This window comes from Cryptomeria japonica, chromosome 9 (assembly GCF_030272615.1).
Source record: "Cryptomeria japonica chromosome 9, Sugi_1.0, whole genome shotgun sequence".
Lineage (NCBI taxonomy): Eukaryota > Viridiplantae > Streptophyta > Pinopsida > Cupressales > Cupressaceae > Cryptomeria > Cryptomeria japonica.
In genome coordinates this window covers 710,119,927-710,264,105 of record NC_081413.1, presented here as the reverse complement: position 1 = coordinate 710,264,105, position 144,179 = coordinate 710,119,927, and the positions used below count along the sequence as shown (strand labels likewise).

General features: G+C 36.7%; 1 protein-coding gene across 5 annotated transcripts; it reads left to right on the top strand.

Annotated features, from left to right (window-relative positions):
- Positions 1-53,112: 53,112 nt before the first annotated feature.
- On the top strand, positions 53,113-124,080 carry LOC131073899 (ankyrin repeat domain-containing protein EMB506, chloroplastic). 5 transcript variants are annotated; one of them, XR_009358858.1, is made up of 10 exons: positions 53,113-53,550; positions 60,481-60,560; positions 61,214-61,312; positions 61,674-61,772; positions 77,756-77,794; positions 83,271-83,369; positions 83,461-83,559; positions 122,058-122,280; positions 122,487-122,567; positions 123,707-124,080. XR_009358858.1 is itself a non-coding variant. In XM_059210942.1 (8 exons), the coding sequence occupies exons 1-8, from the start codon at positions 53,235-53,237 to the stop codon at positions 123,806-123,808; spliced, it is 933 nt and encodes a 310-aa protein (XP_059066925.1). In that variant the 5' UTR covers positions 53,114-53,234; the 3' UTR covers positions 123,809-124,080. The 5 variants fall into 5 exon arrangements, 2 of the variants coding, with proteins under 2 accessions (XP_059066925.1, XP_057866386.2); XR_009358857.1 differs by having other exon boundaries at positions 122,058-122,567; XR_009113008.2 differs by lacking the exon at positions 77,756-77,794 and having other exon boundaries at positions 122,058-122,567.
- Positions 124,081-144,179: the final 20,099 nt, after the last annotated feature.

Here is a 144,179-nt window from a genome sequence, read left to right as displayed (position 1 = left end):
CTAGGGAGTGGATTGGAGATATAATAAAGTTCAAGGACATGGATCACCCTCATGATTAGAGAGTTGTGATAATAGTGAATACAATTCCTCTAAATTGGAAACCACCAAATAAGTGTGTATATTTACATATTCAAAATGAAGTATAAAAACTAAAACCCTAAATTTGAAAGAAAATGTTTTTTATCAAGTGGGTTAGGGATTGTCCTACAAATGTGAAAATCCTTCATTAGTTCCACAAACATTGGGGAAAGGTTATACTAATAAAATACTAAGGGGTTATTTTACGATTGAATGTAGTAAGCTAGGGTAGAAAGAGGAATTCTTAAGAGACAACCCTTACTTGATGGATGAAATGAATTTCAATGTAAAATATTGGGTTCCCAACTTCAATCCCTTAAATTAAGAGATGGAAGTGGTACTGATATGGATATATCTATTTAACCTACCAATTGAATATTCGAATTAAAAAACCCTAGCAAAGATAGGGAATAAATTTAGATCTTTTGTGGCAGTAGATCAAAAAATAAAAGGCAATTTTGGCATATATGAAAGGATATATGTTAAGGTGAATATCAATGAGCCAATGATCAAAGAGATACATATCCACTCAAAGGTAGGGGTGCGAAGGAAAAAATTAGAGAAGGATCTATCATAAATTATGTAGACACCTAAATTTGATTAATCTAATTAATTGAATTTAGCTATCCCGAACACTTTTAAATTATATAATTACATATTATTTAATTAATGAGTGCTCCCTCCTTCTAGCAAGTTAATTCTATTAATTACACTATGTCCCCTTTTAATTAATTACTTGACAACCCTAATAAATTGTATCCCTTCTTCTATTAAGTAAATCAAATGCATAATTGGATTTATTTAATTCACTTTTTGTCCTTTCCTCCTTTTCTAATAGAATTAATTAATTAATCTTATTTTCTCCATTTCCCCACATGTATCTTAACCTAAACCCTCATTTAACCCTTCTTCTAATCTAACTCACTACCTAACCCTTGGGTTCCAACCAACCCTATCTCCTCAAACCAACCCTATCCTTTCTAACCTCCCTCCTCACACGTGTGTGTGCATTCCTAATTTTACAAATATTTGGAAAAGATCTTTATTTGGGGTGTTTATCTCCCAAATGGACATGTGTCCTTGGGGACACGTGTCATTTTTCCACTTGACATTTATCCTTCTCAAGGACACTTGGCATTCTTGGTTGAGCCACAAGTGTAGAATCTCCTTCCACATGGCATCTTGAAGATTGCCACTTGTCCTCTTTGAGGACAAGTATCTCATTTCTCAAGCCTCTTCCTCTCTCATACATGTCTATTTAACCCTTCTATTTTCTATACAATTCATCCACTTTTTCACAATCATACCATCTCAATACCAAAATAACTACTCACATCACTCTCATTTGCACCCTACATCATGTCCATTTGCATTCATTTTCATCTAGCTTGCATTTTCACATGATCATGGAGCACCTTCAAACACCCTTGGAATCGTAGAGATCAAGCATACATAAAATCAAAGGACTATCAAATCGAAGGATGAATCTAGAGTTTGCATTTTTAATTGATATTGTGTTTGTTTATCTAGTTTTTTCTTCTTAAACATCCTTATCTTGAGTGTTTGATTAATCTGTGTTTGCTAGGTTGTTGTCTTTGTTATTTCAATCATCTTTATTTTGCACTCACATTTTTACTCACACATTTCTAGCACGCCTAGTGGAACCCACTTCACGAGTCATATCTCACGTTTTTCATTCTTTGAGTGTGTTTTTCGTAGATTTTAAGCACTTGTATGCAAAAACACTAGAATACGGGTGGATTTTTTCCTCAATAGAAGTCTGATTCATCAACAACGCAATTTCAAGAAACGAATGTTAGACAGTTCAAATAACAAGAGGACAACTGAGAGGGGGGGTGAATCAGTTGTCGCCAGATTACTGAAACCTTAAGCAATTAAAACTTTATTATCGGAACACATAAGATCAATACTAGAATACATAAACCAATTACCAAAATAGTAGATATACCAATTAAGCATAACCAACAATTAGAGAATAGTTATCATCCACATGACACCAAGATTTGAACATGGAAAACCCGGTAAAGGGTAAAACCATAGTGGCAAGCCTACCCATAGTCAGATAATACTTCTGCAGTAAGTATGTGATTACAAATTGAGGGACCTACACTTGTAGGAAGGCCAACAACCTAGAGCACGCTGCTTATTACAAAAGGAATCTCACCGACTACATAGAAATCTAGACTACAATCTAGAAGGAAGAATGAACTGCAATAATAGCATCTCTTATGCCTGAATACAGTTCCGGTTAATCTCAATACCAGAGGTCTTAAACCTCTTACATAAACCCAACTCGGTCACCTATGATCGACCAAATCCTCTGCATGAATGATTATTACATTATTCACTAGCATACCATTATCTACAATGAGATCATACACATATATATACAAACCCTCAACCTTAAACAATTAGGTTGGCCACCCAGACAATAAAACCTATTACATAATTATAAAACATGTTGGCCTAGGACCAAACAAATATCATCCAACCCATAAATCATCTTGGAAACACATTGACGAGTCCCAACAACACGTTACATTAAGCCGGTCCATAACCTAGATAGTATCGGACCCAATTTAGGTCCACACATGCTAAAGCAATGATCCCAATCAGTCAAGGATCAAACATGATCACCATCAAAATCTTAAATCCCTACTAGAAGTTGCACCAATATCACTTAGGCATAGTATCAAAATATCTTCAACAAAGCTCTATCGGTGAAACCCTCGCCAGATCAGTAAATTAGGCTTACCAGCATATAAGATAGCATCCAATCACCAAATCAATACCAAATGACTGAGCATAAATCTAAGTAGCATGAATAATAGATCTAAGCCAATTCCATAAGCCAAAGCATATCAGAGTATACCAGATCAACATGATCTTATCAACCAGAAACCAAACATCCTACTGGGACCAAAAGGATATTGGTAAACAGCCAAAGAAGCTAGTGTTGACATCAATGAGAAAACATCAATGCAACACATAATCAATTCCTCCAAATTGCCAACAATCTCCCCATTTGGCATTGATGGCAACACTAGATGTGAAAAACATCCAAGTGCCAAGAAATGCCAAACAAATCTCCCACACAAGAATATAGCAATGAAGTTTTGATCCATATTCTCCCTGTAGATGATATCACAATTAAGTTCTATAAACTTCTCCCCCTAATGTATATAACTCCTTAAGTTTTTCACATGAATATCTCTCCCCCTTTGACATCAATGCCAAAGATCTGACATAAATATCAAAGCAAAATCATAAACCACTGAATTATAAGACTAACTACTCTCCCTAAGTAGTAGCATCACTACATCAATCCGGAATGAATAATAGCTCTGATAATGCATACTGGACTGATGCCAAATAGCATCAATCAGTTTTTTGTCGGAGGGGCATAAACCCCTAATTTGTCTCTGAGGTACTCAAATGATTCTTTAGGCAAAGGTTTAGTGAAGATGTCTACAATTTGTTCTTTAGTGTTCACATAAACCAATCTAACTTCATTTTCTTCCACATTTTCCTTCAAAAAGTTATACTTGATAGATATGTGCTTTATCTTAGAGTGAAATACCAAATTCTTTGATATGTCTATACCAGTAGAGTTATCACAGTGAATAACTACCGGTTCATTACAATGCACTTTTATGTCCTTCAACATTTGCTTCATCCATGGAACTTGTGTACAGTTAGTAGCAACAACAACATATTTGGCTTCAGCAGTAGATAAGGAGGTATATGACTGTTTCTTGCTGATCCATGAAATAAGTTTCTTTCCAAGAAAGAAGGCTCCATTAAAAGTACTTTTCCGATCATCAACATCACCTGCCCAATCTATATCTATTTATGCACATAAGGTAAAGTCGTCATCTTTAGGATACCACAAACCATATTCAGATGTTCCTTGTAAGTATCTAAAAATCCTTTTCACCACACTCTTATGATTTTCTCTAGGATCACTTTGATATCTTGATGCAATGCAAACCGCATTCATTATATCTGGTCTAATCTGAGTCAAATATAGCAGACCTCCAATCATAGACTTGTATCTTTTAGGATTTATCGGTGTTGATTCATCTTTCTTTGTCAATTTCTCACTTGTAACCATAGGAGTACTAACCTATTTAGAATTTTCCATACCAAATTTCTTCAACAACTCTCTAGCATACTTAGTTTGATAGATGAAAATACCTTTATCAGTCCGATTAATCTGTAAACCTAAGAAAAAATTCCTTTCCACAATCATAGATATCTCAAATTCCATGCACAACTTATCCTCACCTCCAAAAATGATGTCATCAACAAAGACCTCAATAATCAGTATATCATCATCAATGACTTTATAATATAGATTACTGTCAGCATTACCTTTAGTGAAACCAAGTTTTAAAAGATATTTGTCCAACCTTGCATACCAAGCTCTAGGTGCCTATTTCAATCCATATAAGGCTTTCTTTAACCTGCAAACCATGTTTTTATCATCTGAAAGTGAAAAGCCATCAGGTTGCTCAATATAAACTTCCTCATCAAAATCCCCATTCAGAAAAGCACACTTAACATCCATCTGATAAACCTTGTAGTTTTTATGTGCAGCATAGGCAAGAAATAATCTTGTAGCTTCAATCCTAGCTATAGGTGCAAAGGTTTCACCATAATCAATTCCTTCCTTCTGAGAATATCCTTTACAAACCAATCTAGCTTTATTCCTCACAACTTGTCCATCTTCATCTAATTTATTACTGAAAACCCATTTAGTTCCAATAACATTCTTGTTTTTAGGTCGGGGAACTAAAATCCATGTGTTATTCTTTTCTATCTGATCTAATTCTTCTTTCATAGCTTTCATCTAACATTCATCTTTACATGCTTCAGTTACTGATACCGGTTCAACTTGAGAAATTAAACATACCTCATCAGCTTCCAATCTTCTTCTTGTCATCACTCCTTTGTTCTTATCCCCAATGATCTGATCTTCTGAATGATTCAAACTTACATACCGAGGAGTCTTTTGACTCTCTGTTCTTCTTCCGTGATCTTTTGTTACTGTTGAATTTTATGATACTGTCGAAGTAACTAGTTCAGCATTATGTTCTGGTAAAGGTGTTACCGATTTAGTTATGATCATTTCCACTATCGGTTCTTGCTCATAAATTCTTATTTGACTTCTATTATGCTCATCCACCTTGACATTAGCGCTCTCCACAATTCTCTACAATCTTTTGTTATAACATCTATATGCTCTACTTTCATTAGAATAACCAAGAAATATTTCTTCATCACATCTAGGATCAAACTTGCCAATGAAACCATCTCTCTTGATATAACATTTACTACCAAAGATTCTGAAGTACTTAACTGTAGGTGTATTTCCAAACCATAACTCATAAGGTGTCTTATAGGTTTCTCCTTTAATATGAACTTTGTTGAATGTATAAACTGTTGTGCTCACTGCTTCTCTCCAGTAGATATGAGGTAGATTAGCTTCCATCATCATGGTTCTATCAGCATCCAAGATAGTTTTGTTCTTTCTTTCCACAACTCCATTCTGCTGAGGTGTCGGGGGAGCAGAAAATTGTCTCCTTATGTCATGATTCTTACAAAAGTTATTAAACTCATTGGATGTGAATTCTCCACCATGATCTGACCTTAAGCACTTCATCTTCAATCTTGTCTCAGTTTCAACCTTAGCTTTAAAGATTTTAAACTTTTCAAAAGCCTCAGATTTCTCCCTTAGAAAAGTAACCCACATCATTCTAGAATAATCATCAATGATTATCATAAAATATCTATCACCATGAAAACTTTTGATTCTATCAGGACCACACAAATCAATATGAATAAGATCAAGAACATCATTAGATTTTCCTTGTATACTCTTAAAAGAGGTTCTAGCCTATTTTCCCATTTTACATTCCTTACATACCGGATTATAGGGCTTCGCAATCTTAGGTATATCTCTAACTGCCTTAGTTGAACTGATCTTTACCATGCAATCAAAATTCACATTACATAGCCTTTTATGCCAAAGCCAACTCTCATCAATTTGTGCAATCAAACATGTCTTCTCACCAGAATTCAAAAGAAATATATTACCTTTTGTCTGAGTACCGGTTGCAATCTCCAATTCAAATCTATTAATGATCTTGCATTTTCCATCCTTGAATTGTAATTAAAATCCCTTATCCACCAACTGTCCTACACTCAAAAGATTATGCCTTAAAACTTCTACATAATAAACATTATCAGTATCGTGCTTACCATCTAATGATATAGTTCCTCTTCCTTTGATCATGCATGCTTTGTCATCTCTGAATCTAACCAAACCGCCATCAAATTCTTGCAAATATAGAAACTTCATTTTATCTCCAGTCATATGATGTGAACATCCACTGTCAATTACCCATTCATCCTTATCTTCAATTTTAGCAGCAAGGGCCTTTTCTTCAGGTAGATTCTCTTCCAATACCGGATCATCTTCCTTGATAGCCAGGAACACCCATTCCTTTCCATTGTCGGAACCACTAGCAAAGTCTTGTGTCGGTTCATCATCAGAATCAGTCACACCTTCCTCATCCACAAAGTAACATGGTTTATCTTTATTTCTCCTGTACTTATGCTTGTTCTAATATCCAGGTTTAGGCTTAAAAGATCTTCTAGCTCTTTCTTCAAATCTTGAATTCCTTTCAGGACATCTAGATGCAAAATGACCTATCTTATTACATGTAAAACATTTAAAAGGTGATCTTCCTTCATACTTACTTCCTACCAGTCCTTTAGGTACTCTTCTAGCAAATAGGGCTTCAAGTTGCTCAAAATCTTCATCTTCTCTCTTCATATCATCCAATTCCTTTGCATACAAAGCTTTCCAATCTTGCTTGTCAGTTGATGATGTAAATGCATGAAAAGCATGTTCAGACTTCACAGCTCTAGAAGGTCCAAATTCTTCAAGCTCAAAAGCAGATAATTTCCCAACCAAGGTATCCCTATTGACAGAAGTATTAGCCATTGTTCCCAATTCATTAATTGCAGTAGCCTTCATCTTATAAGCCAGTGGTAAAGCTCTCAGAACTTTAGAAACTATTTCATCTTCACTAAGAGATCCACCACAACATTGAATTCCCATGACAATTTCATTTACCCTTTCCATAAATGCAGTAATCCTTTCATCTTCTTCCATTTTCAGATTTTCATATCTCACTCGGTAACCATCAAGTTTAGAAATCTTAACAGTAGGGTCACCTTCATTTAGAGTCTCCAACTTGTCCCATATACCTTTTGTTGTTTATTTGTCAGTCAATCCCATTATTTGTTGATCAGAAAGTGCACACAAGAGGGCTTCTCTAGCTCTACAATCATTCTCAAGCTCCTTATCCAAGTTTGTCGGAGGAGGATTGCCAGATGTTGGATTAAAAGGGATTACACCATTTTGAGTGATCTCCTAGATTTCCTTACCAAGACATCTTAGATGAGTCTCCATCTAAATCTTCCATACTTTGTAATTTGTTCCATCAAGCCTAGAAATTTCTCTCTGAAAGACAACAATAGATGAACTAGATGAACTTGAACTGTTAGACACCATAGGATCTTCCTCAAGCGGTTAAGCTTCTGCAGAGAGGACCAGAGCTCTGATACCAATTGTTAGATAGTTCAAATAACCAGAGGACAACTGAGAGGGGGGTGAATCAGTTGTCACCACATTACCGAAACCTTAAGAAATTAAAACTTTATTACCAAAATACATAAGATCAATACCAGAATACATAAACCAAAAACTGAAATAGCAAATATACCAATTAATCACAACCAACAATTAGAGAATAGTTACCATCCACATGGCACCAAGATTTGAACGTAGAAAACCCGATAAAGGGAAAAACCATTGTGGGAAGCCTACCCACAGTCAGATAATACTTCTGTAGTAAGTATGTGATTACAAATTGAGGGGCCCGCACTTGCAGGAAGGCCAACAGCCTAAAGCACACTACTCATTACAAAAGGAGTCTCACTGACTACATAGAAATCCAGACTACAATCCAGAAGGAAGAATGAACTGCAATAATAGCATCCCCTATGTCTGAATATAGTTCTGGTTAATCCCAATACCAGAGGTCTTAAACCTCTTACATAAACCCAACTCAATCACCTATGATCAACCTAATCCTCTGCATGAATGATTATTACATTATTTGCTAGCATACCATTATCTACAATGAGATCATACACATTTATATACAAACCCTCGACCTTAAACAATTAGGTCGGCCACCCAGACAATAAAACCTATTACATAATTATAAAACATGTTGGCCTGAGGCCAAACAAATATCATCCAACCCATAAGTCATCTCGAAAACACATCGAGGAGTCCCAAAAACACGTTACATTAAGCCGATCCATAACCTAGATAGTATCAGACCCAATTTAGGTCCAGACATGCTAAAGCAATGATCCCAATCAGTCAAGAATCGAACATGATCACCATCAGCATCTTGAATCCCTACTATAAGCCACACTAGCACCACTTATGAATAGTATTAAAAGATCTTCAACAAAGCTCTGTTGGTAAAACCCTCACCGAATCAGCAAACCAGGCTTACCGGCATATAAGATAGCATCTGATCACCAAATCAATACCAACTGAGTGAACATAAATCTGAGTAGCATGAATAGCATATCTAAGCCAATTCCATAAGCCAAAGCATACCGAAGTATACCAGATCAACATGATTTTATCAACCAGAAACCAAACATCCTACTGGGACCGAAAGGATACCGGTAAACAGCCAAAGCAGCTAGTGTTGACATCAATGAAAAAACATCAATGCAACACATAATCAATTCCTCCAAATTGCCAACAACGATGAGTTTGCTGCCTGAAACAATGGGATTGCTAAGCGAAATGGCGAGAATGCGCTCCCGTAGCTGTACGGAAGGTACAAAAGTGAAATTTTTCTCTCGGGTTTTATTTTCATTATTCTATCAATTCATAGTCAAACAACAAGATTAAGGGTCAAGATAATGTATTTGCATAGTAAAATAGAGGATTCACATTAGCTATTTGTGGTTTCCTTACTCTATTTTATCATATTTATTTTTACCAACAGGGTAGCAGGAATGCTAGGTGAAATGGTGGGTTTGTTAGTAATTGTTTAGAAGTAGTGGGAATTCTTTGTAAAGTAGCAGGAGCACTCTATGTTTTTTGTTTCTCTCATTTTCCCAAATCTTTATTTTACTAACCCACTAATCTGTTGTTGTTTTCTTGATTTTTTGCTAATTTTGGGTATATATTTGATATTAGAAGACCCCAAATCTTGAAACATTAACTTTTTTGATGTAGGACTGCCAAAGAGGGGTGTATTTGCAAACAATTTTGGGATAAAATGAATCATGCATCTTCTTTTAGTTAGAAAACATTTCAATTTCATAAGGAAATGAACCTTGTTTGCGGTGTATTCATTTGTTTAGATTAAATCCCTAAAATAGTATACAAGTATCCTCTCCCCTCACGCCTCTGAGTGATCTTAGTTGTAAGAGAACATGTACTATTTTATTAGTGGGCCTACCTTCCAGTGCTATAGGTCGATGAGAGGTAATGAACCAAGCGATACTTCTTCAGCCTGCGATACAAATTAAAAAATTTAGGTGAAAACTGTGACTACTTGGTGATGTGTATCTACACCGACTATTCCTTCAATATCCACATTCATGTGAGATGCGTAAAAATCCTTTAACAAGAACTGGGATAGGCTCTTAGGTGAGTCATCATTGCATGGGTAGACACCAAGTTTTGCTAAAGTTCCATCACTATGAAACAAAGTTTTAGTAACCCAAAAACCTTTTTGCTTGCTAGTGTAGGAGGTTGGACCTTTGAAGCCGCCCCAATTCATAACTTGCATTGTTGAGACAGATGTCCCTTAATTCATAAGATCTTTGGATTTTCGAGGTATGAAATTTCAACGTGCCCAAGAAGTGTGTCATGGTGGGGGAGCTAATGCCATTGAAATCTCTTTCTATTAACTTTGCTTAGGTATTTGGAGAAATCCAAGTGTGGATTCAGCAAGTAGTATCACATTTCCAACCTAGGAAATACATATTTACAATTATGTTAAATTGTTTGTTCATACTAGTGAATCATTTGGGATAATCTAGGCCCACATTTTTCTTGTTGAGTGAGACATTGTGCTTGCATGTTTGTTGTATTTTACATCACAAATCTTTTTCCAAGAGTCAAGTCTCAACAATTTCTTAAGAACAGTGAGTTCGCAGTCATTTTTCATCACTTTACTCTCTCAAAAACCATGGGTTTGTTGTCTGAAGTCATGGGATTGCACCTTGAAATGACGAGATCACCAGTTTTCTGAGTCAGCTTACCTCATTTGTGGAGTAGCAGGTTTGCACGTAGAAATGGAAGGAACGTTGTTATTTTGTCAAGTCAGTTGCTTAGTTTGTTGTAACAACGGGAACACTATTTCTTTGCCAAGTAGGTTTTCCCCTAATGATCAAAACCCTGGGTTTGCGTCAAAATATTTAAGTCAGTTTACCTCATTTTTGAAATAGCTAGTTTGCACCCACAAACGGTAGGAACGTTGTTTGTCATCTTTCGTTTACTCGGTCTTGTCGAAATTGCGGGTTTGCAATAATAAACTATGGGATTGTATCATAGAAGGTCAGGATTGCATTTAGAAGTGGCTGGAATAACATCTTCCTCATTGTGTTGCTCTTTTTTTTAGCCTGGTCAATCTATCAGTTCAACGAGTTTGCATTTATCCAAACTTGGTTTTGGCCCACTTTAGCGTCATCATTATCATCTACCAAGATCATAACTTGTGTCATCACTTTGGTCATTCTTGTTGACAAGTCAATCTTGGTCATCATTTCTAGTTTTGCGTCATCATTATCATCATTCCACATCTTCACGTTCTCGTCATCATCATATATTTCCTAGGTTAAGGATTAATTTTTTAATTAAGTCCAATATTTCTATCTAATCAATTATGTGACCAATCAAATCATCCAAATTTCAATTGAGTTGGTTATCCTCTTTCAGTCAATCGGTTGATCCTTTCATTATGTTCATCATCCATTTCATCAATTCGATCGAATCAATCAATCAATCCCTTTGGTCTCATATTCCAAATTGCAGTATAGTCTACACCTTTTCATGTGACAGTTATCATCATCTCTTCGGCTATATCATGTCCAAAGTATAATCTTTTGTATCACTGTGACCTTATTACCTCGAGCCAAAGGCTTATTTTTCAGTGATCTATCTCTTTTCTTGAGTGCATCCTATTGAGTGACTATAGTGCCGCATTACTTTATTCATATGTTATCCAGTTGCAATTTGAGTGCTAATCTCCCAATCGATCCGTCTTCAATTCAATCGTTGCTTTCATCTCAGATCCCTCTTTTCATCATCTTGATTGAATCAATCGATTAATCCAATCCTTGACTTTAGCATTGCATTTTAATCAATCATATCTTTTCATCTCTTAATTCATGCTCGTCACCACTTGGTCTTGCTCTCAACAAGCAATGGAACAACAACCATCTCAATTTGGAGTAGGATTTTTTTACTCACAATTGAAGCCTAATTTGGTTGTCATCCCTATCATGCTAGAGCATATTCCTATCAGTTATGATCCATTCAACCCAAATCTCTCTAACGATACCATGGTCAACCAACCTTATGAGACAGATGTCCAAGTCAATCCCATCGATCGATTCCTCTCAAATTTGGATAATGCCCAAATGATCAACGAAATCATTGAAATTCACAAAAACCACAACTTTGTGAATATGATTTCCTATGGTATGACTATTGTATCACCCGATACATCTGTGACTACTAGTCCATAGTGTTATCCTTGTTTTTGTTTCAAGTGAAAACAAGATAACCCCCTATAAATTTTTACGAATTTATATTTGAATTCATTCTCATTTATCTAAGGGTTTGTTTTTAGAGGCATTTTGGCCGCCTCGTTAGTCTTCGATATCCATTTTCAAATTCTTGTTTTATTAGTTAAATTTGAAAATTTAAGTTAGAATAAGTTTTTCTCTTTTGGTGCAAAATCGGACTTAAAGTCTGATTTTACACCATCTTGGTTTCTTAAGTGCTTTACACCATCTTGGTTTCTTATGTGTGGAGTCAGAGTTAAAACCCAACATTGCACTTACTTGGTTAGGAAACGGTGTATTTCAAACTCATAAGTCCGAATTACACCCTTTTGAGTTAATGGTGCAAATTAGACTCATGGGTCTGAAATACACCATTTATGTTGCACGAACTTGCATTTAATTTTATGGTGAGTTTGAATTTGTTTTTATTTCTTCTTTTGTGAATTTTTTTTTATCCTTTATTTTTGCCCTTATTTGTGTTTTTTGATCAAGGCCTTTGTGGTTTTTGGTTACTCGGTGAATCGAGCTCTCTTAGGTATTTTTCTTATAGATTTTCCTTGATTTCTTTTGAAGATCTCGATTATGGTGTGTGCGGGGGTAGCACCCGATATATACCGTGATCTTTTTCATTGGTGTGTGGTCGGTGTTACCCCCATGCACACACTATTTTATGCGCTTTTATATAGTCCATATGTTTGTAGTGGATGTCGGGCTTGTCATCCCAACATACACCATGCTTAAGGAATGGTGGATGTCGTGGTAACAAACCCAAATATTTATTTTTATCCAAAGCTTTGCATTTCAATGTATGGCGGGGTTATAACCCTGCCCTACATCATCTCCATGGTATTTTGTAAAGTCTAGCTTTCGATGTATGTTGGGTGTATGACCTTAACATACATCGAATCCCTGGCTCACGGTGTATGTCAAGGCCATATCCCCAACCTACATCATTTTCATGTTATGCAGTTTTACCAAGTACTTTCCTTTGGGTGTATGTCGAGGGTATAACCCTTCCATACTCCATGATTATTTTCTCTTGGTGCATGTCGGGGGTATAACCCCACCATACACCAAATGTAGTTTTATCTTTGCTTTGCTTTAGGCAATGGTGTAAATCAGGTTTGAAAGCCTAATTACCACCATTTTCCATTGTTTGATCTTCCCATGTGCAAATCATACTTTCAAGCTCGACTTACACCACTTTTTTATTTTTAAGCCTCCTAAAATGCAAATTAGGATTATAAGTCTAATACGCATTGTGTTATATTTTATACCAATTTTTGGTGTAAATCAAACTTATAAGCCCGATTTACACCAAATACACACACTTGCATATTAGAGTCACAAATCTAATTTTGCACTCAATAAGGCATTTTTTTTCTATCAATTGGGATTTTTACAATCCTATTGAGCTTGAGTACGGTGATGATATTTTTCAAATGTTATAGTTGCAATCACACACAAATGACAGAGCCATCACCAAGCAACAAAGAAATGAAATTTAAGAAACAAGACCCTCATTTGGTCTTTCGATCATCATACATGTCACCTAACATTGGCAACATAAGGGACACATAGATAGGACATGTAGATCTTGAATATTTCTTGAAGAGAGTCAAAGAGCCGCCACAAATACTTCAAAATGGAGGCAACTATCAATAGTGGCATTCATTTGGTTGCATCTTTATCCATGTTAATAGATATGATCTTGTGAGCAGATCAGTCAAGGATGCAGAGGGGAAAAAGATTCTCATCAAATTAGATGAAGATTTCTTTGACACTATTTTCAAGTGTTCACATATAGATCAATATGCCAATATTGATATGTGGTCAGCATTAATATACTATGACAACACCTCAAATAAATGCAGAAGGAACATCAATGAGAACTGGTTGAAGACCCCAAGGCCCACTATTGCAAGGTGGCCTGAAACTATTCAGCATAGTGACTTCATTGATGAGGTTAATGAGTTGATTACTCTTCTCAACAGAGTAAAAGGACTTCATGTTTCAGATACATATCATAAGTGGATGTATCAATATATTCACATCATCAAAAAAAAATATGAAGAAGATCTATTGGGATAAACAGATAGCTAATGCTTTGTGTGAGCAGCTAACTAAAGTTTCTACTACTCTAAAGTTCTATATGACTTCATACCTAGTATATGCAGTAGCCTCAATGAGGTATTTTCTAGGGTTGTCTACCATAGGAGACATTATTCAAATTATTGTACGCCAATATTACACAAAGTTGACTCTCAAGAATAATTTACATCATTTCAGGAGGGTCAATGACGATTTCTTCTATCACTATATGTGTATGTTTGATAAAGATCTTCAGAAGAAGAGAGTATCAGATGAAACTTGGAATGTGGTAAATTGTTATGGGTGCATATTCCTACAATGAACCCCACTTTCACATATCTAAAGATAGGATGTTTTGATGGCGAGTCATTCATGCTTTCTAGGTACCCATCAAACAAAATTGTACTCATGGAGTTAGCTCATTAGATGGTGATAGTACGTGAACGCCAATCTGGTTTGCACAAGACTAGTTTTAAATTCTCTCTCACTATTGGGAGATATTTTAATCAATTCCATCTACAAGGCCTACGCCATGGAGGAAGAGATGAGAAGAGTGACAATGAGGATCTTCAAGGCCAGGAAGCACTTTGATTACAAAGGAGTGAAGAACAAACTTAAGAAAAATTACACGCATGTCAATGGGTAGAAGATGTTTAGATTGATTGTAGAATAGAGGAGGAAATCAGAAGGCTTGACAATTGTTGCCTTACTATAGAGCAAATTGAGAACTTGAACCTTGAGGATCTCAAAGATGGTGGAGTTATCTTAGATCCTATAACATCATAAAATTGCAACCCTGCAATTTTCAACCACATTTGGGTCTTCGTATTGGTGAAATGAATCCCTAAGCTTGATTGGAGACTCGAGACATGCTCACACCTCCTAAAATATGCATTTCCTTGCACCCCATACTGCATGTTCTTGCTTTATGTCCTAAATTAGGGCAGGACAAGGGCAGGCCCCTATCCCCCTAGGACAGGGCCATGGCACCCCTATCCTTGCCCTATTTTGGGCCCCCTCCACTTAATTCCTATATTGGGCTTGTCAATAAGAAGCGGGAAAAGGTTTTCTGTGTCGGCCTAAGATGAAAAATTAGTCAAATAACCCTAATTAGCAAGTATATAAGATGTATTTTCCCCTCTCATTTGAATAAGTTCAATCGAGTCAAGAAGTTTGATAAGTGAAGGAGTTCAATAAGTTCAAGAAGGGAAATCAAGCATTCAAGCACTCAAGCATTTATTTCAAGCATTGAGCATTTCAAGTCTCCTTTCAAGGCTAGGTGTTGCATTCAAGTCAAGGATTCAACCATTGAAGAGGAGATCCCTATCAACATTCAAAGCATTCAATTCTACATATTCTTTCAAACAACTCTATCAACATTTCAATTGCATCCTCTCTTGAGGTTAATTCTACTTCAGTCATTTACTTTCATTTACTTGCAAGTACTTTTCATCATTTGGTTAATTCCAAAACTAGGGTTTGATTGAAGGAAAAACCCCAATCCCAACAATGTTTCCTCTCTTTTATGTGTGTAGGTTGCAGGTGCGCAACTGTATTTGTAGGTTTAATCTTCATTTTCAAAGACGAAAAACCCCTTTTTGGCATGCGAATTTTTCAGAGGACCAAGTACACTTTCAACATGGTCCAAACAAATTTCACCCAATTTTACAAGGGAGCTTCATCTCGGTATTTTACTGCTAATTCTAGGTGCACAGCTTCATCACACATTTCTATCTCAAGTTATAATAATTTCTTTGCCATCTTTACACTTAGTCTCAATTCACTTAGTTCATCCTATCCATTCTAAAAGAGGGCTTACTTTTACTTTCCAAATTCATTGTCAATCCACTTAGCATTCAATCTCTCCATTGATATTGGATCTAGTGAATTCAAACCCCCTCTTTTAAATGTAATGTGTGAAAGAAGTTGAAGAGGATCCTTTGTGAAACTTGCATTCCTTTCTTGAGGAGGGTAAAGCTTCCACTTGATCTCCTCATCACCCCTTTTTCACCATTACATTTTGGTGAACCCGACATCTTACATGCTTGACATTTCACATTATTGCATATTTTTCATTTACAAGTTTAATTTTCTTGAAAAACTTAGTGGTTAATTCATTCAAAACCCTAGTTGTTAAAAATTGGAATTGAACTTGTGTTTTGTAAAAATTGCTATCTATAGTTTTAGATCTGAAAATTGCATTAAATTCAATTTCTTATTTCTCTTGTTCAATTTGCAAATCAATTTTACAAAAATAAGTGGTTAATTGTCAAAACCCTAATTTTCAAAAATCAACTTGAATTTGTGAAAATATTGGATTCACATTTAATTTTTTGATTTGGCACTATTTTTAGTTTTGTCTTCTTGCCTAAAATTCAAAATTTCAACTTCCCTCCCTTTTCCAAAATTCAAAACTCAGTGGTTAGGTCCTAAAACCCTAATTTTCAAATTCACTTGGATTTTGTGTAAAATTCAATCAATTTCAACCAATTTCAATTTTCAAAACATTATCCAAGGTGGCCTTATCCATTAGGATTGACCTTTTTCAAATTTTTAATTCAATTTCTTATGTTTTTGAAAACCCTAATAAGATCCTATTTTCACATTCAAACCTTAATTTCGCATATCTAAACTTCATAAAATCAACCAATTTTTTGAGGTTGGCTCTAAAAACATCGTAGCTTTCATCCCTGAAAAATTTCCAAAAAAGTTGGGCGGACCATGTGCAACTTCAACACAGTCCCTAGCCCTTTTCCCAAAATTTCGAGAGATTGTTATGATTGTATTTAATTGCTTAAATCCGGAAAATTGGCTAATTTTATCGAATTTTGATCCCTCTTAAATCAAAAATATTTCACAAATTCAACATCACAACTTTCAGGAAAAAAAAAATTAAGAGGTTAATTGTAATCTGCCTTGATTTTAAAAATACTAATTTTAAAGTTAAGTGGTATCCCATTGGCCCTTATTTCCTTTCATTCTTATTTTGAAAATTGTGTCATTTCTTATTTTAACAAAGTTCAAATTGTATAATCATTATTTTTGCATTATTCAATTTTGCAAACTTTGTTCCCCAAATTCAAAACTCAAATTCAAATTTAAAATTCAAATTTTCCCTCTAGTGCATGAGTTTTACCACTATTAGTCCTACCTCTACTATCCCCGTTAGACGAAGCATTAGAATTAAGGCTTACCAAGGTTTAATTCCCAAAGAGATGGAGCCTAATTTGGGTGACTTCTTCAATGAGGATAATGTTGATTCTTCTCATTCCAATAACATCCCTATCTACCCAATTGATGATTCCAATGATGAAGAAGAAGCATTGACTAGAGTTTTCATAGATCAACTTTCAAAATTGGACAATCAATTTGACAACCTTTTCAATAATGGACATCCCAAGAATATCCTCGTAGTGAAGCTCTTCCACTAATTAAAGGTCTAAAATGCATGATTTGAAGTGATAAGAATGGAATTGATATATTGTGTGGCATTTCTCACATTGTTGATTCTAATGTCATGCCTATAAAGATTTGTGTTGAGAACTTGGGTTATTCACAACCTCATCCACAAGTCAATCATTCTATTCCTTTGACCACTTCAAAGACTAGCATTCATACTTTCACTTCAAACATCATGGCTACATCAACTTAAAATGTCATACCTATAACCATTAGTTATGGGGGCAATCCCTCTTCTTCATTCAATCCTCCGTCTTTATCTATGTCTTCAATGAGTATTCCTATTGTCTCTCAACCAATCAGTGTGACACAAGGGGGAAATTCATCCAATCATTCTATTCCTGCTTTTAGTGTCTTATTTCCTCCTCAATCATCACTTATGCCTACTTACCATAGTGTTCCACCACCCCATTCTCAATCAATTCCTTCTTTCAATAACATCACACCACCTTCTCAATCAAGCATGTCTAATATAAATTCTTGAACCAAAGCAACCATTAATAGCCTTGCCCAAACTGTGTCATCATTGCAACAACAAAGTGCTTCTATGAGTCAATCCAAGTTTAGTGTACCCACATTTGATGTTGCGAGCCCTCTTTCTCTTGATATTGTTAGAGTTGTCCCTCCTAAACACGTTGAAGTCCCTCATTTGGAACTCTATAATGGAAAAGGTGATCATTTAACATGTGTCAAAACATTCCAAACTTTGTGTACTGACTTTGCTTATGATCAAAGATTGCTTGCCAAACTGTTTACTAAAACACTAAGAGATAAGGGTTTACAATGGTATTGCTCTTTGCCTTCCTATTCTATTCCTTCTTTTCAACAATTAGCAAATGATTTTATTCAACAATTTTAAAATAACATAGGTCCTAAAATCACTTTGACTAATTTAATGTATTACAAACAAGGTGTTATAGAAAAAGTGATTGATTTCATTGGTAGATATAAGCATTTGTATTCTCAAATTTCTTTTCCAGTGCCCGATAATGATATTCAAAGAATTTTCATTTCTAATTTGTAAAAAGACATTAGGGACAAACTTCTCCTTTCTGAGTTTACTTCGTTTCTGTAGTTGTGCGCAACACTTCACAATTATCAACCGACTGTGAGTCAACTAGAACAATCTACTTCTTATGGCTCCAAGTGATAAGGGTGAGAGTGTTCAACAACCATTTGCGAAGTTCAAACCGAATAAAGGCTTCATCAAATTCAATGACACCATCAACAACAACAATGTGAATGCTACAACAGGTGTGCCTCCTATTTCTAAATGTTTCAGAAGAGAAAGACAATTTACTCCTTTGAATGAATCTTTACATAGCATTATGTCTCAGTTGTTACAAATAAATGTTATCACACTTGCTCCAATAAAATCAGTTGATCCTTCTAAGGCAGCCTCACCTTACTTTAATAAGAATTATTTTTTTCAATTTCATCGTCAACCTAGTCATGATACTAAGAAATGTTTTGCATTAAAAAGTAAGATTCAAGACCTGATTGATAATAATACTATATCTATGCCAGGTGTGAATGATAAGGGAAACAAATCAATAGTTCCTCCTAATCAAAATATTAAGATTTTTACTGATCCTTTGCCCTCTCATACCTCTAACATGATTGAGACTAAACATAGCTCTTTCTCTCCCTCTGACCTTACTACCACGACTCCAAACTTGGTGAATATGGTAGAGAAGCAAGAAACACCTAAGGATTCATGTATCACATTTGACCCTAGTGAGACCATTAGGGCACTTGATGGACCTTTATACATAGTTGCAAAGACTCAAGATAAACCTTGTCGTGGTGTTCTTATCGATCCCTCTTGCATGGTTAATGTCATCACCGAGGAGTATCTTTTCACTGTGTTTGCATAAACTATGATAATACTAATGTGGCCATTAAGTTATTTGATGGATTTTCTTGTCCTACCATTGGTTCTATCACACTCCCTATTGAGGTTCACACTAAATCTATAGATGTCAACTTTGTTGTCATTCCTTCATCTGAACAATTTTGTATGAAGTTAGGTTACCCTTGGCTATATTCCATGAAGGCTATTGCCTCTCCAATCTATAAGTGTTTTAAATTTCCCTACAATGGAGAAATCATAACTATTAACCATAGCTTATTTCAACCAACCGAAAGAAGCCCAAGTGTCAACAATTTCAATCTCTTCCACCAAGAAGTGATGCTCTCTTTCAATCATATCAGAAATGGAAGAAAGATATGATCTTATCCTTAAGACAATCTTGAACTCCAAAACTTGATATTCTCATTATTCTTGAAGATGAAGTTCTTCCTCTAATAGATAGAACTAATCTTCCTCCTAAGGAAGATTCCCAACCTATTCCTATGGATGAAACGATGCCTTCTCCTAAGAAGAACAATAACATCTCTCCTAAGGTTAGACCTGTACCTCCTCCTCATGATGGACTTGGTCTCCTTCCTACACCGAACATTCCTCCTTTGTATGGTGTGGTTCCGCCTCCTTGCTCTTATAGAGAGAAGAGACATGTCTCTCCTCTTGTCCAACCTAAGAGACCTCAACCTAAACCTCCAACTACCAAAGATGAGAATATTTTTCTTTCAACAAATATTCCTCCTTTCATAAATATTCCTCCTTCTTCTCAACCTTCTGCTAAGACTCGATGGAATCATTGTGCGAGAGATCACTGACGAAAACGTCATGCTAGAGCTCATGAAGTTGTTTCTCAAACTATTCAATCTCCCAAAACACCAACAGTTGACATGACTCCATTTTCTCCTAAGCAATATATTGAACCTAAATCTCCAGATCATAAGTTGCAAAAAAAATGTGATGGCTTTACTTCTATTCATGTTAGAGCTCCTCTTTCTATAAATCTTGATGAAGAAATAGGTGAAAATTTTATTCATGATGGCATTACAACTCCTAATGCTTTTGATAGTGAATATGGATACGTTGATATTGACAAACATTTATCTGCCGAATTTTCAAAGGCCTTAATCCTAGCTCCTAGAATCGAACACAGTGACTTAGCACGTGAGCATATTCCTTGTTTGGATCTTGTGATAGCTCCATCTTCTATGCTCGATGTCGCTCCTCTGGCATGTTTCCTGCCTTCCCAAAATAGTGATCAGCAAGATCAGGAGGTGGATGTTGTGCTAGACTAGCTACAATAGCACCGTAGATCCCCTACCTCTCTCTCTTTTCTTGCTCTTTTGTGACCATTCTTCTATGTTTATCCATGTTCTTCTATTTTTTGTCCCTAGTAATGTCTACTTGAGGACGATGCAAAGCATTAAGATCTCTTTTGGTTTCTTTCATGTTGACTCAAAAGACACGTGTTCCCTTTCTTCCAAGGTAGTTTTCTTTCTTTAGGGAATGACGACTATTCTATGCATATATATATGAAATACATGAGTTATCATATAGCATACTGACCCTAAGGAAAGCAAAAATACCTCGTGCTTTATGTTTTGTTCATTGCTCGATTGGGGGCTAAATCCTTGCGGTAACATGATCCCTCTCTCTCTCTCTTGGGTGTATCCTACCTTAAAGAAATCACTCCCAATAAGGCATGCACAATCACTTTAACATGGGGGCATACACTCCACTCATATTTTCCTTCTTGATACTTAAAGTTACTTAGTAAACTTGACCTTACTTTGTAATTTTTTGGTATCTCTTCTTTTTCATGACTCATAGTGAGGGGAACCTTACTACTTGTAGTCATGGTTCTTCCCTTTTGATCTTCCCTTTTACTTTGTCAATCGAATTCATAAGATCCTTAGTCCACTGGGGGCTTGGTGTATCTTGCCTCCTTGATGTGGTGAAAGTCTTTCAATCTTGTTTCCTTGTACTTTACCGGTAGTATGGGCATACGCTTATACTCTCGCTAAAGTGGGGGCTAAATGTAACGTCATAAAATTGTGACCCTGCAATTTTCAACCACATTTGGGTCTTCACATTGGCGAAGCGAATCCCTAAGCTTGATCGGAGACCCGAGACATGCTCGCACCTCTCAAAATATGCATTTCCTTGCACCCCGCACTGCCTATTCCTACTTTCTATCCTAAATTCCCCGCCCTTGTCCCCCTTAGGACAAGGGCATGGCACCCCTGTCCTTGCCCTATTTTGGGTCCCCTCCACTTAAGTCCTGCATTGGGCTTTTCAATGAGAAGCGGGAAAAGGTTTTCTATGTCGGCCTAAGATGGAAAATCAGTCAAATAACCCTAATTGGCAAGTTATATAAGATGCATTTTCCCCTCTCATTTGAATATGTTCAATCAAGTCGAGAAGTTCGATAAGTGAAGGAGTTCAATAAGTTCAAGAAGAAAAATCAAGCATTCCTTTCAAGCATTGAGAATTTCAAGTCTCCTTTCAAGGCTAGGTGTTGCATTCAAGTCAAGGACTCAACCATTGAAGAGGAGATCCCCATCAACATTCAAAGCATTCAATTCTACATATCCTTTCAAACAACTCTATCAACATTTCAATTGCATCCTCTCTTGAGGTTAATTATACTTTAGTCATTTACTTGTAAGTACTTTTCATCATTTGGTTAATTCCAAAACTGGGGTTTGACCTGAAGGTACCCAATCCCAACAACATTTTCTCTCTTTTATGTGTGTAGGTTGCAGGTGTGTAGTTGTATTTGTAGGTTTAAGCTTCATTTTCAGAGATGGAAAAACCCTTCTCGGTGCGTGGATTTTTCGGAGGACCGAGTACACTTTCAACGCGGTCCTGACAACTTTCTCCCAAATTTATAGGGAGCTTTGTCTCGACATTTTACTGCTAATTTCAGGTGCACAACTTCATCATGCATTTATATCTCAAGTTATAATCATTTCTTTGACATCTTTACACTTAGTCTCAATTCACTTAATTTATCCCATCCATTCTAAAGAGGGGTTACTTTTACTTTCCAAATTCATTGTCAATTCACTTAGCATTCAATCTCTCCATTGATATTGTATCTAGTGAATTCAACCCCCCACTTTTAAATGTAATGCGTGAAAGAGGTTGAAGAGGATCCTTTGTGAAACTTTCACTCCTTTCTTGAGGAGGGTAAAGGTTTCCACTTGATCTCTTCATCACCCTTTTTTTACCATTACAGATCCTATGTATGTAAAGAATAAGGTTGCAAATTCACCTTTGCCTCTAATCCAATGGTCCCAAAAGAAAAATACTTCAATAAAGGATAGGTTTAAAAGAATTCTTGCCAATACCAATGTCTGGATAACTCAAAAAGGAATTTAGTTAAAACCCTTCCAAATTGGATCTGAAGATGACACTACAAGACCCGTTGGGAAAACTTCTGAGTTGAGAACTAAGAATAGACAAGATTTGACAGCTCCATAGGCTCCTAAGTTCAAATTCATTGTCAAAAAAGGTAAAGATAAGAACCAATAGGGATCTTCAACCCAAGATGATCAAACACGGGATGAAGTTGAAGAAGAGTCACCTGAGGAAGAGATCAAACAAGAAGGAGAAGAAGAGTTAGAAAAATAACATGAGGAACAATATGATGAGGAGAAATTAATAGAAATTTCTAGTATTTCCAAGTCCGAAGGGACACAAGAAAGTTCTCCTCCTTCCTCACATGATGCTACAGGTACAACTCGTCCTTCAATGCCGATCTCTATCCCCGTTCCTTTTGGTTCTACCTTTTTCATATACATCTGAGGCTCCTAGTGTAGTAATCCACACCATTTCTTCCACAACAACTAGTGAGTGAACCCTTGACACCTCGCATGACAACATTGAGAATGTGTTTCTTCCTAACTTATCTTATATGTCCTCTTCTATGCTAGATGATTTTGATAAGTTTATGTCAGAAAATGAACTTCCCGCTAAGGTTTCAACTATTGAAAATCCCCCTGCCATTGTGACTTCTACTCCTCGTATTATGAGAGTAAGTGTAAAAAATCAAGAACTTGCATCCCAAGTATTGGCCACTCAAGTAGAAGATGATACACCTTTGCCACCCTAGCTATTCTCCAATACCCCTAAGAGGAAGAAGCAATCTATCTCTTCAGATGACTTTGATTTTAGCCAATCAATTCCTATCAAACCTAAGGGTATGAAGAAGGCTAAAACCTTATCTAGGGTAAAGGTAGATAATTCAAAGAACAATAATGTATAAATGGCAATTACTGCCCCATATACAAATTTTAAAAAGGTTTAGTCGACAGACCATTTTATCAACAAGATTGATCTGGGTAAGAAAATACATGAAGGAATAGTGGAAGATTCTCAAGCAACTTTTGATAATCTTGTGATAAGGTACAATGACGAGAAGGTTAAGAAAGATAGATTAAATAAATAGGTGGATCAACTCACCAATGTGTTGATCAAGATAACAAAGTCGTCAGAGGTGGTTGAACCAGTCACCTCATCAATTCATGAACAAATCATCAAGCAAGTTGAACAAGTCAATTCATGAGAAAGATCAATTGGTGAGTGGATGGACAGGATACTAAGTCAAGGTACACATCTCATATGTTGTGTGGTTACCCTGATAAATAATTTAGAGGGTGTAAAGTACGAGATAGGTAAAACATTGGAACTATTCTCGAATGAATTAGAGACACGAGAAGAATTTCAACTCATGGTTGAAGTTAGAAGATTTTCAATTAGATGTTCTAGTTGATAATGAAGTACTTCCTTCAAGGGATATGTATATTGAACAAAGGTAAGTATTAGAACATTAAATGAACGCCCTGGAAATGCTTATCAAAGATATAAAAAAAAACCAAAGGGAATGTAATGATAAATAAAAGGATATCATTGAAAAGATATTAGCACTTTCTTATACATTCCTTGATGAAAATCAAAAGCCTTTTCATGAAGTTGTTATTGTCAAAGAGTTCAACTTGCTTATTGGGGAAGAGGTGGACAAACAAGTTTTCTCATTATCTTCAATTGATAAGTTGATAGAAATTCAAATCAACCTAGATGTTTTGGCTTCTCTTTTGAAGAAGAACAAGAAATGATACATGAGCCTCAGAGATTCGATCACTCGGGTCAAAGTTATCACAAGCCATACGAAGGGACCTCATGAAGAATAAATCAAGACAATTCTGCAGAATTTCAAAGAGTTCGTGAAGCAAGATCATAATGGAGTGTCTGGTGACACTTAGTATTTTTTATATTTTATAGAGTTGTAGGTACATTTTTGTAACAAGACTTTGACACCTCAAATGTCATTTTGCATTTATGTTTTTACATCTAGAGCAAGTATGAGTTATAAGTCAAATAGGACTCTTGTTTGATTTAGTCATAGTTTCCCTAGATTATCTCATTGCACCTCACCTACATATATGACATTTCTCATTGTAATTAGGATCTTTAATCTTATGCAATGAAAATCTATCGAAGTGAAGAGCAAATTGAAACTCTAAGTTCATATTGTTATTTGATCAAATTTGATCAAATCAGAAGACATATTTGGATTTCAAACTTTGTGTTGGATTCATTATGATTTATGGTGAGAGTGTTCTTACGTCATTCTTGTGATAAAATCTTATTGTGATTAAATAAAAGAATAGTATTAAAGAGTAGAACAAGTTTCGATTTGTAAACTTTGTGTTACATTCTAGCTCTTGTTAAATAGAATTAGCAATTAGTGCAAGAGGTAACGATTTGAAGACTTTGAGATCCTTTAGTTATTTTTTGGAAAGATTATTAAAATTGTAATAGGATATCAAGATAAGGACTTTGTTCTTTACTTTGTTATCTTAGTAGATATCGTGGGTTACAAGAGTTATTTGTAAAAGGTTGATAGGATTATAGTGATTACAAGATTTTGAGCTTGATCACTATTTTCTCATCCCAGAGAAGCAACAGAGGACTTTGTGCCTTCACATAAACTTTGTTTCTTTATTTATAATTTTTATCCGCATGTTCTAAGTTATTTCATTGTAACTTTGAAGTTATATCAATCATTACTACTCTAAATTGTAAATTCTTTTATGAAAAAAGAGGAAAGAACAACATCTATTCTAAAGAGAGAATAAGATGATGTACCACCCAAACTTAGGATAGGATTCATCGTTAGATTTGTGTTTTCAGTAGAAAGAGTAGTAAGTCAAAGGGGGAGCCTTCCCTTACAATTAGGACAGATTCAATCTCACACATTGTGGTTGAAATCACAATTTTGTGAACTTCCCTAGTTTACAAAATTTTCAACCAACACACATGAACCTCCTCGACAACAAATACCTCCACAACAACCCTTGTCATCATTCCCATTTCAACAACAAACCCAAATATCGATGGAGGCACCACAACAGAGTAACCATCTTGTATCAATTGGATTACCCCCTATGGGTACATTTGGAAGGCATTATCAACCTTTTTATGCCAAATCATTGACACTGGCACCACCTCCATCTTCAAGGGGAGGAATCTATAATGCATCGATTAATGCACCATCTACACAGATTAATATGTCAATTCCCATGATGGCTCAAATTCTCATGACTTCTAATATGGTTCATGTTTCCCCCTTTACTAATCTGGTCAGATGACCTATGAATGTGTCTTCCACACAAACACTAGCTTGGACTGCCAGTATGTTTGTCTATCTACTGCCACCTGTCACACAGGCTATGACTAGGGGGATGATTTATGCAATGTCATCATCATCTGTACCCCCACATATGTATTCCTTGCCACAATTTGTCAGTGTCCCTCGATATCAATTGCAATTGACTTCACAACCTATCATCTCACAACCATGATTCAGTTACCTACAAGCGCCACCTTCATCCTACGTTGTGACAAACACTCATTAGTAGCCAAGTGGCGCGAATCTCAATTCCCTATCGTATAATGATCAATCCAATGTAAATCCTAATTATACAATGGGCAGCTATCTTTATGACCTGGTAATTCTCAAGTCCAACAACTTCCAAATGTGCAGGATTGGCAGCAATTCATCAATCCACAATAGAATGTTGCGATAAACTCACAACCACCCCAATATCAACAATTATCGCTTGTCTAGCAAAATGTCTTTATCTATTAGAACGTGCTAAGATATCAAATACAATAATCAATCAATCAAATTATATCCATTCACATCAAGTGGCATATCAAGTACCACATTATCAGTTTGCTACACCATCTCTTGATTCATTTTCGGTCAATACTAAATGGGAAGAAATGAAGGCAACTCTCAAAAAATAACAAGATAACAACTCCAAGCGAGTTTTAAAATTTGATGAGCTTTTCCCCTACCCATTCAACAAGTCAATAACGACAATGCCTTCCCCAAACACTTTGAAACACCAAAATTTGATAAATACAAGGGGAAGGGTGACAAGCGCCATCACATCAAATAATTTTATATGGCTTGCCAAGAGGTGGCATGGTTTGATAATTATCTCATGTGTTTTTTTCCCAAAAGTTTTAGCAAACCCTCTTTAGAGTGGTTTTCTAAATTTCCATTTGACACTGTCACGACACTTGTGGACTTATCTGAGAGATTTGTGGCGCACTACCATTATAACATAGAGAATGACATCTCCATGCTCGACCTCTATCAGATCAAACAGAAAGGAGGTGAAATTCTCTTAGACTACATTCAAAGATGGAGATCTCTCATCGGTTGCCTCTCATGTATAGTGTCTGACACTCAATTGGTCCCAATATTCATCAGTAATCTTCACCCAAAGCTTGCATATCACATACGATTAAATTGTGCCAACACATTTAAAGATATCATGTCTAAAGGGTCATCGGTAGAAAAGGCTTTGATCAGTGAAGGAATCATCAAACTCTCAAGGAGTATTCTGACAAGCCTAGTAATGATAAATAAAGGTATTGGAACAAGAATAAGAACATTGTAGGCGATGGGGTCACTAATTCTAAGACAGTGCAAATGATTGTGGTTGCAAAGCCACCACCCCCGCAGACATATGCTAATCCCCCATAGCAATTGTATGTCAATCTTTCAGTGACGATCCATGTTAATCTGCCACCTCGGGCTTATCAACATCCACAAGCACAAACATAAAATGTGCACGCTAATAGGTCAAATGCAATCACCATGTCTCAAGCTCCTCCTTGCCAGATGGGCCACAACAACCTGCGACATCATTTCATGCCCATGAAAGAATTGTTAGATATGATTTTCGAATGCATGGAGCAACATAACATGGTTGTATACCCATAAATGCAAAATATTGATGAGTCCAAGCCTAATCTTGACTGGTATAAGGATAACAAATATTTCACCTATCATCGTATTAAGGGTCATGATACAAACAAATGCATGAAACTCAAACATCTAGTCCAGGACCTTATTGGTTAGGGTAAAATCGTTGTTGACCCTATCACAGGAAATTCACCTAATGCTAACCTAAGTATGTATAATAATGCTCTTCCCAAGCATCACAAGGAAGCTAGTACATCTAATGTTGGTCAGTATCATACTACCAACAACATCAACTACAATAATGTACCATTCGATTATGGTAGTACAATAAGTTGCATTACTCATGTGGAGGATCATGTCAACATGATTCGAGTCAAGGGAGTTGATACTCTATGTGCGGTAACCACTAGGAGAGATCATATGATAGTCCTTGGGGCCCCAACTCCTACTACACCCTCAACATCCATGTCTATGCAATACAACATTCTTGATCATTTAGAGAAAAATCGTACACAGATCTCCATCCTGGACTTACTTAAGGACTTGCCTACTCATCAATAAATCCTCACCTAGACATTGCAAGAAGCCTATGTTCCCAATAATATAGATCTTACGCAATTCCAGGCTATGGTAACTCACTTATCATCCACTTATCACCTTATCTTCACGGAATCTGGCGCCATGGTCCTTGATCCCAATCATGCGGTCCACTTAATATCGAAGCCATTGTCAAACGCTATAAGGTAAAGTGAGTTCTGATCAATAATGGTTATGCCCTAAATCTTTGTACGTTTAAGTTTTTTACTCAAGTGGGGTACACTATCACAGATATGCATAATCAATTTATCACCATCAAGGAATATGATAATACTAAGAGAATCTCAATGGGAAGGATTAATCTCCCTATCCAAGTGGGCCCAATGACATAGAGCTTATTATGTCACATCATTGATCTTGACTTACCATTCAACATCCTCCTTGGTCACCCATAGATCCATGCCATGCAAGTCATCCCTTTCACTTACCATCAGTGCCTCAAGTTCCGATATCAAGGTTGTGAAATCATGATTCATGGTGATGCTCAACCATTCGAGCAATATTGTGCTCTTGAAGCTTCCTTGCCATATTCACACCATTGCCCGCGTATCAACATTGGAACCTCTTAAGCCACCTCATCATCCTACATGTTAACCCTAATACCATATTCACCATAGCCAAAGAGAAGACTTTTATCTCATCTACCTTCTCCCAAGTCAAGATCAACGACACTGGTTATGATGAATATGCCCTACAAGGAACTTTCACTATGGGTTCTCTACCTCTAGATCCACATGCTCATGGGAAGCCCACTAAAGAATAAAAGGAGAAAGAACTTGTGGTCCAAAAATATGGCTCCACCACATTCCAATCCCATGGTGAACTCAACCACAAGGTTATAGAAGGAGATATTAACTAATGTCTCTTCGGAGATGTCTTCATGATACTGATACCCACCTCAATCATTTCAAAGAGAAATATCTCATAGCTCACAAATTGGCTACTAATAAATAGGATTATCAAGGTGGAGTACTAGGACAAGAAGAAAATAGAATCAAGAGACCTATTGATCCAACTCCTAATATTCGCCATCAAGGGCTTGGTTTTGGACATCCCTCTCATGAAGCCTTGACTTTGGCAAGCACTTTTGAAAACAACAAAAAAAAATTGATCCATAGCAAAGACATGCTTGAGGAGGTTTTAAAACAAGTGTATGACAATATAGATAGCTCCTCGACCTTTGGCACATCCACCTTCTTTCACACATTTGTGCTCCTAATTGACCTCCCACTTCACCACCCTGAACTCATTGATTGGGCCCAAACTATTGCACACCTTTCAAAACATTCCAAAATGACACAACGCTCCTTCAATTTGTGGGGGCAACCAAGTGTGTGTCATACTATCATCTTGAGCATAACATAGTGTACAAGCTAGATATTCAAGGCTGCTTCGGCAAAGAGGATATCCTTAACTGCAAAAGTGAAAAAGAATTAAAAGATCAAGAGTCTAATGGTGAAAACCTTTCTAAGGCACCTATGGATCGTAAAATAGTAAAAATAAAGGGTGTATCTTCTAGTGAAAACCACTCTGAGGGTGAACTCACAAAGCTAGTTCCCACTTTTGCCAACGAAGGAAATCGACGAAAGTGGAAAATTTTGTTTACGGGGGGTTCGAGCGAAGTGGGGGTGTTCGAACGGAATACCCTTTGGGGTTCAAGCGAAGACCCCACTTCGCTCGAACCCCATCTTTCAAGCAAAGCACCTTTAATGCCCTTTTATGTCATTTTTTAGTTATAGCACGGGGGTTCGATTGAACCCCCCTTCATTCGAACCCCCCTAAAAATGGGGGGTACGCTCGAACCCCCCTTCGTTCGAACCCCTTTTTTAACACTACTCTGAAGATTTCTACATTTTTTTGCAGATTTTTGGCCTTGAAACCTCTGGTTGAAGGCTTAAATGGAATGATCTTGACAACCCAAAATGTAGTATTATAGTCCTCGAAGCAATCTTTCCAATGAATATAATTTTATTACATATTGAGTTTAGTATGAACTTGTTTTTTTAATTTTACCAAATATAGGTTTTTCACTGAACATGAACTTCTCTGTTCAACGCATTGGAAAAAATAGGAAATTAATTCAAAAAAATTCTGAAAAATATCTAAGCCCTGGGTATTGATGTCTTCTTTCTAACAAAAAAAATAAAATTGAATTTCGATACATATAGAATAAGTTATGTGTTCAAACGTAAACCTATGTCTGAATTATGACTAGTCGGACTTCAAAACTTAATAAAATGAAAAATATTGAACATATCACTATCAAACCAACTGCAAGCCTTGGATATTGATGTTACAAACCAAAATTTGAAAGAATTGAGTTTTTATCATTTATAGAAAAAAAGTTATGCATTTTGGGAGGCACATCACTCTTAAAAAATGTAGTTTGTTGTAAAAAACTACTTTTCGAGGGAGATGGAATTTTTTTTTAAAAATCCTTCAAAAAAATTTGAAAAAAATATATATAGAATCTACAGACAAAATGTTACAAATCACTTATTTACATCATCTTCAAAAACTTAATAGTTTAAAAGTTATAGTTGTCGGAAGTTGAAGATTATTTTAAAATTGTTCATCTCAGTGTCAAAAGTGGCAAAAAAGTGGGAACCATTATTGTGAGTTCACCCCTGAGCTGTCAGAGGATGAGGACTCCCCTCTTACCCTCATTGACACACATACTCCTCATAGATCACCAATTCTCATATTTGAGACCAAAGAAATAAATTTAGGTACTACTAATGACCCACATATCACTTATGTGTTTGCTTCCCTATCTGATGACGAGTTCCAATTTTTCTCCTAGATTCTTCACATGTGGCCCATCAAATTCACATACTCCTATGCAGACATGCCTAATCTTTCTTTTAAACTGGCAGTACACCACTTGGTTATGGATCCAAATGCCAAACTTGTTAAACAAAAAATCCAAAAGATGCATCCTAGAATTGCACTATTGGTCAAAAGAGAATTAGAAAAATTACTAGAAGTCAAGTTCATCAAACCAATTGATTGCATAGTCTGGATATCCATTATGGTACATGTTTCAAACCTTATGAGGCTATTAGAGTGTGTACAAACTTCAAAAACCTCAACAAAACATGTCCCAAGAATGATTTTCCACTTCCCAACATCGACATCCTCATTGATTTAACAACGGGACTTGAAATTGTTTCTTTCGTAGATGGTTTTTTCGAGTATAATCAAAGCAAGTTCGCAAAGTAAGATCAACATAAGATAATGTTTACCACTCCATGGAGAACATTATTTTATCGAGTCATGCCCTTTGATCTCAAGAATGCAGACGCCGCCTATCAACACGCCATGATAGTGATTTTTCATGACCTTATGCATAAAATATTGGAGGATTATACAGTTGACATACTGGGTAAATCAAAGACAAGAGTAAAGTATCCAACCATCCTTGAACATATATTTGAATGCCTAGCTAAGTATAAGTTGCACCAAAATGCCAAAAAAGTGTGTGTTTGGAGTTACATCAGGTAAAATCATAGGATTCATTGTTTCTAGATGTGGCATCGAGGTTGATCCTAGGAAAGTCAAAGCAATCTTAGAGATGTCTCCCCCCCAGTACACTGAAGAATTTGTGAAGTCTCCAAGGAAATTTAAAGTTCATTAGGTGCTTCATTTCTCAACTTTTAGATAAATGTCAGTCATTCACTCATATCCTCAGAAAAGGTGTAGAGTTTAAGTGGGATACCCAATGACAACGAGAATTCGCTAAGGTAAAGGAATATCTAGCTCATCTTTTAGTCCTAATGCCACCTATCCCAAGTCAACCTTTTCTTCTATACATCTTAATTACCCCAATTACAGTAGGGGCACTTCTTGCCCAACTTGATGACCAAGGGAAAGAGTGAGTCATTTAGTACATTAGTCGAACCTTAGTGGGATATGAGCTTAATTATTCTCCTATGGAAAAATCATGTTCAATTTTTGTCTTTTGTTTACACAAGCTTCAACACCACATGTTAAGTCACACGGTCAAGCTCATCTGCAAGATTGATCCCCTAAAATACTTGTTATCAAAGACAACCCTTATTGGTCGTATGGCTAAGTGGGTCATGTTGCTAAGTGAATTTGATCTCTATTATGTATATAGAAAGGTCATCAAAGGATAGGTCAATGCAAACCAATGGGTGGAAACACCCTTAATCGATGCTTACCCATTGGTCACAAAATTCCTGAATGAATATGTCTGCACGGTCACAACACGACCCCCATGGAAACTCTATTTTGATGGTTCTCATACACAAAAAGGATTAGGAACAAGTTTCCCGTTTGTTAATCCTCAAGGGGATCTTATTCCCAAATCATTCAAGATATGTTTCTCATGTACCAATAATATTATTAAATATAAAGGGCCCATAACTAGTCTAAAGATGACTATTCAGGGGAACATCACACATATCCTTGTTTATGGAGACTCACAACTAGTTATTAGGTAGGTGAATGGTGAGTACCAAACTAAGGATGATAAACTCCTACCATAAAAAAGAATGGTCGATGACCTCAAGAAAAACTTTCAGAACATCATATTTGATCAAATACTTAGAGCTCAAAACAAGACAAAAAATGAAATGGCCATTGTTGGTTCTCTTCTCGACATCGAGTTCGATAGCCCTAAATATGATTCCCTAGTGAGTACCTTATCCAACTAGCATTTGAGACCTCACACATGAAAATGTTGTACAACATCATTGGTCCCCAATCATGCTAGTATCATGACATTTATACATACCTTAAATATGGTAGCATTCCACCCCACATATCCCAAAATGAATGCTAAAACCTCATATGTCATTGTGTTTGACTCAAACAAAGCTAGATGTTTAGATTCTACCATGACATCCTCACTAGATGTTTAGATTCGAATGAAGCTAAATTGTGATGAAAGAAGTGCACACCAGAATCTGTGGCACTCATACAAGTGGATATGTTCCTGCCAAACAACTCTTAAGTGTGGGATACTTTTGGCCCACCATGGAACATGACTATCGTGAATTCATCAAGAAGTGTGTGCCTTGGTAACAACACAAAGATATGATCCACATTCCAACATAATATTTGCAGCCAATTACAACATTGTGGCCTTTCTCTACATGGGGCCTAGACCTCATTGGTAAGATCCATCATCCTTCCTCTAATGGACACAAATTTATCATTATAGCTACTGAATACTTCACCAAGTGAGTCAAAGCTATCCCTCTCACACTTACCACTAGTGTACAAGTGTCCAAATTTATCTTGTATCATATCATTTTTTGCTATGGAACCCATTTCACCATCATTATTGATAATGAAACCCCTTTTAAAAACCAACACATGCATGATCTTTATTCCATATTTCATATCCAACACTATTGGTCCACTCCATATCACCCCCAAGGAAATGACTAGGTCGAGGCAACCAACAAAACCTTGCTCCGCATTCTCAAGAAGGTTGTCAATGAAACTGGTCGTGACTAGCACCTCCATCTAAATCCTTCCCTTTGGGATTATCACACCAAGATTCAAACTCCCAATAGAGCCACTTTGTACTCCCTTGTATATGGTGCAAAAGTGGTCTTACCAATTGAGGTTGAACTACCATCATTGCGTATATCCTTGAAAGAGTTTAGTGGCAAGACTAGCTCAACTCAATCTTCTTGATGAACAACATCATAAGGCATATGATCATCTGCAGATCTATCAGACTTGGCTCAAAAGGTAGTATAAAAAAATGTACACCCTCATAAGTTTGAGGTAGATAATCTGGTCCTTAGAGAAAATCCACAAAATCAACAAGATAGGGAGAAGAAAGGAAAGTTTGAATCTATTTGGTTAGATTCATATGTGGTCATAGCCAATCATGGTTTAGGGGCCTATCAATTGTCTACTCCAAAAGGGGAGCCCCTCAATGATCCCCTTAATATCCTGCATTTGAAGTGATTCTATGCATAGTTCGTGGCAGTCTACCTCATGTTCAAAATTTGTAAAATTGAAAAATTGAAAAAATACAAAAAAAAAAAAGAAGAAAAAAAGAAAAAATAGCAAAAATAGTAAAAAAAAATAATCGTCCACTAGTGAAAACCACTTCTAGTGGTGTCTTAGGCATGTACATATGGTGAATATCTAGAAATAGGTGTCGTGTGTAAAAGGCAATTCCATTACCCCTCGATTCTTCACATTCACCTTCTATGGCAGGATATTTGTCGTTATCCACCTTCATTTTGCATCTCCTTCACATCCATCTTTTTCAGCATCGTATCTTATGTTACTTGAATCCCCTCATCCATGATTCACATGCATCTATTCCACCTTGTGCTTCGCTTGTCCATAGTCGCTTGTGAATAGATTTTGTGTTTGGTTCTTTGTGCAGTGTCGGTCTGGTCCTGTATTTTCCCCTTGTCTCCTTCTTGGTTGTCATGTCAGATTTACATAGTTGTGCCTTGTGTATAGGTGTTGATTATACATAGGCGTGTCAGTCATGTCTTCGAGATCATACCCTATCAACTGGCTCTTCAACAATTATCCTTGAGTATCTTTGTCATAATGATCTTATCAAGTCCCTTTTGTTGGTTAGTCTCATTGATCCCTCATCACATCACCCATCTGTGTAGGATTTATCCTTGGACTCTAGTCAGATAGCATCAACTCATCATTTGTCAATCATCCTTTTGGCAAAAGATATCTAAGACACTCATGTTGGCTTTAATTCCTTTTTATCTTTGTTTACCTTTTTTAAGCTCCTTGGTTTTGTTTCCTCTTGGTCGACATGATCCTTTATATCATGGTGCACTTGGAGTAACACAACCAGGGGTATGATCTTGGTGGTATTGGTTTTTATTGTGTGTGTTTCCCCGATGTGTCCCTTGTTTTACCCTCATGAGGTCTCGGTTATCTCATGTTACACTAGGGAATATCTTTTTGCTTGTGTTATTTCTGGCATCATTTCTTGCAGAGTTCTTTATAACTCTAAGTGGTATTAGACTAACCTGGTGTGTCTATTTATATGCATCTATCCATGCAATGGTTGTGAAATTCACCTTGGTTCCTCATACCTTGGTGCATCACATACAATGCTAAATGAAAATAAGTGCTCACTACATTAGCAACCCATTCCATCGGTGTTCACGCTCCATGATCTTTTCATCTGCATTTTTTTTCGTTGCATTGCATTCGCCTGATTACTTTCCATTGTCGACCACAACGAGGAATGTGCGCATGTCCCTTGGTTCTTATGTCTGTCCTTCTATCCTTGCTAACTAATCCCTAGACCATTCTACATTCATCCTCATCATAGTCCTGCATCTGTTGCATTTACATTTCATTGCATTGCATCTTGGATCACAACTAGGTTATTATATAATCCATGCATCACATCTCATTTACTCATTTATATGCATCAATCATATGCATTGCATCTTGCGTCATCAATAGGTTAGTCCATAATGCATATACATTTCTACATCTCATCCTGCATAATAATGATATGCTATTATTCATATCATATGCATCCATACATCCATAATTACAATCGTGCATACATACATAATAACCATCATCAACATCATGTGTCTAGCCCATCCTGCATCACAAATGCGTTAACACATGCCATACATATCATCTCATAATCACATCATATTGTATAATCATTATGCACACACATCACATCATGCATCACAAACATATATATATATATATATATATATATATATATATATATATATATATATATATATATATATATATATTACTAACATTCATCTATTAATTAAATTCACATTTAATTAATTCACTTAGCTTATACTTTTCTATTTAATTAAATGATTTTTATAATTTATTTAATTTAATTCACTAGTTGTATTCTAACTATTCGTAAAATAAATAAACCTATTTGTTTAATTAATCATATCCCTCTTCTTCTCATTTAAATTAATTAAGATTTATTTAAATAAATCCAAAATTCGCATGCACTTGTAAATAAATAAACATTTATTTAAATGTCATTTATCCTTCCCCCACTTGCATTTTCCTAAGAAGGAAAGTTGCACACACATTTAAATAAATGAATATTTATTTAAATCCCCATCCACTTGCATTTTCCTAAAAAGGCAAGTTGCACCACTATTTTAAATAAATGAATTATTTATTTAAAATCCTATTTAGCCTCATCCACTTGCAAATGCAAGTTGCACAATTGATTGAAATAAATGAATTTCATTTCAATTAAAATCCTAAAATCCATCCCTTACATTCTCCTACAAAACCCACTTTCACACTAACCCTTCTTCTAAATTCTTCTAATCCTTTCTAATTTAGCCTAATACCCTTTTAAACATTTGCACATTCCTAAAACTAGGGGATTAGGGAGGAGTCACTTCTCAAAAGCATTAAAAGTTTTCTCCCTTCCACAAGTTAACCCCCAAAGTCTTCTTAAGCCTTAAATGCTTTTATCTAACTATTCCACCTTTGACCCTTGGTTAGAGACTTTTCCTCTAACTCAACCATCCATTTAACCCTCAAGTCTCTTCAAGAATTCAACACTTTGACCATGGTTACCCTTTACCCCTTGAACATTGATTTACCCATTGGATAATAGCTTTATCCAATAACTCAACCACATGAGGTTACCCTCATGTCCTCTCAAGCATTTAATGCTTCTTTCCTCTCCTCTCTCATGATGCCATTTGTTACAATGGCATTGATGGAAGTTGCAAACATGGATTGAGGATCAAGCCCTCCTCATGCAATCCTAGCTCTTGTTAAGCCAAATCAATCTTCACCCTTCAATTGCACATTTTGCCTATAAAAGGAACCCTTATCCTCAAGCAAAGAAGGAAGCATTTTTTAAGCATTGTTATTATATTGGCATAGATACTAATATTTAGCTTTCTCATAGAAATTTTATTTGTGCATTTGCATAGCAATAGGAGTTCATTTTCAACCATTCAATACTTCATTTGGCATCCATGACTACATGCTAAAACTGAGAGTTACACTCAAGCATTGCATTTTAGACCTCGGAGAGGAGAAGAACAAGGTAGAGACATCAAAGATCACAATGGGAGCATCTTAGGGAGTTTCTAACTCTTATTTATATTCTATGCTTATATTATTTATTCTTTATCTCTTTAAATAATCATCAATAAAACAACGAAGATCACTACTTGTGACCAAATACAGAATGGGGTGCCAAGAATTACTGAAATGTATGAATCAATAATTTTGTATATGGTACACCAAAAAAATCATCTCATATGCACCGAGTTGTGTCAAACTGCTCCGGGGAGACTAGGTTGGTCTTTGTCTTGCGGGTCCCTATCCCTAATCTAGCCCTTGGGATCCTTGTGTGGATTTTGATGTTGAGCTTGTGCTTTGCCTGTTGCTCTGTGTATGAGTCCTCCTACTTGATCCTTCAGTACTCTGGTTGGATCTCCCTATCCCCCTGATAGATCCTCCATTGTGGGATGAGTTGGACCCTCTAGCTTTAGGTGGCATTGTATAGGTCTCCCTCTGCTCTAAAGGGATGGCTCACTTATACTATGCTTGATACTAATCTGCCTGATGTGATAGAGCCCATATCTTTGCCACCTGCCTCTCCACCATGCTAGCCAAAACTGCCTCCCCTTTAACTCCGCTCCCTGCCCTACGTTGGGCCTTGTCTCTCTCCCGCTTGTATCAAGAAACTATGTCCTCTATCTGCAGTCATGCATGCTCATGGACATCCCTTGCAACTATGGCTATGTCTCTCTCCTGGATGAGCCTGTCCTGCTGTACTTGGATTTGTACCTGAGCCTTCTCTACTATGTCCCTCTCTTGTTGGAGGTTGTCTCTCTCAGTTGTAACTATCCAACCTCTCTTTTCTTCCCTAACAACGGCTTTTTGGAGGGACTAGATCCGTGCAACTGAATTTGGTGGCATTGCTGACCCCTCTCCTCTCTCCTCCCTTCTTTGTTGTTGGGGTCTCACTTGTCTCAATATGATCCACCCCTGCCCCTATGTGGGTCCCTATGTAGGTGCTAGTGCATCCCCATCCATAGCCTAAACACTATTCCCCCCTGTCCCTGCATCCTCTCCTGTCCCTGCTTATCCTCCAAAAGTGGCCCAAACTTTTTTTGGTATTTTGGATGTATTGCACTGGTTTTGTCATTGATGTCAACACTTCTCAACACTTATTAGCACTTGGAGATTCTTGGTTTTGTTCATCGGCATGTTAAGAGACTTATGCACAGTCACCGGTATCTGGTTCACCGATAGGTTATATTGTTCACCGACACTAAGGATGACTTGAAGATTACTTGGTTATGTTGAAGACATTGTTTGGACACTTTGTTTTGGTGATTTGGTCATTGATCTAATCGGGTTTGCATATTTGTTGTTACTGGCAAATAGGTCTAGGTTATGGACCGACAAGCGTTATCTATTCTAGATCAACACGACACGTTATGAAGATGATTTATTATTAATGAAAATGCATTGAGCCAACATGATGCATCACATATTGATTCATTTATAATTGATTTTATTGTAAAATCTTTAGTGAGCCAACCTACACATTTGGTCTTAGGTTTTGGTATATATGTAAGATCTCATTTGTGAGATTAGTGTGAGCATGGAAGAGGAATATAATAAGGTATATGCAAATATAAGCAGAGCTATACACGTAGACATTATTCAAGATTCAAGGAGGTTTTGAAGAAGGCAAATCAGAGCTTAACCGGTATTGAATCCATCATATGAAGATGCTATTTTGAGCAGTACATTATCATTGGATTTAACCATCCAATTGTAGTCAGTGTGACTCCCATTTTGTGATTGAGCAGTGAGCTCTAGGCAGTTGGCCTTTTTGCATGTGCAGACTCCATATTGTACACACATACTATCTGCAGTAGTATCATCTGATTGTGGGTAAGGTTTCCCATCGTGAATTTCCCCTTACAGGGTTTTCACGTACAAATATTTGTGTTTTGTGTTGTGGATGTTATTTGTCTTTTTCTTTCATGCATTAAACTTTACCGGCATTACAATTAACTGTCAAAACTATTTACCAACATAAAGTTTGGTTTACCGGTATTATGCATTAAGTTTGGTTAAGTTATATTTGGTTTGAAATTAATAGACAACTTATTCACCCCCCCTCTCAGTTGTCTCCGAGACCTAACAAATTTGTGGCTTGCTCCCTGGTAATCCTCCTAAATCTATGAGGAGCCTTTGGTATATCTTGTACAAAACCAAACTGGCATTGAACCCTATCAGGTTTGTATCTCTCTATAACAAGCTTCTATCTTCAGATAATATTTATAGGTGTAATCATATAAGGGATGTGCCTTTGATCCTTTGGCAATCCTGCTAAACCCATATATGGATTCTATGTGATGTGTGTAGCATCCAATTTGTCAAAAATGACCCTCCAGTGGTCCACGTCCTTTGTCTCCTCGTAATGGAGCTCATCTCTATAACTATATACAACTAGTAGGTTTGTTGCTTGATCTACCCTACCTATTGGTCCGATCACCACAATGTGCTCCCACGCCCATACTTGGAGTAGAGTCATGTACTCAAAAATTTGGCTCCAATGGTAGCATATTGCATGAAGCTCTTTATACAACTCTGTCAAAACTAGTGTGCCCCAGGACATCGATCGACCTTTGTCCACCACATCTATGCAAATATGGATCATCCTAGTACAACTGATCAATCGCCTCAGTCTAGAAAAATGAAGCCTCTCACCAGTGCAAACACAAAAAAGTAGATCCGCTTGTTCGGAGGTGTCTGCTGCAATGTTTGATCCAACAATAAATGCTCATGTCATAGTTACACTCCTTCTCCCACCAATCTCTGGATCACATCATCTGATAGTGCCTGCTCTGCAATCACCCAGACACCCTTGATTGGAAATCTAAGGATGCAATACACATCCTCACCAATTACCATCATCTCTCCTATAAGCAGATGAAAGGTCGAGGTGTCGCTCCTCCACCTCTCCGCTAGTGCTATTAGCATGGTCATGTGCAACCTGATGTGTGGCATTTGCACCAAGTTTCCTAATTTTATAGCATCAATCCTCAACCACTATGTGGCTCCAAACCCCTATGCAACCCGAAGAACTAATGATCGCCTCTCTTGACTGACTAAGATATCCACGTGCCACTACATTCATGCAAAACTAACATGTCAGAGCATTTTCCTCTATCTATTCTTTTTCTTCCTAGCTCCCTGTCTCACGCTTTCTTCTTTTCTTCCCTCAATCTCGCCACTGGTCCTTAGATTGCAAGAATGCATTCTCATTGTCCCAATGCATGAACCCACCTACGCGAGAACACGATTCGTAGACCCCAACTCCTTGTTGTTCCTTCTTCCCCTTGTCGAGTCGTGGAATTGCACTCTCGATGACCATGAGAACGCTTTCTCGCTACTTCAATATTCGAATCCACTACCACATGATTACATTCTCGAACCCCCCTAATCTAACCTATTCTAACCCAAACCCACTACCAAGCGCATGTTCCCGCCACTTTGGTGTGCATTCCAGTGGTTCACGAACCGACAATAATGCTCTTTCTACACCTTCTACATGTATGCATGGAAACTAAATGCAATGTCTCACTTTTTTAGCATACTCGATGATCGGGTTGTCGAATCTGCCTCGCGCTCGCCACCATGTCTGCACAGTGCCTTGGGGTCTCTCTAGCTACCATCTTGTCCTTTGCTCTTAACACTCTAGAATGCACTATGCAAAAATAAAGAGCTTTCCAATTCTCTCAATTTCTCTCTCCTGTGTAGTAAAAGTGAATAGTAAAATTCCAAATTTGCTAATATAGGGCTTTCTTACGCTTTATTTTTCACCGTCCTAGTCCCTTTGGGACTAATTTTCCTCCTATTTCTTCCTACAACATTCATTTTGCGTGTCATTTTTGCCTATTGGTCTGTTTCTTGCCACCCTCTTTTTCCTCTGTTGGTCTATTTTGATTCAAAATGCTCCAAAATTCTAGCTACGTAATGGATCTAACAACCTCTACCTAACTTTAAATCCTCATAGATCTAGCCTCACAGTTTTTATTTGGATAAAATAAAAGGTAAAGATGACTTTCTTGGACACTTTAAAACTTAATGGTGCACTCATATTTGCACCGACATGCACCATAACTAACCTTCAATACAAATATAAAAAGAGAAAACCCCAAAAATCTAGTATTTTTATCAATTGTTTTGATTCTTTAGGTCATCATATGATGTATGAGAAGAGAATACTCAAATTTCAAGATCTACCAATATTTTTTAAGATAGAAATAGCTCACGTACAAATCAATTCAAAATATGAGGGGATTTACAAGTTTGAAGCTTTAATAATATGTTTAGTCACTCGAGGACTCAAGCTCCCAAGATCACCCGCAACCAAAAACTTGTTCTACAAGAGGGGGAAAAGAATGCATATATTTGAAATAATGAATGCAAAATTTGATTGTATTGATACCATTAATTACATAATGTACCCATGAGGCCTTATTTATGTAGGAAAGGTTAAGAGGTAGGATCAGACAAGACCATGACAAGTGTCTCGGTTCTATGACATGATATGGATAGGGTAAGATCACATGCCGACTAATATCTTCTAGAAAGATTCTTATTCTCCTAAGCAAACTCGACACGTGAACATGTGCCAATAGGGCATAACTTGTAACTAGATGGATAATGTGCCTTGTTCACACTATAAAGAAGAAATTCTAGATAACTAATATTCTGGTCAGACTAATATAAGAGTGCATTTGTAAGATGGACTTGGGGTTCAAGGATTCATATGTTAAACAGTGTATTTGCAATAAGTGTTAGGGGTCTAGGGATTCACATGTTGAAGGGTGCGTTTAAAAGAGGGATAAGGAATCCAAGATTCGAGATGCCATTTAAATGCCTTTCACTTAGAACAATAGCATCAATTTTTTTGATGGTTCAATGTTGGGGGTTCAAGGAATTAGATGCCAAGATGTAATGGGAGGTAAAGGTTTACATGCTCGAGGGAGGAGTCAATGTGATATCAAAGATCAAATTTAGATGATACCCAATGTATCAAGGATTCATGTTTGGAGTTTGACTGTACTTGATACATGAAAGAACGAGCATTAGGATTTAGTGACACCTAATGGGGGTATGGGTTTAGAGAATTGGTGGAGGGAGTGGGATTATGATTTTACACTCGATGCAAGGAGTAAGGATTAATATTTAGTGATATTTGATATAGGAAGGACTAGGGATTAGGATTTAGGGAAACCTCTGCTAGGAAGGTGTAGGGATTGAGAGTCAAGAGAATGAGATACCAAGTGCCCTGCAGGATTGAGAAATGAAAATTTATATGACCCTAAAATATAGTAGAAGTTGGGACTCAAAGATATTGGATACCACAAGGATTGAGGATCAAAATGTCCAATTCATTTAGAGGGAACCAAGCAGGGAAACAAAACATTGAAAGGCCATAGAAGACAAGAGGTCATGTAGTAGGGTTGTAGGGCATGATGGATGAAGGCAAGGCATGCTAGAAAAGGAAAGTCCAAATGTATGAAATATGGAGATTGAGGACTTGAGAGAAATTAAGGAAAATGGATGCCAAAATGAAAAAATCTAAAATTCTAAGGGGAAGACAAAGCAGGGGTTTAAGTTGTGTAAAACTTGAGGGAAAGATACCAAGGTACAAAAATATGAGAAAGTCAAAACCCCACCAAATATTGGAAAGTGGCTTAAAAACTCCCATAGAAATTGAGACATTGTAATTACATGCATGCTAAAAGAATGCCATAAGTCACTATATGTATGCGATACACTATTAGAAGTCAATTAAAGGTTGCAATGAGTGACCTTGAAGGTGACATGTGTGTTCACTCAACATGCTATATGCCAATAGAAGTAAATCTTTTGCTTAAAATCCTCATTGAAGGTGGTTTATATTGCTTTCAACAATACCACATATCTTTGAAAATAATGGACAATGAGTGTACATTTGAGATTTAGGTCCATGGAATCTTGGTGGAGGTTTGAAACGTCATTACGATGCACACAACATTGACTATTTGTATTCAAGATAGTTATAGGCTAGTTTAGGGGCATATATATTAATAGTTGGAAGTCATTTAGTTAGAGGGATTATCGAAATTGAAATCTTATTTAAGCAACATTTTATTTTCATTTGGATGTTGGCTTAGGTAGTGCTCAATTCCTTTATTGTGGTATACTAATTTTTTTGTTTTGGTGCCTAATATAGGTGTTATGATGGCTCATTATTCATTTATTACAATTTTAAATCTTTGTCCTTTTTTAGTTCCCATGTTGAATATTGTGGAAATTTAGGATTATTGAGTGTCTTGGTGGTTGCATGCATGGTGATTAACACCTATGGAAACTATCTACCTTCCAAACAAGATAAGTTGGAAAGATAATTCTAGGGATGCCAAAAGATGCTATCTATACTTGATTGATGGAGGATAGGAGCTTACAAGGTTAATGAAAAGATAGTCACGAGGCTAGTTAGTTGGTAGTGAGTTGGCTAGTTCAAGAGGACATTTTTAGATTGGTTTCATAAGAATAGAGAAAGTGGGAGGTGCAAGGTTTTGTTGTGTAGAAGTAGAGTAGAGAGATACAAGATCATGTATAGCTAGGATAGCTCAAAATTTACCAATGAAGATATTGAATCTCTTTTTGCAATGTATTGTACCATACGGTAACAAGCTTCCACCGTACAGTCAACACAACCACATGTACGACTAACACCCCCTCCACCATACAACCAACACAGACTCTCATACGACACTCCATCCACCATATGACCAATACAACCTCCCGTACGACCAACACTTCCTCCCCTATATCCAACACTTCCTCCACCGTACGACCAACACTCCGTACGCTCCTTGCCTTTCGTATAGTCAATTGGCTCTCTATGTACAGACTAATAATCACGGTGAAAGATTGTTCTGTTATATGCATTATGTCAAACAATATAATCAATTTAACACGATTTGGCACAAAAATGAACACACTAGGCAAGTAGAAATTCAGATTCAATAATGATAACACTTCAGATTATAAAATCTAGACTTTGGGCAGAGTAGAGTAGGGTGAGGAGTTACTCCCACTGAAACTACAGATGCCAAGTAGGGAGGATCTTCCACCTCCGAAATGGCAGATGACTGAACTCTAACTAGAATTTGCACACACAGAGAAAACATCAAATTCGCATACCTATGACAATGACTAACTCAGCCATTTATATGGCTTTGAGGAAACTTCCCGAAGGATTACAAAAAGAGTCGACACGGCCATAAATGTTATCGCCAAAAGTAAAAAGGGCCCGAGATGTAATAAATTTAACTTTCGAGGCCATACACACAATTATTAAATTATTTAATAATGTCGGGGATATTACAGTCCTCCCTGTTGGAGAATTGCTTGCCCTCAAGCAATTGCAGACTTGGATGCTCCAGAATCTGCTCGTCTTCCCAGGTGGCATCCTCGATTGGAAGATCCTTCCATTGCACAAGGAATTTCTTGACCATGCACGACCTCAACTTCTTCTCTCTAATGTCGATGATCTCAACCGGTTCGAGAATTAATTTCCCTTCTTTGTTGATGGGTGGCAGATCCTTTGACACTATGACACATTGCCTGACAACCTTTTTGAGGCATGACACATGAAAAAAATTGTGAATCTAACTCCCCTCAGGAAGTTACAACTCATAGGCAACTTTGCCCACCCTCCGAACCACTTTGTAGGGTCCATAGAAATGCAGCTTCAACTTCTCCTTACCACATATCCTCTGGGAGGATTCTCTATATGGTTGAAGCTGGAGGTATACTAGATCGCCAACCTCAAAACTCCTCTCAATCCATTGTCATTTCGCATACTCTTCTGCTAGTTCTGAGCCCTCTATAAGTTATCCTTGAGAGATCTCAGGATGTCCAAAATCTCTTGTAACCGGTCCTTGGCGCTTAGTGCACAACTGTCACCTAATGCCAGATCCATAAAAGATGAAGGTTCATAACCATATAGTTCTTTGAAAGGTGCCATACCTATCGACATGTGGTAGGTGGTGTTGTAGCAGTGCTCACCCAAATGTAACCAACAAACCCATGCCTTCTGTTGTGTTGAGACATAGTTCCTGAGATAACCCTCCAACCACTTGTTCATGATCTTCATCTGTCCATTCATCTGTAGATGGTAGCTCGTGCTTGGCGACAACTCAGTTCCTGCCAACCAAAATAACTCCATCCAAAAGATGTTTAGGAAGCAACTATCCTTGTCACTCACTATGTTTCGCGGAAGACCATGCAAGTGAAATACCTCCCAGAAGAAAAACTTGACCACTTGAGATGCCTGGTATCTAGTGGAGATGGAAAATAAATGGGCATACTTGGTCAAACGATCTACCACAAAGAACATGCAATCCTTTCCTTGCACCTTGGGAAGCCTAGTAATGAAATCCATTGAGATACTATCCCACTTCTGGTCGAGGATTGGCAACAACTGAAGCAATCCAACATGTAAGGTGTGATCAGACTTGTTCTATTGGCAGGTGGAGCATTCTAGCACGTACTGCAAGATATCATTCTCATGACCCTTCCAAGAGAACCTTTCTTGGATTTGTCTGTAGGTTTTCATGTATCCTAGGTGTCTGGCCGAGGGTGAGTCGTGCATTTCTTTCAGAATTTTTTCCTTCATCTTGGACTCGGGCACCAAATAAATTTTATCCTTGTAGTAAATGATATCGTCAACCACCTTGTATCTGTCATCTTGCACTTGACCATCCATCAAATCATGCTCGAATGTATTCTTGGAATATTCAACCAACAAATGTTCCTTCTAATCTGCTGAAATCTGGGATAGAGAACATATGGCAGGCCTTCTTGACAGAGCATCGACCACCATATTATTCTTTCCCTTCACATACTCAATGTCAAAATCAAGTACCTGGATTTTGCTCACCTACTTCTGTTGTCATTTTTTCAAATCCCTTTGCTCCAAGAAATATTGCAGGCTGTTGTGGTATGTTAGTACAACAAACTTTTCCCCGACGAGGTACTATCGAAACTTCGTCAGTGTGTGCATGATGGTGAGCATCTCCTTGTCATAGATGGAGTACAATCACTCTGCTCCTGAGAACTTCCGTCTCTCAAATGCGATGGGGTGACGGTCTTGCATCACTGCTCCAATTCCTTCACTTGAGGCATCACACTCCAAGATGAAAGGGTGATTGAAGTCTGGTAGTGCCAGAACCAGACACGTACTCATAGCTTCTTTCAACTTATCAAAAGTGTGTTGGGCCCGTGCATCCCAATGGAAGGATCCTCTCTTCGTCAGATCTGTTAGTGGTGCACAAATCTATGAAAATCCCTTCATGAACCTTCTATAATAACTGCACAATCCAAGAAATCCATGCATCTCCGAGAGAGTCTTGGGAAGTGGCCAATCTAGGATTGGCCTGAATTTTCTGTTGATATACTTGAACCTCATGAGCACTAATGATGTGTCCCAAGTACAATATCTCTGTCATTCCAAATTCACATTTGGACATCTTGGCAAACAATGATTGTGACTCCATTATTCCTAGAACTTCCTCCAAATGCCTCATATGTTCCTCCCACGTTTTGCTATAGATGAGTATGTCGTCAAAGAACACCAGCGGAACTTACGTAATTGCTTGTTGAAGATGTGATTCATGCATGACTGGAAAGTGGCCGGAGCATTGATTAATCCAAATGACATGACCAAGAACTCATAGTGTCCATAATGGCAACAAAAGGTTGTCTTCTCCACATATTGATCCCTCATGCGAATCTGGTGGTAGCCGGAGCGGGGATCAGTTCTAGAGAAATAGACTACGCTGTGTAGTTCATCCAACAGCTCATCGATCCTGGGGATGGGGTATTTATTCTTGATATTCTTTTTGTTTAATGCACGGTAATCCATGCACATCCGGAGGGATCCATCCTTCTTCTTTACTAGAATTGCTAACGACGCGAAGGGACTAAAGTTGGGCCTGATCCATCCTTTGTCAAGGAGTTCCTGGATCGTCTTCTCTATTTCATCCTTAAACTTCTTAGGATAGTGGTAGGGTGTAGTAATGATGGCTTTGGCTCCTTTCTCCAACTCGATGATGTTCTCAAAGCCACGGTGTGGCGGTATGCCAGGTGGAATGTCAGTGAATACCATGCTATGATTATCCAACACCAACTAAAGCTCCTCATCTTGGTAGTGAGATTGTTGCCCTCTCATAGGTTCTGTCGAGATCAAACAATGTGCTGCCCAAATGAATTCAACATGTCTGAAAAGGGCTTCCATTCGTTTGGTCGAAATCTCCCTCGGGCCACCATTTGACATTCCTCTGAGAACCACCTTCCTGCCGTCCACCTCGAATGAGAACTCCCATCTTTTTGAAGCTCTATATGTACTGGTCGAGGGTCTCCATCCATTGAATGCCCAATACGACATCCGTGTCATCTAGATCTACTACAGAGAAATTGTCTATCATCATGTAATTTCCCATGGTGATGCTTAGTTGCAGAACCAGGTGAGTGCATGATAGGAGATTGCCTCCCGCCACCTTGACATTGAACCCTTCATGCTCTTTTGTACGCAAACCCCTTCGGGTGATGAGTGATGAATTTATGAAGTTGAGCGAGGCCCCACTATTGAGCATAACTAGGACTCATTGCCCTTGAAGCGTACCACATACCCTAAACACACTGCACATTGGAGTACTCGCCAGTGTGGCAATGGTGCCTCCCCTCCGTACCAATGTGGAAATTCTCTCTGCCTATCCTGTTTGTTCTATAGACTTACTTTGGTGGCTCACTTTCTTTAGGTTCCTCCTCACCATCGGACATGACCTCAATATAATGAATCTTTCCTTTGCCCAAGCATCGGTGCCCTGACTCCCACGACTCCTTGCAGGTGAAACAAAGCTTCTTCCTTCTGAGCTCCTATTTTGTGGCCTAATCCAATGATGACTTCTTCGGAAAGGTTTTGATATCCTTCTCCTTCGGGGCGAAGGGTGGTTTGGCATGTGGACAGTTTCTGGAGGAAGAAGATGTTGCCATGTCATGCGCCTTCTTAATTGCTTTCGTGAGCATGTTGGGGTTGAACCCTTTCACCCACCCCTTTAGTGGTTCCATCAACCCGTCCTTGAATAAGACCACCAATCTCCTCTCCGAGATATCTGTCACCAACACAGACAGTCTCTGGAATTTTGTAATGTAACTGTCTATCGGTCCAGATTGCTTCAGTTGAGCTAGCTCTTTGAAGTTGAGTTTTGGATCTCTTCCGTCAAAACGGTCTATGAGCCTCTCTATGAATTCGGCATATGAAGTTATCTGATCGTGTGACTATTCCATGATGCCACCATTCGTGAGCGACTCCTTCTAGGTGAAGTGCAACACATTTGATAGCTTCATCTTTAGGCATCAGGTTAAGTTGGAAATAGGTATCTGCATTTTGTACCCAAGCTCGTGTCGAGGTTGCTCCGATCCCATCAAAGGGTGACAAATTAATCTTACCAACCTTTCGTTTGATATCATCTTTATAGTAGCCATAGTAGCCACGACTTTTGCCACCTAAGTATTTCATCTGCAACTTGACATAATCCTTAAAGGATATGTCTCCCTTGAGGTTTGCATCCCTCCAATCTTGATTCAACTGTTCTTGAAACTCCTATAAAGTGGGCTCTTGCTCCCCACAGAGTGCTTCAATTCTCTGGGGAAAAGTTGGCATCAACAGTAAAAAATTTAAACGTTGAGGGTTTGACCTTCCAGTGATTGAATTATCGCTCTATCCATTACGATCTCCATTTATTTTTCCCAATGCCAATTGACACAATGTATCCTCCATGAGTTTTTGTCTTTGTTCCCCTCTAACCATGGTGTCGTTGAGCTGAGCTTGGCTTCTGGTTAGCTCCCTTAATAGTGCCATGACTTCTTTGGCAGGATCCCGTGGTTCCCCCATTCGGTTGACAAAACAATACCTCCTTCTGGTGTACACCTGCATCCACTACCCAATAGGCTGACAAGATTACCAACTATGATACCACTGCAATGTACTGTACCGTATGATAACAAGCTTCCATCGTACTCTCAACATAACCACCCATACGACCAACACCCCCTCCACCATACAACCAACACATCCTCTCGTACGACACTCCGTCCACCATACGACCAACACAACCTCCCGTACGACCAACACTTCCTCCCCCGTACGACCAACACTCCTTCCCCGGTACGTCCAACACCGTACGACCAACACTTCATACGCTCCTTTCCTTTCGTACAATCAATTGGCTCTTTGTGTACATACTAATAATCATGACAAAATATGGGCTTGTTATATGCAATATGTCAGACAATATAATCAATTTAACACGGTTTGGAACAGGAATGAACACACTAGGCAAGTAAAAATTCAGATTCAATAATGATAACACTTCAAATTACAAAATATGGATTGAGGGCAGAGCAGAGTAGGGTGAGGAGTTATTCCCACTGAAACTGTGGATGCCAAGTAGGGAGGATCTTCCACCTCCGAAATGGCAGATGACTGAACTCCAATTGGAATTCGCACACACAAAGAAAACACCAAATTCACATACCTATGACAATGACTAACTCAGCCATTTATATGGCTTTGAGGAAACTTCTTGAAGGACTACAAAAAGAGCCGACACTGCTAAAAGTAAAAAGGGCCCGAGATATAACAAATTTAACTTTTGGGCCATACACACACAATTATTAATTTTTTTTAATAATCTCGGGGACATTACACTTTTTGACTACAATGAATATTGTAGTGGAATGCTAGCTACCCTTGCTAGAATTTTTCATCTAGTTCTCTCCAAAGGAATTATGGTGTCATGTGTCATTAGCTTTTGCTCATGCCCTATTTTTTTTAATTACGAAAAAATCAGGTTTTGAAGGGACCCGAAACCCTTTACATCAAAATTACTAAAGATATATCAGTTAACGCCCATAACAAAACAAATCCACAGACAAAACCCAATAGGGCTGAGAGACAACAGATAAAAACATAAAAGACCACCCAACCCACCTAGACAACAAAATGCCAACACAGACACAACAACAGAAACAAAAAAACCAACACAGATTTTTTAAAGTCTCAGTAACATTAGCTCCTAGCTGATGCATCTTCTTGGCAACATTCTTCAGACCCAGCATGTCCTAGGGTACTTAAATGACTCTCTTTTTTAAGCTTCACGAGTGCATTTACTTGGAGGACCCGATTCCTCGATACTAGTAGTCGCTTCCTTGTCCACATCCACAACAGTCCTTTCCATATAAAATTCATCCAACTTGCTAACCATGGTAGACATAGTCTTAGCAGAGGCCATAACAATATTATGACTTCTTTCCATAATGCCACAGAGGGTAGCCTCACATTTAGCAATCCTAGCCTCAACATCCACAAAATTTTTATCATAAATCTCCTTAATCTTTTGGGTGGCTTCCATGTTTTTGGCCATACAATCAACCATAACATTCTTTTCTCTCTCAGTCCAGAGAGCACCCGCCGAAGCCCCCTCCATCACCTCCTTACCAGTACTAATAGGTTGAGTAACATCAACAACTTTCAACTTGTCCCCAACACGCACATTAGCCTGCACAGCTTCCATTTTGGAAGATAAAGACTGTTGTCTGAGATTAATATTCTTAATCTCAAAAGACACCCACCTGAAAAGCAAGAAAACCTTCAGAGAGCTGTTCTTGGCAATATTCAACACATCAAATGGGATCTCCTATTTAGGATGAAAATCTTGTGAAGCAAAATCCACCAACTCCTAAGAATTGTGTTTCGAACCATGGGAGGAAGAAGACACCTCAATATGCTCACTAGAGCTATTCAAAACCACCAAGGTGGTCTTTTTAGCTTTCCCCTTAGGTCATTTACTCGAACCCTCTCCACCAACATTAGGGGACCCCTTACTAACACCTGAGGCAACCAACTTAAGCCCACTTTTAGCCCTTTTGTTGGGATGGGAGGAGAAATCCCCATCATTACTATTAGCATCCCAACCCTCCAACTCTGAATCCTCACTATCATCAATCTCTTCCGCAGAAAAGGGAGGGGGCTTGCTAGGGTTCTCAGAAGCCTTGACCTTCAAGTGCTCATAGATAAGAGATATTAATCCTTGGTGCAAAACGAGATTAACATGGGGATTCTCCTTAAAATCTGAAATACTAGCACTCAAAGAAGACAACAAATAGAACATTTTTTTTTTCTCATTGTGGCAAAAATGGTTAAGGAGCACAAAATGATACCTATAAATTTTAGTAAATTTCCCGCCCAAAGTGAAGAATTCCATAATCACCCTCAAGAGCCTCCTCCAAATGGGCTTAATTTGATGTGGCTCGAAATGGGTCTTGTTCACCTTAACTAGGTGCTCCTGTTCCTTGTCTTTCTTGGGGAACTTCTTCACATCAACATCAAAGATCTTTCCATCTCTATAAAATTTTATCCCCTCCATAAACATACCTGTCACTACAGCAATAAGCCCTTCATCAATCTCCGTAACCCTACCGAACAAGCTTACCTTAACAATCTTCCATCGCTTCACAAACTGCCTGGTAATACTCTAGTTGTGCCCATGTAGCTTTTCTAGGAATGACGTAACGCCCCCCTGTTGCAGCCTGTGCCAAATGGTAGGGTTCTTCTTCTAGTTGGCACAATTAGCTGACTCCACTTTGCGCTTCTTTCCCCCCATATCTTCAATTCTTGACAAAGAAACAACGCTCTTCGCAAAAACAGAGTCGGTCACAAAAAACCCAGCAACAACTTCCAAAACACGCAACACCCATAAAACGTGCGAAGTCTGAAGGTAATAATTATAAGTGAAGGCGTTTAGACCGAAAACAAGCCAAATAATGATGGCAAGATTAATTACTTTCATCATCGAGTTTAGTAGGAATCCCATCAAATCTACCATTGTGCGATTGAGCATAAGAAAGGACCCGACCTCCGCCCCCAGGGTGTCTTCCTTAAACCAAGTCTTCCTTGAATCAAGCCTAACCCCCATATTGGCAAAATAATCTGCTACACAATTAACTTCCCTATATTCATGGGAAATGTATGACTCATCAAAAGTTTTGATTATATTAATAGAGGCCTTAATGATATTCTCAATAGTCCAAGAAGGCTTACTTCTCCCTCTTAGGCACTGAATAATGTTATTCGAGTCACCCTCAATCCACACCTTCCTGCATTGTAATTGTTTAGCAATTTGCAACGTTTGGAAGGCACCCATGGCTTCAGCAAGGTGGTTGGTCACTTATTTATTTCTATTATTTCAATTATTATTCCAATTATAAGATATTGTGGTTGAGAATAGTAGGAGTGGAGTTAGTTTTAGATATCTATTACTAATGTAGCATTAGCATTTACAATTCAATGATATATAGATTAGTGGAGTAGTAAGCTCTAAGTAAGAAAAGTATGTCTAGACATAGGACACATAATAGACATGATAAATGATAAACTATACTTATAAAAGCGTGAGTATGACTAAAATAAGATTAAATAAATATGAAAATCTGACTAATAAAGATAGGTACAAATTAAGAAAATAAGTCTCACTTCACATAAGATTATACTACTTATCTATACAATATTAGATTAAAACATCGTCTAAAAATAAATATAAAACTAAACTAAATAAAAATTAACATTAATACATAAATTTCAACATAAAAATAAAATGTCAAAACCAAGAATAAATAAAATAAAATAAAAATTATGAAAATATGTATTAGAGGTTTAAACGATGCAGAACGGCTAATGGGAGAAGCTAAAGATAGAGCAGCTGTAAAATCAAAATTTGAGGAAGAGTCTAGTACCATGAATCGAATGTAAAATCAATTCTAAGTAGATAGAGGAGAGAAGCACTAATGATTTTGTTCACAAAACCCTCCAATTTCAATTTCAGTGCTTATCTCCGCAACCAGTCTACTGATGTGGAGGCACAGAGCCGCATTTTTATATGCTGTTTTTTAAGACCTCACGCTTTAAAAAATGGGTATCGCAATCAATACCATCTCTCTACGACCCATACGAAGATTAACACGCCTGCCTTGCAGAAAGACAAAGGCCGGCCTTCAAAGGCAGAGCTCCATAATAACTGGGAGGAGCCTGATTTCTATGAGGGCCACGAGGCCAATCATGATGTTGATGAGGATGCAGGATATATGCAACAGTTAATAGAAGGTAAATATACATGCATCAGCACAAAATCTCGTCTGTTTTTTTCTTTTATAATTTCTTCCTATTACGTTGCGTTATATTTGGTGCTTCATATCTGCCAATGGGTGCTCGGTAAAACATCAGCTTTAGGTCTGGTGGGCAAAATTGTTATACTAACGAACCTAGAAAAATTAAGACACATTGTGGAAATGTCCCTGACTATATTGTCTTTACATGGTAAGGCTGGATTTACAAGGTCTTGTTTATTTTCAAGCTTGGCTCATAGTTCATATTCTATGAGGGCATTTTCATAAAACAACTATTTGGTCGACATTTTTTAAGGTTACTTTTATGAATACCCTCTTAGGTCCAATCGAGTCTAAAGTCAAGGATTATTCATTCACTCTCAGCAATTGGTCTGTTATCTCTGGCTCTTTGTTGATGTGCTGATTTATCCACCTTTAGTAACGACATCTCCTTGGCCTTGAAGTGGATTGGTCCCTCTAGAAGTGTGAGCAGCAATTCTGGGACCCAACAACTTTAAAGTGCAAAAAATAATCAAAGAGATAGCAGCACGAAACTCATCACTTTGGGCACTATATTCAATATGGAGAACTACCAAATCATCATCCTGTTGATCTATAGATTCTTCCATTGACGCTCTATCTCTTTCTACAACGTGTGACTTTGGGCAACCTATAACTATTGGCTACTGTATGTGTTTGATTCACTCTAAGGGTAGAAGATTCCCTTTGATTTCCATTGCTAGGGATGTAACCACCTAATTCACATCAGGGTTATGGAGTATCTAGTTAAAGAAACTATGAGTTGTTCCTGCCCGTTATTGATAGATCTCATGGTTTCCTTGAAGTCTCTTTTTCACCTAATCGTCTACATCCATTACTCCCTCTTCAATTGGATTCCATGCTTGATCAATGGTTTTCTTCATTTTTTACTCTCTCCTTTGATATTAAATCTCCCCTTCAGTAGGAAACATCAACGACTCTTTGTACCTAGCAATCTATCAATATCAAAGCTTCGATATTATTGTGATGATCCCAACCAGAAATATTCATGTGACATACCCAAATATGAAATATGATAATGGTTTCAACAAAAAGGAATATGAAATATGGTTAAATATGAAATACTCCCAAATAATAAAATAGATTCGCACATATAAATCGGTTGGCATTAAATATATCATTCAAATATTTTCTTCAAATACATTTCTATTTCAAATGATTATGAAGATTTACTTCCCAAAGTGTTGAAGCTTTTGAAAATTACAAATATAATAATATATTATAAGAATACCCAAAATGCAAAAATATCTGAAACGCTGTTGAAATCTTCCAAGCCTGAAGTGCAGATGCAACCTCTGAAATGAAGTTACCTTTAAGATTTCCAAATCCAAGGGTTTTCATCCTTAGATCCATAAATTAACACAACTGCTCAAACTAGACAAGTTAGGGTTAGGGTTTATTTGATAAAATGGTAAGAAGATGTGAAATTGATGTTATGTAGAGATTGAAAGCCTAGCACGGGGCCCACGTGTTGATAGACAATTGAAAATTTTCCTCCAGTGTATCACATTTATTTGAGGATATTAATGACATTCTTGGTCGTGCATGGTGGGAGGTGGGGTTTTCACTTCAAATGCCAAGGGTTTGGGGATTTACATGGCAAAGGGTGCATTTGTAGGGGGATTGACATGTTGAAGGATGCATTTGCAAGAGGGATAAGTGGTCTAGGGATTTGCATGTTGGAGGGTACATTTGTAGGAGGGACTAAGGGTTTAAGGACTGGCATGCAGAATAATGCATTTGTAAGAGGGACTTGGGGTTCAAGGAAACTTGTTCAATCTATGATTCAGAAAGAAATCCTTTCAATCACATTTCTTGCTAACAAGTTCTGCCTGTTAACAGTATGGACACGATTCAAGTTACACTATATACTGATAAAGATTAGTTTGTTTAATTCTCTTAGTATAAATCTTTGTTCTATAAGATTAAAAAACTGAAAATTGAGTTAAAAAATAAAGTGATCTCATTATCTATGATAAAGAGCTAATTAGATGACATAATCTAATATTTGTTATAGTATTCTGCATATTTGCAGTGATTAATGTCATTAAGAGTACTCAAGTGAACAACAAAAATTCTATGTAAATAATTACCAAAGTCTATATCATTTGGGAAATTTCAAGATGAATAAGATATCCTATTGTGCCATTTCTCTCGGATCTGTCCTAGTATGTGTGTGTGTACATGCATGCATAAGTTTCGCGAACATTTATTTCCCTTTGTCTTCACTGTTTTCTTGTATGCTACTTAGTATTTTATTGTAGATTGGGTTGCTAACTATGATAGGTCTAGTTGATTGAGAAGTTTAGGATGGCACGAAAAGATTGGTGTCAAACTTGACACAAATTGATGTGTATTAGGTAATTTGTACTTTTGATAATTTACAGGCTTGATAATTCATATATTGATTATAGTCCATCAATATAGAAATAACCAACATTGCTTTGTTCTTGGGTTGGGGTTGATTGTATCCACTTCTTGTTAATCATGGATGCAATGTTGGAGTTGATGATTGAACTCGTATAACGCCCCAAAGATCACTTGCAATCGAAATGCCCTATAACACGAGAAAAACAACCACTTTACTATGAAGCTTGAGATTTCATTAGATGCAAAAATAATTATGATTACAATATACATTAAAACTATTGTTATATAGATAATGATGAAACCCTAGGTGAGGATAACCAACATTGCTTTGTTCTTGGGTTGGGGGCTGATTGTATCCACTTCTTGTTAATCATGGATGCAATGTTGGAGTTGATGATTGAACTTGTATAACGCCCCAAAGATCACTTGCAATCGAAATGCCCTATCACACAAGAGAAAAACAACCATTTTACTATGAAGCTTGAGATTTCATTAGATGCAAAAATAATTATGATTACAATATACATTATAACTATTGTTATATAGATAATGATGAAACCCTAGGCGAGGATATAATTAAATCATGGCATGTGTCCTAATCTTATGATTTGAGACAAACATGACCTAAGTAAGCTTAATCATACTAGTGTGAATATGGACCTAATAATAATTAATTAGGTGATCACCTTTTTCATAATAACATCCCCCCTTAAAATGCAACTTAAGGAGTATAATGAAATGTAAAGATGCATAGATGGTGAATGCATGGATGGGTCTTGGCTACAAGGCCACATGAAATACCCATGTACAAACAAACAAATCTTTCACAATTGGAGAAAAAAAGAAAACCCCGTGGGAAAAAAATTCTCTTTGAAAGAGAAAATATAAACTAACGTGTACATGTGATGGAAGAAAGGACTCAATATGGTACCAAAGACAGAAATAACCCAGATTTATAAACTTGTTCCAGCTCTTTTTTAACGTTAAAAATATGGTTCAACAACTAGGGCATCACCTAAAACCTTCAGTTGCACAACCAGCATAGAGAATACCTGAAGCACCTCCAAAAACACCACAAAATCTTTGCAAAAAAAACCAAAAAGCAAACTCCCAAACTTTCAATCAAAATACCTTGAAAAATTTCATTCTTTTTGAAACCCTGATCTACAATTGTGAAAGCAATTATGTTTCTTGAGGTAGAAACACATCGAAACCAGCTAGGGAGGATCTTTCACCACTGAAACTAGTGTTTTGATGAGGGCTTTCGTCCTCAATCAACTTCCAAAGAACTACTCTGTTCATTCTAGCAACATCTTGTTATGTGTGCAAACTCTCAATGTGAGAAATGAGAGCTAAAACTCCAATTTATAAAAGTTTGAAGGGAATTAGGACACATTAAAATTCAAATATTTTATTTTCCCTCCAAAAAACCTTCAGTATGTTTTAAAAACAACTGAAGTCCCCCCCCATCATCGAGGCGCCCAACTTGGGAAGCACCTTTTTAAGAATTAAACACCAAAGTGAACAATAAAGCATCATCTTATTACTTTAGTGCAAATATTTAAATAATATCAACCACCTTACAAAAACTCACCAAGACACCAAAAATGGAAAATCAATCATGCTAGAACACTACTGATGCTGAAAGATGATGACTAGTGCCAAAACAAGTGTTCACTATAAATAGCAGTGTTCTCCAAGGTCTGAGGAAAACAATCTAGAAAAATTCACAAAGATCGATGGCAGACGAGCACTTATTATAAATATTTGTGTTCTCCGAGAATTCAGGAGAACAAGCCTATAATGTTGGTGCTAAAATGAGCACTTACTATAAATAGCAGTGCTCTCTTAGAATTGAGGAGAACCCACAAAAACTCAGAATGTTGGTGCCAAAACGAGCACTTACTATAAATAGTAGCGTTCTCAAAGGATTGAGGAGAACAAACCCAAAATACTATTGCCAAAATAAGCACTTAGTATAAATAGCAATGTTCTGCAAGGGTTGAGAACAAATCCAGAAAAACCCAGAACACTACAAAGAGTGTTGTTACCAACTAAAGTACCAATTGAATTCAAACCATCAACAAATGCCAGGAAAACCCTAAATTGAGTATCCAACAATGCTAGAACTCTCCAAGCTTGCCTGTAAATCTTCAGAAAAATGGTAAACATGAAAACTCGTCGATGCTCATAGAACAGTATGGCGTAAAAATGGGGACATCATAGCCCTCCCTCCCCAAAGATTGCTTGTCCTCAAAGCAATGCCAGCTCTTACACTCCCAGATTCAACTCGATGTGATTCCAGGATCCCAGATCATTCTGCGGAGTTTTCCTTCACCACGAATCATTACTTCCCCTTTGATGCAATCATCCACTACAAATTGGTTGCATTGTGAAGCAATTCCATAAACCATGTATATTCTTGTATCCCAAATCTTCATATCACCATGCATAGTGAGGCTGGAGGAAAGAAAATCTCTCATCAAGTCACCAACAACAATCACAAATGCCCCTTTAAAATGGCTGGTACAAATGATGACAACCGTGTTACAACTGAAAATTGAATTCATCAACTGGTAACACCTCAATAGTACTCAATCTCCAATTGATAAAATGACAATCCCATGCATACAAATTTATGCAATCAGCTGCAACCATCAATGCAACATCTAAAAATATGAAGGCTAGCAACATGAAATGACTAGTGCAAACATTAATCACCAATGTGGAAGTTTGAAACAACTGAATCATGACTGAAAACTCTCCCACAATATGTTGCATACTGCTGAAAATTTGCCAAGCTTGTGAAAGTAATTGTTCATCCGCTAATAATGAATGGAGTTCAGAAGATTGGAAATTGGAAACCATGGATTTCTCATTCAATATCCTCCTCGAGAGAGTGACCAATTTCTTCTATAGTATTAGCTATAATGTTGCATGGATTCCATAGAATATAATTCTACTGCTTTATTTCTCTTAATCCAACAAAATGGCACATTAGAAGATAGTGGCAATAAGATAGAACAATCCTACTATATATAGTAGTATGTGTGCACCTTGCAACTTAGAACCATAGGATGGTGGGTTTCCTATTTGTTAAGGTTTTCTACTAATTTCCTTATGCAAGAGAAATTATCCTTTCATTAGGTTTTACTTTTTAGTTTTTAGTATAAATTTTACAAGGCTTTAGTTTTAGTATAAATTCTACAAAGCTTTACAACTATAAGTTGATGATGTGTAATTTCCATGTCCACTTAGTCCCCATATATCTTTAAAATTCTCTCACATATAATTTTTTCCTAGGCAAAAGGCCATAGGCCTGAATATATATATTAATATTAAATATGTACATGATACAGAGGACAAGTATGGAGTGGAAACGCAGAGCCCACACCAAGATTTACTGTAATAATCTGGGCTTAAACAAAAGAAATAACTATGCAGACAGATAGCCCTAACAGATATTTACAGGAACCAAAAAAGACCACTGATTTTCACATATTTGGGATATTCTCCCCCATTTGTTCGATCTCCATAATCACATTATCTTATTTCTCCTCCTCAGACTCCTTCGCCATATTCTCTACTGGTGCAGGCATTAGAACTGCTGTAGATGATTGTGGGTCTGGAAGGACTGGAGCTGGTTGAGCTTGAACCAACACTGGCTCCTCATGTGGTTTATGCAGTAGAAGGCAATGCAGGGCATAGAAGTCCTCTGAAAATGTGCCACCACTGGAGGAGTGAGGATCTCCGCATACAGAGATAATTCACTCAAAAAGTCTGAAGTTGTTAGTGTCAAAGCTTTTTTTGATGGCATCATACAGTTTGATAAATACTGGTTTCTTTTTCAGGTACCTTCTGGGAAACAAGCCCCCAACACACTTTGCCCTCATGCAAATCATAATTTTGAATGGCACTGTCCAGTATTTCCCCTGAAATATACTGACAAAATCCTAAAGTATTTCTCAGAAAGTACATGCGATTTATTTTTCAAAATTGCTATTGATGTTGACATGTGTAGTATGGAAGGATGCTTCCTTTTCTCCAAAAGTGCATAGATGGCACAGTGTTTTACATTTTACATAAATGACAAAATCCCAAATTATTTCTCAGAAAGTGTGTGTTCAAAATTGCTCACGAGGATGATTGGGCTGTCAGGCTCTAATTAGGCTGCGCACGTCTATGCTACTAACATTTTTCTTAGATTCTACAATCTTTTTGATCATTTCTAGTTTCTGAGTTAACTTAGGTCTGCTCTTGCTTTCATTAGTTAATTAATATTTTTTAATTCTATCTATCTATCTGTTTTGATTTGTGCTGATCCATATTTTTCGAAGTGACAATTATTTTCTTTGGTTGATACATATGGTGAACATGGATTATAAAATCTACTGTTAGATCATTTCGTCAAATGCATTCTTGCAAATTCTAAATTTGCAACGGCGCATCTGAGAAATTTATAGCAGTTGAAATGGTCTAATTCTTATCTAAATTATAGAAGTGGAGCTAATGTTGACTCCAGAGGAACGAGCTATTTTGCAGAAGAATAAGGTTCCTGATTTCAAACAACTGGCTTCGGTGAGTTAATAACTTAATACTCCTTCCCAAATAGTTGAGAATATGTTATATATTTTGCCTACTTTTGATTTTTAAGAGGAACTTGTAGTATATGATGCATTCTGTTACTCTGCCTTCTGCTCACCATCCTTATGCTCAGTGGGGGGAAAAAACAATTGCTTGCCCTGGGCTCAACTAGTCTAAAGTTGAAGTCTGGAGTTTTTAAGAAAAGAAAGGAATATGTATACTCTTCCTATGACAATTGGAGTAATCATGTTATTAACAAGTTTTCTTATTGTACCTCTTAAGCAATTCTCTATATCTGATGGAGTCATTATTTCTTGTATATGTTGTCTTTAGTTGAGACTTGAGACTAATTAACTTGGCAGAGTGATAAACAGAATGGGATACTTAGTTTTTTGGTGTTATAATAATTCTGGATGATAATTAACATTGTTGAATCTCATTAATCAACAATTTAGCCTAGGTGTTTCACATTCTTTGATTTATGCTCTCCCCTTTTGGAATGGGTGATCTGGATTGGATCAATTCCCTTTGATTGGCATTTGGTAATTAGCAAACATGATTTTTACTATCAAAGACTTAATTGCAGGAACAAAATATTCTATGTATTGGGAAACTCTTATTAATCATGTAACGTTTATGGATGGCAGCCAAAATGGATACCGCTTCATACACTTGCGACATCGGGGCAGATCCTCCTTATGGATGATGTACTTAAATATGGCATCGATGTGAATTCCGTTGACAAGGTATTTTTGCACAGCTTCCTGCCAAGCTTGATTTTCAACTTGTGAGAACTTGTATTCCTTAGGTTTGATAGAACTTGTATATCTCAAATACCGGAAACAAGGTCATATTGATATCCATAGGTGACTGAAATTAATCAGTGGCAGTGGATTATTATAAGAAGGATTGCATATGTGATCATAATTTTTGTTATATTCCAGGAATGGAAGAGAATGAATAGGATAGCTGCATTTTGTTTTCACAGCTACTAAGTTCAGATACTTTATCTCTTGCCATTTTATTCTATAATTTCTGGCCTTCGATTACTTTTTTTCTTACTTCGTCAGTTCTGCTGATAATTGGTTGTGCAAAAAAATATTGCAGTATGGTTTGACTGCTCTTCAAAAGGTGGTATTATGCAAGAAGGAGGCTATGATTAGTCATCTTCTCAAAAGGGGAGCAGATCTTCATGTTCGAGATAAGGTGATGTTCAATTTCAATAGTGTACTTAAGTAGGACCTTTATCCTGTTCATCACTGCCTATTCTTTTCTTTTTCTTGCTATTTCTGTAGGTCAGTAGGGGCATACTTATTCAAAACGGACAAGGACCTGCCTGACTTGATTGGCTCTTAACTATCAGTTGGCTGCATGCAGGAAGGGGATCTTGGATTATTGGTTTTAAATTCTCCTGCCTTCAAGTTTACAGTCCTTGAAAGATTCTTGATTGGGAGGCTTCTTTCTTTTATAGAGACTTCCCCAACATATAACCTGTTATAAACTTAATTATATTCTTGAATACTAATGTATGGGTGTCTCTTGACATGCACCCTATTGAGAAGGCTGAGAATATAGATTCAAGGACATCAGTAGCTAATGCATTCTTTGCATGCTCTGCTATTATAGTAACTTTACAATCAGCAGAGATTTCAAACATAGAGCATAAAGTTGGTTTTTTGGATAGGGCGTCAGTTACAACAATATTTTTAATCTTAAAATACTTTATATCAAAATTAGAAGTCTAAACTTTACTCACTCATTTCTGTTGTTTGTCTTTCAAATCTCTTTGTTTGAGGAAGAATTTCAAGTTGTTGTGGTCAGTCTTAACCATAAATTTGCCAGTAACTAGATATTGCCTAAATTTTGTCAAGTGTGCGTTATGACTAACATCTCCTTTTCATAAATTAAGAAATCTTTTTCTGCCTCTCTGAACTTACAACTTTCAAAAGCTATGAGATGCCCCTTTTTCCATCAGAACTGGTTCTAATCCCTTCTCCTGAAGCATTACAGACTAATACAATGGAACAACTAACATAGGGCATGAACCCACTATCTCCTTGACCTTGTCAAAAGCTTGTTGCATTGAATTTTGACTGAAGGCTCCCTTTTTTGTTAAATTTGTCAATGGAACCGCCAATTGTGAGAAGCCCTGAACAAAAATCTTGTAGTAACTGTAGAGGTCAAAGAAATCTTTCAATTGAGTTTATGTCTTTGGAGCAGGCCAATCTAGGATTGCTTGAATTTTCTACTGATCATCTTGGACACCTTGGGAACTAAGAATATGCTTCGAATACAAAATCTGTGTTATTCTGAACTCACACTTACATTCCTTGGTGAAGGACTGCTTTTCTAGAATACCAAGTTTCCCAAGTTTAGTTGTAAATAAGAGTGTCATCAAATAATAACAGCACAAATTTTCTCAATTATTTGATGAATACTTGATTCATACAAGATCCGAAAGTGGCGAGCGCATTAGTCAAGCCAAAGGGCATGACCAAAAACTTGTAGTTTTGATAATGACACCTAAAAGCTGTCTTGTGCACATCCTTCTCTTTTACTCTTATCTGATGGTACTCTGATCTAGATCAATCTTAGAGAAGTATACTACCCCTTGAAGCTCATTTCTCAAGTTGCTGATATTGGGGACTGGATAGCAATCCTTAATCCTCTTCTTGTTGAGAACCCTATAATCAAACTCTCATTGTGCCATAATTTTTCTTAACGAGGACTTGAAAAAAAAGAAAATGGCTAGAGCTCAGTTTGATGTGACCCATGTATAGGAGCGTTTTGATTACTTTCTCTATCTCCTTCTTGTCCTTCCAAGATGGTGATAAGAATTAGTAATGAAAGGTTTGAAACTTGTCTCTAGCTCCAGTATATGATGAAATCCTTTATCAAGTGGCAGTCTTGGAGGTATGTCATTGAACGTTGTGCTATGCTTATCCAAAAAAGACTAAATGTCCATGTGATAGGATTTCTTATTTGTGGGTGAAGCTATGGTTTTCACCAAATAATGAGTTGCCCAAGATACTTGCCTTCTCCTAAAATATTTTTTCATCCTCTTCGCCGAAACAACCCTTGGTGCTTCATTTGCAATGCCTTGGAGCACTACCTTGCCCCCCTCTGAATTGAACTCAGCTCCATGATTTGATAATTTTGAGTAAATTCCCCAAGGTAATGTAGCAGCAACACATCTACGGCCATGTCAGTCTCTCCTAGGCCTACAACATAGAAACCATCATGCACTTTGTGTCTTCCTAGTGTGATGTCAAGCTGCTGCATTCTCTCACTGCAATGGATGGTGAATCCATCTACTACCATGACATTGAAACCTTTAAGATCCTCTATTCTGAATCCCTTCTGACTACCATCCCTCAGCTAGAAAGTTGTGGGTTGCTCTACTATCAATTAATGCTGTATTTTTTTTCCTTATAGAACTTTGTGAACTCTAAAAGGATGATACTGAAGAGTGCCAGAAAGGGTGGCAAGGGAGCCTCGTGAAGACTCTTTTTTTTGGTTATGGTTCAATCACTTTAATCTCTAGTTTAGGTTCATTTGTTTCTATTTTTTCATCTTAAATCACTTCAATGTAATTTACTTAACCTTTTCCAAGACATGTGTTTAGGCTCCCATGGCTCCTTTCAAGAGAAACATAATTTCTTTCTTCAGAGTCCATTATTGGTTTCTTCATATTCTTGTTATTTGTGACATCTTTCTCTTGAGATGTACCCTTTGAAATGATTTCTTCTGTTGTCCCACAGGTGGTGTCTTTGAGTAGAATTTATTCTTAGGTTTTGATGTTTCCAAAGTTAAAGCTCTCTTAACGGTTTCTTGCAAAGATGGTGGACCAAAATCTTTCACCCACTTTTGAGAGGTTTGGTTAAATTGTGTATAAAAGGAAGTGTAAGATTCCTTTCAAAGAGAATAGGAACCATCATTGATAATCTCTGCAACTCTACGACAACTATCCACTGTGTTGTATTGTCTCAATTGAGCCAACTCCTTGAAATGAATCTGAAGGTCCTTTCAGCAAAATTTGTTAGTTAGCCTCTTGCTGAAATCATCATATTTATTAAGTAAATTGTGTCTTTGTGTAACTAATCTATGGTACCATCATATTTATAGCTTTTCCCTCAAACATAGGGTAAGTGAAAATTATGTATCTAACTTTTGAACCCAAGCACAGGCTCTACATTTGTTTGCACCATTGAAAGCTGGAATGGTCAACTTACCTGATCTAAGTTGCAGACTCTACGAGGTTGATTTGCATTTTGCCTCTTTCATTTTTTTGTCTATTCTTAATCTTGAAATAGTAGAAATTAATAAGATTTTTGCATCAAATGTTGGTTCAAGAGCTCTGTATTCATCAAAGTTGTCTCCATTTTGGTTTTGTTGTTCCTCTTCTTTAGGATCTTCTCTTTGTAAGAACTTGTGTTGGAAAGGCCTAGATGCATAACCCACAACGGTTTTGTTATTTGTTGTAGCAACAACACTTCTTTCACGTGTTGGGGTATGGACAGGCTTTGGAACATTTAGATTCTGTATTGTTGCTTTGTCATTTGCTATTAGCTTTGCCTCATATTGACAATGATATTATACTAGATCTTTGCCCTTTCTTCATCTATCGGAGCCCTTTTCGTCTTTCCCCCATTTCTTCTATTTTTTCACCTTGATTTTGCAACTCTCTGCTTTCTCTGATAAAATCTAACTTGTTTATTAGTGGGCTGCATTAAATTTGTTAGCTTTAACCCTAAAGGTTGGAGATACAAGGTTGAGACACCTTCCCTAACATTCTCCCACTTGTTGAACACCTTGCAGGAGAAAAGGAAATACCAATGCCATGAATCATTTGCTAGAGGTTGAGAGACTTTCAGCCTTACTGAACCACTTAAACTCTTCTTTTCTGACTAGCTTCGTTAATTCATCTGCAACATTCTACAAACTTTCAATTTTCTTCAGCATCACTCTCTCATCCTCTACCATGTCCAAACAAAATGGTATGAGACATCTATGAGCTTTGTCATTGCATGAAAGGTTGGGTTCTTTGATAGACATATGGCACACTGACTGTCACAAATAATTTTTATAGCTCTTTGGCTTAGCCCCACATTTGAACACTATCTATTAGGCTAGAAAGCCTCCTTATAGGCACGAGTAGTGGCAGATAAAATGACTGCAGCCTATTGCTTACTCATTCAACTAATAACACCCCCAAGTAAATTGAACACATATCCACTAATGAATCTTTGCTGTCAACATCTCTTGCCCCATTTGGATCCATGAATCTAAAATATCCACAGAGTGCTAGTCCTTTGTAGAACTGCTATGATAACAAATAGAGTACTTGAGGTACCTTGGAAATATCCAAAGACCTTTTCTTTTTTGATTTGTTAATGGTTCATTATATTATGAAAATAAAGAGCATACATTGTCTGTTACATACTACATAGAAATTAACAGTCTTCGAACATCCGACCAGTGAAAGCACTTGTTCATCCTAACCCTGACCTCCTAGAACTTATTTACCGATAATTACAAAATGGGTATGAGTCCCCTCTACAAAGTTATACTACATAACTTATCGAATTCTAATTGCTCGGGCCTGACTCCAAAATAGCTTTGCCACAAACCTCCTTCGCACTTGTACCAGCTTGTGCTTCAGTTTGCTTGTCAGGATTCACCACGCACGACGAGGATTCACCTCTCTTCAACATTTCCCTCGTCTTTGCTCTGAACGAACAGATAGGTCGAACCTCGTTTTCTTTTTGGAGGTGTCACCTCCTTTGGTTGCTCCTGAATCTCTGACCATGGCATCCATTTTGCCACCTCTTCTCGAACCAGACACGCTTCCCTGGATTTTGGGTCGAAGCCCAACGAACCTCCTTGTTGCTATTCGCACTCCAAAGGAGGAATGGCCTCAACGGTGGTGTAAATTGACCAACATGCAGCCAGTCGTTGCCTGGACAAACAAAGCCTTCACCTTGTCTCGCCTTACCAATAAGATTTGCTAGATCCCAACACTAGTCATCTTTGACATAGTTGTGCATAAGCCAAAACACCGTTTCACTTGACTCTAACTCTGGTCACCAAGCCATGAAAAGAGATGCAATATTAATATTGGTACGATACTTATATTCAGCGTTCAGGTACTCATCTCCCAACACTATCTTTACCCTGTTTAGGAACAATTGTTTTGCAAATTTAAACACATGACTCAGGTGCTCTGAGATCTTCCCCCAGAAAGCCACCATTGGTTTAGTGGTTTTTAAGGAGAAATTCACTTGCACATTGTCTCCTTTCTCTGCTCTCAGGCTCAAATGATAATCCCTGGCTACATAACCTGCTCCAGATGGTCCCGGATTCCCCTTTGCAGCTCTATCAAAGTTCACCTTAATCCAATCTTGATTTGGGGGTTTCCAGGTCATTGTCCTTGTTTTGCCTTCCAAAAGATGAACCCTTTTTGGCCCATTAATAGGCATATCCAAAGACCTTGTTGATTGCATCTCAATGATCTTGTCTAAGATTAGCTATAGATCGATTGATTCCCACAATAAAGCTACTAATTTTTTAGGTTCAAATTAATAATGTATTTTACACAATGTAGTATTAATTTAGGCATTTAATTTATTTTGTATGGTATATAATTACATATAATGTAAAAAATTTAAATTATGAAATACAAAATTAAATAAGTAGAGGTTAATAATCATTATCATTAACTTTCAAATTTTACATTTGGGAATCGAAGAAGTCAGGTAATACTTATTTGATATAAACTCTGAGAATAGCCCCATACCCTCTAGAAAATCAATGGTAAGGCTGCGTAACTATGCACACTCTAGGAGGTACTTGTGTAAAAACACAATATGTGCCTATGTATACCAGGTTCCTTGGCTAGGGGAATCTTGGGTGTGTGTAAGAATGTGAGATTTACTAAAATTTAAGATAAAAAAATCATCTCTATGCTAAATATTGTTTATTTAACATATGAGTTAATTATTGTACTTCGAAATTTTTTTTATTGATACATCTATAGAAGAATAAGCACAAATACAAGAATCTAGAGTGAAATTATAACTATAATTGAAAGAGGAAAAGGTTAGGAATAATGCATCCTTGATTTGAAGTTTTGTGAATGCAAATGGCTAGAAGAGGCTATTGAATGCATAGGATGTCTTTGGAATCTAGAAAATGCATCTAATGGTCTTAACTTGAAAGTCACATTTGTGATTTTGAAGGTCGTGCTTATGTTGGCCTTGAAAAGTTTGCAAGATATTTGGTGCTGCACCTCATGGCTTTGGCTGTGAAGCTTGTAGTTGTGACCCCAAGGGCATGGCCCTAATGTCTAAGATTCTAACAAATTGTAGTGACCTTGTGTTGTACAAATCTGAAATTTACTATGTTTGCTTGCCTAAATTTCATGATTGCCATGGTGGTTGCAGAGTTTAGACTTGAACAACCTGTAAAAAGATATTGTTGGTAGAAGTCTTGGAGGGTACAAAAAATGGCATGTCTGATTTGGAGTCTGCCTCAGTCAGTCCATTAGGAGGGCATGTTTCAGTCTTGAAGTAGATAGTAAAATGGGAGTATGTGGATCTCCTATAGTGTTGTGATTTTGTCATGAGTGCTAGAGAAGTGCATGAAAAAACCTTGAGGATGGCTAGTGTGTGTGGTGGAGGAGGGTCTGAGATGGTTTCAATAAGGTGCCATGGTAATGAAGGAGGAGGAATTTGCAGGGTTTTGGCAAGTTGTGGCTATGGAAGATTGAATTTTGGTAGAGGAACGCCAAAAGGTGCAAGGGAATGCAGGAAAATCTTAGAGTGTGAGAGAGAGCTTAGAATCGCAAGAGAGTTCAAGAAGATGGCCAAAGAGTTTAAATGAGGGCCAAAGAATGCTATCATAAGACTTCATTGGCACACTACAGTTTTAAAAACATAGAAAAGCTTAGGGAATTGATTTTGGCCATTTGAATTCTGATTTTCATGGGTGGATATCAATGCAGTTGCACGCTAGTGTCCAAGGTCACTAGCATTACTTGGCTAATGTTGGCAACACGTTGGGAATGGGCAGGAAACAACTTAGAGATTAGAGTTTGGATGGCACCTGGATGAATGGTTTTGGCACATGAATGGGGTAATAAGTCCTAAAACTTGTCTAAGGGAATGGATGCTAAATGAGTGTTCAGCATTAAGTAAAAAGTGCAAAGTATTTAATTACTCCTCAAGAGCAAATGTAAAGCATTTGATATGGAAAGCAAATTGATATGGTCATGAATCTCATGATAAGAGCCCTTAGCTTCATCCAATATTCTTGTTGATGTTGGAATAGTGCCTTCCTGGTGGAAGGTTGTGGTGTTGTATGCCCTTCATCCAATAGCTTCCTTATTTGGACCCCTAGGTTGTGCATTCCATTGCTCAATCAAATTGTTGGAGACCTATTGGGAGTATGGAATTGCTGGGTTGTTGTAGCATCATCTCTTCTCATTCGTTCAGCATTGGGAATATGTCTGATAGCCTCCATGTGGTTTAGCAAAATTTGATAGCAATATTGGATAATAGCAAGGCCTTCTTGATTGTATTGAGTCTTGACACTGAATTATGTTCCTGCAATATTAAGAAGGCAGTGGTGTTGGTGTTATGTAAGCAGAAATACAGAAATGATAAATACTTTAACACAGCAAATATCTTGGGAAAACCCTCCTTCCCGAGGGAGAAAGACCCAGCCAATAATATCTCATATAATTGAATAAATAATACAGAAATCTGCATTTACAATATGGCTAAACTCAAGGTCGATTAATGATGAATAAGGGCACTTCTCCTTGTTGATTATAATTAGGGAATGGTGGATTCCAATTGCCTTGGGCAACATTGGAATCCGCCCAAGGGGGCTAGCCCCTTTCTCCAACGTGTAGGGCTGGGCCCTATACCTCACTTCACTCCACACTACATAATGAAACCCCACGCTACATGCATAATAATGTGCTTGCTTAAATATGGCCGACCCTATCTATCAAGGCATTTCGGATTAAAGAGATTCAAATTAAATTAAAAGTAATTTAATTTATATTAGGCCGACATAAAAAGGATTTTGCATCACATATATATAAGACATATCTGCCTCATTCAAAATACAATTAATACACATCCTTCAAGCGAAATACATATCTGCTAATGATGCGAAGTTCACACATGCCTAAGGATGCGAAGTATACATCTGAGTTCACACATGCCTAATGATGCGAAGTAGACAATCTGATAAATGCAAAAGCTGGTAAAGGAATTTATGCAAATCATCCCTGCCAATTAAAGAAGCAAACATCAAGTTCTTGCTGTCGTAAAGAAGGCTGAGCTGTTCCAGAATTAAAGTGCCAGGGTTACTGAATCAGTGCAGATCTAAGACACATCAAGAGTGCAGATCTAGGGCTTGAGTCTGAGTGTTGATTGATGTGTTGAAGGAGCAAACCTGATATACATGAAAGTGCTGACCTGTGGTTGATTCCATCAGCCCTAAGAGCAAACACTTCAGACATCTTCAAGGACTTAAGATAAGTGTTGTAACTGTTATATGAATATAATCCATAATCAGATCTGAGGATCCTTTCTGGCTGGGCTTTTCCTTCTAGGAGGTTTTCTCAGGGTAACCATGTGTTGTTCTTATTTCTTTGTTCATTTCTATGTCATGCCTAAATCTAGAAATCTCTAAATCTTTCAGCTAATCAAACTAAATTCTGATTTCTGAGTTTATATTAATCTGAAAGTAGTAAAAATAACACTCCTAGGTGCAAAATACAACAGATGTAGATCTCCTTGCTGAATATTGATCTGAAGCAATATGATAATATGCTGAAGATTATTGATATTCTCCTTGAGTGCGAATTGCTCTTCTATGATGCAAACTTGTCTTCAATGTGTTGGATCTGACTTCAATTGAATTGGATAATCAAATGAATAAGGATCACCATCCTTATATACAATTTGTGGCGCCTCTTTATAATAGTCGGCCTCAAGAGAGACGACTTTTCAATAATAAATGGTGCGACCTCTTGTCAAGTCGGCTACAATAAATATTGTTTAAATAGAGGCGTTGCTTCTCTTAAGTTGGCCTCATAGAAGGATATAAAAATGAATTATTATTATTTAAGTGGAGGCGCCACACACAAGGGTCAGCCTCATACATGGATTTATTTAAATGGAGAAAGATCTCCTGCCGCTACACAACAACACTCCCTCTTAGCTAGGGAGGATATTTTTCCAGATACTCATGTCATGGAGTCTATCAACATGACACTCACAGTGGCTACACCCATTAGTGAAAAGAGTTTATCACGGAGTCTCTCAATGTGATATCATCATGCAGTCACTCAACATGATGTCCACCATGGCTACTCCCATGAGTGGAAGAAAACAAGTGGACAAGTGCCCATCATGGAGTCACTCAACATGATATCGTCATGGAGTCTCTCAACATGACGTCCAACATGGCTACTCCCAGAGGGTGGATAAACACAAGTACAAGAGAATCATCACGGAGTCTCTCAACGTGATGTCCACAATGGCTACTCCCATTAGTGGAAAGAAACAAATCGTCTTGGAGTCACTCAACATGACATCCACCATGGCTACTCCCAGAAGGTGGAAAGAACCACATCTCCGTCTCAGAGATGGACAAGGGCTTTCACCTCAAATTTCTCCGTCTTAGAGAAAAATGCATTAACAAGGGCTTTCACCTCAAATTTCTCCGTCTCAAAGAAAAATGCATTAACAGAGATCTTCATGATGATGTGACTCCCTCTGAAGCTCCAAGTACTTGCATCAACCTCCTGACCTCCTCCTTCGGCACTATTGACTTGCAAGTGTTCGGGACTGTCCTTGTCGACCTTATCCCAGATCACCTTGTTCTGAATAGGTTTGCAAAGCTACTGATGTCAAATCCAGATTGACTGTCTTGTGCAATTCTATTCTTTGCAGCTGAAGAGGTCTTCCAAGGACTTAGCACCTGGCCTTGCAACACACCCACTTAACTGACACCTTCACTTCTCCTCAGTGAGTCACTCTAGATCCTAGAGACACATGACTTCATTTTGCTGAGTACATAACTCCCTCTCGATCCCTGCCTCAATACAAAGATTACAAAAAAAATCCTCTAGAAGTGAACTCCTTCATTGAGGAATCTCATTACCTTAGTCCTCTTCTCGGACATGTCATTATTTTACTCAACTTGCTCCAATAGCAAGAGTCATAGATTGCTATTCCAAATTAGGAGGACAGGATTTCTGTGTATCGATGCTTAATGTCTTCATCCTTCTTAATCATCTTTGCTGATGCAAACTTTCCATCCAAGGCTAACCCAATCAAAGCACTTTGAATAAAAAATCGCTAAAATGGCTGTGATGAGGTACTTATTTCTCCAAATAGCTTTAGGTCCAGAATTGATCATTTTATTTGATCAATTTAATATTGATATTGCTTCTACCTCTTTATTAGCTTCTCATTCAAATTCTTTAATCTTTCGTTAGACTGTTGGCATACCAGAGTTGTGTTGTTAGATATTTGGAGACAGTCTGTACCAGCTTGGAAGTGTATGCGAATACCAATGAGGTAATGTGGTGGATCATCATTACCCAACCTCGACATGCCTCGTTGTTGATCTGGCACAATTATCCCAATTTGGGATCATCCCATCATGCTCATGATAATACTCTTTACTCAAGGGTAGCCATGAAAAGTCAAATACCATGCAATGCTGGTTCAAAGTAGACCAAGCATAACCACCAAAAGATGTCTCATCTAATTTTGATGACGCTCGAGAGATCACTCGGATCCCATATGCAAGCACGGTGTCAAACTTAACTCAAAGAGTACAAATTCTCTTCAGTGCGAGTTGTATCACCTTCAAGATGATGACAAGTAATTTTCTGAGACATAGGAAACAACAAATCTGAAGTCTTCTCATACCTTAGACCACAAACAAGATGCTCAACCTCTTTTGCTGAAAGAGAATTAATTGAGATATCTGCAGAATCTTCATTTTTTTGTGACTCAAACCTCCTGTCTTAGGGCTGACCAAGTCATTCATTGATCAATGGCTCACCATTAGGTATTTAGTGAATGATTTGGTGTATCTTCCTTCAATTTGGGCTCTTTGAATCTGATAAGTGATGCCTTTTTCGTCTCGACTTCATCACTATATTGTAGCCACATGCAATCATTAGAAGTAGTAAAACATCTTCTATTACCGAAGAACTTTTGCTTCCAACCTGTATGTTGGATCCCTTCTGTTCTTGCTCAATGGTGTCTTGTGACTCTGAATTTGACTTATCTCTAGATGGGACCTCTGCCTTGACCGAACGCTGTTGTGCTTGTGGAGACGATTTCGCTGATGTCTCTGGAATCATAGGGTAAGAAGAGATAAAGTTGTTATCACAAAAATTGCCACCCTTCAAATGACTAAAATTCGATCAAGATTTAAATTGCTAAGTATCTGGAATAGAATCGCTGATGCATAGAGATGAAATTGTTGACATCGAATTAAAAACTCAAATCACTGATCCCTTGAGATGAATTTCCTTGGCATCAAGGATCATAGTCACTGCCTCTAGACTGATCAAGATTGTTTATAGTCACCAATTGCTTGCTGTATGTAATTTGATATTAGAGAATAAGAACAAATGGCACCAACAATTTGATCAACAAAGTGATCAATTTGTAAAATAAGAAGGCATCGAATCATAGGCTGATCGCCAAATTTCTAATATCGCTGATGAAGTTGTAGCATGTCTGAGATAAATTGCTTATGAAGGTCAGAATCGCTACCTTCTATGACCAAATCCTGAGCAAAAACTTGAATCGCTGTCTCTCTCATATATGGTCGCTCTTGCCAAAAATAAGAACCACTTGTTTTCCTTCAAGGTGCCATTATTCAGGTGAAGGATGCAGATAAATAAAAAAAATCTGATAATATCCTCCCTTGAAGTGCCTAGGGTTTAATAATAACCCTTATTGATATCTTGACTGAAGTATCAACTGCAGTTCCAGATCCAGCGTTTTGCCTCTTCCTCTCAGGAACCTTCACAACTTGAAGGCTTCCACTGCTTAGCCAAATCTGATCAGATCTTTTCTAACCTGGCTCTGATACCATGGTTTTATGATCAGATGTGAAATAAGCAGAAATACAGAAATGATAAATACTTTAACACAACAAGTATCCTGGGAAAACCCTCCTCGAGGGAGCAAAACCCAGCCAATAATATCTCTTATATTATTGAATAAATAATACATAAATCTGCATTTACAATATGGCCAAACTCAAGGTCAATTAATAATGACTAAGGGCACTTCTCCTAGGTGCAAAATACAGCAGATGTAGATCTCCTTGCTGAATATCGATCTGAAGCAATATGATAATATGTTGAAGATTATCGATATTCTCCTTAAGTGCGAACTGCTCTTCTATGATGCAAACTTGTCTTCAATGTGTTGGATCTGACTTCAATTGAATTAGATAATCAAATGAATAAGGATCGCCATCCTTATATACAATTTGTGGTGCCTCTTTATAATAGTCGGCCTCAAGAGAGACGACTTCTCAATAATAAATGGTGCAACCTCTTGTCAAGTCGGCTACAATAAAATATTGTTTAAATAGAGGCGTTGCTTCTCTCAAGTCGGCCTCATACAAGGATATAAAAATGAATTATTATTATTTAAGTGGAGGCGCCACACATTGTTGGTATTTTGGTATGGTTTTGTCATTGATGTCAACACCTACTAAACACTTGTCAACTCTGGCACTTTGGAGAATCAACAACATTCACTGGCAAGCAAGTGACTCATGCACAGTCACCGGTATTTGGTACACCGACAAGATATAATGATCACCAACACTTGGAATGATATAGAAAACACTTGGTAATGTCGAAGACATCGTTTGGACATCTTGTCCTGGAGTTTTATTCATTGGTATATTCATATTTGTATATTTGCTGTTACCGGCAAATAGGTCTTGGGTTACACCGACAGGTTTATCTTTTCCAGATCAACATGGCACGCTACGGAGATGATTAATTATTGTTGTAAATGCATTAAGCCGACATGTTCAATCGGTTATTGCATCGGATATTGTATTGTTTGTAAAATGTTTTTATTGTAATATCTTATAGAGCCGACCTACTAAAATTGGTCTTAGGTTATGGTATAAATGTAAGATCTTATTTGTAAGATCAAAATGTGAAATGTGAAAAAGGATTGTGTGAAGGTATATGCGAGAATAAGCAGAGCTATACACACAGACATCATTTGAGGATTGAAGACAATCAGAACTACATCGGTACTGAATCCAACATATGAAGATGCTATTTTGTGCAGTACATTCTTATTGGATTTAACCATCCAACTGTAGTCAGTGTGACTCCCATTTTGTGATTGAGTAGTGAGCTCTAGGCGCTTGGCCTTTTTGCATCTGCAGACCCCATTTATGTACACTTACTATCTGAAGTAGTATCATCTGATTGTGGGTAAGGTTTCCCACCGTGGTTTTTCCCCTTACAGGGTTTCCACGTACAAATATTGGTGTTATGTGTTGTGGATGACTTTGTCTTTATGTTTCATGCACTAATCCTTACCGGTATAGCAATTAACTATTAAATCTGTCTACCAGCATATTAAACTAGTTTACCGGTATCAAGCATTAAGTTGGTTAAGTTGTTTTTGGTTTGAATTTATTTGACAACTGATTCACCCCCCCCTCTCAGTTGTCTCCGAGACCTAACAATTGGTATCAGAGCTTAGTCCTCTTTTCAGAAGTTTAACAGCTTGAGGAAATCCAATGTCTACTAATTATTTCAGGAAGGACAGTCCTAAACTTGATGGAACCAACTATGGCATATGGAAGATCAGAATGGAGACACATCTAAATTGCATTGGAAAAGACATCTGGGATGTTACAAAGAATGGTTATACTGCTGCTGTACAAGGTCAGCCTAGTCCAGCTAACTTGACTAAAGATGAGGAAAATGATTGCAAAGCAAGAGAAGCACTTTTGAGTGCATTATTAGATCAACAAATCATGGGACTATCAGATAGGTCTACTGCTAAAGCTATTTGGGATCATTTGGAAACACTGAATGAAGGAGATTCCACAGTCAAAATTGCAAAACTTGAAAGCTTCCGGGTCAGGTATGAACATCTGAAAATGGAAGAAGATGAAAGGATTTCTGCTTTTATGGAAAGAGTAAATAAAATTGTTTTGGGTATTAAATGTTGTGGAGGAACCTTAAGTGAAGATGAAATTATTTCAAAAGTTTTAAGAGGATTGCCACCGGCATATAAAATGAAAGTCACTATTATAAATGAGTTAAGAACAATGCCTAATACATCAGTTACTAGGGATACATTAATTGGGAAACTTTCAGCTTTTGAAATTGAAGAATTTGGTCCTGTTGCTACTATAAAGACAGATTTGGCCTTTAAAGCATCAACATCATCTGCTCCATCATTTGACAAATTCGATTGGAAAGCCTTTTATGCAAGAGAACTTGAAGAAAGCAGGAAAGAAAATGAAGAACTTGAAGAACTTGAAGCACTATTTGCAAGGAAAATGCCTAAAGGTCCAGTTGGAAGTAAGTATGAAGGTAAAACACCCTTTAAATGTTTTAACTGCAATAAGATTGGTCATATGGCTTCAAGATGCCTTGATAGACATGCTAGACTAAGAGAAGAAGCTAGAAGAACATACAAGCCTAACCTTGAATATCAGAGATATAGATTTAAGAAGAATAAAAACAAATCTTGTTACATTGCCGATGAAGGTGTGACTGATGATTTTGATGAGGATCCAACAGACAATGGATGGGTTTTTGTTGCTATAACAGAAGATCAACCGACAGCTACTGCTCAATCAGTAGAATAGGCCTTGGCAGCTAAAGTTGAAGTAAAGGATGAATGGATCATTGATTCAGGATGCTCACATCATATGACATGAGACAAAGGTAAATTCTTGAACTTTCAAGAATACAATGGAGGCTTAGTGAGATTTGAAGATGACAAAGCTTGTTCAATCAAAGGTAAGGGTACAATATCTCTTGATGGTAAGCATAACACTGACAATGTTTACTATGTTGAAGGATTAAAGCATAATCTTTTGAGTGTTGGTCAATTAGTTGAGAAAGGATTTTAGTTACAATTCAAAAATGGAAAATGCAAAATCATGAATAGAACTGGTTTGGAAATTGCAACCGGTAATCAGACTAGAGGTAATATCTTTCATTTGAATAACAGTGAAAAGACATGCTTAATTGCACATATAGATGAAAGTTGGTTATGGCATAAGAGACTCTGTCATGTAAACTTTGATTGCATGGTAAAGATCAGTACTACTAAGGCAGTTAGAGATTTACCTAAAATTGTCAAACCTCAGAATACAGTATGTAAGGAATGTCAATTTGGAAAAGAAGTTAGAGCTAGTTTCAAAAGTTTTCCAGAAAAATCCAATAATGCTCTTGATTTGATTCACACTGATTTATGTGGTCTAGCTAGAACTAAAAGCTTACAAGGTGACAGATATTTCATGCTAATCATTGATGACTATTCTAGAATGTGTTGGGTTACTTTTCTCAGAGAAAAATCAGAAGCACTTGGAAAGTTCAAACTGTTCAAAGCAATGGTAGAAAATGAAACCAATAAAAAAATCAAATGTCTAAGATCAGATCAAGGAGGTGAATTTACATCTAAGGAATTTAATACATTCTATGAAGTGAATGGAATCAGAAGACAACTATCAGCATCTCGGACACCACAACAGAATGGAGTTGTTGAAAGGAAAAACATAACTATCTTGGATGCAGCAAGAAGTATGTTATCAGAAGCAAACCTACCACATGTATATTGGAGAGAGGCAGTCAGTACAGTGGTCTATACATTCAACAAAGTTCACATCAAAGGTGAAACCGGTAAGACCCCTCATGAACTATGGTTTGGTAATGTCACGAATCGTATTTTTAATAAGTGCATTTTAAAGATTTAATGTGATTTTTATGTATGCATCGAAATTAAAATAGATTTGATCATTCATAATCCAGTTATGAGAAAATATTGTATGCATTTTTACTCCTGCAATTGATATGAAATTCGACATTCAATATTCTTTTGGGTTTGTCAATACTGATAAACTATCGAGTGCAAGTAATGCAGGATCAGGTGAACGAGGTCGAAGGCGAGAACACGAATCAGGTAGACTTGTTTTTAACTAAATGACTTCGATGGGAAAGGGGATCTCACACACACACCACATTTGCATATACATTTATCTTTGCATTTACGAATGAGAATTTTATGTTAAATTCAACTATATAGGGTGAAAAATTTATTAATGATTGAATTATATAGCGATTCCATGATTTCTTTTGCTTTGTGTGAAATTATCGATTATGTTTGGTTTTTGGAATTACATTTTTGTCGTACGAATTAGGAATAGATTATAAACTTGTATATTCAAAAGTGAATATAGTTCATGTTTAATTTATTCGATTATGTATTTATTTTTATAGGACTAATTATATTGAATATTTTAATATGATTAATTAGTCGTTGAATAAATTGAATTATATGACCTAGTTTATAAATTGATTAGTCATTGTTATATAGATGGTAGGAAACTTGAAATTTATCGATTACGTATATATATATTTAGGTGAAATTGTAAATTTAATCATTACGGAAATGGTCATACGCTATAAAAGCAATTACATAAAACATATTATGAATATTAATATATATATTAAATTAGGAACATAAATTATAAAGTTTAATATTTACATAAAGACGCATGTAAAATTATAGATAGTCGCATTTTAAAAGGTGGTGGAATTAGTTTGAAAAGCGACTATGTCGCATGACCAAATGAAGACCATTAAACCGGCGACTAAATGCATGAATTGGATGATTTTAACGTGGGAACTTTGCATGCAAAGGAAATAGACCATGGTTAACGTTAGAAAATGCATAGACTAGTGAAATTAAGTGCAGAATTAAGAGTTCCAACGTGGGTGTAATAGCAAACAATCAGTTCATAGCACAAAATAGGGAACGTGGCCATGCATGGAGCGATAAAATTGCCATTGCACATGTTTGAAACCTCAGTTTACTTCTCCATTCCACGCAACAAGAGAAAGAACCGTAGTGGTGGCATAAACTAAGTATAGCTAGCCTCAACGTGGCGTAGACCTGGCAGATATAGCAAGGAAACTGCGAAATACAAACACATAAGAGTTTGTTACATCTTCCAACCTCTCCATTTGACCGATAAGAACTGCTGTAATCACGATCAAGGGAGAATAGAAGCAGCAGACAACTTAGAGATGAACTCATATCGTGGAGGTAACGTAGAGATATACTTCTATCGTGGTGTTAATCTTGCACAATAATAGCAGAAATATAACAAAAGATGCCATCTCTCTCAGATGTGGAAGAGTAAGAGGAGATGAAGGTAAACGATTTCTAAACCTTTGCAATCACCGAGCCCTTAATAAAGGAGTAATCTTAGGGAAAAATTAGATAAATAGAGGGAGAAGATGGAAGAAAGGATCATCTTTTCTTCGCTGGCACGAAAGGACGAGAGAATCAAGAAGAGAAGGATAGAGTAGAGGAGAAGATACTTTGATAATATCGAAGAGAGAAATAGAGATAGATTTGATAGGAATAGTTTTGAGAGAGACTTGCGAACAAGGCGAGGAACTATTTGACGAAAGAACGTCAAGGTCGTACAAACCGGACCAAGTTTACAAGAGGTCAAAATTCCTTGTTTATGGTTATTATTTGTTATTATTTGGTATGAGAATGTATAGAATTAGAAGGTTTAGATATTAGGTATGATTATCCAAATTTGTTTCATATGTCATTATCTTATTTGAAATGCATTGTAAATCATTTTAGAATAGAAGAAAAGAATATAGAGAAAAAGATGTTAACTAATTGTTAATAACGTATTTTGTCCAAAATAATTAAGTTCTAATTCTATTTAAGAATGGGTTTGCGTACTTTTTGGTTATATATGAGATTAAATTCATACATGTATAACACCTTTTGCATGTACCTTATTTAGTCAAAAGATTGATTATGAGATTATTGCTTATGAAAGTTTATCATTTTCCAAAATATGAAAGATTGTCTTCAATAGATATATTAGTAATGATTAATAAGGAAAATGATATCTCTATTTTTGTTTAAAAAGAAAGATTGTATTCGCAATTGAATTTGTTTTCGAGGGAACCAAGCTAGGGTTAAGCTTGAGTTAGAAAATTACCTTTCAGGACGGGTGCCAAATGTGGATGTTTTTAGGGAGAATAGTTGTTTTTTCCAACTATTATTTTGCTGTGCATGGCATTATACTCGACCGAGTTATTATTTGAATTATCCGTAGAAAATGATGGAAATTCCTTATTTATGCTCTCTACCACATCCTAGTATGATAGCGAATGCTTGTTTCTTAGAATGAAGTAGAAAAATGAAAATTCATATATTATCTAGGCATGCACCAGATTCCCTCTTACTTTCGAATTCTTTGGTTAAAACAATTCGTGCAGGGTCGGGTATTCTTGATTGACCAAGAATTCCGGGGAAGCGTAAGCTTCAAGGTTGGGTGGAAAAAGCGCCTGATTCTTGTTCTCGTTTGTGTTCAAAGGACTGAAGGAAGCGACTTAGACTAAAAGATCGACGGATGCATCTTCTTGTATATTTTTAAGGCAATTTGGAAGCCTAAGTAGGAAATAAGGACTTCTAAGTGAGAAAATTGTATTATTCATTTGCATTATAATGATATATCTATGAATGTTTTTATATCCATATTCGATGTTTTCTTATATCTTGTATAAAATATGCTTAATGTTTGAAATTTAAGTTTATTTATGAATAAAGAGTAGTTTAGGGTTAGATCCTAGATTGACGTCTTTAGGATTGCAAATTTCACAAACTGATAAAGGTATATTCTTGAGTCAATCCAAATACTTAAAAGAGTTACTAAAGAAATTTGGGATGGAGAACTCTAAACCGGTAAGCACACCTATGACAACAAATGACAAATTATCACAATGGGATGAATCTACACCTGTTAATCCAACTAGATACAAATCTATGATAGGAGGTTTACTGTATTTGACACAAACCAGATCTGATATTATGAATGTAGTATGTATTGTTTCAAGATTTCAAAGTAATCCTAGAGAAAATCATGAATCAACAGTAAAAAGGATTTTCCGGTACTTACAAGGCACTATAAATCTTGGATTATGGTACCCCAGAGATGAAAACTTTGAATTATGTGCATACACAGATGCAAATTGGGCAGGAGATGTGGATGATAGAAAAAGCACCACCGGCGGAGCATTCTTTCTTGGTTGAGTAAGAAACAAAGTTGTACATCTTTATCAACAGCAGAATCAGAATATGTTGCAGCAGCAACTAACTGTACACATGTACTATGGCTTAAACAAATGTTGAAAGACATAAAGGTAAAATGCAAGATTGCAGATATCTAAGAATCCGGTATTACATTCTAAAACCAAACATGTTTTTATCAAACTAAATTTTCTAAGGGAAAATGTTGAAGCAAAGGAGATAAAACTGGTTTATGTGAATACTAAAGAGCAAATTGCAGATATTTTCACTAAACCTTTGCCTAAGGAGACTTTTGAATATCTCAGAGATCAGCTTGGAGTCATACCACCATCGGTAGAGACTTAGACAGTTGATGATTGTCGTCAATCGGTAAAATTAACAGAGAAATCTTCTATTCCGGTCTTTGATGGGAAGCTACTTCTCAGGGGGAGTAGTTGGTATATTGAATTGATTGGTATTTTGTATATGAACTTGGCTTGGTAAGATGTTTTGTTGTAACTTTGGCATTTGATGTCAAAGGGGGAGAGATTGTTGTTTAGGAGAGATTATTACTCTCTGTATCTGTATTTTGATTTTTGGTTATGATCTCTTTTTGGAGATTGTTGGTTTTTGGTATTTGGCATTTCTGTTTTGGCACTTTGATGGTTTTTCCATCTTGTGTTGCCATCAATGCCAAAGGGGGAGATTGTTGGTATTTTGGTATGGTTTTGTCATTGATGTCAACACCTACTAAACACTTGTCAACTCTGGCACTTTGGAGAATTAGCAACATTCACTGGCAAGCAAGTGACTCATGCACAATCACCGGTATCTGGTACACTGGCAAGATATAATGATCACCGACACTTGGAATGATATGGAAAACACTTGGTAATGTCGAAGACATCGTTTGGACATCTTGTCTTGGAGTTTTATTCATTGGTATATTCATATTTGCATATTTGCCGTTACTGGCAAATAGGTCCAGGGTTACACCAGCAGGATTATCTTTTCCAGATCAGCATGACACGTTATGGAGATGATTAATTATTGTTGTAAATGCATTAAGCCGACATGTTCAATCGGTTATTGCATCGGATATTGTATTGTTTGTAAAATGTTTTTATTGTAATATCTTATAGAGCCGACCTACTAAAATTGGTCTTAGGTTATGGTATAAATGTAAGATCTTATTTGTAAGATCAAAATGTGAAATGTGAAAAAGGATTGTGTGAAGGTATATGCGAGAATAAACAGAGCTATACACGCAGACATCATTTGAGGATTGAAGGAAGGGTTTTTGTGAAGACAGTCAGAACTTCACCGGTACTGAATCCAGCATATGAAGATGCTATTTTGTGCAGTACATTCTTATTGGTTTAACCATCCAACTGTAGTCAGTGTGACTCCCATTCTGTGATTGAGCAGTGAGCTCTAGGCGCTTGGCCTTTTTGCATGTGCAGACCCCATTTATGTACACTTACTATCTGCAGTAGTATCATCTGATTGTGGGTAAGGTTTCCCACCGTGGTTTTTCCCCTTACAGGGTTTCCACGTACAAATATTGGTGTTATGTGTTGTGGATGACTTTGTCTTTATGTTTCATGCACTAATCCTTACCGGTATAGCAATTAACTATTAAATCTGTCTACTGGCATATTAAACTAGTTTACCGGTATCAAGCATTAAGTTGGTTAAGTTGTTTTTGGTTTGAATTTATTTGACAACTGATTCACCCCCCCCTTCTCAGTTGTCTCCGTGACCTAACACACACAAGGGTCGGCCTCATACATGGATTTATTTAAATGGAGAAAGATCTCCTGCCGCTACACAATAACAAGTGGAAATTATATGGACTGTCTAAATTTTTGTGCTATCAAATTGATATCTAATAGCATAGCATGCTTATAATATTGAAAGACAAACTGCCATTTTAATGTAATTTCGTATTTGAAAGAGTCATATTTCTGTAAAAAATATTAAGTGCTCCAATGGAATATAAAGTGGTGGTCTGGCGGCTGATTTTAGTTTCCAAGTCACTTCTTAAAACCAAAAGCGATAAAAATATGAACATGGCAAAAATTATATATTGTCTGCTTCCTACCACCTTTTAATCAGCTCATTTTAAAAAGGCGTGGCTGCTATTGATTTCATTTTTGGTCTTTCTCATGGATTTGCATTCTATTAAGCAGATGAAATCAGGAAATACAATCAAAGTTGGAGAAAATAGAGAGATCACATTGATGCTAGCATGTAAGAAATTTGATTAAATGCATATTTGCTTGTCAACTTTTATTTGGCTGATTCTTTCACAATTGTTGATACTATATGTCAGGATGGTGCTTCATTGCTGCACTATGCCGTTCTGGTTAATGCGATTCAGACACTAAAATTGTTAATCAAAAACAATCTTGATGTAAATATTGCAGACAATGTAAGAAAATATGTGCAATTTTTGACCTTGTTTGAAATTTTGAATAATTACTTTTTCAGATACTTTAGTCAGATAGGATTGGACTGTGCAGGAAGGATGGACACCTCTGCATCTTGCCGTGCAAAGTAGGGTGAGAGATGTAGCCAAGATTTTGCTGCTCAATGGAGCTGACAAGACAATTAAGAATAAGGTATTTAGATATAGTACCATAACTGCTGCAGTGTTAATAGTTCCAAACAGAGAATAGGAAACTGATGCTTGTATTTAAAAAATAACTGTTGACTGCCATTCCACCAATCTATAGAATCTTGTATAGTTTATGATGCATAGTTGTGTAGCAATTTACCTTGTTAAAGACCCCAGTTTGGTCTTTTGGTTAACCTCTATCCATAACTAGGAAGTTATCAGTTCCATTTTCACCAATGCTTGGTACATTTAAATCATAGCAGGTTTATTCTGTAAATTGTGGGGGTCTGTTTGTGAATAAATAATATGAAAGCTGTACCTTGCTGAATAGCCAGGTTTGGACTTTTGGTTTAGTACCCATATACACAAGTAAGAAGTTTTGAGGTAAATTCTCAGATTAAGGTATAAAAATGCTGTTATCAGACGTTGGAATTTCTTCATGATGGCTCTTGGACTTTTGGTTGAGTACCTGTTGTGACGTATTCACATATCGCCCCACTGCAAATGGGGACCCCCACTTTTTTGCTTTCTAGGTTAGTTGTCTTAGCTTAGTTGTTGGTTGTTGTCGAGTCTTTGCTATTAACCTTTTGTTTGTAGTTGCTTAGGAGCTGATCAAGTCTCCCTCTTAAGGATGAAGTGAGGTTCAACACTCCCTTTGCCCAGCCAAGGCATAATCACTTCCACTTCTCCCAGCACTGTTAGTGGGTGCCCAAACCTGATCACACCCATTTTCATTCCTCACCATTGCCATCACCATTTCACCATTCCATCTCCTTCCATTTCTTTACATTTATCATACCCTTCCCTTCACCTACGTTCACCTATACCCTCACCCTCACTTTCACCTACCTTCACCTATGCTCTCACCTGCCTAACCCTTTTTCCATCCTAGCATACCCATCCCCTCACCTTCACCTACATTTCCACCTACCTCTACCTTCACCCACATTCTCTAGACCTCCCTTTGTTTCCTTACCCACTACCTCTCCCTTATCCTACCCATCCACTATCTTATTCCCCTACCATCATACCTCCTATCCTTCCTTTCATACCCTCACCCCTTAACCTCCTTCATTTCCCTACCCATCCACCCTTCTTTTTCACCCTCACCCACACCTACATTCACACCTACTTCTACCTACACCTACATCCACTACCCTTCCATTCAACATCCTAGCCTCCCTTCACTAACCCCTATTCTATCCTAACCCACCTTCCATTTCCTACATTTTCTAACCTATCACCCTGCCCCTTACTCTTTTTACTACCCCTTATACCTCCATTCCACTTTATTCCCCATATATCCTAACTCCTTCCATTACCCTTATACCTCCCACATCCTAAACCTCCATACCCCTTATGTCTCCCTTTCCTCCATCATCCCATTCCTCCTCTTTTCCCACGTAGCAGCTCCCCTTACCACCTCCCTCACATTCCTTCCACCTCACGTTTCTCTCATACCCGCTGGGCCCCACAAAATCTTAAATGTAGATTTAAAAGTTTGTTTTAAGGCATAACATTTCCTTTTGGCTTCCTTTACCACCGTAGCCTTGCTTGGGTCCCACTAATTACATAATGAATGCAGATCAAACTTTCTAAGGAATTCCAAGGATCGACAGCACTTCCTTTGACTGTCCTAATCAGGATTGCAAGATGGCAAAATTCAATGACTTCCTTTGCTAAGCATTTTTAGCGATCTTCCTTTGCTCTTGGATTTTAGCGATCAGCCTAAGGTTGACTTCCCTTGCTCACCAATTTGAGCGATGTGCATTAGACTCATTTCCATTGCCCTGAAATCAGAATGAAGTTACTTCTAAAGGCATTCGTTGAAGATGTTTGATAACCTTTGTGCAAGAAGATCAAGAAACTTGAGGCGTTGAGAGATAAAATCAACATGAAGGGCAAGATTGCGTATGACTTCCATTGCCTCGAAATCTGAGCAAGAGATGACTTACATTGACCTCAATTTTAAGCGATCTACTTGAGAGGCTATTTCCTTTGATCACAAATTTTAGCGATGAGTATCTTAAAACTTCCTTTGCCTCTTGTTGGTGTCTGTTTTATCATCTACCAAACATTAGAATAAGATACCCGAAGGTATTTTATCCTCTCTTGAAAAACCACTACTGATTCCAAGGTCTATATGTGCGAACAAGCGACTTTAGTGAAATAGCTTCTTGGGTAGTGTGTGCTGAAAATCTCAAGGGGGACTTACGTTAACAAATGTCTTTGAACTGTTGGACTTAGACGGATTTAGCAATTTTAGGCTCTTTCTTTTTTTAGATTTTCTGGGATTTAAACTTTCAAAAAAAGGAGAAAAGAGATAGGGTTTGAGAATGCTAATCTAATCCTACTAACTCTAGAGACGGTATCAATTGGGTGCTCTCGAGGAACTATTGACGTGTATTTTATACACAATCATACACAGAATAAAATACCAATAGGCATCTTATCCTCTCTTGAGAAAATAGTCTCTAACTGTTGAAGATCTGCAAAAAGGATCAGTTAGGTAGACTCCAAGGTTCTTTTAGTAGGGTCTCTACGTGTGGACAAGCTTTTTTAGTGGTATGATGTGATTTGCTGTTTCCTCCAAGGGGTCTTACGCATTCTAAAGCTCGAAGATTTTACTAAACTAAAAGGAACTTTCAAAAAATAGCAAAAAGATAGGGTTTAAAGAGGTCTAATCTAGCCTAACCCTATGAATGACTTAGTATGGACGAGATTTGGCAAGACTCAACCAACTTCAATTTTGCCATAAGATAACAACTCAATTGAAATTAGTGTGATCTTCTAAGGTAATATAATGGTATTCAATGCATCAAAGATCAAGGACACTACTACGAAGGTACATATCCAAGACACAATGATAATTGAAGATTAAGGACTCAAAGTGTTCTCCAGTCGACCACACAAGGCGTTCCTACAATCAGCAAGAAGCTAGTGGTTTGGATTACGAATCCTACCAAATATCAAATCTCACACTTAGTCTTTCAAATTAACAAACTACTTCGATTGAGCACGATTCAAGTGTATCAAACAACCATGAAGATAACTCAAGAAATTTGCAACAAAACACCATAACTTCAATATTTTATTGATTTCCAAGTCATCATGTACAACAATTGCTTGAATTTCTCTCTTCAAGACTCAATCTTGCTACAAAATAAAATTGCTTCTAACTCTAATCTCTCTTACATCAACTATTGACTATTATCTGACTATTACTCTATTATCTATTACCCATTGAAATGAAAAATGGGGGTATAAATAGCATCCCCAGTTACAATGAAAGGTCCAGATTGAAAGTAAATCAACGGACAAGATCATGACACCTAAACCCTAATTAGGGTTTGTTACAAATGACCTCCTTTTTACTGAACAATATTAAATACATAGCCAAATATTAAATTCGGCACAAAAACCTAGGAGGTATCAACCAATGAGAAATAAGATGTCATGTCATCTGTAACAACCTTTCATCTAGAATCTTATTCCCTTTCCAATTCTCTTTCTTAGCATATGCAATGAATTTTGTCACGACTCCTTCGATTTCTGTGATTGGAATCTCGGGAAGATTCTTGATACTCTCTTCTAAGTGGATGACCTGATCGAATGCATCTAGAAGAGCTGCGTCCCAAGTAGGTTCAAGTTCCTTCGTTCTATCAATCAGGAGCATGGTGGCATACATCTGATCATACTGTTCATCTGTAACATCTGCGTCCTTGCAGAAGATGATCTTGATTCTATCCTCAAATTCCTGCATATCCACATCTGTCTCGACCTCGATCCTTCTGCCAAGAATGGTACGAAGTACCTCAAATACTCTGTCCTGGATCGGATTGATCACCTCCTCAACTTGACCACATCTAACACTGATGTCCTCGAAGAGAACACTCTTTATATGGAGTAAGGTTGACCACTGAAATAAACTGTGAGAATCACCTTCCAAGATCCTCTCCTGCGCTAAAATTCTTCTGGATGTATGTCTTATTACTTTCAAGACAGGGATGATAACGTCCTTGGTATGGGCAAATGCAGCTACTGTTACCATCAATCTGTGGATTATCTCAAGAACTTGGATAGCCTGATGAATAATCTTCGTCATCCTTGTAACAAACTCTATGGCCACTGTATGAGATCTATCCATCCAACTACATGTACGCTGGACCAGGTTCTTGAATCTTTCTGCTTCATTGATCGATTGAAGGGGCAATGCCTGCACTGGTGATCTAACTGGATCCTGACGTCCCAAAGGTTCATTGATGTGACTGAAATATGTCCTCCATGCACCGACCTCTCTCTCAAGCTTTCTATTCTTTTCCACTTCTTCTCTAAGCTTGTCCTTCAATGCCTCAAATGTGTCGGTAGCATCATCCATTGTCTGCTCTGCTGTGGATGGTCCTAACTCAATAGTCTGTATATCATAATCCTCTGCTAGGATCTCACCCTCATATTTGTCTGCTGCCGGTGTAGCTATCTGCAGTTTTCTGGATCCAGTCTCATCTCGAATCATCTTGGACATCTTTGTAGCCTTCTTCTTCTCTGTTATCACATGTGAACGTCCAACAAGGCTCTCTAAATCAATTGCACTGTCCTCGTCCTCTACTACGATCACCTTGGTTAATCTTTCCTTCAACCAATCTGGAATATTCGATCTTGTCTCTTGAACTTGAATTTCTTTATGTACTATTTCTTCTTCTCTGGGAGGAGATGTCATTTCATTATCTTCATCTAAATCATAGTCTTGGAGAGATCCATCTGATGAAACATGCTGTGCCTGTCCTTCCTCCTGCCTGTCATTCTGTACCATAGACTCCATGGACTCTTCCACTCGAATTGTTCTATTCTCTGGTCTGGAAGAAGTACTTGGTGTTTGATCTTTGTTGGCACCTTGCTTTTTCTTGGAAGGCTCTTTCTTTTCTGATCTTTCCTTTCTCTTCGAACCTCTCGGATGGAGATTGCCCTCACTGGCACATCGAAGGTTACCTTGACCTGAATTCCTAGGATTAGGATTGCCTTCACTCACACTTGCTCCACCTTCGGCTGGTTTCTCTTCCAAAGTAAAAGACATAGCTATGCCTTGTTCTCTCAACTTCTGATGCTGAACGTCTACCCATCTGCGAGTACAAGACAAGACTGGTGCCATCAAAGCATCTAAATCCACGACCTCAGGCTCATTCCAATTCAAACTTATTGTTTTGCTTTCTCTATCATAGGAAGACTGGATGTGCCTGCCATTGTCCTGAGCTTGGTCGGCCACTCTGTAAATCCTGCATTTCCTGATGAAATCCAAAGGCAATCTAGAATGTATCTTTCGTTTCACTTCAAGATCATCTAGGAGGTTCATCATAAAATCTTCAATTTGGTGCTCATGTTTAAATCTTCTACCGACCGTCTCCTCTAAATGTCCATGTGGATCAAAACTATTTCTCCAAGCAAAAGATGAAAAAGAATACAAGGCTAACTCCTTCTCTGCGTCATCCATGGCTAAGACATTAGGACATACCTCAACTGAATTACCCAAAATAATAGGTACCTGAACTCCATTCTGATGTTTGTGTCTGAATGCCTTCACATATGCTGCCAACTGCCTTGTTACCTCAAGTAACACAATTCTGTCTGTCGGATACCTCGGCAACATGTATGGAGGTAAAGGACATCCATGCACTCTAATGTAAGTGAACTTGGGAAACTGAATGAACCAAGCACCGTACCTCTTGATGAATTCCTGGGCATCCTGAGATAATCTATTGTGAATCCCTCCTTGCAACGTCCTTGTGATGTTCATCGTGAAAGTATCATTAACTAACTTGTAGTTTTTCCCTGGCGGATGATGCAAGTAGGCATAGGATTCACAAGCTCTGACCTCACCGGGTCCTCTTCCAATCACTCCTCTGTGAGGTAGTCCTGCGTACTCAACACTCCTGATCAAAGCATAGATGACGTATGAACTCATGTGGAAGGAATTAGTAGCCCTGAGTCTCCTCAACTGTACGTCTAAGCAATGGCTAATTATCCTAGCCCAATGTATCGTACCCTTTCCTTGAACAATCACCTGGATGAAGTAAAACATCCACTTCTCAAAATAGAAGGCATGAGGTGCTCCTGTAACTCGGTTGAGCATAGTAATCAAATCTCTGTACTCCTCCTGGAAATCAATCCGGTGCGGTGTGTTCGGTACCTTGCTTAGACGGGGACGACTCTTGAGTAGCCAGTTCTTGTTGATTATGCTTAGGCAAGCATCTGGATCATCATCGTACACTGATCTGGCTCCTTCAATGCTCTTATATATCATGTCCCTGTGCTCTGGAAGATGGAAAGCTTCACTTATAGCTTCCTCTGAAAGGTACGCCAAAGTGTTTCCCTCATCGGACACAATTGTCCTGGACTGTGGATTGTAGTGTCGGGCACACTCGATCATCAACTCGTGGCACTGAATAGTTGGAGAAAAACCGGCCGCCTTAATGATGCCACTCTCTATTATTCTCCGGGCGACAGGTGATGGCTTGCCAATGTAAGGGACCTCTCGAAACTTCTTCGTGCTAAAGTTCCCCAAGTTTGTATCTCCAATGTTGCTCCACTTCGACACGATCTTGGTCTCCACTTCTTCGGTCTTCTGATCTTCTTTCATGAGAGCTGAGCGGCTGGTGGATGCTCCCGCCTTCGGGGTCGCCATACCTACACAACATTTCACTATAAGGACTAGATTTTGCAATAAATAACATAGATTAGAGAGAGAATTTTTAGGAAACGTCATGATAAGTCTCTAGAGTTATCATTTCCTAAAAAAACAACGATGATTGAGCTAAGAGATTCAAAATTCAAAACTTTAAAATTTAAAATATGACGATCAACAAATAAAGCAATAAAATCAAATCGCCATACCTCAATAGAGAGCTAGCTCTAGAATGCAAAAAGACAAAAGATCGCCTAGGCAAAATTGATGTATAAATGATCTTCAAAGTTATCCCCTCAAAAGATCAACTTCGCCATCTTTGGATTGAACGTGATCTTCAAATATCGCCTCTGGTGTGGTCTTCAAATTCGCTCAAATGAAGTATCGCACCACCTTTGATGTAATAGCGCCACCTTGGATTTGAATGGAATTCGCACCCCACACTTCGCACTTCCTTCCTTCTCCTTAATTCGCATGTAGAGGGATAAAAATAATGATGTGAAAACAATAGTTTTCACCCTCCATATATAGCGCTTGCACCTCTCCATGCCCTCAGGCCGACTTGGAGATAAAACAATTTTTTAAAATGATTTTTTAATTAAATAGCAAGGCCGACCTCCATATATGAGCGCTCCAATTCGATTTTTTATTAATTAATTAATGATTAATTAAATGCCTTTCGTTTTAATTTATAAATTTCGATTTTTTAATAAAGGCAAAATAATTAATAAATGATCAACGCCATATTAAATGCTAATTTAAATAGGATTTTCAATTTAATCGAACTTAGCATTTAAGGAAAATTTGAAATGTTTATTTGGCGCCAAAATTATGAAAACGAAAGGGACGTACCTCATCGCCCTGGTCCCTTGGAGAGGGACAGGAGCGATCCATGATTTTGTCATGTTTTCAACGTTCATCTCCTTCCTTTCCACGTTCAATATCGATCATTTTGATGGGTCCTTCGAATTTGATTGCCTTGCATGTGCGCATAAGTGCCTTTGGGTGTTCATCGCCCTGGTCCTTGTCCAAAGGACAGGAGCGATCTCCATGTTTTCACGTAGACCTCGCATTTTTGATCTTCGATCCTTCATTGTAGAGCGAATAACATCTTTGTTCGTTCCTTCTATGCTCGTTCCATTTGTTTGCATGTGGTGTTTGGACATTTAGAGGGATCATCGCCCTTGTCCCTTGGAGAGGGACAGGAGCGATCCATGTCTTTCTCCATAATCTTAGCAACTTTAAACTTCAATCTTCGTTGTGATGTCTTCCAAACGCCGTCCTTTACCTTGTTCATCCTCGCCTTGCCTTGACTGTGAAGGATTATGAGTGCTTTTGATGGGATCGCCTTGGTCCTTGTCCAAAGGACAGGAGCGATGTGAGCTTTTTAGCATGTTTGACGATGTTTGGACGTTCAAGACTCTTGCATGTGATCTTCAAACGATGTCTCGAACCTTGTATGATCTTGTGGAGTATTTGACTTGGCATGAACTCGAAACAAAACGAAGAGTCCAAGGCAAATCGCCCTGGTCCCTTGGAGAGGGACAGGAGCGATATGGTCCCTATGTACATCTTGGTGATCATTTTACGTTCAAAATCTTTGTGTATCACCTTCAAAAGGCACCATGGACCCTCTAAGACCTTGCAAACCCTTGATCTTACGTAAATCTTGCATGAAATGGCCAATATATCCAACATCGCCCTGGTCCCTTCCTGAGGGACAGGAGCGAACTAGGTCTTAGGGTGCAAATTTCTTCATTGTGATGACCTTTAAGTGCTTGTGCTCGATGAAGATGCCTTAAGATGTTCTTGCCACCCTTCGTCTTGACTTAGATCGATTTCAAACTTAAGTAAAAGGCAATATAACCATTGTATCGCCCTGGTCCCTTGGAGAGGGACAAGAGCGATCCATCTCTTGTGGCCTTCATTTCATTTTGTCAGGTTCCAAATTTATATTCAACGGATTCGTCATGCTCTACTCCATTCATCCATGCCTTGATATCGTCTGCAACTTGGCAAGAAAATTAATTATAACAAAAATCGCTCTGGTCCCTTCCTGAGGGACAGGAGCGAACTGGGCATTTTGGGACCCTTGTGGACGTTTAAAAATCTTCAATTTGTATTCAATGAGTTCATCTCACGCTCTTCCTTGCCTTTGGATGTAAACTTGTCTTGATTTTTGCCTGGATTTTGCTCAATGAAGGACATCGCTCTGGTCCCTGGGAGAGGGACGGGAGCTATAAGGTACTTCGCCCTGGTCCCTTGGAGAGGGACAGGAGCGAACTTTGCATTCTGGACCATTCTCCTTTGTGTTAGCACTTCAAATTATATTCATTTGGTAAAGCATCTTCCTTTGGACCTCTTCAAATCATCAAGTCAACGAAATCTCGCAAGGACAAGGCAAAATTTGATTTGTAGCTCCGGTCCTTCACTGAGGGACAGGAGCGATTTTGCTCCTACAGGCCAAAATAACATGATTTTTCACATTTTAACACTTCACAAGGCAAAAACAAATCATTTCCAATGCCCAGGATCAAAAATCAAAAAAGTCAAAATTTAGTCAAAATATTCAATCGGACAAAAATTCACACTTCACTCTCAACACTTAGACAAATTTAAGCTCTGCATCAACATTCCAATTGAACATTAGACCATTCTGGCGAATTCATTGCATTCAAAATTTGCATCCTAGAAAAGGAAGCTCAAAAGCTCACAAAAAACGACTGGATTTTAGCCTGAAAAGACAAAAATAAAAACCCTAAGGCTTGACCCTAAATCTAGACAACTAACTGACTAACAAAATCCTAAAAACGAAAGCGAAAACGAACGAAAAACAAGCAAAAGAGAGGGGGTCCCCATTTGCGATGGGGCGATGTGTGAAATGGTCACAACAGGAACCAAACTTTGCTTCGCCACACTAAGGACAACTACACAAAACTGGTGCAATCTTCAATTGGTTGTGCTTATGATTGAGATGTTGGGATGCACAAAGGATGGGCTCAGACTAACTTTGCACAATGAAATGGAAATCATCCATTCACCAAAAGTATGAGCGGAGATACACCATCAATTAGCACTTATCAAATCCTTCATTCAGCGCTAATAACATGAAAGCAAATCTAGATTAATTTTAACTAAGTGTTGAGGAAATTGAAACCATGCTAATCATTCAAACAATAGGGATTACAAAGCCTTAAGAGAAAGCGCACATGCAATATATTATTCAAAAATGACCTTCACGCAACTATATGTCAAAAACCTCACACTCTCCAAATGAGAGGAGGTAGCCTTATATAGTTTTTCAAAAATCAATGAACGACCAAGATCAAACAGTGATCAAGGGCTCAGATTGAAAGCTACAAACCCTAATTAGGGTTTCCCAAAACTCTATTAGTTTTAAAGAATGAGAAAGTAACATGTGGCACAACTGCTATTCTTACTGAGGTGAGCATCCAGTTTCCCCTTTCGCAGATTCGATGTACCTGGGCATGATAAGCCTAACCTCCTCCATAGCGACACTTGGCAAGCTGCTAATCTGGAAGTCGATGATGTCCACATCATCGGTACATGTGGCGAGGATGCTTTCCACTCAATTGCTTGGGCAAGAAAGTTCTCATCGATGAAGAGAAAATTTGCAATCCTTGAAGGATCGCCCTTGTCAATCATCCCCGAGTCTTTAAAGAAGCTCAACTGAATCCTGGCTCTCAGGTTCTCTGCTTGCAAATGCTTCTCCCTTATACTCTCTTTCTTCCAGATCTCTGACGCTACATGAAACACCTTGCTCGAAATTTCCCTGACACTCTCCTTTGTCTCAAAGCACTTAGTCTCAGATTTCTTCAAAACTTCAATCCGGGTGACCAAAGCATAATACCAGGTGTTAAAGTCATACCTATCCCGAGCCTGTATGACACCTGCATCTACCAAACTTCTCTTCGACAAGCCTCGGATAATCGTCATATGTGGAAGTATTTCATCTTGAATTTCCTCCACATCTTCCCAATTCGCAGCCTAGGTCCTGGATATGGCTGACCAACGAAGAAGCCAATTCATGTGCTGATACTAAATTTTCCACAAGTATATCAGCATGTGCTGAAGCATCTGAAATCCACTCCCTGGCCTGTGTGAATGTGTCCTTTATATCCTCGTAATCCTTCATTGACTCTTGCTGAAGAGGCTGTGGAGGGGTGACCAGTATCCCATGGTTGAGTGGCCTGGTAAGATGGAGAACATACTTCCTCCATTGCTTGTTTTCTTCTTCAACCTTCTTTCTCTTCTCTCTCTCCTGAGCTAAACTCGCCTTGAGGGCGTTACAAGAGTCATCAAAGTACTGGACTTCTTGGTCCTGGGTAGGCTTACCCAACTTTATAGTGGTGGTCTTATAATCCTTCGGGGCAATATTGTCCCAAGTTTTTCCTTCCTTTGGCACAACTATCTGAACTGTCTTGAATCCTGCATTATCCCTTTGAATCAAAGAGAACTTTCTGGCTGGCTTTGGTGGCTTGAATATGACTGGCTCATTCACCTTCTCCAGAAATGCTACTGTGATCTCTTCAGAATGGGCTTCCTTAGGGACCTTAGCCCTTATCCTTTCCCTCAGCCAATCAAGAATGGTCGACTGCTCTACGGTATTCTGATCAAACCCATCATTTGTCCCTCCTGGTCTAGTAGCTATACCATCCAAGAAGACTACTGGAGATGCAGGCGTTTCGACTTCTATAGTTGCATTTAAAATTTGCTCTCTGTCTGGACTTTGGACAACTGCTTTCATTATTTCCTCAATTGAAGGAGAAGGCACTCTCACTTCATTATTTACCATATATATGTCCATCTCCTGCTTCTCAACTGCATTCTGATCAGGCACGACAGATGCGACACTCAGGATGGAATGACCTTCGCTGGACTCGCGTCTCTCCCCTACAACCTTCTTTCTTATGGCCTTTCCAAAACTTCCAACTAACTCCTTCCTCTTCCGGGACCCAACACTCTCTGGATTCCGAGCATTGCTTGCAGAAATACAAGGGTTGGAGGACAAAGAGTCATCTACTCCCATCAAGTCATAGGTCAGGGCCACACCTTTAGACTTCAATGGTTTCATCCTTTCAGAGGCCCACCATTTAGAATATTCAACCACCGACCTCATGAGGTTTGCCAAATCTGATTTTTCTCCCTTTGACCAATCTATCAAGGCTAGTGGTTCATTCTTCATCTTTTCAAAGCCTGGCTGTTAAAGCTCAAGGCTGTCTTCTACTTGGTCAGCAACTCTAAACACCTCCGTTGCTCTTACCATGCTCAAGGGAATCCTTGACCAAAATCTCTTCCCGATCTCGAAACTATCAGCTGCATTAGCCCAATAATCTTCTAAATCATCTCTGTGCTCAAATGTCATCCCTTCGATCCTTTTTATTTTGTGGAACGGATCAAAATTCTTCCTCACCTTGTACTGATAAAAGGGGTACCAAGCCAACTCCTTCTCAGCAGTGGCAACGGCTTGTGATGACGGACACATTTCTAGTCCATTCCCAATCATGAGAGAGGAGGTTCCTGCCTTCTTCTGCTTATCTCTTTGAATTGCCATATATCCCTCCAATTGCCTCACAACCTCGAGTAGCACAACTTGGTTGGTAGGGTAAGCTAGAAGCTTATAGGGAGATCCGGTAAACCCTTGAATTCTAATGTAATTGAACTTCGGGTATTGGATATACCAATATCCAAATCTACCGATGAAGTCCATAGACTCTTGAGAGAGTCTCTGATGTAGTCCACCTTGCAACGTTCGTGTGATGTGCATGAGAAATGTGTCATTCACCCTCTTGAAATGGAACTTTTCTTCCATGTGAAGCTGGGGATAACAGTCATAAACTGGAAACTGATTTTCTTTGTTTCCCACTTCCCCTTGGCAGGTGAGGCCTCTGTATTTGTAGGTTCTAGCCAGGAAATAGAACAGGTACGAGCTCATGAAGAAGGTCCTATTTGCTTCCAGATTCTTTAGCTGGCTATCCAAGTTGTCACTTATCATTCGAGCCCTGTCTATCATCTTCACTCCGTTCATTATTTCATTTATAAAATAATACATCCAAGGCTCAAACGAAGCACCTTGAGGATTCCCCATTATCCTGTTCAACAGGACGATCATATCTCCAATATCTTCCTAGAAGCATGTTCTCACCAAGCTCTTCCTCTGTAGTTTGGAGGCACCTTTCCTTGGCTTATCCAGCCGGGAATGATTGACGATGGCATCATACTCCTCCAAGTCGTCCCGATACATGCAATCAGCTTCATCTTTGGTCACGTACACGACATTATGATACTCTGGAATTCTGAAGGCTTCTCAAGTGTTTGGAGACTTTATTTTATTTTCATACTTAGCCACAAAAAATGGATTTTCACATGTAAACTCTTCAATCCTAAGGATAATTATGATTGCAATCCAACACTAAGTGTTATAACTTCATAACTCTCCTTTTACTTGGCCAATGAATTTTTTTTCCCTTTTAGTAAAAATTCGAATAGATCCACTAAAATTACTTTCAATGACTCTGGAAAACTCAGAAAATGCAACCAATCTGCATTTTAAATTCAACTTCACCTTCGAATGAATTGGAATAAGGTTTAGAAGTTTCTCAGAAAACTCAGAAAAATAAACAACTCTGCCTTATACCAGCTGGTTCTACTCCAAAATCTGTGAATTCTTTGTCAAGAAGCTTGCCCAACTGCAAGCAATATCAAGATTTTCTCCCAATGAACTTCAATCTGCAAATACTTCTTAATGTTTTCCTTAGCTTGCTAAGGAAATTCGAACTTCTTGGTGTAAGAATGAAGTTACAAAGGATGCATTTGTAATGAAGTTGATTTCATAATTAGAAACACGCAAAAAAAAACATCCAACTCATGTTTCTAAATTCAACTTAAATCTTGGGAAAGTTTCTCATCCAATTTTGAGTTGTGTTGTCATCTCTTTTAGTTCGAAAATCTTCTACTTGTGCAAGTTTCTAAATTGTATTTAGTCCATAAATTCGAACTAGACTTATAAATTAGCATTTTCCAAAAAGTTTCTAATTTGGAACTCAGTCTAAAAAATCATCTTGATCTGCAAATGTCTTCTTTCTAATTTCAATTTCGAGCTTCCATTTTGATTTCCCAACTCGTTGATCTTTGAAAATCTCTTTTTCCAGCTTTCTAAATTGATTAGAAGTTCGATTTTTAGGAAGATTTGATGACATCACTTGGCTTCTTGTTGACTTTGTTTGACTTCCAAGAGTAGGACGAAGTTTTTAGTGTTTAACTTCATGTTTGCTTGCCTTCAATTTCATGCTTGGGCGGACTTTAGGAGGCTCTCTTCATGGGCAGCCTTTCTCCTTCTCACCATGCATGGCAGACTTTTATGACTTTACCATTTTCTCTATCAAGTTTGGGCGGACTTTGGAGCTCTCTCAAGACATGGCGGAGTTTTGAACATATCACCAAGGGCGGACGGACTTTTCACTACCTTCTCAAGGTATAGGGCGGAGTTTTGAAGCCTTCCAAGGCGGAGTTTTCCACTCCACAAGGCATGGCGGACTTTAGGGAGGTCTCCTTGAGGGCGGAGTTTGAATACATCATCAAGGGGGGGGACTTTTGAAGCCTCTCCAACATGGCGGACTTTGATCATCCCCATCATTGCATCTTGGGCGGAGTTTTCAAGGTCTTCCTTGGGCGGAGTTTAGGAAGGACCATCATGGGCGGACTTTTGGTCTATCAAGGAGGCTGGACTTTGGTGCTACCTCAAGCAAGGCATAGGGCGGAGTTTTGTGCTCCCTCTTCATGTTCTCTTTACCAAGGCGGACTTTAGGATTGTCTCCTTGAGCGGACCTTAGGCACCTCTCCAACATGGCGGACTTTAGGAAGGTCTCCAACATGGCGGACTTTGGTGTTCCCTCCAACATGGCGGACTTTTGAGACACCTTCATTGCTAGCATCTTGGGTAGAGTTTCTATCACCTGCCATAACACTCAACATCATCCATTAGCCAGACTTAGAAATTTTTTGGAATATTTCAAAATTTCACAACTTAACCAAATTTAACCAGATTAACTTGAAATTTGAAATCCATACTCAAGCAAACCATCTGAAGCATCAGGACCCCTAAAATGTAGGAAACTAGCTTTTTAGGTCAAAACTTGGAAATTTTGGATCACGATCGTAGCAGGTCAGTGGTATCAGTGCAAACCCTAGGTCCCCATTTTGAAAAAGCAAAAAACAGGCATCCCTAAAAAATAGGGAAAACTTTCTAAAAATAGCCATACCGGGGATTGGGCTAAAAATGCCAAAACCGAAACTTCCTAAAAAATAAGAAAAAACAAAAAAGCAAACTTTCTAAAAAATTCGTCCAAATCAATTGCGATCTTTGTCCTTTGGCCTTTCTAGGCACTCTGACGGTATCCGGGCTCTGGTATTACTTGGTTTGCAAAAATTAACTTTCAAACTCCAAGACTTGAACTGTTCAAAACTAAGCAAGGCTTGGCAAAACTGAAGCGGAAGGCCACGGGACACTAACGAAACCCTAGAAAGCAGGAATAGAGAGGGTCCCCATTTGCAATGGGGCGATGTGTGAAAAAGGTCACAACACCTCTGAATTTTAGCGATGCATTTAAAAGGATGACTTCCCTTACTCACAAAAAAGAGCGATTCCCTTTGAACTGATTTTCTTTGCTCATAAATTTGAACTGATTTCCTTTGCTCATAAATTTGAGCAATCACTTCCTTTGCTCTCAAAAAAGAGCGATCCTCCTTGATAGCATTTCTATTGCCTTGAATCAGAGCGAAGTTACTTCCAAGGGCATTCATTGAGGGTATGCTGATAGATGTCATGCATAGAAAGCAAGAAAACTTGAGGTATAAAGGGACGAAATCAGATTGAAGGGCGAATTTTAAGTAAATTTCCATTGCTCTCCAATTTGAGCGATGTCCTCTTGAGCACTTCCTTTGCTAACCAATTTGAGCGATTTGCCTTGAGGGTACTTCCTTTGCCCCCATATTTGAGCATTTTCCATATAAGACACTTCCTTTGCTTTGGATTTAGAGCAACCTCCCCTAAGAATGCACCTATCAGATCTGCAACACATGAAAATCAGAGATTATATCAAATAAAGAAAGTGTTTAAAGATTGTATATGTGTATTTGATACCATATTCGTTTGTTTTGCAGATATGAAGGGATGATGATACAAATTGCGAACCAGCACCTTGAAGGAATAGGAGAGAGGAGATTGCAAGACCTACACCATCATGCAACTTCAAGAAGAAAACTTCATCAGCAAGCACAAGGGTATCAAGGAAGGAAGGATCTCAAGTACTCTCACCACATAAGGATGACATGAAGAAGGCAAAACCCCAAAGTATAAGGGAGAGATCATACAATCACCTCAAGGCAAGATAGGCGAGCAAGGGTAGAGGGTCAAACTTGATCATCATCACACCAAGCATCGAGCAAGCTTGTAACGTTGAGTATCAAATCTTCCAAGTCTACAAGCGAATTGAGGTGGCATCCCAGTCACTACTCCACCAATCAGAAGAGTTCCACCTCAACATGTCTGGGTTCAATGCACCGAGCTCACCCATGGGGGCACAAACTCCAATATACCTACCCTCACTATTTATTGGTCGAATATTCTAAAGAGGACATGTGTCAAAGCGTTGTAATTATTTTATTGGCCGGAATAAAGTTTGTTGTAACAAACCCTAATTAGGGTTTCATTGTAAAATCTCGGCCATTGATCTCAAATCAATCTAGGCCATTCATTGTAAAATGAGCTCTCTATATAAAGCTCAAGCTCTTCATTTGTAAAGGTTAATAGCAAAATAGAGGACTAGTTAATAGTGAGCAATAGTTGATAGTTAGTAGCTCAAGAATAGTTTAGTAGCAGATAGCAGCTAGAGTAGAATAGGAGGAGAAGGTAGAAATTGTTGCCAAAATTGTAAATAGACTTCCTTTTCATTGAAGTTATGGTGGAGTGTGTTGTTTCTTTACAAGTCCATGGTTTCTTGATGGATCTTCATATTAGATGATGAATAATTAGATGAATGAAAGGAATTGTGTATGATTCAGGGTGAAATTCCTAATCCATACCACTACCAGTTTGTTGATTGCAAATTCGCCTTGTGTGGTCAACTGGAATTCTTAATGAGTTTAACTTCAATTGCTATTCACACTTTGATATGCATTGCCTTGATGGTGTCTTTGATGTTGATAGCGATTTGAACATCATGTGCCTATCCTAGAAGATCGCACTAAACCCTCTAGAGTTGTTCGTTGATGGCGAAGCGAAGCTTAGTCAAATTTCACCTAATCATTCATTATCTCCTGCATTCTTAGGATTAAAATAGACTCCCTAAACCCTATGCTTTTGCTCTTTCTTTATTCTCCAAGCAAGTAGTTAGGATCTAAGTTCCAGCAAGTCAAGCATTCAACAATTCAACGTAAGTCCCCTTGTGATTCCAGCATAATCACATCAAACCATTGAGCTTATCCACATGTCGTGATCCGACATACTAGAACCTTGGAGTTATCTCAAGTGATCCTTATACAAATCTTCAGCATTTGAGTAAATTTGATCAAGAGAGGATAAGATACTTTTGGGTATTTTATTCTGTGTTCACATGTGCTTAAAAAACACATCAACAATACCCATATCCAAAAGTAAGAATGAAGAAAATGCTGTTGTTAGAAATTGAAATTTATTCATGTTAGCTCCCTTTTGTATGAAGTCCAATATTCTGGTCCATTCTTTAGTATGAAACCTAATTCTCAGTTATTTGATTAATAAGAGTAATGTTAGTATTATAGGATTAGGTTTATATTTGTTAGTATTGTGCTATCATTAGTACATTGTTGTAATTTGTTTTACATAAGTTGTAAGTTGTTGGGAATTTGTTCCTAAATAGTAGGTTAGGCTATTTCATTATTTGGCTTATATAATAAATCAATCTACAATATATTTTTCATTGGCTCTAGAGTACAATCCTAATATGGCATGAGAACCAAATCTTGAGTCTAGATAATTGCTGCAGCATGAGCAACATTGCCTCCACGTCTCCAAAGAAGTCACAGTCTCTAGAAGCCTTGATGTTCCCCAATAAGAGCCTTTGCAGCCTAATTTTGATCCACCCTACAACCTTGGTGATCTTTTGCTTCACAAAATTATCCTTCGTTGAGGAGACTTGTGAGTGAAGAGGATGCCATTGCAGGCAAAGAGGCCATAGGCTTCTTGGTAGGAAATGGTGTACTAGTGGGAAGCCACCTTGGAGGCAGCATAGGGGCTTGTGGGATTGTATTATTTGATAGAAGTCGTGAGCAATGTAGGCTCATGGTTGACTAAATCGATCTGGCTATTGGAGTTAATGCCTTCAGAAAACGTAATAGTGTTGTGTGTGGGAGATTTGCATAGAAAACGCATGGGAGATCAGCATGGAAAAGGCATGGGAAATTGACATGGAAAACATACCTATAGATAAAAGACAAATGGTGCACTTGAATTCATAGCTAGTCAAAACCAAATTTGGACAAGAATTTGCCACCACAAGGCAAGCTTGATGATTTGGTTGTGAATCCACATCCCATATAAGTACATTTGAACTATCAGTCCGTTGGTGTGAAAAGCTATATTACTTAACTAGTTTCACTTTAGTAACTATTGATACCTTGCTGCTTAAGCTTACTCAGGTCATTTACTTTGTGTCTCATGTCATGTGATTAAGACACTTGTCATGATCTTAGTTTGTCTTAGAGCTTCATTTATGTTTTGATTCTTGCCTTTATAGCAAGGTCATCTCATTCATTTTGGATAATTCTGTATTTGTTGTTTTTTGGCATTATAGCAGTTCTTTCTATTGCATCTCTTGTGTGGAAGGTATTTGGTCTTGCGGGTTGGATTGATGCTCAATGAATTATTTCATTTCACCAACATGGTATCAAAGCTTTAAATTAGCAAACCCCTTATTTTCGAGAGTTTTGCTTAGGAACTTTTACAACGTGACTCTTGGGGTGAAACAAATATCACAATTGTGCTTAGAAGGCCCAAAACCCCTATTTTCATATAAGACATGATAGGGTTGATCCTTTTTTTGGAGGTTTTCTAAGTTGTCATTATACTAGTTTGTATGGTTGTACATATTTGTATGATGGTACCACTGCTATTGACATAGTTTTGATCTCCATAAAGTTCTCTCAAAAAATTCATTTTTTAATAGAACTGTGCCTCAATTGCCATTATTACCTGGAATAGATTTGCTTTGTTTATTATAAATAAATAGTCTTGGAATAGAAAAATAATCAAAAAAATGTTTTGCCTTTAGGGGTTGTGGGGTACTTGCCCCTTGCCGTGGTAAGGGTTGGCAAGGGGGGTTAAAGGGGGGTAGGCCCTAAGGTGCTACCCCCATTGACAGGGTGGTATCACCTTAGGGCCTACCCCCTTTAACCCCTCTCGCCTCTACTTCGAACCTTAATAATTTGTTTTGAAAACCATGGAGATCATTTTGATGGGTTTTTACAAATTCTGCTACATTTAGTAGTTCCTTAAATTTGGCAACACTTCCAAATTTAGCAGAAAGTTCATTTTCACAAAGGTTTTTTTTTGTTATGCCTCTAGATTTGGCAACAATTTTGCCAAATTTGTTGGTGACATCATGATGACATCAACAAAGAGATTTGACTTTTTCGCCTCCTTCATTGTTGGTAGTTTGGTTTTTGGAGCCCATCTTTAGAGGCTTCTTTCTTGCACATAAGAGCTCCTTTTTCAAATTCAAGTTATTGAAACAAGGTAGAATTTTGAGCTCCTCATGATTGTGCAAGTGATTTTCAGTTTGGACTTTTATTTTTTTTAGAATTTCAGTTTTCTTAGTGATTCAATGTGTACTCATTTTGGAAACTTTGAAGGATCGTAACTTTTCCATATAGACTCCTTTTTGGGTGCAATTTTTTTAAATTGCATATTTTTCTGCATACATTGCATAGTTCCTTTTGTTTCCTCTTATGTTTTAGTAGAATTGTATTTCAGCATGTGACTAATTTTGGACATTATAAGCATCCAGAGGATGTACTTCTTGATTTGCAAATGCATTGAGATAAAGTGCCACATCTTGTACATGTATTTTGGAGATCTTGCACATCATGTTGTGCCATTATTGTATTCGCACTACTATAGAGAGTGACATGGGGGGTTTGTTGTGTGCACTTTTTTATTTGCAATCACAACCTTGTCTACCTTCATGAGAGTTTGCTTTGTTTTTGCACATGCTTTCTAGTTGTAGGTACTATCTTGTGGATCTTTTGTTGTTGCTTCTTCTCCCTCTTGTACTACATTGTGATACCTAGTTTAAGTGGACTTGTCTTACCTCTCCCTTCTCAACATTATGGGGCATATCATATTGTTGGTGGCTGGTGCTAATGATTCCTTGGTTTCACTTTGGAGTTAGCTATGTATCTAGTGTTTGTTCTTATATATTAGGTAGATGTAGCGATTGGTTATCCATGCATGTCAATGAGATGAAACACATATCATATAGACAATCTTGCATTTCTGTTTATGGAGGCAAGCTTCCATTTTCAGGTTGATCAATATTCTTGAGGCTATTGGGACTTGTATTTTAGACTTATCATATTATGTGTATTGGTTGAATGGTGTCATTGGGATCACTCATGCAATTTGATATGCCATTTATAGCCTTGACTGTCATCTTGCTTGGTATCAAAGCCAAGGTCTTGAGGTCAATCTTTGCCGTGCGTGGTGGGCATGAAATGTCCTTGCTGGACAAAAACCCAATATGTTGGCTAAACTCTAGGAAACGTTCCTTTGTCGTGCTGATAGGTTTGTACCAAAACCAAATGGTTGGGCCAATAGCCACATGTCCATGAGGGGGCTGGCCTACGTTGGCACTTTGGTGGGATGAAAATCCCACTCGTAACACCAGTGGGCGCCATTTACTACTAGTTCGTGCTTTTGGTGTAGTGGTTGCCTCACTTTGTAATGTCCACTTTTTCTGAGTGATTATGCAACATAGTCCACTAGCTTATTTTTATTCCCAATGGCTAAGGTGGGAGATTATAAGGGAATAAATTAAATTAATTATTTTAAAGTTATCCTAATAAAGTATAGAGAGAGAATTTGCAGACAAATTCTAAAACTCGAATCCTCTTCCAATCAGCAACAAAATTCCAGCAAGCAAGCTCAAGAAATCGAATCCATCCTTCAAGCAAACTCATAAAAACAATCATCAATCAATTCTAAAAAAAACTGCAAACCTTACTCCAATTTCACCATCCAAATTCTCCTTCAAAATTCTCCACAAAATTACAACAATAATTCTTCTTTCCAAAACTTCATGAAAATAATCATAAAATAAACTCTCATAAATAATAATAAATAAAAATCAATTAAAACTAAATAAAGCTCACAAAAACATGCACAAAAACCCTAATTCGAAAAATCATAAAAATAACATTTAATCAAGGTTACTGGGAGATGGGGGTACTTGGAGACACTTGCTGGTACTAGTACGACTAATTTTCAAAAATTAGAGACGAGGTACTTCGAGATGCCAATTATTTTTAATATAATTTAATAATTTCCAAAAAATATCATGACATAGAACTTTGGAAACAAGAACATGGGTAAATTTTAACGTTAAATTTAAAATTGAACAAAAATTGAAATTAAAATTGCTTATACAGTTGGTACTATAGCCAATCTAAATGGCTTGTGCATCAAGAAGTTTTCGGAGACATCTCTCGTATCGGAGACTTGTCTCCGTCTCAGGTACGTGTCCCCATAAAAAAAATAAACAATAATAATTAAATATTAAATCATCAATTAAAAATCCCCAAAAAATAGTTAACTCCTACTTGGCAAGCAAGCAAAGAATAAATAATTAATTCCCAAAAAATAATTAACTCCCACTCAAAAAGAATAAATAATAAATAATTAAATTAAAAATTCCAATATAATAAATTTAAGTTGGCTATGAGCAGAAGTATTGCGTTAGTTCACATGTGTGAATGGGATGTCTATCACAATTAAGATACACGCCACATTAAGAAAGGATAGCTCTAATTATGATTTCATAAGGTATAATGCAGCTCAAATGCCGATAAGGACTTTGTGACAACACATGACACTCAGGAGGATTAACCATGGCACGGTATGAGGAGTTACTACATGTTTCGAGAAACCTCTGGTACTTAATTAAATTTAATATGCAAAGTATCAAAAACCGATTGTGGGCTTATATAAGGTGAAAGTGACTGGTAGTTAAGCACTTCCTTCTCTATTAGTTATCTTGGCGAGCATCGACAATACATTTTGGACATTCCATTGCTGTTAAGATCCACGAAGAGACAAATGGTGTTCATAGGGGAAGTAATAGACAGAAGGCTAGTCTCGATTATGAAGATGGGGCATCATTTAGTGCTACATGCATTGGAGGCGGTGCTGGGTGATGAGTTTTTGAGAGCATACCATCGTTATAGAGTTAATTTTGACATTATGACAATGTTTCTTGCTTTACTTACGTTTGTTGGAGTCAAAAAGGCTAAGCCGAAAAAGTTATGCCAAACCCTCTTTAAGCATGAATTTCTGGATGAAATAGACGAGGCTCTCAACAATGAATCTGGGAATTTAACAATTTCTGTGCCCTAGAATTACTACATGGTGAGCAATGGGAACAATGAAATCGGAAGATTCCTATTGATCAGGATGCTGTAGACTGAGGAATTTGACAAGTGTTGGGAGGTTATGAGAAGAAGCATTATATTTCTGCAAAGGTTAGCTGACATTATTGAAAGTGAGGAGGATGGTTGGGTTAGTGTATATACGAGGGAGGAGGGTTTGATAGATGATGATTCTAGGTCCCAGTTGGAGACAGAAAGCACAGAGGCGTTAGCATTTGATGAGGTGTGGTTGGAGGAAGGCCTAAGAGACTTCATGATGAAGGCAAGAGAACCGGTCCATTTTGCATGCAACCTTGAATACCCTGTGGTGTCTCGTGCTGTGATGGAGCAACAAAGCCTAGGAGACAAGAATGAAGAAGCATAGATAGATGAAGAAGAAGAGATGGAAGAAGAATAATAGAGGGGTCCTATTACATCAGGTTTATATGCATATGTTGGTCTATGTATTTAAATTTAGATACACTAGGGGTCATTACTGTAGACCCATTTTGAATATGTATATGGGTTAGAAGATATATGGGGAGGGGAATTTTTGCAGGCTTTCTCTTTTCAGAAGGTTGCATTATGTCATAGCATAGAAGATAGGTAATCTGGTAGTATGATATCTACTACAATAGAATGATAGGCTGTTTGGGGACTCTTTTTTTTGGATTCATGAGCAGATCTTATGTAAATTTTCAAAATATCAATAGAATGGGAGCTGGCCCTACCTAGCTATTTACTTATAAAAGAAAAAAATTCCAATATAATAATCCACCAAAAATAGAACTAATGGTTAACTCCCACTCAAATAAATAATAGAATAACAAATCACAAATAATAAATAATTCTCACTATAAAATAATTAATTTCAATTAAATACAATTATCCAAAAAAAAATAGAACAACTAGTTCTACCAAGATAAAACAATGAGTTCCACAACAAAGCACCATTCTCACTCAAGATAACTCCACACTAAAAATATCACATGCACAATAATAAATCACTCTTTAAATAATATCCATTAATAGGAATATATTTATTAAATAAAAAATACAATTAAAACAACAATAAACAATAATATCGCTGTTGTTCGGCTGAGGGAGCCGTTTAAACCCTCGTCGTTTTCTTTGAAGAGCTATAGTTTGAGGCTGTAGCCTTGTTGGTGTGGCCAACCTGATTTAAACTGCCTATCTATTGTTCGTTTCGCTGGCTCTTTTTGATGTGGCTGCACTGGTGTTAGGCTGGCGTTTGTCAAATCTGCTGTATTTGGGCTGCTGATTTTCAATGTTTGTTCTCTTTGGAAGCGTAGTATTGTGGGTTCCAGATCCTAGTAAAATCTGAGGGTTTTGGGTCCCTTCAAAACCTGTTGTTGGGGGTTTTGGGTCCCCTCAAAACCTGCTTTTTCCTTGATCAAAAACAATAAACAATAATTTAACTAATTTATAACACGAGAGTTATAATTAATATTAGTAATTAAAATAACATAAAATCCCACACTGAAATAAATCAATAAAACAAGAATATTAAATTAATATCCCCAATTAATATCCTCAAAAGAATAATTACTTTCATAAAAATATATGGATTCAATAATAATTTCCAACCCATAAATATTTATTTACCAATAAATTAAATTAAAATAGAATAATTAATTTCCACATAAATATTATTTTCACAAGAATAGATTACCAAATAAATAATTTTCAATAATAAGAATATATTTATTATTAAAACATCAACACAATAAAACAATAAATAATTAATAATATAATTTATAACACTTAGGCTATAATTAATATCAATAATTTAAATACATCAAATAACACTAAGACACAATAAATTCACAACACTATTAAAATAATACCGAAGGTATTAAACTCACAACTGACCCATTGACGATAGGGTAAATGAATATCATCTCCATGACAAGTCCGATAGGGTAAATAAAAGACAAGGGTAATTGTCCCTAGATTTGGACAATGGCTGGGGCTCGGTATAATTTTGGGCCTTAATGCTATCTCCGCAACCAAAATTGGGAATAAAGATACACTCAGACTTGGCCCGTGAATGGGCTCAATCGGGTGAATCCGAATCCCATCAAGTCTGTAATGAGCGAATGGAGTTGTCTTGACGAATGATGGTTGAAAATTAATTTCGATGGGGCGTCAAAAGGAAATCTAGGGCCATTTGGGATTGGATTTGTGGTTCGGGATTGGACAGGGAGTATCCTAGCTATAGGGGCTCAGAGACTGGAAGATGCTACAAAAACATTGCGGAAGCATTGGCGGCTTTAAATGCAATAAAATTCGGAAAAAAATTGGGTTTTACAAAATTGCACCTAGAAGGGTACTCATTAATCATTATTAATGCCATTATTTCAGGGGAGATTCATTGTGGCATTTGAAGAAGTTTATTGTGGCTATTCGAAGTGAATTGGCAACTGTCCGAAATTTCCAAACCGGACATGTGAGACATATGGCAAATCAGGTGGCCAATTCTCTCTTAAAGTGGGCAGTGAATTTTCATGAGGTTGGGGAAGTACGAATTGAGGATTTTCACACCCTCCCATTTAATGATTAAACTCTTTGGCATGTAGTTAAATAATACCTGCATTAAGGAGGAGGAAAGGGATTTGATTGATGGGACTTTGGGGTGTTGCAATGGCAATATATTGGTAGCGCTCATTATTAGCCGTGTCTCTTTCTTTCATGTGCTCTCAAGTGGGAGAGGGAAAAATGGAGGCGAATTTCCCTCTTATCACCTCCAAGTCCCAAGTTGCATTTTTTGGGCTAGTTTCGGCTAGAAGAATGAAGGGCCTATTCAAGATGGGCGATGATGAATTCATTCACCTAATGGAAATGTTGTTGGGTGAAGTTTTTCTGCAAGCGAAGCACTGGTATCGAACGAATATGGACATAGTGACAATGGTGGTCTCTTGGGGTTTAGAGTTGGGGGATTCCACAAATAATGTTTTGTGGGTGGTGCGTTCGATTTTGGACGATGAGTGACTGGTGGGGTTGAGCTCGGTGTTAGAATGGGCTGTCTTGGAGCGGGTTTTGATGTTCGGGAAGGGATTGAAGACCCTGCATTGGTTGAGATATATGAATTGATCCCCTTCATGCGATGGCCTGTTGGGTATAATCGAGATGAGCGTCGAGCTGAGGTCCTCATCGCGTGGGACTCGCTAAAAGCTCTTCTCAGACAAAGAGAGCGGGTTGGGGGTGGTGCCATGGTGGTTGTAGAGGTCTTGGTTGGTGATAGAGGCATGTGAGGGCAAAGGCGCGGTAAGGTGGCGAAGAGGAAGCAGGGGGTGTGTGGCTCGGGCGGTGGAACGACGCGGTGATTTTTGAGTCTTTTTTCTTTGTTCTTCTCTCCGAGTCTCTGTTTTGGTCTAGGTTGTATCTGTTTTTGGCCCATTCTGTTAAGGGGTGGATTTTTTTGGGTACTCCCTTTCTGTAATTTTAGGTTCTTGTACATATGGCTCTGAGCGTTTGTGTTGGCTTCAAGTCAATGATGTAATGGCCACCCCTGCATGGGTTTCCTGGAAATGTAACGGGTGTTGGGGTGTGTTTGGGTAGGTAGGTGCTTATGTTTTGAGTTTTTTCGTCTCAGAGCTCGAATGCTAGTGTTTATGCTACTCATACTTGATAGTTGTAAATTTCAAAATTAATACAATATAAAACTTATTACCGACCCAAAGAAAAAAGACACGCTTAGACCTGTGATACTAAGGGAAGTAGATGTCTAGTACTTGCATCCTGCATAACACAAAACGTTTTGCATATATATATATATATGTATGTATGTATGTACTCCCATCGAGTGAAAGGAAATCGTGACGTCGTATGGAGCTTACGAATGAGTAATACGAAATCATTCCTTTCACCCTACTCCCCAAGCAAACAACATAGTAAAGATCTATTCTACACATAAAATAGCATTTACAGTCAATGTTCACATGTTGCTAAAAATAGAAAGTTTGTCCAAACGCAAACACAATGAATTCTGCTAAAAATAGACACTAATTTAATTGACTTAAGTGAAAAATTAATAAATATTATAAAGTTACTTTATTAAATAAGTGTTTCTTCTAGAAGCTTCAAAAGAGGTTAAATCAGATTCTTCTAGAAAATTGTATTAGGGGTTTAAAAGGAGGTGGAAGGCAAGTCATTTTCATATCCTTGACTTTTTATTTTCTAGAGAGTCTCTTTGAGAGCTTGTATTTGCATGTTCAAAAAGCCCTAGGATGAAAACCCTTGGGTTCTTGATAGAGTGGATGAAAACCCAATTCCATCCATTGGTGGGTTCACTTCAGAATTCACATGGAGCTTCATTGGTTTCAAAACTTGTGAAGTCTGACAATTTTCAGAATAAAGGTTTGAAAGGGGAAATATTGAATATATTGATAAAATGAATAAAATATTATGGGGTGATTTATTTTGGAGCTGAGTGATTATATGGAAAATTTGAGGCTTATTATTGAATAGTGGACTTCATATTTCAATGGGTTGAAAGCATTGAAGGAGAAATATTAATATTGACATGAGTTACTTTGGCTGGTCATGAGCAATTGAAATAATTGTCTTGAGTTTTCTAGTGTGAAATGATGTGCTCAATGAAGGCATTTTTTGTGTAAGTGCCCTATGGACAGGTTGTGGGATTTTCCTCAGATTATAGTCACATAAGGAACTCTTTGCTTGGGCATTTGAAACCAACGACGAGTTTGGAGGGAAAGATAAGTACTCATTTGAGTGCCCTTGAGGATTTTAAACTTGGCATGAATGGCGAGGGCAATTTGAGGGATTCAAGTTTGAAACCATCACCTGAGTGGGACGTTGCAGACCCCAAAAGGGTCTATTCTCATGCCTTAGGAGTCGCTAGCATTTTGGCAGATGTATAAGGGGTTAAGTTGATATTGCAAGCTGATTGTATCTCTTTCCTGAAGGTTAAATGACTGCGGCAGAGGCGTAATGGACTGATTTTGTCATAAGGACTATCAAATACTCATTGCAGGCTTCTCTAAATTCTCATAAGAAGTTGCAGTCTACTTCAGCATTACTCTTGGAAGCAAAACACTGAATATCTGCTATGACCATTTATATCTGCTCATCAAAGGTCAGAAATTGATCTATTCATCTCCATTCTCTGTTATTTCAGTCTTTTTAATAGTAACATCTCCAATGTTGATCATTAGTAGCAGATTTCTGTTATTTACTTGATTGCAACATTGTGCTTACTTCAATATTTGCAATGCTTATCATTGCAAACTTAAAAGAAACACAATCTGTAAAACAAACTCATAAACTACTTGAAGCATACAAACTGTTTGATAAATTGAACTGTTAAAAATATTCACATTTGTGGGAAAAATTGTGAGGGAATTTTACAGTGGTATCAGAGCCAAATTCTTACTAGCTTAAAGGGTTATGTAAACTAGCGACAGGGCCAAATGAAATTCAGAAAGTGGACAAAAAAGAAGCCAATTTCAGTTTGCCAATCCATAACCAGTAGAGGACACATTTTCTGCAGCATTAGCAGCAAGGCAGCCACATATAGCTGCAATGGAAATTGAATCAATTGATTCAGGTAATGAAAGTCATCCAAATAGGACCGATATGAGATTTGGCTAACCTAGTGTGGAGAATATATCAAATGATCCTGCACATGGACAACAACAAATGATGCAACAATTTATGCAGTCACAACAACAGTTGATTACAGCCATTGGGCAAATGTCACAAAATATGAATACCTTCAGAGTGAATCAGAATACTACAGGTGATGGTAGCAATGCAGGAAATTACATTCCAAGGATAGCTAGTAGAGGTGGTTTAGATAGACCTTTCCAGCTTACATTCGCACCTCAACCCGAGTAGGAGCAACCATTGGTTGTGTTGACGTGTATTTTGTACACTATCAAACACAGAATAAAATACCTAAAGGTACCTTATCCTCTCTTGAGTAAAGCCTCTGATTGCTGAAGATATCGCGAAAAAGGATCAATCAGGATGACTTCAAGGTTCTTGTATGTAGGGTCTCTACGTGTGGATAAGCTCTTCGTGGTATGATGTGATTTGCTGGAATCACAAGGGGACTTACATCTGATGATTGAACTTCCGATCTGCTTTGCTGGAACACAGGCTCTTACTGGCTTAGATTTGAAAAAATGGAAAAAGGATGAGGGCGAAGAGAAGATCTAATCCTAATACTAAGAATGTAGGAGCAATGATTTGATTTTTGATGAAACTCTAACTAGGTCTTGTTTTGACATCAATGGACCATCTCCACAAGGCTAGTGCGATCTTCTAAGGGAAGCTTTATGATGTTCAAATCATCACCGCAGGCATAGACACCATCAAGTTGATGCATATCAATGAAGAAGCGACAAATTGAAATTGAGCTTAAGCTGAATGATTCCAGTTGACTACACAAGGCAAGTCTGCAATCAACAAACTGCTAGTAGTATGGATATACGAATTCCACCATTAATCAATCGCATTTCCTCCATTCATCTAATCATCTACCATCTAGGATTGAAGACTCAACAAGAAACCATGCAAATTGCAAGAAACGACACACTTCACCATTACTTCAATGAAAATGGAGTTTGTTTACAATCAATGGCAACAATTTCTTGCCTTGTCCTCCTATTCTACTCTAATTACTATTCTATCAATTTCTAACTACTCTCTATCTACTAACTGCTTTCTATTATTTACAACTCTCTCTAATTTATTGCTAATTAGCCTTTACAAATGAAATGCCAGGGCTTATATAGTGCCCACAATACAATTCGATGGCTTAGATCAATTCGAGATCAATGGCCAAGATTTTACAATGAAAACCCTAATTAGGGTTTGTTACAACCATTACATAACATTTAATGCTTGACCAATGATAAAATTGTATTGCTTGGACACATGTCCTCTCTAGAAAAATCGACCAATGGATAGCTGGGGTAGGTACATCGGAGTTTGTGCCACCTTCCATGAGTTAGGTACATTGAATCTGGACATGCTGAGGTGGACCACACTGACTGGAGGAGTGATGACTAGGATGCCACCTCATCTGACACTTGTAGCTTGCTAGATATTCAATTTGATGTCGTTGAGAGGCTATCTTTAATTAACTCTTGTTCTAACTCCTTTTGTCCTTGATGTGCAGGATGATTGATGTACCTCGCCCTGGAATGCTGGATTGGAAGAGGTCGCCCTTATCCTGGCTTGACCGTCCCGGCGAAGACCGTCCTTGATCCGGCTTGATTTTCCTTGATGAGATCTCCATTTGATGCCTACACAACATTTCAAAATTAGCAACATGATTTTGCAATGAATAACTAGATTAGAGATTAAATTTAGGAAACTTCATAATAAGTCCTTGAGTTATCATTTCCTAAACGACGATTGAGCTATTAGAATTCAAAATTTCAAAATTTAAGGCTATGACGATCAAAATTCGAAATTAAAACAAGGGATCTTGTCATACCTTACTTGAGAGTTTAACTCTAAAATGCAAAACAAAGGAATTCGCCTAGGCACAAATCAAAATTTGATGGCTTCAACGTGATCTTCAAGGATAAGGAACGTCCTCTTTATCAATTCGCCACCCTTGGAGTCTTTGATGTGTTCTTCAATGTCCTTGGCAAGTTCGCCTAACTTGAAACTCGAACTCCTTTGATAATGCTTGTGCCTTCCTATTGATAAGACTCGCACCTTGAACACAATTCGCACCTCCTCTTGAATGATAATTTCGCACTTCCTTTGTATACTCCAAATCGCATATGAAAAGATGATAAATGATGATGTGAAAATGAAATAAACTACTCCTCCTTTATAGGCGCTCACCTTCATATTGACCCTAGGCCGACTTTGATGAATAAGGCAAATTTAAAATAAACTTAAAGGCCGACCCTTGTAAAATGAAACAAATTTTAAATCAAGCGCCCCATTTTTATTTATAATTAATTAATTTAATGCCTATAATTTTAAATAAACTCGATTTTTAAAAGGCAAAAATTAATTAATAAAGGCCCATGCGCTAATTTTAAATGCTAACTTTAATTGGATTTCAAATTTATCGATTTTTTCCTAGCATTTAATAAAATCTAAAGAATGTTTTAGCGCCAAATTTGGAAGAGGTAAGGACACAAACCTATCGCTCTGGTCCCTGACTGAGGGACAGGAGCGAATTTCATGCTCTGGCCAACATTTGCTATCTCTCAAGCTTTACTCCTTGTTCATCACCTTGCAAATGATATCCTTGATCTTGCGAACCTTGACTTTGACGTGATCTTGAAGGAAAACGAATGATTTAATGAAAATCGCCCTGGTCCCTTGATGAGGGACAGGAGCGATATAGCTTCCTTGTTCAAATTGATAGTCTTTTGACGTTTGAAACCTTTGCATATCATCATCTTAAGACGCCTTAGACCCTGTGCAACCATGTACAATCTTGACTTGGCATGAATTTTGAATGAATTGGCAAATATGGTGGATATCGCCCTGGTCCCTGCCTGAGGGACAGGAGCGAACTTCAATGTCCTGGGCTCATGCTTGCTTCCATCAACTTGTAATTACTTTCATAATGTAGAATGAGGTCCCTTTGATCCCCTTGGACACTTGATGCTTGTTAAACCTTCAAAATCTAGGCCCTTATGAAAATTTCGCTCTGGTCCCTGCCTGAGGGACAGGAGCGAACTTGGACACTTGATGTAATTCTTTCAATATTGGCGACCTTTGATACTTCGTTCTTCATTAAGACGCTTCAAAACGTCCTTGCCACCTTTCACCTTGACTTGGAGTGGTTTTAAACTTGGAGGAAAGGCACATAACTAAGATATCGCCCTGGTCCCTTGATGAGGGACAGGAGCGAATTTGTACTTTCAAGCTCAACTACACTTTGCCATCTTCAAAAATTATCTTCAATGGTCTTGTTGCGCCCCATCTTATTCATCTTTGGCTTGGAAATCATTCAAACTTGGCAAGAAATTCATCTAAGACAAAAATCGCTCTGGTCCTTCAGTGAGGGACAGGAGCGCCCAGGCCAATATAGGTCTCATTTGGTGTCCTTCAATCTTCAATTTTGTCTTCAACGAATCCGTTACATCGTCCTTGCTTGCCTCAAACTTTAAACTTGCTTGCTTTTTGCCCAAAACATGCCTCATGAAGAATTTCGCTCTGGTCCTTGGGAGAGGGACGGGAGCTATCACTGAACTTCGCCCTGGTCCCTGACTGAGGGACAGGAGCGATTTTTCATTTTGGTCCATTTTTCTTTCACGAAGGCACTTCAAGTTATATTCAACTGATGAAATGTATCCCCTTTGACCCCCTCAAATCGCGAAACCACTTAAATCTTGCAAGGATAATGCGAAATTGGAATTCAAGCTCCGGTCCTTCAGTGAGGGACAGGAGCGAATTTTGTCCTCCAGGCCCAAATGCTTCACTTTTCACCATGAAATGTCTTTGCTAGGGAAGATATCATCCTGCTTCATGCTATGAATAAAAGTTAATGTCCAAAAAAAGGTCTAAAATTGTGCATATAAAGAAAATCGCTCTAGTCCTTCAGTGAGGGACAGGAGCGAATTTGACCTTCTAGGCAAAAACTTCATCATTTCATTGCTTTTGATCAAGTCTGGATGCTCTATCATGCTCATTTTGCCCTTCACCATGCCTTTGATGTCTCAATTCGTCCAAACAAGGTCAGGAATGGCTCAACTAAGCATTTTCGCTCTGGACCCTTGGCGAGGGACAGGAGCGCTTCGCCTTGGTCCTCCTGAGAGGGACAGGAGCGAAATTCGCTCTGGATCCTCAGTGAAGGACAGGAGCGAAATTTGATTTTTCGAACTCTCTATCAGGATAATTTTTATGGAATATAACATTTAAGTATAAGTGACATTTCCTTATACTTTAAGTTATATTCCATATATACTTTCAGGATGTTTGAGAGTGGTTTCAGACCTCCAGGAGTTATATTGCAAAATCTAGTTTTTTGAGGTTTTTCAGTTTCCAGACTTGGTCAAATTTCAGGATCAGGACATTCCAGACTTAGCCAAATTTCAGGATCAGGACATTCCAGACTTAGCCAAATTTCAGGATCAGGACATTCCAGACTTAGCCAAATTTGAGGATCAGGACCTCACTCAAGCCGGACTTGCTACCCTATTGATCTCCCCGACAGCACTCAAAATGCAAAGGCTAACTAACAAAACCCTAAAAAACCTAAAGAACAAACCCTAAAAAGCAAAAAAGCAAGGGTCCCCATTTGCAATGGGGCGATGTGTGAAAACGTCACAACAGGTTGATGAGGTGATAATAGTATATGATGAGTACCATACACTTCTTGATGAGATTAGAAATGAGATCTCATTGAACCAATAGATGAACCAGTGAAAGGATAAGAAAAATGGCAAAATAGGGACAAAGTCAGCATAAGGAGTATTAGCATGCCTTGAGTAAATTAACTCTTCCATATTTTGATGGTAGTGGGAAAAGCATGACATGTATTTGGATACACAGCTTGATACATTTGTGGAACTCAAACCCATGCCAAAAGAGGAGGCAATTAAATTTGCAACTTGCATTTGGAGGGAGCAGCATATGATTGGTGGCATCATGGTTTGGTAACACAAAACCATGCTTTGATACAGTCCTATGATGAGTTTAGCAGCAAATTGATTGCTAGAATTGATTAGAAGGATGTAGAGGTGTATTTTCACGAGTTGTCATTGATTAGTTTAAATGGTGGTGTTGATAGTTACATCAGTGAGTTCCAAAAGACTGCTGTTATGGTTCTTGATATGTCAGAAAAGAGAGTTGTAATGCTATTAATAGAGGGTTTGAATGCAAATTTGCGAGGTTTCGTGAAGGCTTTCAAGCCTAGTACACTATAGGATGCTATTTAGATGGCACTTGATCTTGAGACTTCACCTCCTACACATCAATCCCAAAAGAAGAGTTTCAAGATTAATAAACCATTTAGGAGAACTTTCAATCAGCCTAAGCGTACGCCACCTAAGATGGGTTTCGGAACGAGGAATGAGTTACGTAGGAAGAAATTATGTTTCCTTTGCAAGGAACCATGGGAACCTCATCACAAGTGCCTTGGGAAAGGCAAAGTGCATTACATTGAGGTCACTTCTGACATTGATGAACAGGTAGAAGACACCAATTTGGAGAGTGAACATGAGGAGCAACAATTAGAGCATGATGATATTGCTACAAGAGATATGACGCATGGTACTATTGCTACATTATTACAAGTTCTAAGTATCACCCTTTTAGAGTGAGAAGAGTCTTGACGGGGCATGTTACATGCTTAGTTGACAACATGGCAACTTATAATTTCATTGATGAGGGTTTAGTGGTGAAGAGAGGATTGTATGTCAAGGATTTTCTAGGATTCAATGCCATGGTGGTCAATGGTGTCATAATGAGTTGTTCCAAGAAGATTCCACCATTGAGCATTTAGTTGGGTGACTATACAGTCATTGATGACTTCTATGTGGTTGGGATTGGTGGACCGATGTTCTTGGAAATCTAGTGGTTGTTTTCACTTGGTAGACATTTAGGATTTTCAGAAATGGAATTGGAGTTTGAGTCAAATTGGAGGAAGATAGTGTTGAGAGCTTTGGCAGATGGTGTGCCAAGGCTAGTGATAGTGAAGAGGATGAAGGCCTTGTTTAGACATGGTGAGGTTGCATGGGCAACCCAATGTTTTGTGTCTTTCAAATCTCTTGTTGTAATGACAAGCAGTATCATGTGGATATTTAGTTGGTTTTGAATAAGTAAAATATGTTGTTTGGAGATATTCCACCTGGTAGACCTCTTGATCGTAGATTTGAGCATGTGATTGAGTTAGAGGAGGGCTCCAAGCCCATTATTACTACTCCTTGTGGACTTCCCAAAAGATTCAAAGAGGAGATTGAGAAAATGATAAAGGAGTTATTGGATATGGGATGCATCAGACCTAGCTCTAGTCCCTTTTCATCTTTAGTGGTCTTTGTAAAGAAGGATCGCTTGATGAGGACTTGCATTGATTATTGTGTCTTGAATAAGAAGATCATAAAAAATAGGTACCTTATACCCATGATAGATGAGTTACATGGGGTAGTATACTTTTCAAAGATTGATTTTTCATGCAGGGTACTATCAAATTAGAGTCCGTGAGGAGGATATACATAAGACAACATTTTGATGCCACTACGAACATTATGCTCAATTATCGGGTTTGCCGGTTTCGGTCCCTGCACTCGAACTGGGTTTGGGTTGGCCCCAGGCATTCCAACTGTCCTTTGCTGTTTTTCTTCTGCCATTTTGTAATGTTCCATCTTCCAATTCAATTGGCATTTGGCATTGATCAATGCTGAGGTATCATAGTATCAAATGTGTTTAGTTTTACAATTCTATATATTTCTTTAAATTTTTGCATATATATAGGGTTTGCCTGTATATATATATATATATGTATATATATACACATATGTACACATATATGTGTATATATATACACATGTATATATACATGTGTATATATGTAGCCTGAACCCGAACCAGTAACTTAGAAATTATGAGTTATTGGTTATGCTCTTTGGTCTTACTAATGCTCTTGCAACTTTCCAGTCATGTATGAATCGTATTTTTAATAAGCAGTTGCAAAAGTTTGTGTTGATATTCTTTGATTTTTTCTTGATATACAGTAAGGTATGGGAGGATCATTATGGAGGCATAGTCCTTGTTTGCAAAGGCTTCAAAATGTGAATTTGGAATGACAAAGATCTTATATTCGGGACATGTGATTAGTGTTGGAGTGAAGGTGCACCAAGAGAAGATACAAGCCATTTTGGATTAAGCATCACCAAGGAACATTTTTGATTTGAGGGGTTTTCTTAGGTTATGTAGTTATTGTAGGAGATTTGTCAAGGGGTTTTCTCAATTGACTGCACCTCTTACAAATCTCACTAAGGTGGGGGCATTTAGATGGTCAAATGAGGCTCAGTTGCATTTTATAGACTTAAGGAGGTGATGAGCACCTATCCATTGTTGGCTTTACTAGATTTCTCTCAGCCATTTGTGTTAGAGTGTGATGCATTAGGCGAAGGCATAGGCGTTGTACTTATTCAGAATAGGCATTCCATAGCCTATGAGAGTAGGAAATTGAGAGATGTGGAGCTATTATATTCCACTTAGATAAGGAGATGCTTGCCAGACCGGATCACAACAATTTGAAATACTTTCTAAAGCAAAAGGACTTGGATAAGCGGCAACAAAAGTGGGTGAGTAAGATTCAGGCATATGACTTTGATGTTGAATATTTTGAGGGGAAGAAGAATGTGGTAGTAGATGCACTATTCAGGAGACCCACACCTTGCTCTATGTCAAAGATTTTAGTTGATTGGAATGCTCACCTTTTGGTTGAGTATTCCAAGAATACATTTGCGTGTGAGCTAATGGATGACAATATTCAAGATGATAGGTATAAGGTGATTGATGATGTGATATAGTACAAGGATGAGATATATTTGGTACCTGAATTTAAGATGAAGGATAACATTTTGGGAGCTGATCATTATACTCCTCTGGCAGGACATCTAGGGTTCTTTAAGACCTACATGCAGATTAGGGAGAGATTCTCACGGAAGGGTCTCAAGGATGTCTTGTGATATGTTAGAGAGTGTATGACTTATCAGTAGAACAAGTCTAAGCATACTTTTCCTGCAGGTTTACTTACAATCATTGCCTATTCCTAAGTAGAAGTGGGAGAGTATATCTATGGATTTTATCATTGGTCTTCTAAAAGTCCAAAGCAAAGATTGCATGTGTGTACTTGTTGACAAATTGACTATGTATGTACATTTCATTGCTATTTCTTCTGATTAGAGGCACCTCAAGCTGCAAATTTGTTCTTTAGAGAGGTGTTTAGACTTCATGGACTTCCAAAGAACATTGTCAGCAATTGGGATAGCAGATTTCTCAGTGTTTTTTGGTAGGAGCTATTCAGATTGGTTGATATCGAGTTATCCCTGAGCACTAGCTCACACACAAATGTATTCTTGGAATACTCAACCAAAAGGTGAGCATTCTAATCAACTAAAATCGTTGACATAGAGCAAGGTGTGGGTCTCCTGAATAGTGCATCTGCTACCACATTCTTCTTCCCCTCAAAATATTCAACATCAAAGTCATATGCCTGAATCTTACTCACCCACTCCTCTGGCAAGACATCTAGGATTCTTTAAGACCTACATGCAGATTAGGGAGAGATTCTCATGGAAGGGTCTCAAGGATGTCTTGTGATATGTTAGAGAGTGTATGACTTATCAGTAGAACAAGTCTAAGCATACTTTTCCTGCAGGTTTACTTACAACCATTGCCTATTCCTAAGTAGAAGTGGGAGAGTATATCTATGGATTTTATCATTGGTCTTCTAAAAGTCCAAAGCAAAGATTGCATGTGTGTAGTTGTTGACAAATTGACTATGTATGTACATTTCATTGCTATTTCTTCTGATTAGAGGCACCTCAAGCTGCAAATTTGTTCTTTAGAGAGGTGTTTAGACTTCATGGACTTCCAAAGAACATTGTCAGCAATTGGGATAGCAGATTTCTCAGTGTTTTTTGGTAGGAGCTATTTAGATTGGTTGATATCGAGTTATCCCCGAGCACTAGCTACCACCCATAGATAGATGGACAGCCGAAGATTGTAAACATATGGATGGAAGGATATCTACGTAATTATGTTGCGGGACAGCAAAAGGCTTGGATCAATTTGTTATATATAGGAGAGCATTGGTATAGTACTACTTATCACATGTCAATAGGCATGTCTCCATTAGAGCCTTGTGTGGGTATGATAGTAGAGCTCCCAAGGTGAGAGAGTTGATGCAGGATAGCCAAGACATCCTTAAGTCACTTAAGGAGAATCTGCACCATGCCTAGAATGAGAAAAAGATATATGGGGATAAGCATAGGGTTGAGAGGACATTTGAGGTTGATGATTTAGTTTTCTTGTGCCTATAGCCATACAAATAGTCTAAATGGAAGAAGAGTGGTCCAAAGAAGTTGAAACCTTGATTCTATGGCACCCATATGATTATGAGCAGAGTTGGAGAGGTTGGATATAAGCTAGAGTTGCGTGAAGCTAGCAAAATTTATAATGTATTTCATGTGTCTTGCCTCAAAAGGGCATTTTGGAAGCACACTATATCTTCTCCAGAGCTTTCACTGTTGGATGAGGAGGGCAAGTTGATTTTGGTGCCTGATGCTATCTTGGATGTGAGGGAGTGTAGATTGAGAAACAAGGCGATCAAGGAGTATTTGATTAGATGGAAAGACTTGCCTCTTGAGGATGCTACTTGGGAAGTCGAGCAAATTCTGCAATTTTGGGAAGGGAGGACTGTAATGCTCTCTTTTTCCTAGTGATCATCTAGTGGAGTCTACTAGCCTATTTTTATACCTAAGGTTAATGTGGGATATTATAAGGGAATAAATTAAATTAATTATATTAAAGTTTCCCCAATAAAGTAAATCTTAAGGATAACTTTATTTTAATTAATTTAATTAAGTGGCTCAAGCGAAAAATAAATAAATATTATAGTCACTTCATTGAATGAGTGTTTCATCTAGAAGCTTCAAAAAAGGTTAAATCAGATTCTTCTAGAGAATTCTACTAGGGCTTTACAAGGAGGTGAAGGTAAGTCATTTTCATATCCTTGACTTGTTATTTAATATTTTCTAGAGTTTCTTTGAGAGCATGTATTTGCAGGTTCAACAAGCCCTAGGACGAAAACCCTTGGGTTCTTAGTGGCTTGGATGAAAACCCAATTCCATCCATTGGTGGGTTCACTTCAAAATTCACATGGAGCTTCATTGGTTTCGAAAATTGTGAAGTCTTATTCATAAGACAATTTTCAAAATAAAGGTTTGAAAGGGGAAATATTGATGTCTTTATAAAATGAATAAAATATTATGGGGTGATTTATTTTGGAGCTGAGCGATTAAATATAAATTTTGATGGTTATTATTGAATAGTGGACTTCATATTTCTATGGGTTGAAAGCATTGAAGGAGAAATATTAATATTGGCATGAGTTATTTTGGCTGGTTGTGAGCAATTGAAATAATTTTCTGAGTTTTCTGGTGTGAAATTAGGGGTTCAATGAAGACGTTTTTAGTGCAAGTGCCGTGTGGACAGGTTGTGGGGTTTTCTTCAGATTATGGAGTGGCGTGAGGAACTCTCTGCCTGGGTGTTTGAAACCAGCAATAAATTTGGAGGGCAATATAAATACTCAACTGAGTACCCTTGAGGATTCTAAGCTGGTGTGAATGGCAAGGGAAATTCGAGGGATTCAAGTCTGAAATCATCACCTGCATGGTATGTTGCAGTACTCGATTCTCATGCCTTAGGAGCCGTTGAATAGATATGGAGCATTTTGAAAGACATATAAGGGGTTAAGTTGATATTGCAAGCGGATTGTATTACTTTCCTGAAGGTTTAATTACTGCAGCAGAGGTGTAAGGGACTGATTTTGTCCTAAGGACTATCAAGTACTCATTGCAGGCTTCTCTAAATTCTCACAGGCGGTTGCAGTATACTTAGCATTACTCTGGGAAGCAACACTGAAATATCTGCTTTGATCATTTATATCTGAATCATTAAAGGTCAGGAATTGATCTATTCATCTCTGTACTCTGTTATTTCAGTCTTTTTAATAGTAACTTGTCCAAAATTGATCATTAGCAGCAGATTTCTGTTATTTACTTGATTGCTACATTTTGTTTACTTCAATATTTGCAATGCTTATCATTACAAACTTAAAACAAACACAATCTGCAAACAAAACTCATAAAATCCTTCAAGCATACAAACTGTTTGACAAATTGAACTGTTAAAAAATACACATTTGTGGGGAAAATTGTGAGGGGATTTTACAGCATATCAGTACGTTAAGAAACACTTTCTATATATCCGAATGGTGCTGTTTAACTTTGTCTAGTCATATATCTCTGATGACTAATAGCCAAATTCACATTTAGCATTCCACTGTTCAGTTTGGATGTTTATACCATGACTTTGTCTTCCTACACATACATCTGATCCTATAGCCATTTCCTAGTACGATGTATCGTGCTAATGAGTAGTAATCTTCATGGGCCTTGATGGGCCTTGCTTACAAAGAACTGCTCTTCATTTGGATGGCTAGTGAAATACACAGAAAAATGAATTACCATACTGATGTTATATATACCGATGGAGTGAATATGCAACTTTAGTTTTCCGTAAAAGGGCAATAAATATAGCACTGATGTGCATGCATTTGATAATTGGTGATGAGTAATCTAGGTTTATAACTTTATATGATTACATAAATACTTCCTCTAATTCAAAGTAGCAACTATGCAAATATTCCTGACTAAAATGGTTTTTTCAACCACAGAATAGTTATTTTCTTATGTTAAGGCTCTAGGTAGACGTGGAAGTGATCACTGTGAAGAACTTGCAACTTTTTCTTACTCTTGCAAATGGAATTGTTGTCTTGTATGGTTTACTTTTCTAGTTGGATAGTATGGTATTTCAGACTCACAAATTTTCTTTCAACCACAGAAAAGTTATCTTTTTTCATTAAGGCAGATGTGGAAGTGATAATTGTGAAAGATTTACTTTTCTAGTTGAATAGTATGGCTTGTCTTCTTCACATGCAATATTCTGATATTTATGATTTTATGTAATTTATATGTATCTGTTGTCAATACCAAATTCTTTTTTGTCAATAATTTTCGTTTGTTCTATGTTTTTACAGGATGGGAATACGCCTTTTGATGTTGCTATAAGTTTAGGAAAGGGATTTAAAACCTATGAAATAACAAAGTTATTGAAGATTGTCCCAGCAACACATGTATAAGACAGTAGTTTGTGGATATGATTCTGAGGATTTACGTTCAGCCAGTTCACATGTTTTCTGTGTGAAAATCCCATCAAATAATTCAAGGGGAATGCATTTAAAATATGGTAGGCTTTATACTAAAAACATTTGTAGCATCATCAATTGTTACATGATTTTGATTCTTGTTATTGTCATGTGAATAAATTTCATGGATTTGTAAGAATAATACCTCTATTTTCTATTGAATATTTATGTATTGGCTAGTTATATTATAACACATATTTTTAACACATCCGTACTTAAAGACCTCTTGTTTTCATTTCGCATCCTAAAATGTCGCTGTTCACGAGTAATGTTCATATAGTTTTTTTCATATGCTTTGAGGACTATTTTAGATACTTGGTGAATATCCAATTTGATCTGACAGTGAAGTTTAATTTGAATTTATCATTTAAATAAATTTGATATTCTACATGCTCATTTGCTGCCCACTTGTGTTAAGAAGGTTCTGGACTGTTTTACCTTGTTCTTAGTAAAACGTTCTTCTTAAGTTCATCCTTTTCAAGTGTAGCACCAATGGAAGACTGATGCAGCTCTTGAAACACCCTTCAAAATGTTTCTCACTTTTCCTTGCATCGGCATAAAAATTCTGATGTCCATTAATTTATGATGAATTTACAAAAGAGCGGAATTAAACTAAGTTATCAGCTAGTTTGGGTTACTCTTCAATCTGTTTCTTCACATCTGATACATGGGGTATTATGCCATACTTTATGATGTTGTGCAAATGGAAATGGAAACCCACAAAATTAAATAATATTGCAGCACCAATTATTTGCAAAATAAATAGAGAAGATAAAATAGAATAACAGACAAGACACAAATTTACATGGTAAAACTTTGCCAATATGCCAAGGAAACATCCATATGGCAAAGTATTGGTATTCTTATTATTTAGAGAAAACTAATTACATTATTCACAGCTGCTGCTATTAGAATTACTTTGCCTTAAAGGCAACAAAGATATATAGAATATTTTCAGGATAACAACCATTATCAAACTCAGATAAAAATAGTTTTTTCCTTTAAAGGAAGTATGGATTATCTCTCGAGGAAAAAGTAGTGTTTTTTCATAAGATGAGATTTGTTTTAATTGTTTTAATTATCCAACAATCTCCATATTGACAACAATTTATCTGATACCTATGTAAAGCCCATTAGTAAAATTCTTACAAAATGATATTTAATTGCAATATGCTTGGTCCTATTGTGTGATAAGATGGATTTTTAGTCAAATGCATAGCACTTTGACTATCACAAAATATAACCACTTTGTCTTGCACTTTTCCAAACTCACTCAAAAGACCCTTAAACCAAATTGTGTCTTCACATGCATGTGAGATAGTCATATACTCCGCCTTAGTAGTGGATAAAGCAACTATTTCTTGAAGCTTTGACATCCAACAAATAGGTGCTCTTGCAAGAGTAAAGACAAACTTGAAGTATATCTCCTTTTGTCCAAATCACTTGCAAAATTTGAATCAACATAGCCATAAATTGAATCACTACAATCATTACAAATGATACAATAATCACTTGTGCCTCTAAGATGTTGAAGCACCTATTTCATTGTTTTCCAATGCTCTTTACTTGAATTTGTCATGTATCTATCGACAACATCAACTTCATGTGAAATATTTGGTCTTGTACATACCATCACATACATTAAACATTTTGTTGCATTAACATATGGTACATGAGATGTATAATCACTTTCTTTTTTATTACTAGGACATAAACATGAAGAAAGCTTAAAATGGGAAACTAAAGGAATATTTATTAGTTTCACATTCTTCATACCAAATTTTATGAGGATTTTCTCCAGATATTCTTGCTATGATAACCAAAGTGTATCATGTTCTCGCGTATTTCTATGTCCAAAATTTGTTTTGCTGCTCTTAGATCCTTCATATCAAATGGCTTAGCCAACTAAGCCTTTAACTTCATAATTTCAGCCATGCTTTTGCTTGCTACAAGCATATTGTCAACATATGCCACCAAGATAATGAATAAATCATTTTTCAAACTTTTAAAGTAAACACAATGGTTATACTCCTTGTAAAGTTTTGGCTCACCATGAAGGAATCAACCTTCATTGCCTGGGTGATTGTTTCAGGCCATATAATGACTTCTTGAGTTGGGAAATAATTTTTTAGTTCCAATTTTGAACAAACCTTGTTGGCTATTCTATATATATGTTTTCATCCGAATCTCCATGTATGAATGCCATTTTAACATTTAGTTACTCTAACTCAAGATTAAGTAATGCAACTAATGCTAATACAACCTGAATAGAAATAATATTTACAATTGATGAAATTTTTTCATGAAATCCAATACCCTCTTTTTGGGAATACCTTTTTGCTACTAGTTTTGCCTTGTGCATTTCACCTTTATCATCAATACCCTTCCTCAGTTTGTAGACCCATTTGCAACCAATAACTTTCCTACCTTTTGGGAGTTCTATCAGGTCCCATGTTTTATTCTTCGCAAAGGCATTCATTTCTTCTTTAGTTACTATTTTCCATTTAGCTTTTCCAGTACCATCCATTGCCTCTTGATGACAACTAGGTTCCCCATCATTATATATCAAAGCAATAGATGAAACATAATGATCACACCATTTAAGAGAATTTTTGACTCATGTAGATCTTCTTAGAGATGGTTATTGTATTTTCACATTGTTTTGTATATTTTTTGCATTCATGCCTTCATCTTCAAAATCTTCTTCTTGCTCCCTATTTTTTGTAGGTGGATGAGTTTCTAATTGAACTTATTGATATTGTAGTACTTGTTCCTATTTTATATCAACTTAAACAATGTTTGCTTTTATGAGAGAAGATTCATTAAAAAATCATCATTGCTAATGATGATTTTGTGGGTAGTAGGATACCACATGCTGTATCCCTTACCATCACCATATCCACCAACAAAAATATATTTCTTGAATTTGGGGTCTAACTTAGAACATTGATGTTTAGAAATAAGAGCAAATGCATCACAATCGATTTTTCTAAAATTTGAATAAGCACAACAATGCCATGTCCATACCTCTTTAAGAATCTTATAGTCTATTGCAATTGATGGTGATTGATTTACTAGATAGTATGCTTTATTGATTGCTTCTACCCATAACTCTTGTTCCAACCTGGCATTACAAAACACGCTCCTTGCTCTCTCTAGAAGAGTCATGTTCATGTGTTCAACAACACCATTTTGTTGAGGAGTACAAATTGTGTTTTTATGCCTTTCAATCTTAGCTTCCTTACAATAATTCTCAAATTCGAAGGATGTGAACTCACCTCCATTATTTGTTCTTAAACACTTGATTGATTTGCTAGTACTTTTTTCAACCAAAACTCTAAATTTCCTTAATACACTAAACCCATTAAATTTACTTTTAAGAATATATATCCATACCTTTCTAAAGTAATCATCTATAAATGCCAAAAAATATGATGATCCTCCAAAAGAAATTGCAGGGGATGGCTCCCAAACATCTGAATGAATATTGATTTAAACTTTTGTCGATACTACGTCCCAAAGACACAATGCTTGCAAAAAATCAAATTCGAAGATTTTAAATTTGGAAGTAACTATCGGTTTATTAGCACTTTTAGCCCATTCTTGCTCATACTACCCAATCATTGAAGCCATAAATAAGTAGATTAATTTGTTTCCTTAGATACTACAATTGCTTCATTTATTTTAGTACTCTCTTCTAGCTTGTAAAGGTTTCCAATCTTTGTAGCCTTCATGACCACTAAAATGCCCCTGTACACTTTCAATGCTCCAATATGACAAGTAAATTTTTAACCTCCAAAATCTAAAATTCCCAACAAAATTAAATTCTTTTCTAGTTTTGATACATGCCTTACCTTTGTTAATGTCTTTACAATACCATTAAACATTTTAATCTTAATGCTCCCAATCCTAATAGTCTTACAAGAAGCATTGTTTCCCATAAGAACAATGCCACCATCAATAAATTTGTAAGCAAAAAACCAATTCCTATGTGGACACATGATTAGAAGTGAATACACCTAAATTCGTCCATGCACAACTACACTTGACTTTATCCCATTCTAGCAATTAAATATATATTTATTATTTATTTAGCTTATTATTTATCTTTACCTTTTACCTTTAATCAAATAAATTTAGTCCAACCTAACTCCCCATATCTTCCAACTAAATCAATTAATTATATTAATTAATTGATTTAGTCTAATTAACCTCCATTACCATTTTTCCTATTATTAAATTCTACATCACCCTCAATCCTTTCTCCTCAGTCCTAGCCATTGAATCCATCTACATGGATCAAGATCTAAACTTGCCATTATGTAACAAGTGTCCCTATCCTCTTGCTCACATGTGTGAGCATGACAGATCACATCATAGCCACCTGACCTCTTACTTGTCACTTTCACAAGCCATTCTACCTCTTACACATGTCATAGACATGTCACTTTCACAAGCCACCCTACTTCTTACACGTCATAGACATGCCACTTTCATAAGCCACCTTACCTTTTACACATGTCATAGACATGTCTCTTTCATGAGCTTCCCCATGTGTGGTCACACATGTGTGAGCACGCCTAGCTCTTACACATTGATTCTCCATGTGACACTTGTCACAAGGCTAAGCCCTCAATCCATGTCATATCTCTCAATCACTTTTAGCCATCATTTATCATCACATCTTGGCCATTGATTTTCCTCATGGAAAATCTATAAATTGAGGGCTTTTCTCTCATTTTGCACAATCCACTCATGCTATCACCATGGTGCCAATTTTATGACTTAATCGCCTTTATCGCACCATCATGATGTTGTTTGAATGAGCAACCACATTCAATCTATCAACATGCCATTATGAGATTTGCATGTATTTGGTTTGAATAGGCTAGTTTATATACATATTTCACTTAGTACATTTGCATGCAGTACAAGAAGCACTAGAATCTAATAACCATCCCTCATGATATGGTAAGACATTACAAACAAATAGTCCTTCATCAACTATACTTGAACTTTACTCAATGAGGTTTACTCAATCAAATTTGCTTCCTTACTGGAGACATCATTGTCTTCTTTGCTCTTCCAACAATGTTTCTTGAGATGCCTTTACTTGTTGTAGTACCAACATTTTTCCTTACCGTTTTTGCCTTTTAACTTAGATCTTGATGTAACTCTTGAATCCTAACTTTTTTGTTGATTGACCTCTAGCCATCACTACTTTAAATTTGAAGGTTTCTATAATATATTTCCTTCACACCTCTTTTGCAACAACACTCCCACAATGGAAATAAATTCAAGGGTGTCAATTGTGCCAGTTAATGGAAGTGATTAAATGATTCCAAGATTTGGGCAATGAATACAATAACGTAACTACCACGTCTTCACCTTCATTTTTTACACCCATACTAGCTAATTGGCATATAAGAGTATTGAAAATAATAATATGATTAACAATTTTTGTATATTCCATCATTTGTAAACTATACAATTGTCTCCTCAAGTAGGTTCAGTTTGTCAAATATTTTGTCATGTAAAAACTGCATTTTGCTCCATAAGCCCATTGATGCTTCCTCTTCAACAATATTGAACAGAGCATCATTTGCCAAACACAATTGAGTACTTGACGCTCTTGTATCTAGATCCTCCTAGTCCTCATCAATCATATTTGTAGGTTACATTGACTTGTCTACCGACAACTTGTGCAATTCTTGTTGCACAACAAATCACACATCTTGAGCTTCTATAGCTCAAAATTATTCTTCCCATTGAATTTCTCCACCTCAAAGTAACCTTCACCATTTGATGCTATAAAACAAACACCAAATCCTAACACAAACGTTGCACAAATAATTGTTTCAATACCATTTCTTGTGCATGTGGAAACATAAACCCAAAAAGTCAAATAATATTGCATCACAAATTAGTTGCAAAGTAAACACAGAAGATGGAAAAAAAATAGACAAGATATAGATTTACATGGTAAAACCTTGACAATATGCTGAGGCAACATCCACAAGCAAGGTATTAACTTTCTTATTGCCAAGAAAATAATTACAATCTTCACAGTTGCTACTACTATAATACTTTGCCTTCAAGGTAATAGAGATATATAGAATATCTTCAAGACAACAACCACTGTCAAACTTTAAAAAGATTAGATTTTTCCTTTAAAAAGAATGGGGATTCAATCTTTTAAGGAAAAAAGTAGTTTTTCTTCATAAAATAAGATAAGTTTTGTTTTATTGTTTTAATTGTCATTATCCAACATATCAATATGCCTTGATATACCAAATCTTTTGTGTTGTATCCAAAGCATAACTTGAATATGGAAATGATGTATTCGAGCTATATTAGAGTTGTATTCAACCACTATAGTTTCTCCAAAGGAAAAGTGGTTCACCATATTACATTACTAATATAGTGTCTTTTGCTTGAGGGTTGTGGTTCACTGATAGGCGAAGATGGCTTTTACATTGTTGGTCACAAGTTTGAGTCACTCTTGTGACTCAACAATAAATGATAACTAGGGAATGGATGCTCGCGACTATTCACTCGCTAAATTAAAATGTTTTTTCTTTTTAAAGTTGGTGAAATTGTCTTTTTTGTTTTATTAGACATTGATATCTTCATATTTTTATTTATTTCAAATATGAATTAGTCAAAATGTCATTCAACCCAATTGAAGAGCTAAGTACTAGTATTCTAATGCACTTGAGGGCATTGTGATTTTGAATTTCTAAATGTATCAGTAATAATATAACAAAATGAAATGAAGAGTAATGAAAGAACAATATAAACAAGGTAACTGGAAATTAAAATGTAAAGAATGGAGAATATTATTGGAGTTTAGAATGGTACCATCTGAGCACTCCCTAAGATATTGCATGTTTCTTATAGGTATATGTCATTCAGATAAATAACATTCATGGAAATAGAGTACGACAAGGCAATTGTGGAGATCAACATCTGTAATCCATTATTGTTTATAAAATTTATGCTAAATATATACATGTCTATTCCTTTTTTTATACACATATTAGAATAACCATATCATATCACACACAAAGATTGCTCAAAAATTGTCTCACTTGTATATTGTTATAACCCACAATAGTGGGTTACACTTTTTTGGACGAAAAAAATTGACTCTTTTGTCCAAAACTCAATTTTAGCCATGATCTATCAAAACCCCCTTTCGATCGAATGTAAAAAACACATTCGACCGAACCCAAAAAAGCATAAAATACAAAATTTGCATTAGAGGGTTCGATAGAAGGGGGGTTTGATCGAACCCCCTTCGATAGAACATATGTTCTATCGAATGTGCTTGGTTTTGGACTCCCCCAAAACCTCTCATGGTTTCTGTAGATTTTTGGCCTTCAAAGATCAAATTGGGGGCTCAAATGGACGAATTTTGACAAACTCAAATGCATGATAGTAGTACTCAAAGCAAGCTTTCTAATGACTATTATTTTAATATATAAAGAGTTTATTATGATTTGTTTTTAGAATAACTAAACATAGTATTCATACCGAACATCAACTTCCGAGTTCAACGGTTATGGAAAAATAGTAAACAAGTGAAAAAAAATTCTGAAAAATATCTGTGCACTAGGTATTGAAGTCCTCTTTCCAACAAAAAAAATAAATTGAATTTGGATACATACACAACAAGTTATGATCAATCAAATGAACATATGTCAAAATTAATGTTAACTCGACTTCAAAACTTAATAAAAAATGAAATATTGAAGATAATGTTATGAAATAAATTGGAAACATTAGATATGAATGTCACAAAACTAAATTCAAAAGAATCACATTCATATCTATTTTTTTAAAAAAGTTATGCCGTACCAAATGAGTATCACTCTTTAAAAATGTTGTTTTTTGTAAAAAATTAGTTTTCGAGGGAGATAGAAAAATGAAAATAAATTGATTCAAAAAAATATATTTAGAATCTGCACACAAAATGACACAAATCACTAGTTCACATCATCTGCAAATTCCTTATGGTTTAGCAGTAATAAGTGTCTGAATGTGAGGTTTTTTTTGAAAATGAAAATTGAAGTGTCAAAGTTGGTTAAAAAGTGTAACCCACTATTGTGGGTTCAATTTGTACTTGTTTCCATATCCTTGTATACTAGAAAGTTAATTTAGTTGCAACTAGAAACATCAAAATGACATAGATTGAAAGAAAAAACCCGCAATAATGGAGCAGAGAATGAGAATGAATAATAATAACAACATGACAACCCTAGGAGATTATATGTTTCTTATAGGTACATGTCATTTAGATAGAGTATGCCGAGGAAAGTGAAGATCAACATATTAAGCACATGATATTTTCTTTATTTTTAATATATATATATATATGTTTTTTCAACTTTATTTTTATATATGCATGATTTTTTCAACTTCAATTCTTTTTTTTTACACACATGGGGACGTCTACATCATATCACACCCGAGGGTCATGAAACAATTATTGTACCTGTATTTGTACATGTTTCCATAGACCATATTCATGCATCCTAGAATGTTACTTTTATTGCAACTAGAAACCACCAAAATGACAACTTTAAAAAAAACAAAAAAACTCAACAAGGTTGAGTTGAATAGTTGGACAACTAAAATAAAATGGCCATTTTCTTCATTTGACTCTACTAAGACTACTTGTCAGCTCTAGAATTCAATAAAATAGAACATGTTGGGCACAAAATTAAGTTCATGATAGACAAAAAAGGTCAACCTAATAGAGTTAAAATTTTGATAATAGAAAATATCTAGAGATGGGTTACATTATAGGTTATTATGAGATAAAATTGTTTCACACAAAGGACTGAGAGCACATGTTAAATAGGGAAGGACAACACTGTTGAAGAATTTGGAAGGAGTAGATGCCTACATTTGGGTTGAGAGTATGCTTTTGTCAAAGGGGATGGGTTTTTGTCTATGTTCTCAATTGTTTGCATGCACCATAGTTAGGAGAACATTGTAGAACACTTGGCCCCATCACATAGAAGGTAATTGTGCCAAGGGCTTAATTTTGAAATAATAGAAAAAAATCATGCATCTAATGCTATATATTTTCTATGCTAACACAAAACTTGAAAAAGATGTAGAAAGGCTTTTGGTTGCCAAGAAAACAAACGTCATGGATTAGACAAGCCAAGATATATCAAATATGTGCCAATAGGAAGGCCTTGGTAAAACAATGGCAAAATGAGCAATTTGGGCTTTCACAAATACTTTTCACATTACTTAAAATACTTAGTTGTGATAAAATTAGGAAACCAAAGAGACCACTTGGCATTCAACTTTTGAACCATGGGAAGATGAAGCAAAAGCCACATATATCCTTTCTTAGGAGTGTAATTACAAAAAGGAGTATCAACATACCATTTTGAACCCTTGAACCAAAGCTTAATGGAGTGCATAAATATTTTGTGCAAATGTTGAGAAGGAACGACCCCAATTATTATTTGGAAATTTTTTTGGTTAGCTTGGCCTAAATCAAACTTAATTTTGGCCCGAGGCCAAGAGAGTATATTAGAATTAGCCTGGGAGTAAGTATTTTGTAGCTGCTTCATTCCCAATTTGAAGAATTCAAGGGAGTGCATTCAAGGAATAGCTACCATTGGCTTTACTTGAAACAAGATGATGGAATACTACCATAAATATATTTTTGGTTGGTGGATAATCCATTGTTAATTCTATTGCCATTCCACAATAGGCAAGCCTTAATAGTTTTACATGTCTTCCAAACACTTTTTTTCCATAAAAGTGACATTGATTTCAATATGAATGAGATAAATTGCAATGGAATGGAAGCCAGTGCTATTCCAAGTTGGTTGCCCATATACTGAAATAAATGACCTAGGAATATATTCCTCCTTGGCGATGAGTATATCTCTTCATGGTATGGATAACACTACGTATATAATTTAGAGTCCTTGGAGAAAAAATAACATACACTTATGTGAAGACTTATGCTATTTCTTAGGGTTATTATCCAAATATATTGCTAATTTCATGTTGTTTCTTCATTATAATACTTTTTCCCATTATTCCTTTATTAACATCATTGTATCTCAATGACCCTTAATCATTTTTGCTACTTTATCATTACCTTCTTACATCCTTCACATTTTGGTGTCTTGCACTCGTTGTGCTCATGTGTTTCTATCAAGAAGATTATCTATCTCTAGTAATGAACCCAAACTTTGGTCCTCCTATCCAAGGATAACCTCTACAATTTTAACAACTTTGGTCTTGAAGCTACAAACAATTAATATTGTTGAAGTTTATTCAACTTGGACAAACAACTTTACTAACAAAATTTGCTAATAGGTCAACTTTGACTCGAGATAAAGAAAATTTTTACCCTCAATTATTAATTTAGACTATACTCATTTAGTGATAAATAATTTATTTTTTTACTCATAATATTGCACCAAGGTTTGGGGAGTGGGAGATTGCTTCTCTAAGTATTAAAAAATCCATGGTTCATCATTTGAGTCTAATGATGGCTAATGCCCTAAAAACCTAACTGATAGGAAAAGTGGCAGTGCGAGTTGGCATTTGGTATAAATTTTACAAGTTAGATCTCTTAAACATTTTCTAAAATGATTCATAGCCCATTTTAGTACCTACTATTTTCCCTCTATTTGAGTTGTTTTTTCTCACACTTCCTTTATCTTGGGAAAATGACCATATTTCATCAAGTGGTAGTTACTCATTTGTTGTTGTGATTCTATAATTGTTCTAGTAGTTTTCACAATCACCACAATAAAAAAATAGAATCACTTTGTGCTAAAAATTAATAGTTTCTTCAAAATATATGTAAATAAAAAATTCAAGTGCTAAGGGTGAAATTTTAATGTTGTGTTTCATTTTATGCCATCATATCAACACAAATGCTTTTAAGTATTTTTAATTTAAAGTCAATTTTGGTCAAACACATGTTATGGCTATATTGATTTTAGCTAAAAAGATCTATTCCACAACATTTACAACCAAAAGTGTCCACTAAATACATATGTGGCTTCACTTTGGGGTCAATTTACCAAAATAATATAATTATTTGAAAATTTTAATATTCTTATAAGTCATATTTGTGTGTGTAGGGTCATCATACATCTAATTAGCATATCACCCTTTCTAGATTGACCTATTCACACTAGTTAAGTTTCCACTTAAGGATTTTTTCTTTTTCTTTTTGTCTCACTTCATGTGGTTGAGACACATGTACTCATATATTGAGACACTTGCTACATGCACACTTGACATGCTAAAACATTTGTTATATGAGAATACAAGTGTTACAACTTTTGAGGGGTGGCCAAATATTTAGTCCTACCTTCCTACCTCCTTTATCTTGCCTATTGAAATGTAGAAAATGAGATCCTAGCCTAGGAATGCAAACTAAGATCTCAAATTTTCATGGCATATCATTATAATCATAAATGGATTCAAATATAGTCCTAATAGAAGAGCTAAACACTTGTGGTATATGATTCATTTTGTTGCAATGGATTGAGATTATAAATTGTATGTTTAAGATCCAGAAATGATACAAAATTGACAACTTTGAGTAATAATAATGAAATACAAAATAGAAAATCAACACAATAGCTTAGATATAGAAAGAGAAGACAAAGAGGAACCTGCAGTTGCAATATGGGCCTAAAAATGTCAAACATTGTTGGATCGGACCCTAGTTTGAGGGTGTCTATGTCAACAGAAAGTTATAGATTCACGATCAAGAGGTCCTATAGGTACTCCTCTTCGAAATTCAGCCAAAAAGTACCAGACATGGTTGGAGGGTGCCCTATTCTAAGTGTTTTCACTTGTCTAAAATCTGAGATCATTTGTCATTGTCTACTCTGCTCACTTGTGGTACTTTTTGTTGTTGGATATTAACTTGCACACACAAAAATGGGGAAAAATCCAATTGTGTTGTACAGGGGCTTGCCTAAGTCAAACCCTATGTTGGTGTTCCCACCTCCACTACAACAATGATTGATGAAAAGAGAGATTATCCTAAAAAAAGAATGTTTAGAGGTTAAAACCTTTAGGGAAATGCTTGAATCGACAAATATTACCTTAGATATGAAACACTTAGCTTGAAGTCTCCAATAAAGCTTGATGTTGCTTAAGTGATGTTAATGAATGCCTTCATCATGGAGGAACACATCAAAACTGATCATGATTGTTGAAACAAAAATGTAGACTTGAATTCTTAACTTCTTAGTTGGAGACCCGGACTCAATTATGCTTGATTGAATGCTCATAATAAGACTTAGATTTTGAATGAGAGAGGGAGTTGTATTTATATGCAACTTACACCATTGCAAATTTACTTTTCAAGGAAGGCCAACATCAGAGGGCAATTTCTTGCTACTTGCAAAGTTGACTTTCGTAATTTAAAATTTGGTGCCAAACTACTTGGACAAAGGTGATGCGAACCCTTGTCCTATTAGTTTGGGCTAGGAAAAAGGTCGTGAATAGGGGAATGCACCAAGTTTTTTAGAAACTGTCCCAAAACTAAGCGCAAGCAAACATATAAACATATGTAGAATTCTCATTCAATATCCTCAATTTAATATTGTGTACATACACTAGTTTGGATTAAATGAGCATGAACCTAGTGTTTTGTCAAGCAACATGTTAAAGGAGATAGTCTTATTGTGCCTCAAAATAATCTTGGCAATGTACAGAGGAAAATCAAGGTCCAATAAGAGTGTAAAAAATGGGTTTTCAAGTATTTTTCAAGAAAAATGCGCATCTTAGCACATTCAAACATTAAAATAGATATTAGTAAAAGAACAAAAAAAATTATTAATCAAATTCCACATAGCTAATCACTATCTAAAAACTAAATAATTACAATTTGAACCTTAAAAAAAAACTAATAAGCAAAACATTTGTATACATCTATTTTTAATATTAAAAGATCAATAAAATTAATTATATTATAAAACATATCTTTTTAGACTGTAGGAATTGGGTAGTCCCCTATATAAATTGTAGTGCGCATAGTAAACTTTTTGATGGGATTGGGTAGCCCTCCATAAACTACAGTGCACTTGGTAAACTAAACTTTTTAACGTGACTGGTGACACTGATGTGACATGTTCTTTAGTACCACGTGGGCTAGGGCTAGACTAGACCTCATGACCTCGTGCTTTACCACTGGAAGCTCTCACAAATTGAGCCAAACCCCAAGCCCTATAAAACACAATTTTAAAATTAAAAGTATGTGAACAATAAAATCAATATTATTTGAAATATATAAAATTTAATTAAATAATATATTTAACAAATATTTAGACCAAACAATTTGTTATTAATATTTAAACTTGCTATTATCAAAATTATTATAAAATGATAATCAATATTTTTTCCTAATATTTTTGACCTAGAGTTATGAACTAGTAAGGTTGCAAATGATCTCATCCCTTATATAAATATTCAACAATAACACCACAATAAGGTTTGAACCTCGATGATAAGAACAACACCATAACTTAATAATTATACTTACCAATGTTAACAATGATAAATATATTTTTTATTAAAATAATTTGTAAATATTCACAAAAGTCAAAATTAACATATTTTTATTTGTAATAGAAAATAATTTACACATCATATTTAACCTATCACTCTCAATTTGAAAATTGGAGATTTAAAAAACTTTAAATAAAAATTACCATACAAATATAGGTATAAAGTTACAATGACCAAACAAAAATCAGGAAAAACAAAAAGTGAACGCATTTATTTTTGGTTATTCAAATCACCTACGGCTCATTGGAAAATACAAAGGAAGAAGATGACAAAAGTCGCTATCATATTGATTTTGTATTCAATGCTGGCCTATGATCGTCTTAATGCTTTCACACCTCTTATTTACATCCTCCTTTTCACGCCTCATATTATGACATATAATTATTATTAATTTATGTAAATAAATCAATCTAAATCAAAGTATAACCATCAAACCTTGGAGGATGATGGTAAAGGGCACATGGGTGAGAGAATGGGTTAGGAAGAAAGGTGTTGAAACATTCTTAAAAGGGTTTGGGGTCAAAGAGGGTTGATATGGAAATAGTAAACTGCGAGTTTGAAGTATTCTAATGAAGTTTGACATGGTAATGATTTTGAATTTCAAATAGTTTGATAAAAGGGTTTGATTCACAAAAAGTTAATGGGAAACACATGTAAATGGTTAAATGGCTTTATGATGGCTTTGTGAATTGGTTAGACAACTGTCTCTATATATTGCATTCGTGTCTTATTGTTCATTCTTTCTTTTTTTGTGTAGTCCTCTCTTTGGATTGCTATTTATTCTATTTGTAATCATTTTGTTTTGTTCAATACAAAAAAGAAGTAGAAGAAGATGGTTTGAAGGTTTGCATGCGTGGAGTACAAAAGTGGGTTAGTTTGGATGTAAAAATGACAAAATACTAAGGCAAATGCTTCTATAGCGGAAGTGGAAGACAGAGAGAGAGATGGAGAAAAAAGAATCAAAAGGGTGATATAAATGAATGGTGAATGACTGCATGGGTGTGTGAGAGATGTATTAAAAAAGGAACGTACATAAAAATTAGATAAATAATTTCATTTCAAATAAAAACAATAAATGGAAATAACTCAATTGAAATCCTCTGAGATCAAATTCCTACTATCAAAGATCTAGTCACAACATTGTCTAGTGGCTAAATAAAAAGTATTGCAACTTTGAGAATGAATCTAGCTTACTCTTAAGATTTTTGAAGTACGGTTGGGGTGTTGCCCATGAGCAAAATAGCTAAAACCATGTGAACAACTAAGTTGTTATTTATTTTTAATGTAAAATGAGACAAAGGTAATATGTTTTAAACAGCTTGCTTTGAGATAAAAATTTTGGGTGAGAAGCCCTAATATTAACTATGTTGCATTCAAAAATTATGTGGGAGGATGAAAATTCAAACCTACCCTAGTAGGTGGCAAGCAATGGGTATTGCTTACAAATAAATTTTTAACTCAAGTTCTAAGTGGACCTTAAGCTTGATGGAGGGATCTACTGTTGGGTGTCCACATTGTTTTTGTGTTTATTGATGTAGGATTTATGATAGGAAGATGTGAGGTTTACACTAAGAATGAGGTTGGTATAACATTCAAAGGTTTGACAAAGTGGTAAAGGGACATAAATCAAAGAAAAAATAAATGTTGGTTGTGACATGAGATAGAGATAAAATTTAAATGAAAAAAACGCACAAAAATTCTAAACATGACCATGGGATCAATAGATGAAAGAGAATATGTATAGCTACGGGTGACATATGCTAGGAAAAAATAGTTAAACAATACAAGATGCACATGCATGGGCTAGGGGATAAAATTGACACAAAAGTGCAATAAGAAAGTTGCAAGATAAACAAATTAAATTAGCACAATCATCAATTTATCATTGATCATTAGCTTTATAATTGTATCGTGATCTTAAATCATTTTTTTTTTACGTATATTTCTATTTTCTTTGATGTTATATATAATTATTTTACTAATATTTATTATCCTCCAGCCATCCCCTAATTTTTTTTAAAATGCCATACTCATATACTTTTTCCTTTGTCCTTCCATTCTCCCATTTTAAAGTCATAGAGAAATAAGTTGGTATAATATAAAGCACATGGATGGAAATGAAATAAAAACTTTGACATAACAAATAATTTAGAAAAAGCTTATTTTGATATTTTAAAGTTAAAATAATAAAGATCTAATGGAACCCCAACTCGTTAAATACAAGCCCAAGTATTCAAATAGAAATAGAAACCAAACACCACATAATAATGGAATTACATCCAACCCAAACTCTAAAAGAGGTTTCCATATACTACCAACCCAACCCTAATATCTAACCCCTTCAAGTTTAACTTTCACATTTTCCATTTTAAGTAAAATGAATTCACCTTTTCAATGAGGCTTTCTTTTTATGTAGACTTTCTACCTTTAGTCGCATTCTATTGATAATAATTATGCATTGAGGTAGATATAGTTTTTGCCCGTTCACTATCATTTCCTACATTAGTGATATACTCCTATTTGAGACAATTCTACTCAAGTATCATTGGATCTTATAATGTTCCTTTCAAGCAACACATGATAATTATAAAAGTTCTAATTATTGTATCTCTATTCATTTCCTCTCTTATTTTTGTAGTTTTCCCTGAGCATCAATATGCACCATAATATGTTGCAAAACCTCATTATCTTTTCAAATCTCTAAAATATTTATCTTCAATTTTCAATCCTTGGGCCTTAGCATCCCCAATATGGGAAGCTTGCTATGTATTATTGCCTTTGTCTTTTGAGCACATTAAATCCATTCCTGAAGAACAACCCACCATTTGATGCTAAGGGCTTACATCCTTCTGCCAATAAGATTGCCCTATAACCCTTTTTTTAGATTTTATGCATTATTTCACCTTATGACTTGCTTGAAAAATGACAAAAGGATAATTTATCAAAATTTAATAGTTGGCTCCATATTGCATTCCTTACTTTCAACTCTATTTTTTAGTAAACATTTACTCAAATCTATTTCACAAGAAGCCTTCCTAAAGTTGTAAGTACATGCCTATGGGTATCATCAAAATACCTGTGATCTGTCCTAGAGAATTACCCATCTTTTACAAAGTAGAGTGCAATAAAAAATGCAAATGAATATTTACAAGCCTTTACTAAACAGACACAACCCTATATTTTTCATGAATATATGAAAAATGAGAAACCATGACTTCAAAAACAAAGGTTTCTCAGCGTAATACTAAGGACCAGTTGCTAAGAACATATTCCTATCATTCAAAGAATCATAAACTATCACAAAAAACCTTGCACATATGGATAAATTACCATTGAAGCAGTAAGAAAGGAAGCTCCAAGTTTGGTCCATCCAATTATGTAACGTAGGAAGATATGACCATACAGAGTTAAACTGTCCTATCAATCCCATCCCTAAGTAGTGCTCTATTTTGATCTATTCATCTTCACCTAGCTCTAGTTACAATTTTTGGGCTATTTTGAAATTATTAAAAACCCAACATCTACTACCAATCTCTTGCACTTTAGATGTTCCTTTCAAATCTTTTTGTCCTAAAACTACTCACAATATGCACATAAGTAACACTCTTAATAGTACTTTTTTCTATCTAGAAACATTGGAGTCTTAAAACTCGACACTTTTCCTCTTCCATATTATTGCTTATGTGAAGTAGTAATACCATTTTAATATTAAAAATACGTGAATAATAAAATCAACACCGTTAATATATCAAAAAACAAAATATATAAATTTCAAATATATTTTTAATAGATCCCTAGACCAAACAATATAGAATAAACATTAAAATGTCTTATTATTGTCATTATCATTAAATGCAATGATTTTTTTAATCTGTTTATAGATAACCCATGTCTCTAAATAAACAACAAATTTAATATTCATTAGACCATTAACTCCACAATTTACTGTTCAAAAAGTTAATTTTGACTACTCGCCAAGATAAACTAAACGAAAACAACAGATCAGATTCACTTGTAAAATTGAACACTTGTGTAGGTCTTCCGTTTCTTTTCATTCAGTCAAATCACTTACGTCTCAGCGTAAAACACGAAACAAGATTCCAAATCTGGAAGCTTTTATAATTCAATGCTTGCGAATGCGTATGATCTTGTTAAATGCTTTCACACCTTTCGTTTACATTTCCGTTGTATATTTCGATACATTTTCGCCTGAAAATTTGATCTTCTTCGTGCGGGACTCAGTTATGAAAAAAAGAGATACATTTGAACGTTCGAATTAGCGACCATTTATTTTAATTTATTTCTCCTCAATTCTAAATATACATTTGAAAAGAGCAGATAGCAAATTTAGTAGGATCGTTGAGGTTTGATGTGATTTTCTAGATTGCCACGATTATGGGGTATTTAGCATCTTTTAGGTTTCAGGCGATTTGTTTACTATTCATGTTAAATGTTTAAATTTTTTTATTATTGGTGGAGAAAATATATTGTAAATTGTAGTTACTATTTAATTTTTAATTAGTGGGTACAATTGACAAGGTTATATCACATGTTTTGATATTTATTGAGTAGGTAAAATATTTTTTATGGATAGTAGGAGTTAATACATCTCTTGGATGTATATGCTCTTATTTTGTGCCAATGGCTATCCAATTCTTAGATGCATCCTAAGGAATGGATGGCCAAGTCATTGTTTTGTTAAATATACATCACTTTCCTCTCACCTTTACTACTTTGGTAACTCATTCGGCGAGAGTAACGAGAGTATACTCAAAATTATCTTTTTGTGTTTCTATTATCTCTCTTTTAGATTCTATTTCCACTTTTCTATTTTGATCTTCGATCATTTTTTAATTGGAGTTTCATGTGATTTGTCTAACATTAGATCTTGGCTCAATTCTCTATTCTCATAAAATCTATCATATACTGGGGGATGTAGTGGGGCCCTTGAACATGAAAATATAAGCCTAAATCTTCAAACATAGATAGTGACGAAAAACCACATACCAAAGGACTTACAAATCAAACTCGACCTCTAAAAGAGGTTTCCATATATTACCAACCCAACCCTACTAACGAGACATTTCAACTTTACTCATTTTTTCTATTTTAAAAATAGATCATCATGCTATTTTCAATGAGGCGTTCTTTTTAGCCTTAACTTTCCTACGTTTAATCACATTCTATTGGTAAGCATTATGTGTTAAGGAGATATAACTTCTTCTTGTTCACTATTGTTTATGATATTAGTGATGTAATCCTCATTGAAAGAATCATGATCAACAATATCTTGCATCTTATAATCTTCCTTGAAAGCAACATATGATGATTATAAAAGTTTTAACTATGGTATTTCTATCCATTTCCTCTCCTATTAGGGATATTTTCCTAGAGACCTCAAGATGAACCAAAATCTTTGCAAAACATCAACATCTTTATTTTCCTCTAAAACATTGACCTTTCATTTTAATCCCAAGCCTTACCATCCTTGATTTGGGAAGCTTTCTATTCATTATTTGCATTGCTTTTCAAGCACTTCAAATTCACTCCAAAAGAACAACCCACCATTGGATGCCAAGGGCTTACATCCTTTCACCAAGAAGATTATCCTAAAAAAAAATTAGATCTTATTTCATCTTTTTCCTTATGGCCTACTTAGAAATAATTTCGATCAAAAGGATAATTTCTCATAAACTAACAATTTGTTCCATATCGCATTCATTGCCTTCAACTCTATTTTTTATGTAAAAAAGTTGTAAGCATGAGTATTTGCATATCATTAGACATTGCTATGAACTTATCTATAGAATCATCCATATTTTAAAAAATAGAGTGCAACAAAAAAGGCAAAGGGAGATTTAGAAGCTTTACCAAATAGGCGCAACCCTTAAATTTTCATGAACAAATGGAAATTGGGAAGCCACGACTTTAGAAATAAAGATGCCTTACACTAATACTAAGGACCATTTCTAAAAATATATTCCCATCTTTTAAAGAATCATAGACTATTACAAAAAATACCTTGCACATAGGGATGCATTACCATTGATGCAAGAAGAAAGGGGCTCTAAGTTTGCTCCATTGGATTATGCAACTCAAGAAGAGATAGCCACAAAGATCTAAACCACCCTATCAAACCCATCTATAGGTAGTGATCATTTTGATGTCTTTATCTTTTCCTAGCTCCAATAATGATTATTGGGCTATTTAAAAAAAAATTATATCCTACATTTGTTACCACCTCTTGCACTTTTGATGTTTCTTTGCCATCTTTTTGTTCTAAGAGTGCTTACTCACAATACTCACAAATTAAGGGTTTTCATAGTTTTTAATCTAAAACGTTGGTGCATAAAGACTCCATGTTTTTCCCATCCACCTTGTTGTCTATGTAGATTAATAAACACCATTTTCCCTCTAGTAGAGAGGACCTACACAAGAAAATCAAGCATCTACCTTCTCTCCATTGGGATATTGAAAATCATTATCCTCATTCTTTCTATCCTCTATGATAAAGGTTGATGCTTGTTTCATATCTACTTATGCTATTCTTGTGAATTCACTAGGACATTTTATTTTGAAAATGTATTAGGGTTACTTTCACTTTCCATCCTTCCCATTAACATAGCACTCCCTATAAACATACGTGAAATTCCCATTCGATGGCCTCAATTTAATATTGAGTACATTCACTAGTTTGGATTAAATGAACGTGAACCTAATGTTTTAT

Bases quoted from the DNA above. Each gene is read 5' to 3' on its own strand.
- LOC131073899 (XM_059210942.1), top strand. From the start codon at position 53,235: ATGATTTTGTTCACAAAACCCTCCAATTTCAATTTCAGTGCTTATCTC. The intron at 53,551-60,480 runs GTAAATATACAT...TCTAAATTATAG, and splicing joins TATGCAACAGTTAATAGAAG to AAGTGGAGCTAATGTTGACT. The intron at 83,560-123,706 runs GTATTTAGATAT...ATGTTTTTACAG, and splicing joins ACAAGACAATTAAGAATAAG to GATGGGAATACGCCTTTTGA.